Below are 144179 nucleotides of genomic sequence, written 5' to 3'. Positions count from 1 at the left end.
CAAAAAAAAAAATTCAAACTCAACTTGAACAAAAAACTCTCAACAAAAAGCAATAAACAAAGTTAAAGAAAGAATAACCAATCATGTAAAGTGACTACAATCCCACAATTCTCTTCGACCCCCCCTGCCTTCCAATCGTGTTACTCTATTATCGGACTGATTGATGAATCCATGCACGACTCCTTTCTGTCGATCAGCCAATCCCAGCGCTGCACCACTACGTCACACTCAACACATTCACTCCCCTAAGCACCTTCGCTGAGACGCTGACAAAGTCTATTGTACTAACCTTTCACAACTCACACACAAAACAACGCAATATAAATTTGCGAGCTATTTTAAAAATAAGAAAACAAATTCACTCATTTACTACAGGTAGGGTAACACAAACGCTTCAGATCCTTCCAAAGAAACCTTCAGCTTTCGCCTACTCCTTTTTCACAGTTCCCACAATCGTAGGTTAACTTCGATCAGCGAACTTTACTACTCCACTGTTCTTTGGATTATTGTCTAGTGCACGTAGTACTCACCAAGTCTTCAGTATATTTTCATTAACACCAATTTCTCACAAACTTGATTTTCCTATCTCGGCAGATACTAAATGAACGAATTACAACATATACCAAGTGTCTCTCTACACTTGTCCTTATACTCCGGAGCCCAAGACCTCTCTCTCTCTAGGTCCGTCATCAACAACCACGTGGATAATTTTTCCTGCATCAAGCACCACACTCAAATGAAGAACGCTGCTTCTCTATACTCATACCTATAGGAGTACGCCCACTCCATCTAATCACTAATTTGAGAATATCTACTCCTCTAAACTCATGTTTGACACAATCATCTGCAAATTAGCTAAACTTGTGCAAGCACAAACACTTTATTCTCCTCATTCAAATACAATCACAAACCACCAAGAACATACCCATCAACCTAGGGGTCTCCAAAGGCTGGGGAAAGTCACGAAAGGCAAACTAGCCACTCATCATGTTAAATCCTTATAACAATTTTGAAAAAAGAAAGAAAGAACCAACAAACCACTTTGACACACCTGAACCTCACAGACCCATTATGACATCATCTAAACAATGATGTAACTGTAATCTGCTACCAAAAACTGCTAACGTGCCACAGAATCTTAGCTATTATTAATACTGAATAGTGAATTCAGCGCTAGAGGACGATGGATCGAAGCAACATAGGTTTGAGGGGATGTCACCAATGGGAGGTGTGAGGACCATCAATAACAACAACAATCAATATTATAAAGATTCAGTCAATAACTACACCAGTTTAGTAATTAAAAGTAATGGATTTATTTCCTTATATTAACAATACTAATGTCACGAAAATAACTCTCAAACACAAATGATAAGCATATAAGATCAATAGCAGCTGGTTAAAATGATGTATATATCTCAATCTAATTAATACAATTAAACAAATTATCTGCAAAAGAATCACATTTATTAATAGTACAAACACTGGTAATAATGGCAAAGTATACATTAGTTCAGCATCAAATGATCTCAGGTCAAATCATGAGCATCATATCAAGATCAATTCCCTAACTAATGACAAATTTGCATTACATGTTGGGCTTTATGTAAAAATAATTTTGTAACATTAATTTAGAAAAACCCTTAACTTGATTATGATATATAAAATTATTAATGTGCAGCAATAAAATCATTAGTTGCAGCTGGTACCTGGAAAGTCACAAAAGGCAAACTAGCCACTCTTCATGTTAAATCCTGATAACAATTTTGAAAAAAGAAAGAAAGAACCAACAAACCACTTTGACACACCTGAACCTCACAGACCCATTATGACATCATCTAAACAATGATGTAACTGTAATCTGCTACCAAAAACTGCTAACGTGCCACAGAATCCTAGCTATTATTAATACTGAATAGGGGATTCATCGCTAGAGGACGATGGTTCGAAGCAACATAGGTTTGCGGGGATGTCACCAATTGGAGGTGTGAGGACCATTAATAACAACAACAATCAATATTATAAAGTTACAGTCAATAACTACACCAGTTTAGTAATTAAAAGTCATGGATTTATTACCTTATATTAACAATGCTAATGTCACGAAAATAACTCTCAAACACAAATGATAAGCATATAAGATCAAAAGCGGCTGATTAAAATGATGTATATATCTCAATCTAATTAATACAATTAAACAAATTATCTGCAAAAGAATCACACTTATTAATAATACAGAAACTGGTAATAATGGCAAAGTATACATAAGTTCAGCATCAAATGATCTCAGGTCAAATCATGAGCATCATATCAAGATCAATTCCCTAACTAATGACAAATTTGCATTACATGTTGGGCTTTATGTCAAAATAATTTTGTAACATTAATTTAGAGAAACTTGATTATGATATATTAAATGATTAATGTGCAGCAATAAAATCATTAGTTGCAGCTGGTACCTGGAAAGCAAGAGAGATACAATCCACATTTAATAACACACATTACCACAAAAGTAGTAACAGCAATTGTTCAGCTTCAGCTTGAGGACACCATCAGCTATCTCATAACAGAATTTTGGGGTAACAACAGCTAGTCTCGACCCTTGTCTACTCTAGAAGAATAGCATTGGAAGACGAATGATGAACCACAAACCCACAACTAATTAACTAACTCCTAATCATTCTACACAGGCTGTTATACTAAAATCTGATCAACTCCTGATTGGTCAGTCTATGGGGTGGTTTCATTTCAGCCAATCGACAACTAAGTTGATGACCAAAACTTAACAAATCTAAGCTAACTATAACATTTTCTTTCACTGTATCTTTACTTCTTCCATCTTGTCTGTAACTACATTGTCTCATCGCCTCTCGAATATCTTGTTCTCAGGAAGAAACCTTTACTGTAACCTTCTACTTCCGTCCTCCAGGAAAGACCAGATATTAGTAACATATCCAAACAATAGGACATTTCAACTTATGCAATGCTCAGTTAATACACAACCTTGTAAGACATAACACTGCAACCCACTGCAACCCACTAGGGGTAGCTGTGGATACACCTAAACAAGCATTGAAAACACTCACTGTGAAAGCTTTGAATCATGGAAAAAAAAACACAGCATTTGAATAAAATTTTCCTTAGCCAAGAACAGAAAAAAACACAATTTTCAGAAGTTTCTTGTTTTGCACGTTAGTTCATTACACATTTTTAATATGAAAATCATTAATAAACATATTAGAAAAATTCACGCTCTCACATCTTCTTTAGGTTTCTTCAATCCATTCTGTCTGCATGGTTACAAATGTTCTTACTTGTTATCTTATAAGTGCTCACGGGCATTATAAACTACATCTTCATCATCTAAAATATGTGGTTATTACCACTTTCCTTAAATTGTGTACATACATTTTACAGTCTTAAAAAGTTGCTTTAGATGAAACACGTGTCACCTGTTTGATGGCTCTACAAGAAGATCCTGTTTTCACACACAATATTGTTATCAATCCAACTACCTGCTTTTTATTGTGACTCATTGGAGGTTTGATTGCTGGCTCTGTTCTTCACTCACTTGTGTTGATGTACACTCTTCATGAATAAAAGTATATGTATTTTTAATTAGCGTATAAAACTCCATTACTGTATTCTCAGGATCTAATCGTGGTGAGCTCCAGACTATCAGTCAATTCTACTGAGTGTGGTCTTTGGGCTCATTCTGTACCCAGCTGGCAGCGAACGTGCGCCCTCTGTAGTGCCTATGTACTTTCAAGCTGACTTAAATGCTCTTCTGCCCATGTAATAGTCACCTACACTGAATTTTAGATGTGTGGTTTAATCCAGCCACCACTACCATTTGTAAAGCATTCATGAAAAAGATACATTTAACAAAACAATTGGAGCCACACAGATGAAGTCAAATGTGAAAGCAAGTATGTGTTTCATAGTTTGGTGTCTAAGACAATAAAGGCTGTTGAATTCAAATAGATTATTGAAGGAAAAAGAAACTGGTCTTCAAAAAAAAGTTAGGTGTTAGTAGCTGCATTGGGCCAAGAAAGGAGAGCAGTTGTTTATCACCCACAAAATGCTCACATTTCATAAAATTGGAAAATGTTGCAGCCGTGAGACACTCACTGGATGCTATTATCCACCTGATTTTTTTATACTCTATTCCATACAGAGAGAGTTTGAAGCATTCCAAGGTTGGATCACTCCCATGCATATAACCCACCAAAGGGAACACTGAATCTCTAGTCACTTTGTCACTACAGTTTTGTCATCACAGAAGGTGATTTCATCTCATCAAGACAATATCTAAACTGTATACAGAACTAGTCATGGAGTCACTTTACCCAGTGCAGCTACAGACCATCCTAGATTATTGACTTTGCATCTATTATGTAGCCAAACCATCACGAGTCAAAGGCTAATACACTTAAATATTATTCCCAAGTTAGCAGAAGGTGAAAATTGTTTTAGAGCCTGCCAGAGTAGATAACAATTCACATATGACTGACATTGTTATTGTAGCGGTCAACCAAGCTATCTCCACCTTATTTTATGCTAAAGCTCCCAGGAAAATGACTTACTCGGAGAAGTACAAAAACATTCTAACTTGTTGGTTCCAGTATTAATGATATTATATACTGCAATAGTTGTAAAAGGTCATATTCTAGGAAAACATAATTGTGGGTATTTAATAACCTTTTTAAAGTCAGCAAAATCACCTATGGCCTGACAAAGTCCTTGCTGTTAGATTGATTGGTGTGAGTCACAGAGTGATACACGATGATAAAATAAAATGTGATTTATCCTGGTTCAGCTATCATCATCTAGCACACAGTCCTTTGTGGAGACAATTATGACTTATCCAAATTACAAACCCTGGATGTTCTATTTCCAGAACGGTTTGATCTGCTAAACAGGAAATATCTGAAAATCATGATTGAATATATATTGTTCTTTCTCAGTTTACCAGGTTTATTTTCACTTTGTACCGCTGGTCCTCCGCAGATCTGATTTCCAGTGGTGTGCACACTACAGGTACAGGGGAATAGGCTGAGGCGTCCACATTTATCCTCATGGTTTGCTAATTTCTTGGACCTTTAGCAAGAATCATTTATGGACATCAATTGGAAGTCGCCAGGGGTCGCCACTGCTAAGCCACATGGAAGCACTTTGCCTGTGACGCCTGGCTTCCTTTAATTTTTGTTATGCCACAAAATTGCAATTATTTGGCTATTAGTCTAAAATAAGAATGCATTCTGTTTATGATTAAAATGTGGACTTTTTTTCTTAAAATTGGATGCTTTTGTGGCCCTAATAACTATTGTTGTGAGGTGGAAATGTTTGCACTTTCATGAATACAAACGCATCACCGTCCACGCTCGCAGCATGCGCTTGCCTTCTGCGCATTTATGGAACGTTTGGTGGAGGAGCAGTATCTTTCACCTGTGTAGCGCGTAATCACTGGCCTGAAGTCAGTAAGTGAAAACCTCTGCAGTGCATGGATGTCATTTAGGGGTCGCAGCTGCGACCCCTGCCTTGCCCCTAGAGACTCCTTGGCACTCCCTTTCCAACCCCTGGACTCAGTGCTGGCAAAATCAGTACCAAGTGCATAGGGGCAGCTCATCCTTGCAGAGGTAATTTGTAGCTCCATTTGGAGGTTTATTTTCCTTGTTTTCTGTTAGTGTCTCATTACACTAATATTGAATAATATATTATTAACTATTAGTGTGATAAAGGATGGATTACAGTTAGCTGGAATATGACCCTCAATTGCACCTAAAATACTTTTACATGCATGGTGTGTGCCTGCTTGTGGGTGAGAGTCTTTATGTGAGAGTGTGTGTGTGCATGTTTGAAAGTGTGTGTAAGCATGTGTGTGACTAAAAGTAAAGGTCAAATGGTGTGTGATGTCACTGTGATGTCACTTCGGCTACCCCGGCATTTTGGCGAATTTACGTTCATGCTGCAGTACCTCTTCACACTGCCTTGGAGGTCCGTGCTGTGCTGCTAAGTGGTCCCGGTCCTGGACCTTTGATTGTTTTATCTATAAGTTTTGAAGAAGACATGAAGGCTTGGCAGTGTAGATTGATTATTTTTCAATTATAGTTCAAGAAGAATGATGGTTGTTTTTACAACAGAAGAACTGTTTCTCTTCATATACATAACATTATCAAGACAGAGTTCCCATTCCATAGGACAAAGCAGACAAACCCTTTTAATTCTCTGCACAGCTTAAGCAAAGAGGTGCTTCCATTCTCTATAGAGTGAAAAGTAAAACTTTTGTATTCTTTATATTCTATAACAGAAGAGATTCCATTCCCTGTGAGCCATTTGTACATACATTAAGTGCCAAAAAGGGTGTCCATTCCCTGGATGACATGGGAGCAAAGCAATCATAATGTAGCGCATTATGTACATCTCACACGAGCAGTGGGCAGCACTATCTCAGGGTATGTTTCGAATGGATCCCACAGTCTGCTGTAAAACAAAACAAAAATTGAATATGTTATTTTAAAATAAATAAAGAAACTGACACTTCAAATTCATCATACTTCAAAATTATTCAATGATTATGCAGGTCTCATGAAGATACAAAGTGTTCATGTCACTTTCATTTTCGAGGACCTTACCCATAGTTCGACTTTCATCAAATGACAAAAATGAATAAATGAAGATGCATGTGAAATGATAACGACTGACTTTTAAATTCCTAAATAATTCATTTTCCAAAAAGACAGGCATGTATCCATGAAAAATGCATAGTTGGCACTTTTCATATAGCTTTTGTGTGATATTTCCAAAGACTTAATTGTGCTTTTTTATTGCCTGATTTCTGGCCCTTTGAGTGATTCTCTATCACGAGTAAAACCAAAATGTGTAATCCAAATATTGGGATACGTACCTGAAAGTATTTCTTTTTACAGTGGGAGAAGCCCAAATGAAATATCCTTCAACCAGCTACCACACCTCTCAAGTGCTAATGAATGGTCACTAACCAAGTTCCCCTTTCTTCCATGGTAGTATTTGAAACAACTGTGGCATCATGAATTTTGTGATGCTTTTGGTGTGCTATGTGATATGGCAGTGGGGCATTCTCATGCAGTACACTGACAAATACCATCTTGGGTCCCGTTGGGCTCGTTTACTTAACCATAAGCTCAAACCATGGGTAGATGTGGCAGTGAGCAGTAAGACTTGGCAAAGGTAATTAGGGTCTAATTTAAATCTTGAGGGAGGGGTTATTCTGTCACAAGCATGACGGATAACCCGTCCACTGTATTATGATTCTATTATTTTCTACAGAAATTGCAATACAGCAGTTGGAATAATCATCACATTTGTGACAGAGCAACCTGTCTGCCAAGATCTAAATAAGGCAGTTAGTGTAAAGGATTCAACTCACCAAGCAACTAAATAAATTCAAACAACACAAAAGAAATCAGACACCAATTTATAAAAATGTATTATATTTTAATTACTGTTTGGAGACCCTCATAAACAAGATCCACCAGAGGGTTCCAGACATACATATTTTAGATGTTGTCTATTTTAAATGCACCAGCAAACAAGCATTGGTCAACAAAAAGTTTGCAAACATTTAAGAAGTTTGGAAAAGTCAGTTCAACGACTCTGGCCTGGGTTGGGTAACCAATTGTGTCTGGACAGAGTTGTATAGTGCCAGAGTGGACACTTTGAGCAGTTACCTGGACACCAGAGGGTTTTTAGGGTGAGTTCCAAACTTTACAGGATGACCATCATAAACATCAATAAAGTAGTCCTGATGCTGAGGATATAGGCAAAAGGTGCTGAAAGGATCCTTCGGTTGCGATGTGATCGAAAGGAGTTTCTCTGTCATTGCTTCTCAGTCAATGGGTGAAATTGGGTGCCTTTGGCCACAGAGATCGGGGTTCCTCGAACTCTTCTACGTTGCTCTAGCAGGCCAGCCAATGCTGGACTACTGACCTCTTTGCACCACAGTTGGGGTGAAATCCTCAGGTGATAGCATCCCTTGGGTGCAACAAATCCAGGCTTGGATAGCACTCCCAGGACAAGCAGACTTGTGTACAACCTTTGGCTATCTCAAATCTGCCCTTTTGGGTGCCCGCTGACTCATAGCGCTAAAACATATGGAGTTGCTATCAATCAGATTCTTCAGCTCTTGTGTCTCTGGAGCTGGCATCAGCAGATCAGCTGACTGATCCTTGGAGTCACTGCTTTGATCTAGGCCAAGAAATCAACTTTTCCCCTAGCCATGCGCCACAGGCAAAGCACAATCTCTGCTAACATGGAGTGCAGCAGGTGCAGAACTTACGAAGGTGCAGTCTGTCTTTGTGCGATTCCAAAGGCATAGTGGCAGTCCTTCTTTGATTGTCTCACCAAATCCAATGTGATATGAAGGGCAGGGTGACAGGGGTGCCATATTTATACAAGGAAAGTGCCCTAGGGGGACCGAGTGGGCAGTGCCAATGGGCTACTGGATCCCCTCCTACCTAGTAATTAAGTTCATGTGATTTGAGGAGTCTGGCTATCACAGAGTGCATCATTCTTGCCCCTTTCAAAATAGGACAATCCTTACTTAGTTGCCAGGAGCTTGGTAGCCCACCCTTGAGGTGGGGCTACCAGAGGGCTATTTGCCCACAGGAAAAACTGTTTGGGGTGAGTTTTCCCTCTCTGGCCCTGTCTCATCCTGCTAAGGGGTGTTATCTCTACTTTCCTCACAATGGCAGCTTCCTCTTTGAAGCTCGCCTTTTGGGCTAACACCTTGAGTGGCCATCCTGGGAGTGGAGGTAACACCTCACTCTGCAGCAACTGCCTTTGTTCCTGAGCCTGCAAGTCATTCACACATCTCCACAGGAAAGCAGAAAGATGTCTCTGGGCCAAGGCCTTTGTGAGGCTGCTGGTCTAGCTGGAGTACAAAGTTGCAACTTTCTAAAAGTTGCAAAACTTTAATTGCGGTATTAAATTTGACCTGAGCACCAGTTCAGGTTAAATTCCATCCATGATTCGTTTGATACTCTACATGGCCCAGTTAAGTAGTCCCATTCAGGAGTTAGCTGGGTTGTGGTGCCAACCAGGGAACCATGTGTTACCCAACTGAGTGACTAACTTATCCACAGCAACACATTTATTTGAAAGTGTTGCTGGTAAGATATATGAAAAATATATTTCCTACTGCTCAAAATACAGTTACCTTCCACAGAGCTCCATAGGACTTCCTTAGGGGAGACTTACAGATATTGTTAAGGGAAAAGGTGGCTTTGTATTGGTTTAAAGGGAATAAGTCGAGCTGGGAATGTAAATATTGACCTTCTAGCCTGCAGTGGCAGACTGGGAACCAGTTTGTGCTTTGTCAGACACAGGGTGGCAATAACAGTGCTGTAGTCCTAAGTGGACACCTTGTCTTACGTGCCCTGGGTACCCTGTGTACCACATAATAGGGATTTGTAGGTAAATCAGTCCTTGCCATTTGGGTGTTTCCAGACTGACATGCAGTTTGCATAGGGTCAGGACACTGGTACTGAGTCTGGTTAGCAGGCCTCAGGGCATTCTCTTCATCGAAAACTCAGCAGAATTAGTTAAAAAATGTGGGGGTGAAACTGCAAAACACATTCTCACACTGCCCTTTGTTGTGTACAGTGCTCCTTTGATAGCCAGCCAGCTGCGGTTGTGCCACAGAAATGCCAAATTATAAATCCACACAAACACACTGTGCTGTAGATTGTCATTTATGTTTGGGTATTACATCCTTCCATTAGTCAGCCCAGGCTGCTTCTGCTCACCCTCTCTTACACCAGCACGTTTATTACTTCACATCATGAGAACACAACATTGATAGCGTTCACCTTTGCATTTACACATAATTGTTTTTAGATGAATTGAACTGTGTCAGGACTGCTGGTCCCAGCATGCGCATGAGGTGTCAGTGACAGTACTATGATACTGAGATCATCAGCCAGGATGTGCATGCAACATAGGGGTGATCATGGAGAGGGGATGCCCTGTATTAAATCCTGTATCCTATATTAAATCCTCTTCGGTACTGTAAAAAAAAGTACATCTTTTACACAAGTGTTATTTGCATGCTCGAAACCAGAACAACCCAGGTCAGCAGGCACCATGCAACCATTATCCAGGCTCGACCAAGAGAGGGAAAGATACAGATCCATGTACTGACTAGCTAGCTAAGAATGCAAGTTGAGTACCGCTACTGTTCAATCCGAGACAGTCCTCCACTGCACTTTGGATCCTGATGGTGGTCTTATATGTTGCCATGCATGTCTCTCTTTCACCCTATCTTTCTCTAAGATTATTGTTTTAGCAATCTGCCATACCAATGAAACTGTAATAATGTACGCCCAAAACAGACATACCTTGGAGATTGCAATTCACATATGACTTTCTCTGGGTATCGGCAGTAGTTTGTGTGCCTTTATATGGGCACTGTACTCTGAGGTAACTTTCTGTATACTAATACTTACAAGTAATTTATACAATTGCATAGTACAGTCTACTGTCTGTTTGGTTTATCGCATTGATAACGAATGCTAATTATTATAACCCATTTTAATCTTACTCATGGTATAAAGCTAAGAATAATATGTCTGATTAAAACCACCAGTATTCTATCCTCTCCAGTCCTGATTTTGTATTAAATGGGGGCGCTGTTTTAGTTATAATAGCTGATCTTTTTTCCCTTAAGACATCTGCCAGTGATTGCAGAAGTCAGTACCTTATGCACAATGATGAAGGTTGCAGCTGCCATACTTCCAAGTAGTAACAGCCTCCTCAGGCAAGCAACAGTTGCTCTTCACTCATTCTCTTCCACCTTGAAACACATGCCGTCTGATGGCATCCAACAGTAATTGCAGAAGCCAGTCTTCTATGTAGGGCATTAAGACAATAAGCTAACATGTTGCCAAACCCCCTACCAGCAAAGCACCAACATCCTCTACAGTTAGTTTCTTCCTGTCTCCATGGATATGCAGCCTCAGTATATCAGCTAGTCATGTGTACGGGCATGAAAACAGTAATGTAAAGCACTGCCAGACTCCTTGATTTTGAGCTAGCCAAGCAAAACTTGCTTTCCACTGAGTTTGTTTTCTCTTCAAGATTGCCAGACATTAGTGCAGCAACTATTCTTTGTAGTCAGGAGAATTCTATTCAGAGATTTATAAACCATATCTGCTGCACCATCATCCAGCTTCTTGATTTTATATTAGTCAAGCATTACCTTATCCTTGGATCAGTCTCTTTATAGCAGGTTGCCCAACCATTATCTTAACCATAGATACCCATAGCAATAGACAATATTCCATCTGAGGACAGGTGACCTGTTGGGCTTTTTATACCTTGCTAGGCAGGCAACTATTTACAGCCCAGTCAGTGCCTTCATCCTTTTTAAGGATGCCAACCAGCAGTCTCAGATTAACATTAGCTTCTGTCAGCCTCTTGATTTCCAGCCATCAAGGTACTCTACTCATCAGTCATGCAGCATCAGCATGGCAGCCAATATTTTCTTCCATGTGAGTAACATCTTCCTATCTTTTCCTAACACAGTAAATAGTCTGATGGGAAATATTCTACTATTAACCAACACAAGTACTCTACTGGTGATGTGCATTTTGTTCTGTAGAAAATATTAATGATAGTGAACCTAGAACGGTATATTGTCTCCTTAGCTGCAGAATTGCGTATACCAAGTCATGGAAAGGACGGTTGCTAGGAGAACTTGACCTGTTTTATATTTTCTTGTGGCCTGTATTGTAAGAGTGATTTTTATTTACATGCTACTCTTAGTTTCTAAAACACATGGCAATGAGGACTTGTGCAGAGTATTATAGGCCTAGCAATCTCCCCATTGTACAGGCTGTTAGACATGGATATTGGCTGATTTAATCTTGGCCAGCATAGTTTCCATTGTTTTATACTATGTAATAAGTTCTCAACCAATGCTACATTACCTCCACCCTGTATCAGAAATTGTTATCTAATTCAGACAATGTAGGTAGCAGTTTTTCCAATAGGATTAGGATAGACAATGTTTGTTTATAGAGTTTTTCATTTGAATCTGTAGACTTTAAAGACTCTCTGTGTAATGTGACAAAGAAAAAGACAGATGCATCAGTTCCTGTGATAGCACCAGGCCAAAGATCAAGCAGTGTCAGTCCCTTTGATGTCACGGAAGTCCAAAGGTCACATGATTTCACTTCCTGTGATGTCACCAGCTCAAAGGTCATGTGATGGCATTTCTTGTGACATCATCGGGAGTGGGGTCAAAGGACATATGGTGTCACTTCCGCTGACCCTGGCATTTTAGTGAATTGACATCTTTGGTTCATTAGGCAAAAGGAAGAAATTAGGCCTAGCCTGGAAGCTTTGAGGCCTTCAAAATCCAATCATAGGTTGATGACATTGTTTTGTTTTTGACACAGAAAAGTAATGTCACACAAATTCTTAACCCAGACAGTGAGTTCTCGAGTCTCCACAGGCTTTTCATTTTAATAAAGGCAAAATAGAGGTGGTCATGTACCAAGATTTGATTATGCTACTATCTGATGAACTTGAAGTGACAAGATATTTAGGAATTTTGGTCATGGCTGATCTAGGATTATCTATATCAGCTAAATTGTGTCAGCCTTCGAGTTTATACCTTTCTTAGATGGGCTGCAATAATGTTAAAATGACAATACTGTCAGGTTTTACATTTCTTTTTCGGACCCTGCCATGTTTCCAAGGCATTCTTATATTAACATAGAGGTCTCAATATCTCAATTTATTGTGTAAAACAACAGCTAGAGAGTATGGTGTAAACTTATTCGGGTAGAAAGTGATTGGGCTTTTCCAGAGTTCGCTCGTTTTAATCTGCCAGCAATTTTCATCCCTGTGCCATGCATGGTCATCGCTGATATGGTTAAGAATTGTAATAACTATACATTTTTCGAGAAGTCAAAACAATCTGACATGTTTGCCTTCATGATCAAGCTTAAAGACAAAAAAGACGGAAGCAAATACAGTTTTATATATTATGCGATTTATTCCAGTGTAACAAGGAATGACTAAAGAAACAGCCCCCTGGGCGGAGGGCTTAGATGCATGTTATTGTGATATAATACAACGGGGTACCAAGCTAAGTAAAGTGTGGGTTTATTGAAGAAAACCAACTACTAGGCTCACAAGGGATGATTCATCTTCCACTGTTGAAGATTCCTTATAACAGCTACAATAGAGTTTTTTAAAGTATCTACAATTTATGAGTTAATTGGTTAAATTAAATTGGAGGCCAACAGGTAAGGTGTACTGGTGTGCTTTTCAGCAGTGTCCCACTGAGGGACATATGTTGTCTGTGTGTGGTAGTTTAAATGATTTCACTTCACCAACCCATTAAATATTTGAATAAACTGAGTTGTGAATATTAGTTTTAAAACCTCTGTGGAAAAGTGGACTACTCTCATTCACCTGATGCATAGTATCCTAGTTTTGGCCAACTTGAGAGTTCAGTTCTTCACAATGTATCAAATGTATCGTACACTAGAAATATTAATACATTTTCTAGCAGATATTCAGCACAATGTGGCAGTTGTCTGTTTAGCATGAGAGCTCTGTCCCATGTCTTATGTACCTGCCTCTCCCTATAGATTGTATGGCCCAGGATTTCCTGGGAAATTAGTGCTATTGGTGAAATGGAAGCTGCCCGAGAAATCTCAATCGCACTACAAGAAGAGATGAAAGCTCGCCCTGGGTAATCTAAGGTAACTACACATCATGTGTTATTTTAGTTGGAAACTTAACTAATGCCAAGAATTGGAATTCTCCCCAACCTCCAAGCAGAAGCAGTTTATTACATTGAAAAGATCATTGTGCTGTGAAACATCTTTTATACTTTTATATTGAGCCATACAATAGTATATCGGGATGTGTCAAGACTGAATAATTGTGACTATATAAATCGTACAAGGAGTCAATTGTGCAAAGCTCTGCTTGAAACCCCCCGAAGGTTTTTTGCCATTCCTGTTAGTTTTGGTTCTCATTTTTTTCTGTGTAAACACAGTGTTCTCCGTCTTATCATATTTATTTTAAGAAATTGCCATCTGTATTTATCCACATTTATATTTTGCTTATTGTATCTGTATATTTCTATATTTAATTTGACTTTTGTGAAAAGATTAAGCTGAAACTAGTATATTTCCATGTTTATGGGACAAATGAATATACACTCTTACTTGAATCCAAGACACATTTCAATCATATAAACACCCACAGATGATAAATCACAGCACTTATATGAACTCTTACACATTTTAGTATCAACTTGTGCACATCTACTGCTTTTTAAGCCTCATAACTAAAATGTTTTTCTTTTTTAACCCGACCCCCCAATACATCTCAATCCGTACAGCTATTGGCCTGGCAGTCGTGACTTGCAAATTTTTAAATTACTCAACAAACATCCAATTTAGCATTTTTATCCACATTTAAAAATAACAACTGGAAAATAAATGGCTTCCTTTTTGTATTTATTGGTAAACATCAATTAAAACGGGAAAAGATAGCCTTATTGTAAGTCATTTGCTACTTTTCAAATTACAAAGTCACAATGTTCTGTAAATATGCACACTGCTTTCTTTCTACAAGAACCCTACTGCTGGTTCCGATGATATCCAATGTGTAAGACACCAAATCACAAATATAGACCTGATGCAACACTGGTCCTGCTGACCTTATATTAAAAATAGTTTAAGCGTTATGCTGCAAATTGTATTATGTTCACAAAAAACACATGCACCAGAAAAACATTCAACGTTTCCTTCATGTTGCAACCCCTATTAGAACAAATGTTGAAAAAAACTGCCACTAACAAAAAATAATATGGTGATTTGGGTAACACACTTCAACCCGTCCGCAAAGGGTCACTTTGTGAAAATGTCTTGGTCTGCAACAGCACCTTCTTAACACATAGAGCTTCTCTGTCTCATTCTTAAACATCATGTTTGCTTAGCCTATAACAAGTGACAGACATGAATACTTTACGGCAGTGTTCTGGTAATCACAGATGACTTGCTGTGCTGCATTAGTTGGCTACACATATGGCCCTCAGTCTTTTTCTTGGAGCTTTTCTCTTGTCAACGTGCTTATCAGTGGGTCCTCTGGCTTCTCGAGTCCAAAGTTCGATTTAATGATGGTGGCCTGATGCAGGGTGATGCCTCTGTGAGCCTCTGGAAGTAAAGCTCCTTAATGTTGAAGTTGTGGAGCTTTCAGTGGGACACACCAGTGCAGTCAGGCTGATTCATAAGTCCCCTTTGTGGCTTGACCCATTCCAAACATTTAAATCTTGATGTTTGTTGATTCCTTTGGGGAAAATAAGTGCCCACTAGCTCAGTCCTAGGGTTCAGAGACTCTGGATTGCCTCTTGGGGGGTTAGGACTCAATTTCCCACAATGTCCCTGCACAGTTTAGGAAAAATCTAGTTGCAACTTGTCAGCTGGGGTGATCCGCTTTTTGACTTGGCAGGTGATTTCTTCCAGCTCTGTTGTACCTGTTGCTGATCATGATGTCCTATCCTTTTTCTTTGAGTCAGGCATAGTCCTTTCTTTGTGGATGTTTGGGACTGCAGCAGGTGCAGTCCTTCTGAGTGCAAGCCTTCTGTGGTCCAAGTGTCTAGCAGGGCAGTACTTCTTCTGATTTTGCAGGCAGTGATCGGATGACCTTCTGTAGTTCTATATTTATACTCCTTTCTGACTTGACAGGACACAGGACACTCAAAACAATAGGGGTAAAGCTATTCCCCCGCTACGATCACTTCCTGCAAAGTGTGGTATATTTTTGACCTAGATTGGACTGTTCTTCTAAAAATAAAAATGGAGAAATTATCTCCTTGGTGTGCGTGTTTGTGTAACCCAGCCCAGAGATGTGGCTAATAACTGAATACATTCCCCTTCCAGCCCCTCTCCTAATTAGGGGGGCTCCCATCTTTGTGGGGATCAAGGGAGTGGTGCTGGACTGGGTCCTGCAATATCTGTTCTCCTGCCTTTGAAGTCCAGCTTATCTCCCTGGACCGCTTCGTCTTCCTGGCTTAAGCAGGAAGCAAATTTCCTCCCACCTAATGGATGGAGTGTTTCAGCCTCCGGCCTCTTCACACATACTCAGAGAGCAGCTTGGCTCCGCCTATCAAAAGCTGCCCAATAAGAAGATGCTGCTGCAGGGCTGTTTTAGGTAACTTCAAGATAGTAAGTTCTAAAACGAAGCTCTTGCAATAGTTACATTAAGTCTAAATTTGGCAATTTGTTGAATTTAACATGACCATTAATTTGATACTTTAAATGATTTTCTAGCTAGCTCCAATGAAAAGTAAGACTTTATTAAGTTTATTAAAGTTTTTCCATGTTAGCCTATGGGGTAGATGCTCTTCAATAGGGAAAATGATGTTGGCTGTTATGTCTTACTAGGGCATCTGAAACATCTTTTATATTGTCCATGTTTTTTTTTATAACAATGAACTCCACCATTGGGACATTTAGGGCAGACCTTAGGGGTAACATAAATGTAAAAAAAGATAGGTTTGGACTTTGGAATTACTTTTAATTTGAAAGTCAAACATGGGCATAGTTTTATGTTAAAATCAGTCTGCAAGGCAGGCTTGGCTTTAAAATGACAACAGAAACTATAGCAGTGCACACTTAAGTGTATTAAGCCCACCAGGGTTTCTAAACCTACATGCTCTACCATATACAAGGGACTTTCAGGCAGATTGACTTGACCAACTAGGGTTATTCCAATTATCATATACCTTTAGAGGACAGATCACCGGCCCTGGACATGGTTAGCAGAGCAAAGAGCAATTTCAGAGCCAGTAACCACCAGCATCAGTCACAAAAATGGGGATGATAAGGGCAAAAAAGATGACTTTCCCATAGCCATCCTTTCTTGCTTCATTTCATAACATCACAAACTATAGTATTGGTGTCAGCAAGACAAGGGAGAAAAATGGCCATAACTCAAGAGTCCCAGGGTCCTTCCCAAGCTACTGAAAAAACACCTGCTGTTGAGAAGGAGGTGCAGGGTGAATTTACCAATGTAACAGAGTTAATGCAAAACCTTATTGGTGTGGCTTTATGGCAGGAGGAAGAGCTGTACAAAATCACCAGCCTGTTATAGATACAGGGTGACTTCATGGAAAAGAACATTGAATTTAAATGCACCAGTGTGTCATTATATTTGATGGTTTTAAAGCACTGACTGGGGTAGTGTAATATCATGCCTCTGCTGTCCATGGCCAAACAATATCTTCTGCTGCACCTTTCCTATAACGTCTCAGGGTGGCAGAGTTACACAAAACACAGCATTACCACACATTGTTACCACTACCACCAAATCTCTGTCCAGATTCTGCCCCTCTATAGTCACTATACAGGGATTGTTCTGCAGGTCCAGCAGATACCAAACTATAAAAAAAGAAAACACCACCAACAAAAGGATGAATGTATGAATTATGTCTGCCTTGTGCTTTTGACCTTGAAGACAACCTTTCCACATGTTGATTAAGTATTTACCCTTGCTACTCTGGACTTTAATGTTTGCACCCTGACCCAAAACAACTATGGACTATCTTCACAAACAAATCCAACATTACCTCATTGTAAGATATTAAGCTATTAGTTAAGTGAATAAGGACCCACCTCCAGTAATACTCACAGTCCTTGTTATTAACTAAACTAAAACTCAATCTGCTGGTAGGTATGACACAGAGCTAACATGCTTGATTTAGAGGCAATGGCTCAGGTATTTATGCAGTACTCAAAGAGTAATAAAGACAAAACAGAGCAAAAGAAAAATCCCAAACCAATTTAGAAAAATTGAGTAAAAGTTAGTAGATAAAATGACACCAAAATAAGGAAAATCCAGCAAGTAGTACCAAAGTTATGAATTTGTAAATTTTGCATTTAAAAAGAGGGCCAAAAGGTGTATCACCAACCATGGTCATGTGGTTTCACCTGACTGGAACAGAGGGTAAGTTTAAAGGCCAATTGTGATAGAAAGCAGGCAGGATACAAGGACCTGGTACGTCCCAGTCAAAAATGTAAATTTGAAACTTTTATGAAGCAAAAAGTCTTTAATGGGGCAAGGCTGGAGGCTGTGGCCAAAGCTGGGCTTAACGACAATGGGGAGTCGAAGTCTGAGGTCATGTTAAAGACGTTGATGTAGGCAGAAAAACTGTGAGTGGGAAAAGTTCAGATGTACTGTCAAACAGCCTTCGACGTTGATTATATGCCGGTGGGTTCCTTGGTCCAGGTAAGATTTCTATGTTCAGACTTACAAAACTATCCGCAGCTCAGATTTTCTCAATGGTGCATGGCTATAGGTTGAAGCCAAGGAGGACTCAAAGTTGTCAGGTTCTGGTCAACAGCTTTTTGTCTGCAACAGATTTACTACTGTGGAGAAAACCATAGTAAGGGCGGTAGAGACCGCAATCCCAGCAGCGATGCTTGTTCTGCAAATCTGATTGGCAGGTTTGTCCTGGTCTCATGATCAATCTCACAGAAAAAAGTTGGCAAAAAGTCCCAGGTTTCAGGAAACCTTAGGAGAAGTACACCAGCCAAGAGTCCAGGTCCTTGGGGACAGCACTTAAGAGTCAAGCCTTACTGCAGCAGCAGGGTCCAGGGCAGGCTCATTTGCTATTTGGCTGGACATGCAGGAAAATGACTCCTGAAGATTATTCTATCCATGTAGCCCAAAAAGGTGTTCAGTCTTATGGCCCTTGGAGTCTACTTCTTTGTTCTGGGTACAAGAGGGATAGCAGGTCAAAATGTCAGGGCTCTCCTCAGTACACAGAGAGCATATCTAGTCTTCTTCTGTTCAGAAAAAAACTTTTCCTCTATAACTAGATAAAATATAACTTCAACATTGAAATGGATTTTGTCTAACTATTAAAAGGAGTCCTTGAAAAGTTTTCTAGCTGCTACCAAACCAAATTCAGCATTATAACGTAATGTAATTCAGTGCATGTCTATGGAAGCAGCCAGTCTTGCAGCAATGAAAATAGCTTTTAAGCTTTCTCACTGTGCGGACATGTGGAACATTAAACATTAATACCATGCACTCTACGTTTACTAGCATTAAGGCCTACCTTAGGGCTGATTTATCCATATTTAAAGGGGGTGGTTCAGCCCTGTTAAGAAGGTTTATTTTGACAGGTTGAAAGTTTTAAAACTGTTTTGCCAGACTACAGTAGTAGGCCTGGGGTTGAGTTTTCTGTGTCACTGCAGTGGGTGGCACAATGCCTGCTGCTGCCCCTTGGTGACATTTAATTTACTGGCCCAGGGCACACTTTGAACCATTTACTATGGATTTACAGGCATGTTAAAGCTGCCAATCACATATATACCAATTTTATCATCTTAAAAGAGAGAGCACAAACACTTTTTGTCTAGTTAGCAGGGGTGAAAGGTACAGAGTTCTATGGGCAACAAAAAAGGTCAAGGGAAACATCTAGGGGAATGCCACAGACAAGATGGTAATTTTCAACAGTCTTTGCATAAAAAAGGGAAGTATTGTAAATAAATTCAACATATTAAAAACTATTCCTCTAGGGTTGAGATACCGTTACAGCTGTCTATTCTATACTAAGTATGTAGGCGAGGATTATGCTCAGGTACAAATGTTTCAAAGGTTGTCACACATTACCTTAGGCAATTCTCTTTAATATATATAGTATTTTCTATGTCAAATGTCTTAAGCGAAGCACAACAAGCTCACTTGAGTGCCTCCGTCTTTCTTGTGACCAGGTACAGCTAAAACCAGCACTTACCTGCTGGTGCTCAGAGACAGTCCATGCTGTGAGTTAGATGCAGGTGTTGTTCTTGCTGTCTCAGAATGGACTCCCTCACTGCAGAATACCATGGCAGTTGCGTGGGGTGACCTTTTCATGCTTGCCACTGGGAGGCTGGCAAAAGGATAAGCACCAGTTGTCAGTAGAGGTGTTTCTCCAGAGGCAATCTACAGACCGGTACTCAGCTTGCAATACTAGCATCTTCCAGGTCAGATTCTTTGGTGACATCTGGGGTCAGGTTAGCCTTTAGGCCTTTTGGGCTTTCTGGGGTGGTGAGGATTTAAGTTCCTTCATCTTAAACCTAGAAGCAGTGCCAGTCATTTGGACTGCAGCAGAATGGCAAGTACCAGAAATTACTTATTCTTACAAAGTCTTAGTCACAGCTCCTCAACAATTGGCAGAGTGACTTAAGGACCCCTTCACAACACAGGTCACTTTTAGGTCACTTTCTTGGGTTTGACAACATCCTCTTGGATGTCCTCATGTTCGGAAGTCTTGGACAGACACTCTTCCTATAGTGCTGGGTATACTCTTTCCATTTCTCAAAAGGCAGGTAGGCATCTAGGCACTTCAGGCAGATCATAATCTCTTCCAGCAGAACGTGTTGAATTCAGGTGTGTTGAACCCTCTAGAACACTAGCTGTCAGGGAGACACTAGCCCTGGTTGCACAGCCACTCTTAAAGTGCTTTTTGGGGCACTTCCTAACTTGGTCAACAAGAATTTAACACTACCCTGCATTTATGAACAGTTTTTAAAACAAGGGAATGCAAGTCCCTTGCCGGTCTGACGAGGAGCAACTCTGATGATGAAGCATGACACCCATCTGGGTGTGTGAGAACTCTTGCTCCTAAAATTTAGGACTCCTTTGTATCCTTTCTCCTGTCACCCCCCTCTTGGAACAGTGTATCTTGTTTATTTGCATAGTATTAATTGTGGGTTGACATACACTGGACCAATATTCCTCCCTATCCCCCTTGTTCATTATTCCTTGAGAAGTAAACAGAGACAGATAAAACAGCAGACCTTGCCTACAAACTTCAGCACATTGGACAACAGAAAATACAGTGTCAGCCCTCATTCCAACAGTCTACCAAATGGCAGTGTAAAGGATGTACTAATAAGCGGCTATTTGCTAGCGAAGAATTCTTGAAAATGTTTAAGGTAGCCCTTTCTTCATCCTCTTTACTGAAATATCTAAGTCTCCAACCACCAGTCACAGGAATGAAGGCAATACACTTCCAATGTTGGAGAAAGCTCTGCTGACCCTCCAACTTGTACCATGCAACAGCGAGTGGGATTCAAAATGGATCCAATGAGTTCAGCACTCAGACTCTCTCTCTCTCTCTCTCTCTCTCTCTCTCTCTCTCACACACACACACACACACACACACACACAGATACACACACACACACACAGACATGCAAATTGTTCTACTACCTTTTTTGTGTCACATGTTCACTGTCTACATGCTCAACATGCACACAGAATGTCTTGACCCTTGGCTTCAAATAACAGTGGAACTTTAGATGAGAGGGGTCAGCAGACCATACTCTCTCTGACACAGGAAAAAGTTTGGATCACACTATACTCATTTGCAAGGTAGGCTGCCATCACCATTTTCTGTAATGCACAGATGACAGAGTGAGTAATCAACTGTCTTCTGCGAGAGCATGCTTGAAGCATCCAACAAGGCCAAAGGACAGCTTTTTCCCAATCAAATCTGAAATTTCACCCCGTGTGTATACAACAATACTACTTATAATGTGCATCCATGTTTCATGAATAATGAAAGGTGTCAGTTAAATATCATATTTCAGCTGCTTCCTGTGACCAAAGGGCCCAACTAAAGTTCTCTGTTTTTTTCTCAAATAAGTTCTGTAGTATATATTTTCTATCCTGTCAGAGGAAAAGATATCTTCAGTCTTACACATGTTGTCACATCCTCTCTAATTGGCATATTTAATGGATAAACTCAGTCTATTTCAAGTATGCTTGTCAAGTTTTTGTTTCCATTCTTTGGATCCTATCCCTGTTACGTCTTTCTATGTGTGAATCTTTCACATTTCTCTTTTGAACAATTGTATTACTCGGGTTCGGCAATGGTTTCCTTTCTTTTTCAAATTGTCCATGGCTGCCAACAGTTGTGTACAAAGGATCCTTCCTAAACCATTCCATTTAGAAAAGTCTATTGTTTCATGATCCTTTGTTTATTTAATCCATGCTAGCTCTATGTTAGTGAGGTTGATTTGTAGCCCCACACCCAAATTGCGTAGTTCAGGCCACCCAACCAAGAATATCATGTGTTTGACCTAATGTCTCTTGAAAAGTTAGCAAGTATGAAGATCTTTAGCTGCCATGCTTAGTGAGGTTGATTTGTAGCCCAACACCTCAATTGCATAGTTCAGGCCACAGGTCCAAGAATGTGGTATGTTTGACCCTAATGCCCCTTGAAAAGTTAGCAAGTATGAAGATCTTCATCCACCATGCAGAAACAGGAAGGTCATGTATTTAAACTCAAGAAGGATTTGGAGAGTAGGACTTCTTGAAGAAAAGCATGCACATTATCTCTATTCCTTATAAATGTCACAAGGTGTGTCACACAGTGACTGGTTACTCAGTTTCCTTAGAACCACAGTACCAGTACTGGATTTGCTAATAGAATTGTTGAGGGTCTCGCAGTAATTATACAAGGATTTAAATTCCAGTTTGAACCCATACCAGGGTTTCATGAGTTGCTTGTGCCTGATTTTTGGAAGAAAACATGGACAAATAGTTATATTACAGCCCTGTGCATAGGAATAGACTTCACCTGCTGCAACTTTCTGCCACCACAATCTTCTGTGTTATGGAATCTTTGAAAGCTGAAATTAACGTTAATAATTTCTACATGTATTCCTATATTTGACTAACACATAAGATAATTAGCATAGAAAAAAAGTGTGACTAATAATGTGCCTACTTGATTGACCACCATGGGATTAACTAATAAGGCATTAATATGAATTAAGAGTTTATGTATGATTGAAAATGCATTACTCTCTCATACTTGCAGCTAAATATTATGAACTTTGCTTAAGCAAACTGAAAAGGCCTCAAGTTTAAGAAGGTTGTGGTCAAATTGAGCATCTGCCAAAAACACTGTGAATTCTTACGTTAGTAGAACAATCTCATGTCTGCTGTATAACAAGTTCTTTGTCTGAATCTCAAACTTGTTGAGAACTTTTATTAATAAAACGTATTTCTTACCAGGAAATGTTATATAAACCAAGAATGTTTCTACATCACTGTAACTGTTGATTCAAAGCATATTTGGAAGGGAGAAGAGCAATGAACTCTCTGATAATGAACGGAAGGTTCCACAAGTTGATCCATACTGTATCAACTGGATGTACACAAACTGAGAATAACCAATCATTGATGCACGGATGTCTGTCCCACATATTTTTCTAATATGTAGTAAATCTGTAATTGGACAATCTTCATCGCAAGATGTAACTGACCAATGACACTGTGAGATAGATTTAATTCAACTGCACTACATTTGGAGTTCTGGGTCAGCCACTATTTGGATGTGACTCTTTTGACAACCAGCCTTTTGACTCTCTGTCACTTTGATACTTGCCAGCCTGTCTTACGACAATCTGGTAAACTATTATTTTGAGTTATTTCCCGTGTGCTCCATGCAATGATGCTGGTGCTTACTGTAGCACTTGATGCTTAAAACTAAAGCGCTTTGCTGCCTACTTTAGATAATTAAGTTGATGGTTCAGAAAACTTAGAGCCTAAGGAGTGACCCATCCCCCCTTTCCCAAATCCCCTCGGTCCTGATGCTGGTGTCCCCTTGACGAAGACACCAGTTTGCTGATCCTTAAGGATAGGTATTATAAATTGCAATGTTTCTTGTTTGTCTTTTGTTTTCCAGGTACCAACTGACGTTTTTTTTTATAGAGCCAGAGCTAGATGTTTTCTAAATTTATGTTACTAAAACTTTTGCCTAAAGCCCAACATGCTGATGCTAATCTGGAGTTAGTGAGGTAGTTTCATTAGTCATATGTTTCACCAACAAACGGACAACATTCTATTGCTGATCAAATGTATGTTATTACGCTTGCTCAATTAATATTACTTTTGATTTGTAACATTGCTATTGAAGTCATAGTTGTTGTAGCTCTGAGAAAACTAAGAATATTTAGGCATTGTGGACAGCCTGTGTTGTTTTTACATTTTTACCATAAGGTATTGAGTCTAATTTATGTGATTTTAGCATTGTTAATATAGGGAAATAAACATTTTAACCAATATCAAAAGGTCCGGTTATTCGAGGCCAAAAGGGTCATGGTGCGTTCTTTACTGACTCTTTAATGATTTGTATTGTTTAAATGATGTGTATTTTATGTGCTACCTAGGGTCTGTTCATCTTAAACAAGTGAAAAGGTTAATTGACCTTAAGGACGTGTCTGCTTATTAGTTACAATAACTAAACAGAGAAGCCAGGGCTTTTTTTATTTCAATGATACAAAATAGAGAGCAGCTGTGCCCCTAGTTGCCCATGGTGACTTTCCCGGGTCCTTGGAGTTTTCCTATGTTTGTTGGGAGTGTTCTCAGCATTCTGTTGAGAGAGAGAATGAAGTAGATTATGCGCTTGCACAGCATTTGCAAATCGCAGGGGAATTGAGTTGGTTGTGAGAGTTTAGGGAGTTTGCGTACTCCAGTTAATGTTGTAGAAGGAGTGTACATACTCTAAAGTGTGAGAGTAGGAAAGTCAGCGAACTTCATATGTGTGTGGTGATTTGTGCTACAAAAAAAAAATGCCCACGTGGTTGTTAGTATAACGGCCCTACGAAGTCTTAGACTCCAGAGTATATTGAAAAGTGCATGAGACACTTGTTTTTTAGTTGTAATCTGTCAGTTTAATAGGCCCTGCAAGGTCTAAGACTCCAGAGTATATTGAAAAGTGTACGAAACACCTGTTTTATTTGTTGTAACCTGTCGGTTTAATAGGCCAATCGGGCGTGGTTGGCAAGTCAAGGTTGTGAGTCCTGAAGTGGGTGAAAGAACTTTTCCACTGAGATTTGGCGAGTCCTATGTGCAGGTGGACAGCCCCATTGATCATATTGAGAACAAAATTTGCGGGTCTAATTTTGCTTGTGAATCTGGGGAATCGAGAAAGAAAGAATAGCTGCTAGAGTGAAAGTAGTCAGTGAAAAATCTGTAAGGTTCCTGAAGCGATTGTGATTACCCTACCTACAGTAAATGGACAGATTTGTTTTATTGGTTTTGTTGAAGTGCTCGCAAATTATTTTGCATTAGTTTGCAGTGAATCTGAGCTTAGGAGGACAAGTCGCAAGACTTTGTCAACCTCTGTGTATTAGTGTGACGGCACTTGAGCCACACTGGAATAGGTTGGTTCGTGAGAAGGGTTGCACATGGATGGGTGGACAATCATGAACTGTGATTGGATGAAAAGGTGGACGAAGAGGATTGTGGGATTAAAAGTAATTTCCTGATTATCGATTTTTGACATCAATTGGGGAAAATGAAGGTTTTCAAAGCTCTAAAAAGTGTACTTAGGGGAGATTAATATATTCCTGTAGGGTAGGGGAAGTTTGCCTGCCAGAAGGTACTCCAGCATATATCGTAATTGAGGAGAAAGGTACCAGAGCATGCCTTTGGTTAAAACATTGGTGCAAAATTACAGAAAAGGAAGGAAGTCTAGCGTTCACTGAAAATGGAACCTTTAATTTGAAAATTTCAGAGAATTTGAGACAAGTAATGTGTGGTTTAAAACCTCCACCAAGACCAGCTTAGTTCCAAGCATTAGCAATCTAGGAGTTAGTAGCCAGACAAGTGTTGAAATGTGAAAGAAAAATGAGCAGAGTAGAGAAAACACTAGCTGAAGCTAGGTGGTATAGTGAGCAGAGACATTGGAAATTAGATACCCTACAGGGAATTAGAATGTTTCCTGCAATTTCACAGGACAGTGAGAAGGAAACAATGGCACAAATGGTCAGGGAATCCTGAGGCAGAGTCCAGTGGGAGGAGGACTTAATGATAATGCCAGGATAGTCTCTCCAGTGGGACAGACTTTTGATGGACCAAGGTCATTATGAGATTTGAGTCTTTTCAGAGCACCTTTGAATTCTGAAGCAGTGTCACATATTGGTCCCAAATTGAAGTTAATGACACACCAGCTTTAGAACCTAACTGTACAACAGTTACCAGGCACTCATCCTAATAACATTTCACTACAAGGTTTCACAGCTCACCAACTGACCGAATGATTAGATAATCTGAACAACCCACAATATGCTTCCAAGGGAGAGGACTACTTGAACTATTCTAGGCTTTCAATGGAAGCAAGTGAACTTGTTGAAGGGACAATGGATGTAAATCGCCTTGAGTCCTGTACAGAAGCAGAATACGATACTGGTGCTTGGAGATTACAAAAGAAGCAGGTGAGGTACAGCAACAGTTAACAGATGTAGCAGACAAACATGGGATAGACCTTTAGAAAATGAAACATTTGAAAATAAGTTACAGGTTAGATTTCCATGCAAAAGACTTCGAACACATGAGGTCTGCAGGAATGAAGACACACCTTAAAGAATTGCTTGAAAGTGTTCAAATATGGAGAGCATTAGAAAAATGAGAAGGCAAATAAGTGAAGTAAAAGGACAAGCCGAAAAAGGGACCTGATACTTCTCCTGCAGAAGCACCGCAGGATAAGGGAGCAGCAGTAAAAGTTATACCAATGAGAGAGATTCCAGGAGGGAATTTTGTACATGTTCCCTGGAGCAGAAGTGACATTTTGTCATTTACAAATGATTACCCCAGGCTGAGGGAGAAAACAGTAGAGTGGTATCAGCATTTTTGTGTTTGTGAAACTTGTAAAACTGTGGAAGTATTTAAATACTCTTTTAGAGATAGTTTTGCCTGCAGACCTATGGATAGAATGCAAAAGGAGCATAGATTGGCAAATGAGGGAGCCGCCAAGAGGTCCATCAACAGGTTGTAGGAGGCTGGCCTGGCTTGTAGTGAGTACCAAGGGGTAGTTACACTCTGTACGAGGACCAGTTATCCCTTATTAGTGTAGAAGAGGCGTTTCTAGCAGCTTAGGCTGATAGAAGGTAGCTATGGAGAGCAGCTTAGGCTTAACTAGGAGACATGCAAAGCTCCTACTATACCACTGGTGTCATATGCACAATATCATAAGAAAACACAATACACAGATATACTAAAAATAAAGGTACTTTATTTTTATGACAATATGCCAAAAGTATCTTAGTGAGTACGCTCAGTATGAGGATGCCAAATATACACAAGATATATGTACACAATACCAAAAATATGCAGTAATAGCAAAAGGAAGCAATGCATGCAATGTAAAGTTACAGTAGATTGCAATAGGAGCACATAGGCATAGGGGCAACACAAACCATATACTCTAGAAGTGGAATGTGAACCACAAATGGACCCCAAACCTATGTGGGCTTGTAGAGGGTCGCTGGGACTGTAAGAAAACAGTGAGGGTTAGAAAAATAGCCCACCCCAAGACCCTCAAAAGTAGGTGTAAAGTGCACCTATAGTCCCCAGAGGGCACAGAAGTCGTGATAGGGGAATTCTGCAAGGAAGACCAACACCAGCAATGTGACAAAGGTGGATTTCCAGATGAGAGTACCTGTGAAACAAGGGGACCAAGTCCAAGAGTCGCGACAAAGTCGAGATTGGGCAGATGCCCAGGAAATGCCAGCTGAGGGTGCAAAGGAGCTGCCACCGGATGGTAGAAGCTGTGGATTCTGCAAGAACGAAGAGGACTAGGAACTTCCCCTTTGGAGGATGGATATCCCTCGTCGTGAAGAAGCTTGCAGAGGTGTTAGAGGTGTTCCCACGCAGAAAGACCGCAAACAAGCCTTGCTAGCTGCAAGGGTTGCGGTTAGAGTTTTTGGATGCTGCTGTGGCCCAGGAGGGACCAGGATGTCGCCGCTTGCGTGAGGAGACAGAGGGGGTGCCCAGCAAGACAAGGAGCCCTCACAGAAGCAGGCAGCACCCGCAGAAGGGCCGGAACAGGCACTACAAAGAAGAGTGAACCAGAGCTCACCCGAAGTCACAAAAGGAGATCCCACGACGCCAGAGGACAACTCAGGAGGTTGTGCACTGCAGGTTAGAGTGTCAGGGACCCAGGCTTGGACGTGCACAAAGGAAATCCTGGAAGAGTACACAGGAGCCGGAGCAGCTGCAAATCACGCAGTACCCAGCAATGCAGTCTAGCGTGGTGAGGCAAGGACTTACCTCCACCAAACTTGGACTGAAGAGTCACTGAACTATGGGAGTCACTTGGACAGAGTTGCTGAGTTCCAGGGACCACGCTCGTCGTGCTGAGAGGGGACCCAGAGGACCGGTGATGCAGTTCTTTTGGTGCCTGCGGTTGCAGGGGGAAGATTCCGTCGACACACTGGAGATTTCTTTGAAGCTTCTAGTGCAGAGAGGAGGCAGACTACCCCCACAGCATGCACCACCAGGAAAACAGTCGAGAAGGTGGCAGGATCAGCGATACAAGGTTGCAGTAGTCGTCTTTGCTACTTTGTTGTGGTTTTGCAGGCGTCCTGAGCAGTCAGCGGTCGATTCCTTGGCAGAAGGTGAAGAGAGAGATGCAGAGGAACTCTGATGAGCTCTTGCATTCGTTCTCTAAAGAATTCCCCAACGCAGAGACCCTAAATAGCCAGAAAAGGAGGTTTGGCTACCTAGGAAGGAGGATAGGCTAGCAACACAGGTAAGAGCCTATCAGGAGAAGTCTCTGACGTCACCTGCTGGCACTGGCCACTCAGAGCAGTCCAGTGTGCCAACAGCACCTCTGTTTCCAAGATGGCAGAGGTCTGGAGCACACTGGAGGAGCTCTGGGCACCTCCCCTGGGAGGTGCAGGTCAGGGGAGTGGTCACTCCCCTTTCCTTTGTCCAGTTTTGCGCCAGAGCAGGGCTGGGGGATCCCTGAACCGGTGCAGACTGGCTTATGCAGAGATGGGCACCATCTGTGCCCATCAAAGCATTTCCAGAGGCTGGGGGAGGCTACTCCTCCCCAGCCCTGACACCTTTTTCCAAAGGGAGAGGGTGTAACACCCTCTCTCTGAGGAAGTCCTTTGTTCTGCCTTCCTGGGCCAAGCCTAGCTGGACCCCAGGAGGGCAGAAACCTGTCTGAGGGGTTGGCAGAAGCAGCAGCTGCAGTGAAACCCCGGGAAAGGTAGTTTGGCAGTACCCAGGTCTGTGCTGGAGACTCGGGGGATCATGGAATTGTCTCCCCGGTGCCAGAATTCCATGATCTTAGACATGTTAAATGGCCATGTTCGGAGTTATCTTTGTGACACTGTACATAGGTATTGACCTATGTACAGTGCACGCGTGTAATGGTGTCCCCGCACTCACAAACTCCGGGGAATTTGCCCTGAACAATGTGGGGGCACCTTGGCTAGTGCCAGGGTGCCCACACACTAAGTACCTTAGCACCCAACCTTTACCAGGTAAAGGTTAGACATTTAGGTGACTTATAAGTTACTTAAGTGCAGTGGTAAATGGCTGTGAAATAACGTGGACGTTATTTCACTCAGGCTGCAGTGGTAGGCCTGTGTAAGAATTGTCAGAACTCCCTATGGGTGGCAAAAGAAATGCTGCAGCCTATAGGGATCTCCTAGAACCCCAATACCCTGGGCACCTCAGTACCATATACTAGGGAATTATAAGGGTGTTCCAGTATGCCAATGTGAATTGGTGAAATTGCTCACTAGCCTGTTAGTGACAATTTGGAAAGTAAAGAGAGAGCATAACCACTGAGGTTCTGGTGAGCAGCGCCTCAGTGAGACAGTTAGTCATCACACAGGGAACACATACAGGGCACACTTATGAGCACTGGGGCCCTGGCTGGCAGGGTCCCAGTGACACATACACTAAAACAACATATATACAGTGAAATAAGGGGGTAACATGCCAGGCAAGATGGTACTTTCCCACACAGGTGCACCGTCTCCTGAAGTAATTAAATATTACTATAAAGTGAATGAGTTTTTGAAAACGAGATTTTTGCCCAAGAACATTGATTGACAGCACATAGTTAGGACAGCTCAGTAAGCAAAATAGTCAATTCATCCATACTATGAGATACTGCAGGTGCAGGCAGGCTTGGCCTTTTAAAGTGCTGTTTATTAGCCCCCCCTCTTTTCTAAGTAAAAAGGCTACATACATCTTGCATAGTGTTTTTAGGAGACTGCTTAATCTGTTTCTGTGATTTAAATTGTGTTTAGAAACTGTCTGCATCCCCTGGTTTTGCCTTAATAAAGCCACATTTCAGAGTGCACGACAAGTAGTATTTCAGTGTTTTTTTAAAACAATCTCTCCCTTACCTGGAAAGTAGACCCTGCTAGCTTGGAAGTGTGGATTCCGCCTGTCTGTATCCAAGGAGATTCTGAATAGAGCAGCAGCTGCCTCCTCCCTTCCCACAGGGGCTGGGCCTATCTGATTGGCTCTCTGAGTCCCTGGCAAACTGAGCCTTCCTCCCACACCTGCTCTGGCCCCTTAAGTTTTTGGAAGGAAGCCCAAGACAGCCACCTCCATTTTGTGAGCCCAGCATTTTCCCTGTGCCATAATACAGCCGTGTGATCAAGGATTCCTAAAAGACCATAGTTAGGAGCCCCAAACTTTTATGGGAAATTGCATTATTTGTTTAAAAGTGTTCTTTACTGCTACCTGTGCCTGTTTACTGTAGACTCTCTGGGCCATATTTATACTTTTCGACGCACAACTGCGCCAACGCAGTTGTGCGTCAAAAAAGTTAACGCCGGCTAACGCCATTCTGAAGCGCCATGCGGGCGCCGTATTTATTCAATGATGTTAGCCGGCGTTAGCCGGCGGAGCTGCCTGGTGTGCGTGAAAAAAATGACGTACACCAGGCAGCGCCGGCGTAGGGGAATATGGAGCTTGGGCGCCAAAAAATGGGGCAAGTCAGGCTGAGGCAAAATTTTCGCCTCAACCTGATTTGCGCCATTTCTTTTGACTCCCAACCCCCATTGAAATGACTCCTGTCTTAGCAAAGACAGGAGTCATGCCCCCTTGCCCAATGGCCATGCCCAGGGGACTTCTGTCCCCTGGGCATGGCCATTGGGCATAGTAGCATGTAGGGGGGCACAAATCAGGCCCCCCTATGCCACCCAAAAAAAAAAAAAAAATTTACTTACCTGAACTTACCTTATGTTCCCTGGGATGAGTCCCTCCATCCTTAGGCGTCCTCCTGGGGTGGGCAAGGGTGACAGGGGGTGTCCCTGGGGGCATGGGAGGGCACCTCTGGGCTCCTTCCGAGCCCACAGGTCCATTAACGCCTGCCCTGACCAGGCGCTAAAAAACAACGCAAAAGCAGCTGGACGTCATTTTTTTTGACCCGCCCACTCCCGGGCGTCCGTTTTGCCCGGGAGTGTAAATATGGCGCACATGCCTCTGAGTCAATTTTTTAGACGGGTACGCCTACCTTGCATATCATTAACGCAAAGTAGGTGTCCACGCTAAAAAATGACGCAAACTCCATGGACTTTGGCGCTAGATGCGTCTAACGCCAGAGTATAAATATGGAGTTCGTTTTGCGTCGAATTTGCGTAAAAAAAAACGACGCAAATCCGGCGCAAACGGAGTATAAATATGGCCCTCTGTGTTTCAGGCAGATTGGCCTTTTAAAAGTGTTTTTTTTCAGCTGTGACTATGTGAAATTTCGCTTCTAGTTTGTGGCACAAGATTTGCATAAAAGCCCCCCCACCTCTTGTCTAAGTAAAAAGGCTACATACATCTTGCAGAGTGTGTTTAGGAGACTGCTTAATCTGTTTCTGTGATTTAAATTGTGTTTAGAAACTGTCTGCATCCCCTCTTTTTTGCCTTAAAAAAGCCACATTTCAGAGTGTGCGACAAACACTATTTCAGTGATTTTTTCAAAGAATCTCTCTCTTACATGGAAAGTAGACTCTGCTTGGAAGTATGGATTTAGCCTGTCTGTATCCAAGGAGATTCTGAATAGAGCAGCAGCTGCCTCCTCCCTTCCCACAGGGACTGGGCTTCAGTATAAGTTCCTATTGGTTGTTGAATATGGTGTTGTGATAGATTGTTGGGGGCCGGTCTTTCTATAGGTTTAGGGATTAGAGTTGGGCTTGTGATTGGTAGTAGGGCAGAGATTCTGATTGGTTCCTTTTTTTAGGGCTGGGCTTGAGATTGATAGTAGGGCTGAGATACTGATTGGTTCCTGGTTTTAGGGCTGGGCTTGTGTTTGGTAGTAGGGGTAAGATTCTGATTGGTTCCTGGTTTTAGGGCTGGGCTTGTGGTTGGTAGTAGGGCTGAGATTCTGATTGGTTCCTGGTTTTTAGGGCTAGGCTTGTGATTGGTAGTAGGGCTGAGATTCTGATTGGTTCCTGGATCTAAGGTTGGGGTTGTAATTGGTTGTCAGGATTAGGGGCATGACTGGTGATTAGGTCTGGGTCTCCCATTGGTTGTTTGATTTAGGGTTACAAATCGAATTGGTTAGGGTTAGGGCTAGGTTTCTGGCCAGTAGGGCAATTTAAGCCTTGAGCTCAGGGCGTCTCAGCCCAGGCAATGAGGTTAAGGGCATAGAGGACAAGGGCAGTTGCCTGTTTGGGCCTGTTCGGGACTGGTCAGGCCTAGGGCCAGAATTGCTGCCCAATTGACCATTTATCAGAAAGGACTTTATATCCTACACATACATCAACATGCAAACACATTATCTGCAAAGACATCCAACTCCTGCATGACAAACTTACCGCAGACAGATTGCAATGTCCCATCATCCAAAACAATATCCCTTATGCATCACATATACACATATCCACCACAACTACAACAGTCAAATACCTTCATTCTCACACCAAACACTACCATGTCCACTCCCACTAACACAACCTGCCATGATCCACACAACACAAACCCACACTATACATTACTTTCAGCCTTCCATATAGACACTTCCTGTTCATACAAACCAACAACACTATCCTCTATTTGATCTACTCAGACCACCTTTCATCATAACAATTCCCAAACCCAGCCTTCCAACACACCATCTACAAACACCCTTCCCCTCTCTCCACGAATTACACACAACCATACAATCCTCACACTCCATTCTACCACACGTATTACCTCTTCCAGTCATCACAACTAAAACAGACTCTATAGACACACATCCATCCCCTACTACACACCTCATACATTCATCTCCAAAACACATCAGCCCCCACTGTGAGACTCTAATTCCACTCACCAGCACTAACTCACACACAAATACCTCACCAAAAACAACTACATCAATATCCCCTCTCACTATTCCACAAAAACAATACAGACCACACACATCAGCACATCAAATCAAAACAAACTTTCATTATACTTATCGTCACACCCACTCCCACCCTCATGACTACACAAAGAATACAAAGCCCATCCTTTCTTCACCCCTGCATTCTCACTCTTCACAAACACCTATGACAAGCACCCCAACCCAGCAACTTTCATTCACTGCCTCTCCTCCAATGCACAATTTAGAGCCTTACATCATGATCCACATGCTCCTCCACCACTCCTAACCCATACTCCATCCACACTAAATAGACGCAAACAAAATAAACAACATGCCACTCTTAACAACTTTACATCCCCTTGTCTATTATATAATAAGGCTACCCTACAAAAAACAGTACACTCTTCATGTCTCTCTCAGCCAACAAGTCCACCACCCAAATACACACAGACCCCCAAAAATGCATCCTAAACCTGCTGGAAGAGGAACACTATTTTGAAAAACAAGACTATTGTGACCCTCACACAGTTATCACAACTAACAACATACCTGCTACAAGCTCAAAGTATACTGCTTACCCTTCTCCTAAGTAAAACAACACCGCCACTAACACACTTTTTCTAAACTGCCAGCTCATAAATGCTCGGCCACTCTCAAAAAACAAGCACCACATCTACGGCCTGCTCACAGACACACAACCTGACATAGCCTCAGTGTTGCACGAAGCCCCTTCTCCAGACTATCAAACCATCACACCAAACTGTGTAGGCAAGAGAGGAGGTGGACTAGCTATTATATTCAAACAGGCAATAAATCTCAGTAAAACAGACACCATTTCCATACAAAGTTGTGAAGCCCTCTTCACCAGATGCCACCCTACTCCAACTTCCTCCTGTAACTTTCTCCTCCTTTACAGACCTCCACCTAACTACTCAACATTCCCAGATGCTTTTCTAGATATAGTCTCAAACCTTATTACATTATACTGAAACCTATGCATTCTTGGGGACCTAAACATTTGGTTTCACAAACCTAATACCCCATCCAAAAGCTATCACCACTGGCCTAGTGACATTGAACCTACATCAGATTGTACACAAAACCACACACATTGCTGGACACATCCTAGATGTCATTTTTGCTAAGCCTGAGCTAGTTACTGTTCATAGCATCATGCCAATCACATGGTCAGACCACCATTTGATAACTTTCCGACATACAACTCCACCAATCAACTCAACCCACAACTACTCACATACATGCACCTATCGACATTGGAAAAAACTCAATTTTTATGACTTGAAAACACAACTAACAGCTGTAGGAGGCTGGCCCGGCTTGTAGAGGGTACCAGAGGTACTTACACCTTGTGCCAGGTCCAGTTACCCCTTATTAGTGTAGAAGAGGTGTTTCTAGCAGCTTAGACTGATAGAAGGTAGCTATGGCAAAGCAGCTTAGGCTGAACTAGGAGACATGTAAAGCTCCTACTATACCACTGGTGTCATATGCACAATATCATAAGAAAACACAATACACAGAGTTACTAAAAATAAAGGTACTTTATTTTTATGACAATATGCCAAAAGTATCTCAGTGAGTACCCTCAGTATGAGGATAAGGTATATACACAAGATATATGTACACAAACCAAAATTAGGCAAGTAATAGCAAGAAAAGTAATGCAAGCAGTGCAGAATTACAATAGATTGCAATAGGAGCAAATAGGTATAGGGGCAACACAAACCATATACTCCAAAAGTGGAATGCGAACCACGAATGGACCCCAGACCTATGTGAGCTTGTAGAGGGTCACAGGGACTGTAAGAAAACAGAGAGGGTTAGAAAAATAGCCCACCCCAAGACCCTAAAAAGTAGGTGTAAATTGCACCTACTACCCCCAGAGAGCACAGAAGTTGTGATAGGGGGATTCTGCAGGAAGAACAAACACCAGCAATGCAACAACAGTGGATTTCCGGACCTGAGTACCTGTAAGACAAGGGGACCAAGTCCAATAGTCGCGACAGTGTCGAGAGTGGGCAGGAGCCCAGGAAATGCCAGCTGAGGGTGGCAAGGAAGTGACCACTAGTTGGAAGAAGCTTGGAGTTCTGCAAGAAAGAAGAGGACTAGGGACTTCTCCTTTGGAAGACGGATGTCCCACGTCGCGATGAAGCTTGCAGAGGTGTTCCCACGCAAAAAGACTGCAAACAAGCCTTGCTAGCTGCAAGGGTTGTGGTAGAGGTTTTTGGGTGCCGCTGTGGCCCAGGAGGGACCAGGATGTCGCCACTTGGAGTAGAAGACAGAGGGGGCACCCAGCAACTCAGGGGGTCCTCACAGAAGCAGGCAGCACCCGCAGAAGTACCCTAACATGCACTTAGAAGAAGAGTGAACCGGAGTCCATGCGAAGTCACAAAAGGGAGTCCCACGACGCTGTAGGACAACTCAGAAGGTTGTGCACTGTAGGAAGGAGTGTCGGGTACCCAGGCTTGGCTGTGCAGGGAGGAAATCCTGGAACAGTGCACAGGAGCTGGAGCAGCTGCAAATCACGCAGTAGCCAGCAATGCAGTCTAGCATGGGGAGGCAAGGACTTACCTCGACCAAACTTGGACTGAAGAGTCACTGGACTGTGGGAGACACTTGGACAGAGTTGCTGAGTTCCAGGGACCACACTCGTCAGGATGAGAGGGGACCCAGAGGACCAGTGTTGCAGTCTTTTGGTGCCTGCGTTAGCAGGGGGAAGATTCCTTTGACCCATGGGAGATTTCTTCAGAGCTTCTGGTGCAGGGTGAAGGCAGGCTACCCCCAGAGCATGCACCACCTGGAAACAGTCGAGAAAGCCGGCACGATGAGGTGCTACAATGTTGCTGGTATTCGTCTTGCTACTTTGTTGCAGTTTTGCAGGCGTCATGAGCAGTCAGCAGTCGATCATTTGGTAGAAGGTGAAGAGGGAGATGCAGAGGAACTCTGATGAGCTCTTGCATTCGTTATCTAAAGAATTCCCCAAATCAGAGACCCTAAATAGCCAGAAAAGGAGGTTTGGCTACCTAGGAAGGATGTTTGGCTACCAAGAGAGGTAAGAGCCTGTCAGAAGGAGCCTCTGACGTCACCTCCTGGCATTGGCCACTCAGAGCAGTCCAGTGTGCCCCCAACACCTCTGTTTCCAAGATTGCAGAGGTCTGGGACACACTGGAGGAGCTCTGTGCACCTCCCAAGGGAGAGGCAGGTCAGGGGAGTGGTCACTCCTCTTTCCTTTGTCCAGTTTCGTACCAGAGCAGCGCTGGGGAATCCCAGAACCGGTGTAGACTGGCTTATACAGAGATGGGCACCATCTGTGCCCATCAAAGCATTTCCAGAGGCTGGGGGAGGCTACTCCTCCCCAGCCTTCACACCTATTTCCAAAGGGAGAGGGTGTAACACCCTCTCTCAGAGGAAATCCTTTGTTCTGCCTTCCTGGGCCAGGGCTGCCTGGACCCCAGGAGGGCAGAAACCTTTCTGAGGGGTTGGCAGCAGCTGCAGTGCAAACCCTGAAAAGGCAGTTTGGCAGTACCCGGGTTCTGTGCTAGGGACCCGGGGGATCATGGAATTGTCCCCCCAATGCCAGAATGGCATTGGGGTGACATTTCCATGATCTTAGACATGTTACATGGCCATGTTCGGAGTTACCATTGTGACGCTGTACATAGGTAGTGACCTATGTATAGTGCATGCATGTAATGGTGTCCCCACACTCACAAAGTCCGGGGATTTTGCCCTGAACGATATGGGGGCACCTTGGCTAGTGCCAGGGTGCCCACACACTAAGTAACTTTGCACCCAACCTTCACCAGGTGAAGGTTAGACATATAGGTGACTTATAAGTTACTTAAGCGCTGTGTGATCTCTGGAGGTGGGGCAGGAGCCCTTTAAAACTTGTTTGCGCTCCCGCCGTCGCGGGAAGCGCTGTGTGATCTCTGGAGGCGGGGCAGGAGCCCTTTAAAACTTGTTTGCGCTCCCGCCGTCGCGGGAAGCGCTGTGTGATCTCTGGAGGCGGGGCAGGAGCCCTTTAAAACTTGTTTGCGCTCCCGCCGTCGCGGGAAGCGCTGTGTGATCTCTGGAGGCGGGGCAGGAGCCCTTTAAAACTTGTTTGCGCTCCCGCCGCGCGGGACGCGCGCGGGCGAAGCCCGGGCCAAGGGCGGGCCCGTCCTGCGCCCGTCCGCGGCTGACAGAGGCTGGGCTGGGCCACCCCCCTAACATCTATCTCCCAAGAAGGCCATATTGTACTCAGTCCCTTTTGCTAGTTCCTACTCTGTCTCCCCAGTCAGCTGCTCCATTTAATCTGACACCTTATCATTTAACCCTGCACCTACACTAACACCAGATGGGCAAAAGGAAAGCAATAGAGGCAGGGGCCGGGGCAGTACTAAAAGCCAAGCGAAAAAGGCATAAGCATGCTGCTAGCAATTGCGTTATGGATAGAATCGACTCTCTCCTGGGCGAATGCAACGGAATACTAACTAGCCCCCAGGGAAACATTTCTATTGCAACTGGGGAGGGGCCCACTTCAACTAGCAGGAAGGAAGGTTCCATGAAAATCGCTGAGATTTTCATGAAACATGGGCAACAAGTTACTGACACTACAGGGGCGGGTGAAAGTAGGAACGTTATCACCCATGCGGCCCCCTCCCTAGCAGAAGACCTACCACTTGCCATCAACGATTCCATCCAGCTCAGTAACCGCTTCAATCCCCTAACCAACCTCCCTGAATCACGCGACGACATCAACCCAGACACCCTGGCAGATGGGCCAGCAGCAACCAACACGCACTCTCCTCATGTAACCCCACAGCATATCGAATACATACAAGCTCTAAGGAAGGAAGTCACAGAACTCAAGCATATGGTTAACTCATTACTTGCAATAGTAAAACAGCTAACCCACGCAAATAACACGACCACCAGTAACCTTGCCCAAAATCCAATCCTATCAGGCATCACAACAAACTCGCCCAACTCCTCTGCTTCTAGCCACGCTGGCCCTCACCCTACCAAAGAAAAGACCATGAACTCCCACCAGTCTCCCCTCTTCCACAATTTAGGCATAGGAAATTCACTAGACATCTATCATAATACCCTCAAACCCATGAGCAACACCGCCTCAAAATACTCTACGCAACCTGCCACTGACCAGTCCCATTTAGGTAATATAGTTCTAATGGTTAACGTTCCCAAGTTAACCACATTGGCGCGCAAGGAAGGGGTAGACTCTATCAAAAACAAGGCAATCCACTGGATTCGCCATGTTAGAGGCTGCCGATCCATAATACGTGAGGACCTAATTACCGTAGTACGACGGCCAGACCCGGGAACTCACTTTGATATCCTAAAACTGACACTCAAGAACAGGACCATGGCGAACAATCTGGTGGCCCTAGACGCAAGAACAAGCCCACCTGCACACTCACGCATCCAGTTTAAACAGCCCAGGTCACCCACGCTCCACGAGGAACGCCCGAGTTACCACCCGGCAGAAAACCTATCCCCTCTTGGTAAACATGATTGACTCACAGCCCCACCTAAAATCTATGCAGGCAAACCTTGCAACCTTCCAACATCCATCACCCCCAGATCCTCCTTTTACCCCACCACTGTCTGTCCATGTATTCACCCCCCTACCCATGATACCGCAACCATTTCCGGCTCACCGAGCAATCATGACAACGATGCTCCACCCATCTTGCAGGCACATTGCCCACCAAACCTAGAGCTGCTGTCTAGGCCCGCAAGCATCTCCTTGATCAGGACCAGGCCTGTTCCAACAGAGGAACATCACCAACCACCACAAACCTCACGGGCAAACATTGGCATCAACCCATCCCTGCTCCCCCAGCCACATCTGCCAAACCAACCCTTGACAGCCAACCTCAAAAACCCCGGGCATTTAGGTAGGACAACTCAGTCACAATCTGGGGTACGACTTGTCTCATGGAACGTGGCAGGTCTGAAATCTATTCTTCCCCTTCCATCCTTCTCCTCATTTATTGACGAACATGACATATGTCTCCTACAGGAAACATGGTCACTCGACCCACTCTTCCGAACAGGCTACTCAAATTTCCACATCCCCGCTGTGGCCAGCACGAGAGGCAGGCCCTCAGGGGGTCTGACCATCTGGATCAAAACATCACTTAGCTGCCATATATCACAGCTACCTACCGCCTCTCCCGACCTGTTAGGCCTTCGTCTATCCTTTGGGCCTGACTCTGTGGTGAACATCTTTAATATCTACGCTCGAGGGGTCAGGGGGGGTCAAGTCTCCAAAACCCTCTGCGCCCTCGTAGCCCTCTTACAAAATTATCCCCGCCATCATAAAACCATTGTGGCTGGGGACTTCAACGTCACATTCGAACCCCTTGACTGGGACGATCTCAGGTCCACCCGCGAGGAAGATCAAGTCTGGTCTATCCCCGCCCTGTCCATTGCACCCATCAAAAGGTGGACGTCGGTTGCGATTCAGGTAAAATCATTGACCATGGAGTTTGGACTCAGGGCGCTAAATGGCAGAACTAATTCAGACACCAACGGTAGTCACACATACAACAAAACGAACCACACCAGCAGAATCGATTATTGCCTATTCGATATAAGATTATGGCCTCTAGTCATCGATATGACAATCATCGAAAGGACCGAAAGTGATCACAACCCTCTTTCTGTCCACACATTAGCCCTAGGTAACCTCCCAGCCACGTCTAACCCTGCAGCAGTAGCACCCGAGGGTATTAACCTGGCCAACAACAAAAGACACCTAAAATGGGTCAATATTGTGGCCCGGCCCGCACTCATCAATGCTGCCAACAACACCCTAAAATCCACACTAAGGGACCTAGAGGCAGGTTCTGCAACACCCCACCAGGAAATTAGCTCAATCCACACCTCCTGCTTTAGGGATATCGCAACCCACTTCTCAGCACCCCCAGCCCACGACGACAAACGACCCAAAGCCAGGCACCGCTGGTTCAACAAAACGTGCCGGTCCCTAAACAAGCGCCTAGTTCAAGCCATTAAATCCAAGGACCCCATCGCCATCCGCGTAGCTAGGAAGTCCTATAAATCTGCAATATGCATAGCCAAGCGTGATCAAGAAAGCAAATGGTGGACATCACTCAGCGACGCTGTGCGCGAGAGAAATTATAGTCTGTTCTGGTCCCTGGCAGCGCGAGGCCCAGAAACCAGTGGTTTGGACATCACAACCAATATTGCCCCAAGAGACTGGATAGCCCACTTTAGTAGTCTGTACTCCCCTGATCATGATAGCCCCACCTCTGTTTGTACGGGCCCCCTCCTATTTCACTCGTTAGCACCAACCACCGCAGCACCCCTGTTGTTCTCCCAAAGTGATATAACTTACTCTCTAAGCACTCTAAAACGCGGCAGGGCCCCTGGTTCAGACTGCGTCCCAGCAGACCTATTCTCAACAGACCTAGCATCCTGGTCAAGATATCTCACCATTCTAGCTAACGCAATAGCATCTGGGGCGCCAATTCCCGACTCTTGGAAAGCGGCCATTGTTATTCCAATCTTTAAAAAGGGCGACAGATCTCTTCCCTGTAACTATAGACCCATTAGTCTAATTGACTGTGTCCAAAAAGTCTTCTGCCACTGCCTCCTAGGGAAGATAGAAGAATGGATAATTGACCACGATATCCTTAGCCCCCTCCAAGCCGGTTTCCGAAAGAAGATTTCCACCACTGATCAAGCCCTCAGATTCCTATTATTATATTGGAAAACAGTGTTCATCGGTAAAGGCAGCCTTTATGTAGCTTTCGTGGATCTCAAATCTGCTTTTGACCTAGTACCTCGCAACAAACTGTGGGTCACTCTCTCTCGGATGGGAATCCCGGAACACATCCTTGCCATTTTGATACGACTCCACGAGGACAACTACGCACAAGTCAGGTGGGGCAACAAGGGCCAACTTACCGATAGAATCCACGTCTCTAGGGGTGTGCGGCAAGGTTGCGTACTTGCCCCGACCCTCTTTTCCCTGTACATCAACGAAATTGTCCCCTCCCTCCTCAGACTGCAGGCTGACGCACCTTCACTTGGCACACAAAAAATCCCAGTCTTACTCTTTGCCGATGACACTCTCTTGATATCTAAGACCCCTAGTTGTCTAAGGAAACTCCTTGCGTGCTTCGAGCATTTCTGTTCATCCCAGGGACTCGAAATCAACGCAACGAAAACCAAACTAATGACCCTTAATCCCCACAGATCTTTCAAAGGGAAATTTACTCTAGAGGGCTCCTCACTCGAGAAGGTGGGCATTTTCAGCTACCTGGGCATAACACTCACTGACAACATGTCCTGGAAGCCACACATAGGAAAACAAGCCCTTAAATTAAGACAAACAACTGGGGCTCTACTAAAAAACTTCCACCTCTCACACACAAAGCCAATTCGCCCAGCATTACAATTATACGAAGCCCAGGCAGTTTCCTCAGCGCTCTACGGGGCTGAACTTTGGGGTTATACCAAAACCCAAGACCTAACCACCGCTGAAAACAACTTCTTAAGAAACCTTGTGTCCCTTCCGCTAAGCACCCCACTGTTCCCTCTTTTCAAGGACCTCGGCATCAAACGCATTGGTCACAAAGCCCGCCTGCGACCTCTGCTGTACTGGCGGCGTCTCTGGACCACTCCGGAACTTGTCATCTTCACTGAAGCTCTACAGGTCATCCTAAAAGCCGACCACCTGCACAGAATCCCCTGGCTACGATCCATCAAGGATTTACTCCACTCTATCGGGCTCGATGATCTCTGGAACTCACCAGCCAAGTCAGTCTTTCCCTCGAAAAGCGAACTAAAGAAACTTTACTGGCAAAGGGCCAACAACGAAGACACTCGGGCTGCACTCCACACTACATTATCTTGTGACTTTGCCAACCTAAAAGAGTCATGCAAGTACGAAACTTTTTGGGACCTAATCACGGCCCCAAGGGAAAGGAAACTGTACTTCCAGCTCCGCATTGGAACACTCCCATTAAGACTTTTCACCAGCAGCTGGTCACACAACGAATCCACCGCATGCCCTGCTTGCAAAGCCCCCGTGGAGAATCTCCCTCACCTCCTTTTTGCATGCCCCGCGTATACTGCCCCCCGTAGGAAATGACTGGCCCCGGCATGCAGACTACTGGGAGCACGCTGCTCTGCGCTAGCTCTGCGAATCCTTAGATCAGACACCAGACCAACGCTAGTGATCGCTATCGCCAAATTCCTCGGAGCTAGTTGGCTTATTAGAGGGAAAACTCTCCTGGACAAAGACTCCAAATAAGACTGTCCCAACATCCTGCAGAGTGCATTTCACTTCATTTCATTTTTTCTAATTTCATTCCATTTTATTCTATCTCATTTTTATTCCATTTTAATTTTTATTTATATTTCATTCCCTTTTATCACCATATTTACCTGCAATTTTATTTTATCATGTGCATTTATTTGTATTTATTACTGCTCGCGCTTTTTTGGCTCTTGTAGCCGCAATAAAGCTTCTTTGAATTGAAGTTACTTAAGTGCAGTGGTAAATGGCTGTGAAATAACATGGACGTTATTTTACACAGGCTGCACTGGCAGGCCTGTGTAAGAATTGTCAGAGCTCCCTATGGGTGGCAAAAGAAATGCTGCAGCCCATAGGGATCTCCACAAACCCCAATAACCTGGGTACCTCAGTACCATATACTAGGGAATTATATGGGGGTACTAGTATGCCAATGTGAATTGGTCAATTTAGTCACTAGCCTGTTAGTGACACATTTTAAAGAAAAGAGAGAGCATAACCACTGAGGTTCTGGTTAGTAGAGCCACAGTGAGACAGTTAGGCATCACACAGGGAACACATATAGGCCACAAACTTATGAGCACTGGGGTCCTGGCTAGCAGGGTCCCAGTGACACATAACAAACATACTGACAACATAGGGTCCTCACTATGAGCACTGGACCCTGGCTAGCAGGATCCCAGTGATACAGTGAAAACACCCTGACATATACTCACAAACAGGCTAAAAGTGGGGGTAACAATGCTAGAAAGAGGCTACTTTCTCACAACAGCCAACACAGATCTAGATACAATTAATTCTGTTCCAAAACTTTATGAGTGGCTACAGGAAGCTTTTGATATTCTAATACCACTCAGAAAAACTAAACACGACAAAAGAAAACCAACACCTTGGAGAAACACAGAACTTAAAAAGGTAAAGTAACAAATCAGAAAGTTGCAGCAGAGCTGAATCAAAACAAACAACAGTCAAGATAAACTGCAGCTACACAAACTTAAGAGAATATACAAATCATCAATCAAGAAAGCTCAAAAAACGTACTACTCAGACAGAATTCAAAATGCAAAATCTGCAACCAAAGAATGTTATAAAATTCTCAATGAATTTCAAAAACCTACATGCATGGAAGGAAGTCATCCCACTACTCAAGATTTCACAAACAAACTGGCAACTCATTACACAACTAAAGCAGACACATTGGACTCCTATTTAAAACAGAAGAAAAACATCAGTACCAAACCCTTTCCTAAAATACCCTCTAAGAATAAACCAACCCAGCCTCCACAGTCCTTCAAACAAATATCACAAGGCAAATTTATGGGTTTGGTCAAAGCAAGCAGACCTTCCGATTGCCCTTCTGACCCTTGCCCACCACACATCTTCAAGAACATTCTTTTATCTACTTCTGCTGCCACACCTGCAAGAAGAATCATCAACAACTATTTAACTACAGGAACTTTTTCTGTAGGCCTGAAAAAGGCATACATATGACCGCTATTAAAGAAAACAAACCTAGACCCACAAGACCCCAACACCTACAGACCAATTACAAATGGATCTTTCCTGTGCAAACTGATAGAAAGAGCAGTATTCGCCCAGATGTCACAATTCATTGAAGACAATTCTATACTTTCAGACTTCCAAACTGGATTTTGCCTAGGAAGAGGCACTCACAGCAATCTGGGATGATCTTAAAAACACAGTCGACCGCAATGGAGTTGCTGCACTACTTCTCTTGGACCTCTCGGCTGCCTTTGATACGGTTGAACATGACATCCTAATTCAAAGACTCCATGAAGCCGGCATAGAAGGGACTGCTCTCGACTGGATTACATCCTACCTTCAAAAAAGAACTAACATCATCTATTTGCCCCCTTCTCATCCAAACCGTACCTTACAAAGTCAGGGGTCCCTCAAGGATCAATCATCTCACCTTTGCTTTTCAACATCTACATGATATCATTACCAGAACTGATCAATGATTTTCATCTCACATGCTACAACTATGCAGATGACATACAAATACTACTTAAATTAGAATGCCCAAAAACATTGAAAACTCAGAAATCTTCAGTTGCCTCAGAGCCGTTGATCAGTGGATGACTTGGAGCCATCTCAAACTAAATGCCTCCAAAACAGAAATACTCATATGTGGTGACTGGAAAAATTATGACCCACTGTGGGCCTGGCCTGACAATAACAGACCCCATCCTCAATTATACAAGGAAGTTAAAAACCTTGGAATCACCACGGACTCCAAGTTAACTATGAATGCCCAAGTGGACAAATTAGCATGAACAAGCTTCATCACCTTGAAGACTCTACGAAGCATCTTCCCCCACCTTGGATTTCCACACAAGGTGCAAGCTACTATCTCGCTTGAACTATCCAAACTGGGTTATGCCAATGGCCTCTACCATGGATCATCTCTATCTGTTATGAAAAAACTTTTACATGTAAAGCCACAAGCCCACATCTCCCCTGCCTTGAGAGCACTACACTGGTTACCCGTTGCCAGAAGATGCACTTTCAAGCTGCTTTGTATCACCCACATAGCTATATATGGAACAGGACACTTTTTATCAGAAACAAAATAACCAAATACATTCAACAAAGAAACCTTCGCTCAAGATTGGCACCCCATCTTAGAACACCACCATACAAGACAAAGACTATAGGTGGTACATCCTTCTCCGTTCAAGCAGCCAAACTATGGAATTCATTTCCCTCAACTATAAGAGCCAGAGATAACTATTTTGTCTTCAGAAAACTGCTCAAGAGTTCACTCTTTCCTTCATAACCACCATATTCAAACAGCTATGGACTGCATATGCCTATGTTGATAAATATTTTTTATCTGATTATGTGTATATTCTAGATATGTATAGTTCTTTAGGAAATATGTATTTCTATTATGTCATAACAATAAATGACACACACACTCTTTAAACCTGTTTAACTAATGTATATTTACTCATGGTTTAAATATGTATATGTATGTACATATATGTGCATATGTGTGTGTATTCGTGTGTGTATGTGTGTGTGTATACCTTCAAATATTATAAATCTTGAAAGTCTGTGTTTATACAATACTACTTTTCTTCTCATATTATACCCATTATTATATTCCTTGGACATTTATATTTCCTTACTATATATTTACATATCTATTTATTTATTACTCTAGTCCTACTGTACTAGAGAAAATAATTGAATAAAAATAAAATAAAATCTATAAATAAAATTCAAATTATAAATAAATCAAATAAAATATACATATATATTATAATTAATGAATAAATAAATTAAATAAAAATAATGCTAAAAAAATATATATATATACATATATATATATATATATATATATATATATATATATATATAAAAAATTATGAATGCAAAATATTATATTTTTACTCTCTTGTAAGCTTTACTTTGTCTACCCATCACCATATGTCATGTCTCTATCAATCTATTCTCCATTCCCACTCTGTCTCATCCCAAATCCATTCTACTACTTTCATCTCCTAAATAACCCTGCCTTAGCTCTTCCCTTCTCCTCCACATCTAACTCACCCAAACCTCAGTTTACTACCATGATCTCCCAAACAACCCTACTAAATTCTCCCTCATTTATCTCACATTTAACTCATCCAAAACCCCTCCTGCTACTAAGATCTCCATAACCCTTTCCACAGACTCTTCACTCGTCCATCCCCCCTTTACTCACCCTAAGCCTAAATCCTATTACTATAAACTCCCAATTAACACTTCTGGATTCTTCCCTCCTCTACTCCTTCCTTACTCCAGTCAATCCAACTAACAAACTCACATATCCGAGGCTCAAATTAACTCATAATAATACTAAAACTATATTCATATTTCCCTATACTAATCCACCACTAATTCCTTTCGGGTTCCGGAGTAGCGTGCTACTCGCCAAAAAGCGTTTTGACGCCTCGTCAGGGGTAGTAAGTGCTATATAAATACTACTACAATACAATACAATACAATTACAGTGGTACAGAAACAATTGAGCCGAAAGACATGATTCATTTTGTGTTCAGATTTGTTGAGGGACTTAGACAACAAATTAGTCAAATGATTAAGATCCATTTGATTTGTTGGCAACGAAGGGTGATTGATGAAGTGTTGCAGTATGCAAATTATTGTAGTGATGAGATTGAGTTGAAACTGAAAAAGTTGAAGGAGAAGGCGATGATGATGCAGATCAAAACTGCACAGACAGAGATTCAGGGAAGTTTTTAGCCTCAGCAGTAGCAGGGAAATATGCAGTTGAAGAACGTAGGCAGAGGCAGAGGTCATGGAGGAATGGGAAATGTAAATCGTGGTCCTAATTTAAATACAGGGGTAGTGCAAGGTGAAGCACAAGGGATGAAAAGGATGTTGCCGTGTCACACTTGTGGAGGCCCCGGGCATTAGAAACTGGACTGTCCGATGGTAAATCAGGAAGGTGTTGTTCAGCAAGTGAATGATGTCAATTCTTTCCAGAACACGTGAGGGCCAAGAATGAGAGGTCCAAATCAGAATTTTCAGAATAATGTGAACCCGATGCAAGGTTTTCAACCTATGCAGCCCATATAGCCTATGCAACCTGCACAGCTATTGCAGGTACAAGTGCCCCAAATACAGCGGATGCAGCCCCAGGTGCAAATAGTGTCTGGACAACAAATTAAAATATCCCAAGCCCCTATGGATAGCAGCAGGTGATGCTTTCTCAGACAGTCACAGGTCAAAGATTGAACCAGAGCAATAATAATGTACGCCAATACCCTCTACACAGTGAGAATAGAATAAACAATGATTGGGTGATTGAGAGTTCCAATAAAGAAGGATATGTGTTAACTGCTTCATTAGAAGTAGATCAAAAAGGTCCTTATGTTAAAGGAACGGTGAATGGTCAGAAAGTCTCATTGTTGGTCAGCACGAGCCACACGCTCTACAGTGAGAACTTCAGAAGTTCCAGAACTGCCCTTATTAGGGAAGACAGTTTAGATTGTAGGAGCTGCAAACAAATACAGAACCAGTTAGGGTTAAAATCTGCAATTTTAAAGGTTTGCACAAATTCGTAGTCTGTGATTCAAGTCCTGTGTCCTCACTGGGAAGAGATTTATTGTGCAAAACAAAATGTTTGATTTCAAGTTCAAACGATGATATGGAGAGCTGAAACTCAATGTTGACAATGATACAGTGAATGAGGAATTTCCTCTGATCATTTTCATTCCAGTTTTGCTGTGAAAGATCATCCTCCTGATTTACAGAGATCTGTTGTGTCAAAGGTATGGGATCTTTCAGAAAAAGACATTTGTTTAATAAAAGGGATTGAGACTGTCAGAGTCACAGTTAAGCCTAATACAGTTTTCCTTCAGACTCCACAATACCACATGCCAAAAGATGCAATTGAGAGTGGGAAACCGATAATAGGAGAGCTTGTGGAGAAAGACATTTTAAAGAAGTCCTGATCAGCCCATGTAATTCACCAATAATGGGACTGTGCAAGCCCTGTGGGAAATTTTGAGTTGTTCAGGATTTGAGAAAAATAAATGACATTGTGGTCAAATGTCAAATGTTGTGCCACATCCAACTGTGATTATATTTCAGATCCCATGCAATGCTGAATGGTTCACTGTAGTGGATCTGTGTCATGCATTCTTTTCTGTGCCTCTTCATAAGGACACCAGATATCTCTTCTGTTTCAAATTCTTAAACAGGGTTTACCGTTGGTGTATAATTTCACAAGGGTTCTCAGAGTCACCATCCATTTTCAACCAGATCTTGAAAAAGACAGAATCATTAACGATGCCTTATCAGTCAACATAGGTGCAGTGTATTGATGATCTACTGATCCCGTCCAAAATGAGAGAAGGATGTAAATATGATACAATTGCATTGTTGAACTTTTTGGGAGACAATTGTCATAGGGTGTTCCCAGCTAAATTGCAGTATTGTCAGAAAGAAGTAAAAATTTTGGGTCATTTGATTGAGAAAAGAATCAGCAAAATCTCAAGAGAGAGAGAGTTGCGACCATATTGCAGATGCCAGCCCCAACTACCCAGAAAGATGTGAAGATGTTTTTGGGAATGGTGAGCTTTTGTCGCCAATGGATCCCAAATTTTTCAGTCATTCCAAAGCCCTTGCAGAAACTGACTCATAAGGATGTTTCAGATCCTTTAGTGCTAGATCAGGACTGTATGAAAGCTTTTATTGATTTGAAAGAGGATTTATTCAAAGCTCCAGCTTTGGGGATGCCTGATTACACGAAACCCTTTCTGTTGTTTTGTCATGAATGTGATGCATGTTCTTTGTCTGTCTTGACTCAAACTCATGTCGGTGTGAATCGCCAATGCCACATTTTTCAGCCACTCTGGATCAGGTTGCAGCAGCCTTACCAGTTTGTTGGCGATCAGTTGCAGCAGTTGAGCACAGCTTAGCTCAGAGCGAGAGCATTGTGATGGGTTAACCCCTCATTATCATTGTTCCCCATTATATTGAAGTCTTGCTCACTAGGTCAAAGACCCAGGACTTGACCAGTGCTCGTCTTACTAAGTATGAGACCGCAATCCTAGGATCTCCTAATGTGACAATTAAGAGATGCACAGTGCTTAACCCAGCAACTTTACTTCCAAATAAGAATGTTAACATCAATAAAATGAATGACATTGAACATGATTGTCTAGAAATTACTGAATTGTGCACAACACCAAGAGCCAATATTAGAGATGCTTGTTTTGAAGAAAACAACCAAGGGACATATTTATACTCTGTTTGTGTCGGCGCAAACCTTGGCCTATATTTAAACTTTGACTCCCGACCCCGCGGACATCAGAATTCCACTGTGTGCGTCATTTTCTGGAAGCGGGAAACTGCCTTGCGTTAATGATATGCAAGGTAGGCATTCCCTTCCAAAAAATGACTTTATGGCCTGTGCGCCTTATTTATACCCCATCGTCATTTTGACACACAGGAGGGGGTGGGCCTTAAAAAACGGCGCACAGCCTGATGTGCGCTGTTTTTTAATGCCTGGGTCAGGGCAGGTGTTAGTGGATCTGTGGACTCGGAAGGAGTCCAGAGGTGTTACTGACCTCATCTGGCTCAACAGTAAGAAACGCTGGAAGAATACATGAACTGCTACAAGCTATTCAGTTGCCTGAAAAAGTTGCTGTGGTGAAATGCAGTGCACATCAGAGATCACAGGATTATGTGTCATTGGGAAATGAATATGCAGACCAATTTGCAAGTTTTGCACCATGAATGGTATATCTTTCAAGGATACGTGGGAATTGTTACCTGATAATAAAGAGATCTATGCAAATTATGCAATGACACATTAGAGGAGTTAAAAACTTTACAAGATAATGGGGGTCATTTCGACCTCGACGGTCTTTTCACAAGACCGCCGAGGGACCGCCGTGCTGAAGACCGCCAGTGGTGGCGGTTTTCTGCTCGGCGTATTATGACTGCTGGCAGCCCTCCGTCCTTTTCCGGATGGAGAGCCGCCAGCAGCCAGACTGGCGGGCGGCGGGGAAGTGGAGGTTGCTCCACCTCCACCGCCATGTCAACAGAACACCGCTCACGGAATCACGTTCTGTGATTCGGTGTGGCGGTGTTCTGTTGACGGTGTGGTGGTGGCGGAGCAGCCCCCATAGATCCCGTCCCCTCCCGGAAGATCAACGGACAAGGTAAGTTGATCGTCCGTTAGGGGACAGGGTGGGGGGGTGTTGTGTGATGTGTGGGTGCATGGGGGTGTGCGTGTGAGTGCGTGTATGCATGCGGGGGTGTAGTGTGAATGGAAATGTGTGCATGTCTGTATGTATGTCTGTATGGATGTGTGCGAGTATGTCTGAATGAGGGTGTGCGTGTATGACTGTGTGTGTGTCTGTTGGCATGTTTGTTCGTGTGAGTGCGGGAATGTGTGTTGGTGGTGCCTGCATGCGTGTCGGGTGTTTGTCTGTGTTGTGATGTTGGAGTAGGGATGGGGAGGGTGGTCCTGTCACCTTTGGGGGTTGGCAGGGGGGTGGGGGGTGTCGGGGATGGACTCGGGGGAGGGGTTGGGGGGTGGCGGAGACCCCTATCAGTGCCAGGGAAGGAATTCCCTGGCACTGATAGTGCTCACCGCCATGGATTTCATGGCAGTTACAAACCCCATGAACTGCATGGTGGTAAGCTGGGTCATGATACCGCCGGCGGTCTTGTGACGGCCGCCGGGCTGGAGACCCAAGTCTCCAGCCCAGCGGTCGTCTCCGCCATGACGGTCTGATCAGAGAAGTGGCGGATGACCATGGCGGTAACCGCCATGGTCATAATTCCAAATTTTTTACCGCCAGGGTCGTAATGACCCCCAATGTGTCAAAGGAATATCATAGAGATTGGCAAAAACTGAAATGCATGCAGAATGATGATGATGTTTGGATATCTAGTGAAGGGAAAGTGGTGCTGCCAAATAGCCTGTTGACCTAAATGGCCATATACTATCATGGTCAAGTTCATGTGGGAAAGGATGCCATGATCAGGTTGTTTAAACAATATTGGTTTAATCCCAAATTTAGACAGGTTGCCGAAGCAATTTGCCACAGGTGCACCATCAGCCAGCTGATGAATGTGGGAAGAGGAACATTGGTCAGTATGGGACATATTGGCATAGCTGGAGGACCATTTAGCAGAAGGCAAATGGATTTCATTGAAATGCCTGCGTGTGGAGGATTGATGTGTGTGCTGGTGATTGTGTACATTTTTAGTCACTGGTTTGAGGCTTATCCTACAGGAAGAAATGACAGTCTCACAGTAGCAAAGTTACTGCTTAGAGAACTAATTCCATGTTTCAGTTTTACAGTCTCCTTAGAATCAGATAGGGGAAACCACTTCAACAATGAAGTGATGAAATTGCTATGTTCAGCCTTAACCATTGGGCAGAAGCTGCTTTGCAGTTACCGCCCTCAAGCCTCACGACTTATAGAACAGATGAATGGCACCTTGAAGCCGAGAATGGCGAAAATTGATGCATCCACAAATCTGAAATGGCCTGATGCATTACCACCAGTTTTGATGTCAACAAGAAGTAAACCTGACAAAAAGACACAATTGTCACCTCATGAAATCCTCATGGGAAGAGCCATAAGATTGCCAGCTGTTCCTGCAAATACTCTTGTGAACATTAAAGAAGATATGGTATTGGAGTACTAGAAAGGTCTGGCTGATGTGGTTCGCTCTTTATCTTATCAGGTGGAGGCTACCATATTGCAACTGTCTCAAGGCCAATGACACAATTTGAGAGCAGGTGACTGGGTTGTGATCCAAAAGCATGTTACAAAATCGTGTTTGGAGCCTCAGTGGAAAGGTCCTTACCAGGTGGTATTAATCACTACCATGGCTGTGAAGTGTGCAGTAATTCTGAACTGGATCCACACCAGTCACACTAAAAAAGTACCAAATCCTATGGTGCAAGAAAAAGAGTTGCTGAGAGTACCAACAATGTCCGGACAAACTCCAGGCTTGGAGAAGAGAGGAAAAAGGTGCCTGAACACTCTTAAACTGACTTGCCCACTCCTGTGGGAGACAAAGTGGAAGAGATACAGGAGGATGACAATAAACCCACTTCAATCAAAAGAATGGGAAAGACTGATTAGGGGAGGGCTTTCCCAAAAGCAGACAATCTTCAAAGACTGACCAAAGAAATGACTGACCCCAGCGGGTAAGGAGTTGAGGCAGATCAAAGCTAAAGAGAATGGACTCTTCTTGAACCGGTTTCGGGAACATTAAAAGAAGGTAAAGTCTCCAATACTGAAAAGAGCACAGAAAAATCATTGAAAGGTGACAAGTGGCCAGAAAGAAGGTCAAAGACAAAGAAGATAAACTCTGTACCACCAATTCAGGAAGAGGTTGACACTACCAGAAAAGACGATCTGAGTGATGGTGAATTAAGTGAAGAACGAAAGTTGAAAAGAAAGAGAATTGTAAACTGGAGATATTCAGGTCCTGATTGGGCATATGTAACTACCAACAAATGGCAAGAAACATTTTTTTTGTTTTTGTTTTTGTTTTGATTGAGACATTCCAGGTCAATATTTGGGCACATGAAGGTAACTGATGAACTGATCTGTTGAGAAACCACAAATTAAGAATGTGCAAAGGAAGTAACTTTTGAAAATTTCACTGGAAAAAGACTTTGATAACCTGATTTTGACAAGCTGCTAAAGTGATTTTTGACAATTGTACTGATTTTTTATAAAAGGAGCATGAAAGTAAGACTGAGAGCTGTAAAGAAATTGCTGAAGAAGATTGAAGATTGTTTTTTATTTTTGCTGCAGAGCTATAAACTTTATTTGCTTTTACTTTCTGATTCGATACAGATCATGAGCAACATTAACCAGCAGAGTAGAAAGAATAAGTGCTTTAAAAACATAGATATTGGTTTGGCGATTGTATGTGTGATAATATGCTTGATATTGATTGTGTGTGTAACTGTTTTCGAGAAGGGTGAGGTCAACCATACCACAGCTATAAAGACAACCACTATGCTTTCAGAACTAAATAGTTTCAGGTTAGCCAAAAAATATCTGCAGGTAGATGGCACACAGGGAGAACTTTCTTCTAATGTTTTCTGTCGCTTATTGCGTGAGTATGTTGACACAATGGATGTAAAAGAGTGCTATATTTGACACAAATCGTGGTTTTAACTAATGCCAAATTATGACCATGGAAGTGATATCGCTGATAGACAGCCAATGTGCCACATCGACTGCTAGGGTGTAAACAACAGTCACCACGGCGGTAGCCACCTACAGCCAGGCGGAAGACAAAGTACCACCCACCATTTAATAATACAGGAAACCGCTACCTTTTTCGGGACAGTGCCAATGCCATCAAAAGCCTGGCGGGAACAGAGCACAAAACCCAAAAGACTCACCATTGGAGTCACAGGGAAGATTCACGCCGACATGGAACCCGAACTGCAAGTTTTCCAGATGATCTTCTACTTCATGCTCCACCTGGAACACCAAGGCCAGCGCAGATGACGACGGTGAGTACAGTCGCCTAGCACACAAGGGGGGGTGGGAGGAAAAAAACAGTGACACACACATGCACAACACACACCCGACACACACACCACACACACAACCAGCTACACCCGAAAAACAATTTGACCACTAAACTCTGTAGAATAATGCCAAGGCAATAGGTATTTACAAAAATGTTTGCAATCAGTCCAACAAACAAATCAACAATCTGATTTACACGTTAAACAGATCTGTACACATGTAAAAAAAAAGGCACACTGCCCAGTCCATGGTTCACAGAGCCACATGGCCACAAGGCAAAGTCCAAGCCCCCACTCGAATCCTGCCCCAATCTGGAGTGAACACTGCAGGGCATCAGTTCGCAAATAGGCAGGTATCTCAGGGGGAGGGGGCCACCTCAGCCGGATGCGGGAACAAGCCCACTGGTTCTGGAGGGGGCAACATGCTCCTTGCTTTGTCCTGGGGAGTGCAAGGCCACAGTCTATCGAGTGGGTGACTTACCCGGTTCTGGAGGAGGCAGGCTGCACAGCAGCCCTTGGAGGCTGGACTATATGGCATCCGGCGGTGGTGACGGCTGCACTGTGGTGGTGGTTGGGGGAGGTTCCTGCTCAGCCCCTGCCCCCTCCAATGGCTGCACTGTGGTGGTGGCAGAGGGAGGCTCCTGGTCAGCCCCTGCACCCTCCCATGGCTGCACTGTGGTGGTGGCTGCGGGAGGCTCCTGCTCAGCCCCTGCACTCTCTGATGGCTGCACAACCATGGCTGGTGGTGGGGGCTCTGTCACAGCTGCTGGTGCAGGCTCCTTCCCCTTTTTTGCAGGTGGTGCAGGCTCCTTCCCCTTCTTTGTGGCTGGTGTAGGCTCCTTCCACTTCTTTGTGGCTAGTGCAGGCCCCTGCCCCTTCTTTTTGGCTGGTGCAGGCTCCTTCCACTTCTTTGCGGCTGGTGCAGGCTCCTTCCACTTTTTTGCATCTGGTGCAGGCTCTTTCCCCTTCTTTGTGGCTGGTGCAGACTGCACCCCCTTTTTTGCAGGTGGTGTAGGCTCCTTCCCCTTTTTTGTGGCTGATGTAGGCTCCTTCCCCTTCTTTGTGGCTGGTGTAGGCTCCTTCCACTTCTTTGTGGCTGGTGCAGGCTCCTTCCTCTTCTTTTTGGCTGGTGCAGGCTCCTTCCACTTCTTTGCGGCTGGTGCAGGCTCCTTCCCCTTTTTTGCATCTGGTGCAGGCTCTTTCCCCTTCTTTGTGGCTGGTGCAGACTGCTTCTGCTTTTTTGCAGGTGGTGCAGGCTCCTTCCCCCTTCTTTGTGGCTGGTGCAGGCTCCTTCCACTTCTTTGTGGCTGGTGCAGGCTCCTTCCCCTTTTTTGAATCTGGTGCATGCTCCTTCCCCTTCTTTGTGGCTGGTGCAGGCTTCTTTCCCTTTTTTGCAGGTGGTGCAGGCTCATTCCCCTTCTTTGTGGCTCGTGCAGGCTCCTCCTCTTTAGTATTGTTGGCCAGGAATCCTTTCCACCACAAGTAGCTGCTGCTACAACTGGGCCCTTGGACTGTTTGGCTGAGGTGCTTGGCTGGGTCCTTGCTACCCTGCCCATATGTGCAAGATGGGGGAGAGGTAGGGAAGAGGTCAATCTGGGAAAGGAAAAGCTTTTTAGGGACGTTGGGGTGGAGGATGAGGAAGTGGTTGTTGGAGGTGTTTGTCTGCTGGAGTTTAGGTGCAGGTGCATGGGCTGTATGCTGTTGTGAGGTGGATGGCAGTTGGGTGTCTGAGTGCTTGCGTTTGTGTACTTTAGGAGAGATGGACAGACACGGTGGGAGAGGACACAGGGGACATGTGCATGGATGTTGTGGAGGTGTCTACCAGTGAGGTGTGTGTTCTGCTTGGTCTGGTGATGATGCTGGCAGTGGATATTGATGTAGTGCATGCAGGTGTGAGTGTGGACATAACTGAGTGGGAGGTGGAGGAGGAGGAGGGGGAGAGAGTGGAAATAGTGGATGTTGTTGTGTCTGCAAATAAATGTTGTTTGTGTGAGTGCCTGTAGGATGAAGTGTGGTGCTTGGGTTGGCCTGTGACACTCTTGGGTGTTGTCTTGAGTGCATGCTCATCTGGCTGTGTGCTTGGGATGGGTTGGGGTTGAGCAGAATGGGACTGGGAAGTGGAAGTTGGAGGGGGATGGTTGAAACAGGGACAAACCGGGACAATGGCTGCCATCAGAGAGGAGGCCAGAGCCTGAATCGATCTCTGTTGGGTCGCCAATCCACTGTGAATGACCTCCAGGAATGCATTAGATTGCTGCATCTGGGCTGCCAGTCCCTGGATGTCATTCACAATGGTTGTTTGACCTACAGAGATGGATCTCAGGAGGTCAATAGCCTCCTCACTCAGGGTGCAGGGCTCACTGGGGCAGGGCCTGAGGTGCCTGGGGTGAAGGAGATGCCCACCCTCCTGGGTGAGAGGGCATGGTCAACTCGTTGAGGGGCTACTGGGAGGGCAGTGCTAGTATGGGGTGGTGGCTCTACCTGTAGCTTGGGTTGTCACAGAGGTGTCCGCCACGACCAGGAAGCTCGCATCGCATCTGAGTCTGTATGGTCCCCTCCAGTTTCCGGGTGGTGCTCCACTGGTGCCCTCAGAGTCAGTGGACTCTGCCTCCAGGGTCCTGTGGGATGCAGGACCCTCTGTCACTGGTGCCTCCTCGCCTCTGCCAGATTATGGTAATGCACATAAGGACAGGATGACAAAACAGAAAAGGGGGTAGAGAGACAAAGGATACAATGGGTCAGTGACTGCACCAACACCACTGTTGGCGTACACAGCACTCACAGAGCTTAGAGCCCAAGAACTGAACCGTCCCCCCTTTCCTAAATCCACTCTGTCCTGATGCTGATGTCCCCCTGACGAAGACGCTGGTTTGCTGATCCTTAAAGATAGGTATTATAAATTGCAATTTTTATTGTTGTTTGTCTGTTGATTTCCAGGTATTAACTGCTGTTGTTTTTATTTTTTATAGAGCAATAGCTTGATGTTTTCTAAATCCATGTTACTAAACCTTTTGCATGAAGTCCAACATGCTGATGCTAATCTGGAGTTAGTGAGGTGTTTCCACTATTCATATGTTTCAACATCAAACTGACAACATTCTATGATCAAATGTATGTTATTACGCTTGCTCAATTAATATTACTTTTGATTTGTACCGTTGCTATTGAAGTCATAGTTGTAGATCTGATAAAACTAAGGCCCATATTTATACTTTTTGACGCTAAACTGCGCTAACGCAGTTTAGCGTCAAAAAGTTTTGCGCCGTCTAACGCCATTCTGAAGCGCCATGCGGGCGCCGTATTTATGGAATGGCGTTAGACGGCGCAATCAGACCGGCGCTGCCTGGTTTGCGTGGGAAAAAACCACGTAGACCAGACAGCGCCGGCGTAGGGGGAAAATGGCGCATGGGCGTCTTAAAATGGGGCAAGTCAGGTTACGTCGAAAAAATCGTCTTAACCCGACTTGCGCCATTTTTTAACGACGCCCATCCCCCATCAACATGACTCCTATCATTGTAAAGATAGGAGTCATGCCCCCTTGCCCAATGGCCATGCCCAGGGGACTTCTGTCCCCTGGGCATGGTCATTGGGCATAGTGGCATGTAGGGGGGCACAAATCAGGCCCCCCTATGCCACAAAATATTATTAAAAAAAAAAACAAAAAAACTTACCTGAACTTACCTGAATGTCCCTGGGGTGGGTCCCTCCAGCCTTGGGTGTCCTCCTGGGGTGGGCAAGGGTGGCAGGGGGGGTCCCTGGGGGCAGGGGAGGGCACTCTGGGCTCATTTTGAGCCCACTTGTCCCTTAACGCCATGCCTGACCCAGGCGTTAAAAAGCGGCGCAAATGCGCAGTTTTTAGCCACGCCCACTCCCGGGCGTCGCTTTTGCCCGGGAGTATAAATACCACGTAAAGGCCTGGGAGTCATTTTTTAGACGGGAACGCCTCCCTTGCATATCATTAACGCAAGGAAGGGGTTCACGCTAAAAAATGACGCACATTCCGGGAACTTTGGCGCTATTCGCCTCTAACGCCATAGTATAAATATGGCGTTAGTTGGCGTTAGTTTTGCGTCGAAATTGCGTCAAAAAAAACGACGCAATTTCGGCGCAAACGGAGTATAAATATGGCCCTAAGATTCTTTGGGCTTTTCGGACAGCCTGAGTTGTTTTTATATTATTACCATATGGCCTTGAGACTAATTTACGTGATCTTAGCATGTTCATATAGGGAAATAAACATTGTAACCAATATCAAAAGGTATGATTATTCATGGCCAAATGGGTTATTGGTGCGTTCTTTACTGACTCTTCAATGATTTGTGTTGTTTAATTGATGTGTATTTTATATGCTACCTAGGGTATGATCATCTTAAGCGAGTCAAAAGGCTCATTGACCTTAAGGATGCATCTGCTTATTAGTTACTATAACTAAACAGATAAGCCTGTGCGAGCTCACAAATCCACACCAAATTCCACAACACTCAAGTACAGTGGCCCGCTGACAGCTGCTACCAACATTAATGCATGTTGCAAATGCCACAGCACTCTTCATTAAAAGTCATTTAATGAAAAGTTTCAGTGTTGTGTTACCATATATTTCCTTGGTTTAGTTTTGTGCAACCTTTCTTCCTCCAAAGGTAGTTTTAATGACTTGATAAATATTTGTTGAACTATTCTCCGATAAATGCAATGGGGTCCTTATTCTTAAGACATTTTGGAATCTCAGAAGAAGATTTTCAGCCTTTTTGTTTTGGCCTCTCATGATTAAAGAGCCTGCTGTTAGTTCTATGCCTCATGTTTAATGGCATTCTAGACACACTACATTTCACAACTGCTAGAATGCTATCTCCAACTTCAGTTTCATTGATTTAAGTTCCCAGAGCATTTCCTGAGTTCTAGTACTGAAGCATCAATTGCCTTTTCCTGCAGAGTTCTTGAAGTATACATTCAAAAGTGTACTGGGAGCAGTCACTCAGTTTCATAACCACTGCAGTAAGTTGCCTGATCTATGGTTGGATATTGCACTGTCATCTTTTCTCAACCTGTTATATGCTCCATTGCAGGTCTTCCAAAATGTCACATTTCTACTAATGAATGTTAGGCACATATGAGTTGGGAAATATAAGTTTCTAATACTATTTGCACCGGATTACACCTTTAGTAGATTTATGACCTATCTTTAGAGAATAACTTTGTTAAATCATGCCAAAATGTATCATTCCATGCAGTATCACACCTTTGAGTGTCACATCTTTATCAACCGTTCAGTAGCAATGTGATTAGAAAAGATCCTGCATGCTTCAGTATCATATGGTAGTTTTTGAGTTGATCATCAGTATGTGTACCTATCTGGTGTCAATCATCTTAAGACACTTGGTAAGGCATCCTGGAATCCCACAAAAATTTAACTCGTTTCTCGGTGCCATTATTGCTTGTAAACGTTTCACAGAAAGAAGCTGATTTGATCTTTCTAGAATCCCTAAGCATTATTATGTGTTTATGCAGGTCTGTGTGTTCTGAGATTAGACAGCATCTGCAAAGGAGTGATGTCTCAGTTGGAGTTCTTGTAAACTACAGGGTCTGGATAGAGTTATTAAGCCACAGGTTCAGTGAGGGCATGATCTCTCTCTCTCTCTCTCTGCCATCAGATCGCTGCTGGAATTATCCCCTTCACCTATTGTAATCATCCACTGTTTGTTATATTGTATACCCCTTCCACCATGAATCAAGGTTTACTTCTAATCTGATTTATGGTAAGGTATTTGATGCCCTTTTTGTTCTGGTGTGTGCTTCAGACAACTGTAAATACATCAATAAATAAAAAATAAACAAATAAATAAATAAATGACATATTTTTCCTTTTTGTCTTCCATCTAGAGAATAATAACTTGCAATGAACGCATCACTGACATTTGCAGCTCAGTAACAACATATAACTTCTTTATACAAGAATAACCATCCTCCGATATTCAAAACTCTACAACCCCAGCTATGTTTATTCTGAAATGTTTTTGTCATTTAGCAGATCGCCTCAGTGAACAAAATAAGGGGCTGATTTAAGACCCCCAAGTGCATCCTTGTGCCACATTAACAAAATTATTTTTACCCTGGCACGCCAAATTTACAAAGTGGCACAATGCATGCAAATGGCACAACAAAATCTAAAAATATATCATGTCATTTTTTTGGTACTTTTAACACCTGCTCAGAGCATACGTTAAAAGTAGGCATGAGTAAGAAAGTCTTATTTTTTGCCCTGGTCACCCTCAAGCTTTTTAGACGAATTCTGGTGGATACTGACTCTTGGTTGTGCCCTGGGTACTGCTTACCGGTCCCAGAGCCAGTACTCTGTGTAAAGTGGATATGCAAATTACGCTAATTATGATTGGCAGTATCAACCTACTTATAAGTCCTGAGTATGTGGTAGAGCATGTAGGTTTAGGGACCCATAGGTGCACTGCTGAGGTACTCAGTGTCATTTGAAAGGGAGGCCTGCCTTGCTGGCTGCTTTTAAACAAAATTTATGTGGAAAATCAACTTTGGAATTAAAAGTACTTCCAAAGCCTTAAACTACCTTATTGTTACATGTATGTCACCCCTAAGGTGTGCCCTATGGGCCCCTAGGGTTGGGTGCCATGCAACTATAAACAGCAACCTTATAAAATTGTTTTATAAGCCCTGGTGAGATAAAATAGCCAAATTTGTTTTTCTCTCACTGTACTGAATGGCCTCCATAGGCTAATGTGAGGAGACTTCATTTTCATTAACAAAGTCCCCATAAGAGACAGATACCATGACTTTGGTATCAAATTAATTGTTATAATAATTTCCACACCTTACCTTAGATTGATTTGTGCCACAGTTCCCTGGCGGTCGGAGTGGAGAAGTGGCGGATGACCATGGCGGTAACTGCCATGGTCATAATTCCATTTTTTTTTCTGCCGGCCTGTTGGCGGTATTACCGCCACTTCTCCCCCGTCCGCCAGGGTCGTAATGAGGGCCTTTGTCTCCTAAGTTAAGCCTTGTTGCTTGTTGCCAAGCTACCAAGGGTTGAGCTGGGGTTAATTTACTAAGACCTAACTGAACCTAGTTGGGGTTAGTACTCTATTGCTAAGAGTAGCTTTCCAACAATGGGCTTTGCAGGATTAGCGTCACAATTTTTACGCTAATCCTGCTAAGCTCCGAACTAGCCCCCCAAAAATTGATGCTAGTTCCCCTAACTACTGCCATAGTGCACCGTATCCTAGATACAGTGCACATGTGGTGGCATTGGGGGATGCTAAAGGGGCGCAAGAAAAGTGGCGCTACACTGAGTGCAGTGCCACATTTCTTAAACCAGGGCCTAAATGTTTTCAAGACCTTTAGAACAAACTCTTTTACTATCGGAGGCTACACATTCTAGCTTAGAAATTTCAAAACTATCATCTCCTAATCTTTCGAGATGAAAGTACCATCTGTGATTCATTGTCCCAAGTTTAAGTATCACAGTGGGTGCAAAAAAAGTCCTTCTGGGTGCAAACGGCCTTCACCTGGAACTCACTCCCTTTTGACTTTTGCTCTGTTTCTAATCTCTTAAATTTCTGAAAACTCCTTACAACCTGGCTTTTTTCCTAAAACAATGAGATTGGCCTGCCAATGGTGTTCAGTTCTCTGACAATGCCAAGAAACGGAGAGTAAACAAGGGCAGTATAAATATCCAATAAAAATATAATAAATACATTCCTTCTTATCACCTCCAATACCGTGGAAATCACCCCGCATTTCCACAAAAGGTGTTTTTGTCCTTTTGAGCAAAGTTCCGACTGACTGTCGTTCACTTTACCAGTCAATTCTAAATAGTGTTCTTGCTTCCTTGGAAGTCTTCTTGCTTAGCCCTTGGATATTATTAGCCCTTTGTCTACAAGAAACATGTTTGCGATGGATCTGCAGCTGCTGGTGTTGCTGGTTTAATGATCTGCGGTTGTTGTTTTGAAGCATGGGGGGACCTTTTCCTGGCAAATGGTGGAAGTATCTTTCATTTGTGATTCTGAATATGAGTAATGAAACCATATTTAATGTAGCTGGTTGGCAAGACAGTCAGACTGAGTGACCATAGATTGACCCATGACACAATTTGAGTAACCTACATCACATAAACGTGATGGAAGACAATGAGTGATAATTCCGATCCAAAAGCTCTATGGCCGATGTTCCAAGTGCTGTGCATTTAGAAAAGGGTTCACTAGATAAGTATTGCTGAATATGAAGATAGGCACTGATGAAAATGCCTGAATATGGCCACTGTATTTGACCAAAGCTGATCCTACTGCATGGTATGAACTCTGAATTTTCAATTGAGCCTAATTAACTGGGCCTACATAATTATGAAAAGATTTTAAATTATCATATACTTTTCAGTACGCGATATTCATTTTCTTCAAGACTGTTCCAATGATAGAGCCTTTGTTTTATGATCTGTCTCTGTCTCTTTTATGAACGTTATGTTTTGGGTTCTGTTGCCATGGAGGTTCCGGGAGTTCCAACAGATCGGTTGGTGTCGTGAAGCAGTGAAGAGGTGGTTCTCTTTAACAGAGATAAAAGTGAAGACGTACCCGCAATAGATCCGGTTTCTCACATTTCTTCACGCTGGATTACAACACTTTGCCACCTACTGTGTCTCTTCTGCAACATATACAGTAAAACTGCTAAATAAATGATAAACAAATATTTATTCAGGTTTTGATGTATGCATCCGTAAAACCACAAGTTTACAAATTGCTCATTTCGTCACTGGAGGTAGACTTAGGCTGATAAATGTTTGAATAAAAAAAAACAAAGCCACCACAATATTCAAGTACTGTGAGTAAAAATGTCAGGTAACCTCTGAAACTGTCAACACCAGAGCAATACACGCTCTCTTGGCGACAAAAATGCAAAAACCCAGCACTCTCAAAAAGTAATTTATGCATTGTGCTGATATGTTGTGGTTTAACCTTTTGCATTGCAGAGTTCAAACCTGAAAACTTATTTTTAATATGCTTACAAATACTGTTCCTTTGCAATGTATTGCTGCAGGTTTTCAGAGTGTGTTAGGGTGTGGCCCCTTTCCAGGGCCTTCCAGAGACTTTCGCTGCAACATGCCTGGGCGTGGTTCTGGGCTGGGCCAATACTCTACAAAAGAGAGCCAGCCCAACTCCCAGTGCTCACTATTCAGAGGTCCTGGTGCAGAGCAGCAGCTTCTTCCTGAGCTCCTGTCCCGGCTGCCTATTCGGATCTTCCAGTCTTCTGCCCTAATCCTTCATTGGTGATCATTGTTCCAGGCAGTAAGACGGTGGTTGGGCTGTCCCGACACCGTTATTTAGAAATGTCATATTCTTGGCTTAAATTCTTAAATGAGTAACAGATTACTTGCGCGCTACCATTTCTTGACATTTATATGGTAGTTTACAAATAGGCAAGACGTGCGATTTATTTCATAAAGATTTGACTTCATTATTCATTGCGCGCTACCATTTCTTGACATTTAAATGGTAGTTTAAAAATAGGCAAGACGCGCGATTTATTTAATGAAGTTTTGACTTTGTTATTCATTGCGCGCTATCATTTCTTGACATTTACATGGTGGCTTAAGAATTGGCAAGGCGCGCGATTCGTTTTATGGTGTTTAAACATTGTTTTCCATTGCGCGCTACTATTTCTTGACATTTACATGATGTTTTACGAATTGGCAAGACGCAAAACTCGTTTCATGAGCATTTAACTTTGTTGTTCATTGCACGCTACCATTTCTTTACATTTCACATGGTGGCTTAAGAATCGGCAAAAGAAGCGCGATTCATTTCATTGTACTTTGATCTTGTTATTTATTGTGAGCTGTTATTCCTTGACATTTACATCGTGTTTTACGAATCGGCAAGACGCACGATTCAGTTAATGATGATTTTACTTCGATATTCATTGCGTGCTACCATTTCTTGGTATTTTACATGGTGACACTCGAATTGGCAAGACGCACGATTCTCTCCTCCAGTTTAATTCATGTTGTTTATTGTATGTTACTATTCTAAGATATTTATTATGTAATATTCGAGTTGACAAGTTATGTGATTTGTTTCCTGAATCCATATTGTGTTATTCATGGTGCACAATCCTTTTATGGTGTTTACTATATATATATATATATATATATATATATCTGCAACATGTGCAATTTGTGTTGAAACATTTTAAGAGTACACAGAAGGCCAGATTTTCTAGATGCAATATTGTATGGTCCTAGTATACATTCTCAAAACAGGATTTATATGAATGGTTTAAAATTTAGTCAGAATGTTTTTTCTGATTCTCATGTAAAGGAAAGTACTTGAATAAGAAAGTTTTCATTTAATTCATCTTGATTCCTCTACAGGTATCCGGCCATCTTGAAACTTAGTCATTTTAAACTTAACTCTTAGATTGTTCATGTTTTCAGAGTGACTAGGCTTAGAATCATAGTCTAGTATTGATTTCAGGAGATATAATTTTCATATTGTGTGTTCTAACCTTTTTCTTACTACAGGTCTCCTTCCCAGCTGTTCCCTTCCTAATCCCCTCTTCCCCTCTTGGACTCTCTCAGTCTCTGTGATTTATCTATCAGAGTCTTGGAGCTGTTCAGTGGTGGACGTGTTGGGAACATGCATAGACCGCGAGGATCTGGTGCCTCTGAAAGAATGGTGAGCCCACTAATTATTATCCTCCTGGCTTGTTTATGTTCTCAGCATGGCCACGCTAGACAAGTTAGTCAAGGCTATCACCCAGCTCCAAGCAGAGGTGGTGTCATCCAAAGAATTGACAACTAGCTTAGCAGAGAGAGTGAGTCAGTTGCAAGATAAGGTAGAGAAGAAGGAACAAAGTCCCACAGGTGTGTCTTGGTCAGGTACTTCTTCTCAGGCTTCTGGAAGCAATCCAATGTCCCTAAATGTTTCTTCAGCAATTCCTTTAGCTCCCCCAGAACGTTTCTCAGGTGACCCTTTGAAAGTACAATCTTTCCTGGTTCAAGTGGAACTACACTTCACCTGCAGAACAAATACTGTTCCCGATGCCCAATCCAAAGTAGCTTTCTTGTTATCATATCTGTCTGGGGATGCAGCTACTTGGGCAATTCCTCTTGTGCGTAAAAATAGTCCCTTGTTATATAACTGGAGACATTTTGTTCGCGAATTTGAGAGAGTTTTTGATCGTAGAACTGTAACACAGTCAGCAGATCGTGAATTATTAGATTTATACCAAGGAAATCAAGACCTAGTGTCGTATTTAGCCAAGTTTAACCGGCTGGTTGCCGAGACATCCTGGCCTGAAGAAAAACAAGCGGTCTTGTTTTACAAGGGACTCAAAGAGTAATTAAAAGATATCTTAGCGCAAATTGATCCACAACCTACAGACTGTCAAGAATTAATAAATCTTGTCTTGAGACTTGATCATCGTTTAGCAGAATGTAAAGGAACGCGCAAAAAGATTGAAAAATATTCATGGCGCGTTCATGATAACAGAGACTCAAGAACTCCGAAAGAAAGAACGCCGGAACCAATGGAAATTGGAACCATCAGAAGACATTTGACCAAAGATGAAAAGAACCTCCGCAGAAAAAATTGACAATGTCTTTATTGTGGGCGAAAAGGTCATTTTGCCAAAGATTGTCCAATCAAACCAAAGAACAAGCAAGGTCCAGTTCAGAAGATCGCAGCCAATGCACCAGTCGAGTTGGAAAACTAAAACACCCGAGATGCAGAGAAGGGTTGCTCTTGGGTGTCACCGTGGACCCTTCACAATCTAGACATCTTAAACTGGAAATAAGAGTTCAGGTCAAGAAAAAGATCTATTTAAAAAAAGCTCTAGTCGATTCTGGGGCTACTGGGAATTTTGTTGATGTCCAATTGGTTCGTGCATAGGGGATCCCATGTATTGAAAAGAAGACCCCAGAAATCATCCAGGCAGTCGATGGAAAACTCTTGACTGGAGGTCTGGTAACTCTTCAGACTATCCCCTTGTCGATGATTTGTGAAGATAAGATTCAAAGAAAGAAACATAAAGAGAAAATCATCTTTGACGTGATCCATGCTCCCCAATATGGGATTATCCTCGGCTTGCCATGGTTAACTCATCTCAATCCGGAGATCAATTGGGCAGAATGAAAAATTGTGTTCTCATCTGTGCTGTGTAATGAATGATGTCTCCAAAAGTTTCAAGTACCAAAAGTTTGCAACTCTTACATAGCTACTGCCGCGGAGAAAGAAATTCAGCTGCCCAAACAGTATTCATCTTACAAAGATGTATTTGATGAGAAAGGAGCAGAGATTCTACCTCTTCATAGATCTTATGACTGTCAAATTGATCTAGCCCCAGGTGCGATACTTCCCAACTGTCGTGTATATGCCCTGTCAGAACATGAAAATCAACATTTCCGAAAATACCTAGATCAATTTTTGGAGAATGGCTTCATTCGCCCCTCTAAGTCTCCTGCAGCTTCACCTTTGTTTTTTGTTTCAAAAGCTAATGAAGAACTTCGAACTTGCATCGACTATAAGAGTTTGAACAAAGTCACCATCAAGAATAAATATCCTTTGCCCCTAATTCCGGTTTTATTGGAACAAGTAAAGAAAGCAAAAATCTACGCGAAGCTTGACCTTCGAGGTGCTTATCATTTGGTCAGAATGAGAGAGGGTGACGAATGGAAAACAGCGTTCAAGACAAGATATGGCCTTTTTGAATACACCGTCATGCCTTTTGGTCTGTGTAATGCTCCAGCAGCATTTCAATTTTTCTTGAATTACGTTCTTAATGAGTACCTCGACACATTTGCCATAGTCTACATCGATGACATTTTGATCTACTCAGACAATGAAAACGAACATGTCCAACATGTCAAGAAAATTCTTGCAGCCCTTTCGAAAGCATTTATATTGCAAACTAACCAAGTGTGAGTTTCATGTTACCACAGTTGAGTTTTTAGGGGTTATTCTTACCCCTCAAGGTATGGTGATGGCAGAAAAGAAAGTAAAAGCCGTATCTGATTGGCCCACCCCAAAGACTGTTCGTGATGTACAGTGTTTCCTGGGGTTTGCTAATTTTTACCGGAGGTTCATAAATCATTCTCCCAGACAGTGGCTCCAATCACTAAGCTACTAGAAATAAAGAAAAGTTTGCATGGTCCCCAGAAGCTGATCAAGCCTTCTCAACTTTGAAGGAAGCTTTCTCCACTGCCCCAGTCTTGACTCATCTTGATGCAAATCAACCTTTCATAGTGGAAGCTGATGCTTCAGATGTAGCAATAGGAGCCGTCTTGTCACAACGAAATAAAAACACTGGTCAACTAAATCCTGTAGCTTATATGTCTCAGAAGTTGAACGAAGCCGAATAGAACTATGTCATTGCTGAAAAAGAGCTTCTGGCGATTTGTGACGCCTTTAAAGAATGGAGACATCATTTGTTGGGTGCCAAATACTCTGTTACAGTATATACTGATCATCGTAATCTTCAATTCATGAGTTCCGCCAGACTTTTGACCCCTCGGCAATTACGCTGGATGCTTTTTTTTGCAGAATTTGATTCTGTATTAACCTTCCGGCCTGGTAAAGATAATCGCAAGGCTGACACCTTGTCCCGTCAAGAGTCTACCACGTTGCCTGCATTTCAAGCCTCCAGAGCTATAATTGCTCCTGACAAGGTTCTATGTATCATAAAAACTGAAGATTTCTTTGAAGAAATTCGCAACTCTTTCACTGTTGAAAAATGGCAAACATGGGCCCAAGCAGATCCCAAAAGGTCAATCAAGCAAGGTTTACCCTTTCATGACGCTCGTTTGTTCGTACCTGCTACCAAACTTCGCAAGATAGTGTTTCATTGGTTGCATGTTATACCTACGGCAGGTCACCCAGGTACTCCTAAAACTCTTGAACTGATCCAACGCTATTTTTGGTGGCCTACCCTAACAAAATATGTAAAAGCACTGGTAAACAACTGTGAAGTTTGTGCTCACATTAAAACAAGTCATTCAAAACCAAAAGGGTTGTTACATCCACTTCCAACCCCAAGTCGTCCATGGGAGCACATTTCTTTAGACTTTATTACCGGTCTGCCAGTGGTTCAACAGCATTCAGTAATTCTGGTGGTAGTAGATAGTCTCACGAAATATGGACATTTCATCGGCTGTAAAAAATTGCCCACTTCCAGTGAATTGGCAACTATTTTACTGAACAAAGTGGTTCGTTATCATGGACTGCCAAAAGTTATCCTCTCCGATCAGGGGTCACAATTTTCCTCCAATTTCTGGAAGACATGGTGTAAAACATTCCAAGTGACATCTACGCTATCTACTAGTCACCATCCTCAAACAGATGGTCAAACGGAGAGACTAAATCAGACTTTGAAACAATACCTACGTGCCTACGCTGAAAAGGCACTTCATTCTTGGACATCTATGCTCTGGTTAGCTGAGTTAGCTTACAATAACTCATTCCACACTTCTATTGGCGTTACACCCTTTTTTGGTTTATTTGGCTATCATCCTGACACCTTGCCCATCACAATTCCTCAAGAAAGTTCTCTTACTCCAGCTGTGTCAGAAACCATTCAGCCTTTACATCAAACCCAGAAACTGATTCAACAGCATTTATTAAAAGCCAAACAAAAATATAAAAGGCATTATGACAAGAAACATTGTGAGGGACCGCAATATCAACCAGGTGACAACGTGTGGCTTTCCACAAAACATATAGACTTCAAGAAGAAGCACATGTTTAACCCTAAATTCATAGGTCCTTATACTGTCCTTCAACAAATCAATCCGGTGACCTATAAACTACAATTGCCCAGATCCTTACGGATTCATCCAGTGTTCCACACTTCCCTCTTGAAAAAGGCAGTCCAAAAGGTCCACCCTCATCCAGTTCCTGTACTAGTACAAGGGGAAGAAGAATACGAAGTCAAGAAAGTGTTGGATTCTAAACTGAGAGGGCGTAATCTATGGAACTTGGGCCCATATTTATACTTTTTGACGCTAAACTGCGCTAACGCAGTTTAGCGTCAAAAAGTTTTGCGCCGTCTAACGCCATTCTGAAGCGCCATGCGGGCGCCGTATTTATGGAATGGCGTTAGACGGCGCAATCAGACCGGCGCTGCCTGGTTTGCGTGGGAAAAAACCACGTAGACCAGACAGCGCCGGCGTAGGGGGAAAATGGCGCATGGGCGTCTTAAAATGGGGCAAGTCAGGTTACGTCGAAAAAATCGTATTAACCCGACTTGCGCCATTTTTTAACGACGCCCATCCCCCATCAACATGACTCCTATCATTGTAAAGATAGGAGTCATGCCCCCTTGCCCAATGGCCATGCCCAGGGGACTTCTGTCCCCTGGGCATGGTCATTGGGCATAGTGGCATGTAGGGGGGCACAAATCAGGCCCCCCTATGCCACAAAATATTATTAAAAAAAAAAAAAAAAAAACTTACCTGAACTTACCTGAATGTCCCTGGGGTGGGTCCCTCCAGCCTTGGGTGTCCTCCTGGGGTGGGCAAGGGTGGCAGGGGGGGTCGCTGGGGGCAGGGGAGGGCACTCTGGGCTCATTTTGAGCCCACTTGTCCCTTAACGCCATGCCTGACCCAGGCGTTAAAAAGCGGCGCAAATGCGCCGTTTTTAGCCACGCCCACTCCCGGGCGTCACTTTTGCCCGGGAGTATAAATACCACGTAAAGGCCTGGGAGTCATTTTTTAGACGGGAACGCCTCCCTTGCATATCATTAACGCAAGGAAGGGGTTCACGCTAAAAAATGACGCACATTCCGGGAACTTTGGCGCTATTCGCCTCTAACGCCATAGTATAAATATGGCGTTAGTTGGCGTTAGTTTAGCGTCGAATTTGCGTCGAAAAAAACGACGCAAATTCGGCGCAAACGGAGTATAAATACGGCCCTTAATCTCTTGGAAAGGTTATGGCCCTGAAAGTAACTCATGGGTTTCCGCATCTGATGTTCATGCTCCAGTACTTGTGAGACGCTTTCATTGTCTTAATCCAAGCAAACCAGGCCCTAGAGCGCGTCTGGGAGAGGGGAGTACTGTCAACACCAGAGCAATACGCGCTCTGTTGGCGACAAAAATGCAAAAACCCAGCACTCTCAAAACAAAGTAATTTATGCATTGTGCTGATAGGTTGTGGTTTAACCTTTTGCATTGCAAAGTACAAACCTGAAAACTTATTTTTAATATGCTTACAAATACTGTTCCTTTGCAATGTATTGCTGCAGGTTTTCAGAGTGTGTTAGGGTGTGGCCCCTTTCCAGGGCCTTCCAGAGACTTTCCCTGCAACATGCCTGGGCGTGGTTCTGGGCTGGGCCAAGACTCTATAAAAGAGAGCCAGCCCAACTCCCAGTGCTCACTATCCAGAGGTCCCAGTGCAGAGCAGCAGCTTCTTCCTGAGCTCCTATCCCGGCTGCCTATTCGGATCTTCCAGTCTTCTGCCCTAATCCTTCATTGATGATCATTGTTCCAGGCGGTAAGACGGTGGTTGGACTGTCCCAACACCGTTATTTAGAAATGTCATATTCTTGGTTTAAATTCTTAAATGAGTAACAGGTTACTTGCACGCTACCATTTCTTGACATTTATATGGTAGTTTACAAATAGGCAAGACGCCCGATTTATTTCATAAAGGTTTGACTTTGTTATTCATTGCACGCTACCATTTCTTGACATTTTTATGGTAGTTTACAAATAGGCAAGACGTGAGATTTATTTCATTAAGGTTTGACTTTGTTATTCATTGCGCGCTATCATTTCTTGACATTTACATGATGTTTTACGAATTGGCAAGACGCACAACTCGTTTCATGAGCATTTAACTTTGTTGTTCATTGGTCCTAGTATACATTCTCAAAACAGGATTTATATGACTGGTTTAAAATTTATTCAGAATGTTTTTTTCTGATTCTCATGTAAAGGAAAGTACTTGAATAAGAAAGTTTTCATTTAATTCATCTTGATTCCTCTACAGGAATCCGGCCATCTTGAAACTTAGTCATTTTAAACTTAACTCTTAGATTGTTCATGTTTTCAGAGTGACTAGGCTTAGAATCATAGTCTAGTATTGATTTCAGGAGATATAATGTTCATATTGTGTGTACTAACCTTTTTCTTACTACAGGTCTCCTTCCCAGCTGTTCCCTTCCTAATCCCCTCTTCCCCTCTTGGACTCTCTCAGTCTCTGTGATTTATCTATCAGAGTCTTGGAGCTGTTCAGTGGTGGACGTGTTGGGAACGTGCACAGACCCCGAGGATCTGGTGACTCTGACAGAAACCATTTACTTCTTCCTTATCTAAATGGATTGTATATAGCAATTGGAAATCATGCGATGAAGCACTTGATCTGATCATAAGAAGGGAGTGGATATATATACTACAAAAAAAGGACCATACTTTGATCATGGTTATCAACAATGTTAGCACAATATTTTTGGCAGGGCAGAAAGAAATTACAAACAAATATAATTACTCCTCTCATTAATGTTATAAAAAGCATGTTCCCAATCAGTCTCTTGTCCACATTTTGCCCTCAATTGACAAAAAACATCAATCTCCTTTGTAATAGGAAAGAGCTCAAATGTAACTTAAAAAACCTTAACTCGATCACAAACATGGTGCATGTTGATTTCCAAATTGGTACAACTACTAAACTGCCTTTCTTGACAGGCAAGGGTCATATTGTTTCATAGAAAGATTCAATGGTCACCCTAGTTGGTGCCACATCACGAATGGCTTAACCTACTGATATCATATTCTTGCAAACATAAAAATGACCCAACTATGGTACAGCACTCAAATTGCATCATTCTTGGTACGACAAAGGCTCTTCTGCAACTAGACAAGAAAGTCAGAACCAATTAACTAAATACAACTTGATGTCCACTTGGCACATTAAAGGAGTTAAAATGGACAAAAAAAACATCCTCTGGTCATCGTTGGCAAACAACGAGATTTCACTAATAAAACATCCCGATACATGGGAAGGAGCACTTTTATTCATAAGACACAAGCCAGCCACTCTCCTTCCAAAATAACTTTTTCGTAGTTTCTTAAAAATGAAGGACTTAATACAAAAACAAGGATACCTCAAAGTACCAAACATTACTTCCCAAAGGTTACTTCAAAACTGAGTAAAATTGAGTATCTAGCATTAAAAATGCATTAGATTATTATCACTGCACACAACAATAAACCTCTTTCACCCAGTCCTTTCCTTGGCTATTGCTAGCTACATATCGAAGACTAGGAAATTTAGGGCCATATTTATGGGCACTTGCCATGGTGTAGTGCCACAAGTCTTCTTCCTACGCTGCCCTACGCCAATGTGAAAGAGCAGGAGTGCACCATATTTATGGTGCATTGCTGACCTTTCCCTCTGCGCCAGCTCACAATTTGCTGTCTAGTGCCAACAAATGCAGGCACTGTTGCACCATGGTACAAAGGTGTCTGTTTTGCCGTCAGGATTGCGACACAGGCAGAAAGGAAAACACAAGGAGAAATAAAGATATTTCTCCTCATTATGCCTCCCCTGGGGAGGCATACGATGTTGACACCTTCCCCAGTTTACACGTCCTTGTTAATCTGGGAATGCATCAAAACCTATGGGATTTGCATGGGAAAACCCACTGCAAGACCCATGGAAACCTCCACCCACGCTGTGGAAGGAAACACAGTGACTCGCATTGCATTGCCTTACACCACATAAAACGGGCCATGAAAGCCACAAAAAGTGGCTTTGTGTTGCCTCGTAGATATGGGTCTGCACTCTGCACCACTTGGGCATTAAAAAAAGTGATGTACCAGTGGTGCAAGGGGCTAGTAAATATGTCCCTTAGAATTCAATTGTTAAATGTTAATTTAAATTTGTATCCTTAGTTTGTTGCTATGTACTCTCTTTTGTAAACCCATGATCAATCCTATTTAGTTTTAATTAGGTGTATTGATGAATTTTCTCTGCCTAAGAAACCTGTATTCTGTATTGATGAAAGAGTTTGTGTTTTCCATGTACTGTAATTTTAAAGTTTTTATGTGTCTTTTATGATTTTGTTGTAAACGGAATAAAGATACTTGAATTGAGTGCACCCTATTATTTATTGAACTGTTTTTACTGTCCTAATTTGATGTTCTGAAAGGTGGCTTAATTCAGGGACACAGTACTTCATAAAATTGAGGTTCCACTAAATTGTCAGATAACCAAATGAGGTAAATTTTGTGGTGTCCACATTTTGCAAGTATAAATTAGCTCCCTCAAGTATCTTGAGGCTTCCTAATGACAAAGATTTTGTTCTTTTTGAGAGCTACTCCACGGGTGTTACACGATGAGCTGTGGAGCATGTGCTTTTAATGGACAGTTACATGAAATGTTTGTTCTAGGTACAGTCAGAGTATTACTAAAATGTATGTTTTAGAAGCACGTTTTTTATATTGAACCTGATCTTAGTGTACATTTGGTGGCAGCCTCTTTTCTACTGTTTGTAATGCAAGTATAACATAATTATTTACATATTCAAAGTGCTTACTGTGCTTGGCTAGTACCTCATAGCACTTAAAAGGCAGATCATTATTCTCCACCGCTACAACCAGGTTTCAAATCTGTGGCTCTCTGGTTACATATACACACATCTGCAGTGATAGTACTAACCATTAGAGGTTTCCCACTGGTTATCGCAACGTGCACTTATTTTTAATTGAAGGTATCCATCATTTTGTACGTAGTTACCTGAATATGAAAGATCAAAAACAATAGTCCCATAATAATTGTAGCTACAACTTTGAACCGTCCCCCATGCTCACTGACCCATCCCTATTGCATTCAGCATCATAGTTCCCAAACATTTTTATTGCATTTCCACCACTGGATAAAACATGAGCCTAGATGTAAATAATTGTACACAGTAGTCAAATCCAGTGTGTAATAGGCCAGTGTGCTAGGCTTGACTTGACTCAATTCACCACGGCAGAGCCCCAAGCTGCACTGCTGCTTTCTTCTCCCATCTTCTGCGGCACTGTCTTAACCCCCTGCTTGTCTCCTTTACTGCAACCAGACACCCTTCCTCGTATTTCCCGTTCAAGGAGGAAGGCTACTAGCTCTAGCAGCAGCACCAGGATCAAGATACTTTTAAAATGTTTGGCTTGGTTCCCCCATTCTCTGCTTTTTTATTAAAGTTTAGTTAGGCCGATTATGTAAGTTGTGGCACCTGCCCACTAAAACCTTTTTGCCATGTTGTGTCTCCCTCCACTGACCTCCATGTAAGCCAGGGGAAGGGGCTGAAGCAAACACAAACAATAGCAGGGCCAGATGGGGAGTGGCAGCAGGAGAGCACAGCTTTTTAGTGGAAGAGTGCTATGGCTGGGAAAGACAGGGAAACGTCAAACAGAAAAGTCATCTGGACTTCAGAAAAGTAAAGTTGTGGGATTCTGGCCAAAAGCCCCCGGTAACCAACTTCAGTCCCTGAAGACTTTACTGCCCTCCTTGACTCAATCTACAATGAGACACCTAACCTCAGTCCCAAAAAAAATCCACACACTACGAACAACAGGGCCGGCACAAGGATCAAGGCCATGAGTGTACCCAGTTGCCACTAAGGACTTGGCTACACAAATAATGTGTGATCATGTCACACTATACAGTGCGAAGAGGAGCAAAGAATTCAGCAGTGAAGCAGTGAATCCTGCAACCAACCAGTACGAGCAGAAAAAGCAGACAAAATAATATATAAGCTAAACAGCTGAGTTCCAAAACCCTAGGCCCCCAAATAAAAAAAAAATCTGTCTGTGGCGGACTTTCAGAGAAAAGCAAACATTTGCAATGTAATAGGTCTAACATTTTCTTGAGTTAGAGCTATTGGCATTGTAAGTTCATAACTGGGATTTTTTGCCACATAAATTGGTCAACCCTGCCTCATAATTTTGTCTTTTTCTGCCATATAATTCCAGCAGCCAAGCATTTAACTAAGGCAATTCCATTTACCTTCTTCCTGTATTTTAAAACATATAAAATGTTCATATAAACCTTTATCAGAAATAAACTTTTGTAATGCCCAAAACACCATAACACAAATGTAATTGGGACGATTCGGAGGGTGAAAGGAAAGAGGGAGTTGGGAGCAAAGCTGAAGAGTGGCGTAGTAACAGTGTCATGGGCCATGGAGTAAGAAAGTCAAATGGTTGACTCGACTTTCAGTAGTAAAATAGAGCAGTAATTAGATTTGATTGAAGTTTGTAGGTCTCTGGGCTGCGTGTCACTGCACCCTTGGCTCCATTGATAACTAGGCCTTAGAAGATAAAGGAGATGAGGAAGAATAAGAGAAGTGAAAGGAATACAGCAGACAAAGAAAGAAAGAGAAGGATTCATAAAGTAATAAAAAAAAGAAGAGAAAAAAAGAACGAAAAAAATGAAAACACAACAAAGAGAAGAAATAGAGCAAAAGTGTGAGACAAAAGAAAAAAAGGAAGGAAGCTAGCGAACTAAAGATATAGAGAAAAAATAATGAAAGAAGTGTGAAAAGAAAAAATTTACATTAGAAAAAGAAAGAGAGATGATGAGAGAATAAGCTGGGAAAGAACCAGGGCATGTATGTACTGACACATTTCCCATGACACAGAATAGGGAAAACTACTTTGACACTTCGGGTCCTGACAAGTAACTTGTGGCTCTAACATAGAGATGGGAAAAAGAAGGGATTTATGGTAAAATGTGAATTGACAGAAAAAGATCAGAAAAACACCAGAGAAAGTAAGGAAGCAAGATCTAAAAAAAAGGGAAAGGACGCATACTGACTCAAAGGAAAGAGCAAATAAAAAAGACAAAGAAAGAATGAAGGGAAGAGAAAAAATAGTGAAAGAATGAATGCCTGATGAAGACAAAAAGGGAGGAACAAGCTAAGGGAAGAAATAACCAAGTTGTGCAAGTTTGAAAGAGGAGGTAGGCGGAGGAAGAGGAAAATAAACAAAGGGAAAGGTGTAGAGATAAACAGTTGAAAAAAGAGCAAAACTGCTAACGTGTGGATTTTAAGAGCTGGAATGAGAAAAGTGTGGGAGAAAGAAAACACTGAGAGAAAACAGAGTAAAGAAAAGAACAGAGTGGGATAGGTGAAACAGACCCTCACAAATAAAGATTGCAGCTAAGAATAGATTTAATTGGCACCCCCATGTCCTCAAACAGAAGTCAGATTGTGGAACAGCAGGAGGTGCATTGTCAGAGATGTATTTGAACCCCAGTACAGCAATGTTGGAGCGCTTCATATCAGGATTGGGGGTATAGACAGAGCTGTGTCCCGGCCCAGTTTTGGAATAACAGAAAGGCAGCGGGTGAGTAATGAGAAACGGAGCGCTGTGTAATTCCTGGTATTGGAATAATGGGGCACTCAAGGTTAGGGTTGAGGTACACTGACAGACTCGTATGGGGTTTGCATTACTGGAATAGTAACGGGCACACAAGGTCAGAAGTGAGGTATGTTCATGGAGCTATATGTGGAACCTAGTATTGGCGTGCCAGTGTTGCTGAGTGTTAGCCTGGAGGTGCCCTGGTGAAGCTGCGAGTGGGGCCCAGCATGGGAGTGGCTTTGCCTCTGAACCAGAGAAGCGAGGGGAGTGTGTGTATGAGCCTTAGTACTGAGAATAAAAGTGCACTGAATGATAGACTTGTTGGATTCTGGTGGAGCTGTGGCAGTTCCCATCAACAGTGGCATTGGATGTTAGATTTGAGGTGCACTGGCTGAGCTATGTTTTGCTCTTTTGAGTCCAGTATTGGCTTAGCAGTGGGACTGAATATTAGAATTGAGCTGCAGTAATGGAACTGTATGTGTGCGGGGTCCCAGTATAGGAAAGGAAGTGAACTTGCCAAGGTAGAACCGAGGTGCACTAATGGAGCTGTGCTGAGGTTCCAGTACTGGAACAGCAGAGTGTACTGACTGCAAGAACGGAGGTGCTCTGGCAGGCAGCATGTGTGGGGTTCTGGCACTGACACGATTGAGGGGCTTGAAGTGTGTGAAATGAGGTGCACTGATTAAGCTGCGTCTGAGGTCCCAGTACTGGAACAGCAGTGCGTACTGACTGTAAGAACTGAGGAGTTTTGGCAGACAGCGTGTATGGGGCTCTGGCACGACTGATGGGCTTGAAGTGTGTAAACTGAGGTGTACTGATGGAGCTGTGCCCGAGGTCCCAGTACTGGAACAGCATTGTATACTAACTGTAAGAAATGAGGTGCTCTGGCAGATGGCATGTGTGGGGTTTTAGCATGATCACAGCTGAGGTGCCTGGAGTGTGTGAACTGAGGTGCACTGATGGAGCTACGTCCTAGGTCCTAGTACTGGAATAGCAGAGTGTACTAACTGCAAGAACTAAGGTGTTCTAGCAGACAGTGTGTGTGGGATTCTGGCACTGGCACAGCTGAGGGCTTGGAATGTGTGAATTGAGGCGCACTGATGGAGCTGCAAGTGGGATACCAGTATGGAGCAGAAGTGGGCACTGTCTCTAAGGATTGCAGATCCCTGATAGAGCTGGGTGCCTAGGTTATAAGCAATTACAAGCAATCCTCTGCCCTGGGGACCAAAGCAGGCACACTTGGTAAAGAAAACCCAAAGCAAGGAAGAACGGGAATCAGGCAGCTGAGAGAGGGTACATAGAGTCCACAAAGACCAAATGTGACCAAGATAACAGCCTGGTTTACAGCCTTGTTTACAGCTAAGCGCAGAGCAAGAATGCTCTGCAAATGAAAAGGGAGGCTTCTCTAGACAGGAGCAGGAAACAATGTAAAAAAAGACCCCTGCAGATCAGATAAGCAGGACATAGAGTAATTATACAGTACTTGGTCCCTGCTCCAACACAGAAGAAGGAGGGACAAAGAGGTATGACTTAAAGAACTTTTTCACAAACAGAGTTGGAAGATATCATAGCAAACATGAAGGAAACCCAGTGCTTGAGTGGAATGAAGAGGTATAGACAGGAGTAAAGTGTTGGAGAGTGGCATACAGTGTAGGAGAGCGCTATAGAGTGAAGTTGTTGAGAGTACAGTAGTGTGTGGATTGCTGTATAGCAGCACAGAGTGATGTAAATTCTCATACAGTGGAAAATATTCAATTGGAGTAGTTTAACATAGTGGGAAGTGAAGAACAATAGAGTGTATTAGTGTGTGGTAGAGTGTCATGGGGTGGAGTGCACTGGTGTAATATAGGTAGTAAACTGTTATAAAATGTAGTGGGGTATCATAGAGTGAAGTGATGTTTCGGATGGAAAAAGTACTGTATAGGGGAATAGAGTGTTGTACATTGGAGTGTATGGGCATAGAGTGGATTATAGAGTTGGACAGCAGAATATATAGAGATAGAGTGGCGTAGAATGCTGTACAGTGTCATGTAGTGTGGTATACATTTATAGAGTGGCATAATATAGAGTGGAAGAGAGTATCATGCAATGGAGCTGCGTATACTGTAGTGGCGTAGAGTGGATTACCTTAAAGTAGAGTAGCATACACTGGAATAGTATACAGTAGAATACTGTAAAGTGGAGTAGGGTACAGTGGGTTAGCATAGAGTGGAGTGGCATACATTGAAGTGGCATAGAATAGAGTCAAGAAAACGTATAAGTTGGAATGGAGTCTCATACAGTAGAATGAAGTACTGTTTTGTACATTTTTGGAAACTTTTGTTGAGTGGAGTTGAGTATTGTACATTAGAGAGTACAGGCAAAGAGCCAAGTGCAAATTTATAACAGTGGAGTGTACGCGGATGGAGTGGAATAGAGTCTAGTAAAGTGACATCGTGTTTGAGTTTTGTAGAGTGGAGTTATATATAGTGGAGGAGGGTACGCTGGAGTTGCATGGATGGAGTAGCATAAAGAGGAGTGGCATAAAGTAGAAAAGCATAGAGGGGAGTAGCATAGACTGGAGTGGCATACGATGTAGTGGCATAGAGGGTAAAAGCATATAATGAAGTAGCACATAGTGGAGTGGTGCAAAGTGTAATTGTGTACAGAGTACTATTGCACAGTGGAGTGACGTACACTGTAGTATTGGTGTAGCATAGACTGGAGTTGCGTATAGTCAACTAGGGTAAAGTGGAACACCATACAGAAGGGGGGCAAAGATTGGAGTTGCCTACAGTGTAATAGCGTAGAGGGGAGTGGTGTACAGTGGAATAGTGTAGAGTGGAGTACAGTTGAGTAGTGTGGAGTAGAATAGTGTAGAGTGAAATAGCATAGAATAGAATAGCATAGAGTGGAGTGGTGTACAATGGATTGGTGCAGACTGGAGTGGTATACAGTGGAGTTGGATACAGTGAAAAAGCATATGGTGGAATGGTGTAGAGTGGAGTGGCATCTGATGGACTAGTGTAGAATGGTGTGGAGTAGAGTAGAGTGGTATAAAGTGAAGTGTCATACAGTGGAGTAGCGTACACTTGAGTGGCATACAGTGGAATAGGATAGAGTGGAGTGGCATACAGTAAAATGCTGTAGAGTGGAAAAGCATATTGTTGAATAGCATCCAGTGGAGTGAAATAGATTGGGGTAGTCTAGAGGGGTGGTGCATACATTGTAAGACTGTAGGGTGTAGCGGCGGGCAGTGGTTTTGCATACAGTGTGATAGCATAGCGTGGAGTGGCATAGAGTGGAGTCTCATACAGTAGAGTGGCATGATATACAGTTGTATGCAAAATTTAGCAGCAATGTAGATTATGGTGTGAAGAGTAACATAAAACAGAGAACTGTGCTGCCTTGCATTTCTCCAGATTTACCAACCAAATCAAGGCGATGAATGGTGGTCTTCTATTGCTTTGTGAATATGACTTAAGTATATTTTGCCCATGCAACACTATGCATGAAGCATGGGTACCACAGTCCAAAAATACAGCTAGGTCTTAGTTATATTTTGAGCCATGATATACCTTAATAACTTTGCAGTATACCATGGCACATGGCAATGACAAGCTAGTAGATAATTGGCTAACAGCTAATTTTAGAGAATGAAAAGGCAGTCATATTGTTTTTACTACACTTTGGCTGGGTTCAGTGTTATGGCGTTAGAGACAGGTAAGTAGAAAGTCCCTACCTGTTATCACTTTATTAAACTGGTAACAGGTAGCAAAGCTTTTTAAATATATTTTATGCATTTTTAAATATTTGTAGCTATGTACCACAGTTGATATATATAACAGCTTACAATGGAAAGCCTCACATATATATAACATTTTCAAACTCCAATCTATGAGCTTAACATTGTAATACTGGATCAAAATAATCCATGCCTATATAATGTTTCAAATGAAATTGCCAATACATTATAAACAATCTAACGTAAAGATGCCCAAATTACTTATATTAAGATAAATAATAACAAGAACCTACACATGTTATGGAAACTTGGGATAGATGTACTTATAGTACCTTCACAACAATTATATACCCCCAAATGTAAAATAGAATTCCAATGTTTTCAATACCATATGCAATCATTGTGAGGGGTGGGCACACAGTGGTATCATGATAGTTAATGAAATATAACAAATAACACATGTTCTCCCCTCCGTCTTGTAAATTTATTTATTTCATGTTAATTTGTTACACAAACATATTCTCAATCCAGCCCAAGTGGGCAACAGTGTATTAAACCCCCACACCTCCCCCAGTGCACAGATATATAGCTCCTTTGCTCTACAAGCCAGCATTGTAACAAAAAAAAATTAAAAACTGGATTAAAACCATGATCATTTTTCAATATTTTCTCAACACTATTAAATGCTGAGGCAAAATACAGAGAAAGAATGATACCATCTCAAATGTATATATAATTCAGCACTACTGATGAATCCATTCAGTTCTTTAGTATCAAAGGCCATTATATACCTAGGGTCAGATGTATGAAGCCTTTTTGCATTCGCAAACAGTGCAAATGCCCATTTGCGAATGCAAAAAGGCCTTTCAGAATGTATGAAAAGCATTCTGAACGCAATTTAAAGGAATCGCAAAAATTGCGATTCCTTAAAATTGCAACCCCATTTAGAGAATCACAATTTGCGATTCTCTAAATGTGGCATCGCAAATAAGGAATCCTTATTTGCGATTCCTTAAGCACATGTATGAAGCAATTCCTTAATGCGAATTGGGCATTAAGGAATCGCTATTACCACCAAGTTGACCTTGGTGGTAACCATGTGCAAATTTTAAAAAAGCATTAAAAATGCATTTCTTAAATTGACATGTAACGCACACATGCCCTTTTGGCATGTGTGCACCATACATGTCTTCCAAAATTGTTTTGGGGTGCAGCAGAGCAGGCCTTAGGCCCCTAGCACCCTGGACTTTGCATTTCCCAAACGGCAAATTCCAGTTAGGAAATGCAAATGCAAAACATTTGCACCTATGGGCCGAGAGGCCCATAGGTGCGAATGGGGGCTGTATCGTAATTTGCGATTCAGTAATAGCATTTGCAATTTTTAAGAAATCGCTATTACCGAATCGCAAATATGATACATTACATTTTGCGAATCAGAAATAGCGATTTCTTAAAAATTGCTATTTCCAAATCTCAAAAGGCTTTTTTCGTACATCGGGCCCCTAGACTCTAAAGTCCTCAGTTTCTTTTCTCTGTTACCTCCCCTGATATCTTTTGATACTCCATCATTCACACTGTATTTTAAATCATCAACTTTCCCAGCATGTACCTCATGAATGTGGTGTGCTACTTGATAAGTGTCATTTCTATTTTGTATTGCTCTCAAATGTTGCATAACGCGCTTATGGACTTGTTACTTTTTTACGTAGATTTTGGGGCAACTACATTTCAATATTTACACTACATACTGACTTTTACAGTTGTAATGCCCCTTAATCCTATGAGCTATTCTGCCACCTACCTCTACTGTCTTAAGGTTTTCACCAATTTTACATGCCTTGCACCTCCGACATTTGAGGAAACCATTCCCCTGTTTGAGCTAGGTGTAACTGCTTTCTCTTTGTCTGATATCACTACTCACTAATACATCTCTCATAGATTTTCCTCTCCGGCAAGTAATATGCGGGCGCTTCCTTATTTCTCCCCCTGTAATGGGATCGCTTTTGAACAAATGCCAATGTTTCTGTAGTATTGCTCTTACTTGTGTATGTGCCTTATTATATGTGGTTACAAATCTTTGTTGTTCCTGCCCACCCTATTTTATATGTTGTGTACTGAAAAGTATACTTTCTCTTGAGTGGGTATTCACCTTTCTACTAGCATTGGCCAAAGTTGTATCTTGTAGCCCCTCACTCTCAATCTTACAATCACCTTTGTAACTACTTCAAAAGGTTTGAATATCAAGTGTGTTATGGCACCCCTTTTTTCTGTGCATCCATTTGGCCAAGCAAAGGTCTGCACAGTTTTGTGGTGATTCATCAAACGGGTGTAATTAGGGGCAAAATGACAAAAATCCAACATCCAACATCTATCTATCTATCTATCTATCTATCTATCTATCTATCTATCTATCTATCTATCTATCTATCTATCTATCTATCTATCTATCTATCTATCTATCTATCTATCTATCTATCTATCTATCTATCTATCTATCTATCTATCTATCTATCTATCTATCTATCGTGGCCGCAATAGCATTAACATGGGTTACGAAGGGCCAAGTTAGTCAGTGCATCTACTCTTTCAATAAATTAATTGTGGCTGCACCAATAAAATTACCCTTTATATATATATATAGCGGCTTTGTCACTGAGGAAGGCAGAGCGCTGAAACACGTTTGTCGAAGCCTTTGCATTGATTTTGAACTGTTTGTTAGCCACTAAATTTATTGGAACACAGCAATTCTCCATGAGTGTGCAACCTTATTTGGATACATGTTAATGTTATAGAGTTTTATAGAGCAGACAAATAAGGAAAGGTGTCCTGGCGCTAAGTCTACTACCAGAAAGAAGCCGCCCAGAGAGCACATGTACGGAGGCAACCAGAAGAAATTAGGTCCGGAAGAGCCAGGATTTTAGTGCCTTCTGAAAAGCGAGAAGGTTGGACATTGGTCTAATATTGAGGGGAGCGGATTCCACATTTTTGCTGTGCCGAGAATAAAGCGCCCTACGGTAACTATAACTCGCACCTTTGGCACGCACAGCTAATTATTCCACATGTAGGTTCTAACTATAACTATATTTATACACACACACACACATATATATATATATATATATATATATATATATAGAGCAACAAAGCCGCAGCGTCTTAGCCACAGCGCGGCAGACGGAGACGGGTTCACGACCCTCGCTTATTTCAAAACAGAACATCCGCAACATTCGGGGCCTGGAACATCGGCGCCCCGAGCGTCGAGAGAAAAATCTCCATCACTCCAGAGAGTAGAAATACACACGTTTATTTGGCGAAGTCCCAACGCGTTTCGGAAATATAAATTTCCTTGTTCACGGGTAACAGACCCGTTTCTTTCACCAAATTTAAATACACCCAATACAAAGTGACAGATACCAACAAAATCAAAATAGGACTAACAGTAAACCTCTCCTCATTTCAAGCTTGAAACATGTCGGCCATTTTAAAGTGACAAATGCAAACATGAATATATATAAATAGATTTCTGAACAAAATACTAATTAGCTGTTTATAACCAACCATTACATATTTCAATTTATATTCTCATCGCAAATACCATATTGTTACTTGACCAAAATCATTATGACCCTATTTTTTAATAATTTATATTATAAAAAGTTGAAAATATTTATACCTTCAAAATTAGGGAATTTAATACAAAATGTATATGGTCAAAGTAAAGATAAATACATGATTAAAAATATTACTGAAGTGATTAAATCATTTCCAAAATGTATCACATACATCTTCAATTAACCATGGTCCTATCAACATGATTGAAGGTATTACAAAAGTAATTAATTCATTTCCAAAATATATCACATACAACTTCAATTAACCATGGTCCTATCAAGAGATCTAAATATGAAATATTGCTATTCCTGATGAAAACATTCATATTAAATACTGAATAAAATCCAAATATATAAATACGTGAAAAAAGGATATAATAGCTCTTTTGCTTTTGTCAATGATATAATCATACATTAAAGGTCTTCCCTATTAAATATATTCATGCAAAAGCCACCTAAAAAAGAAGAGAGATAAACACCTAGTTAGAATAACAATAGCAAGTACTACACTCTATAAAAATACCAAAAGGGGTTAAAAAATAAAAAAATACAAAGATAAGAATAAAGAAGAGAAATGCAGAATAAATAACAAATTATTTTATAAAACTGTTATATCAAAAACTAATGATGCACATCATTAGTTCCGAATGTGTATTGACAATTCCTCATCCATATTAAGTCCAGTTGGATATGGGGTATTCATACCAACTATGAGTTTGGATTCAAGTCTCCTCAGCTCTAATACCCTATTTCCATCTCTCTCTTTTATCGGAACCTGATCTAGAACAACAAATTTCAAAAGGTCAACCCTTCGATTATGAAAATCTCTAAAGTGCCTAGCTACTGGGTAACTTTTATCTACATGATCAATAGCTCTCATATGTTCTAAAATTCGTTTTTTTGTAGGATGGATGGTACTACCTATATAAAATTTGTTACAAGGAGAAATTAAAGTGTAAACACAATGATCTGACATACATAACACATGTTTGCTAATTACAAAAGGAGTAGAAATAGTTGGAAATTGAATAATTTTCATGTTGATTCTGTTTTTGCACGCTTTACATCTACGACAAATAAAGAATCCTTGGACAGGATTCTTAACTTTAGGTTGTGGGACTAAGCTGTTACAAAGTGAATCACTTAAAGATTTGTTTTTTCTAAAATTGAAACGCGGAGAATCGCCTACAACATTGAGAAAACTTTCATCAGTTTTCAATACAGGCCAAAATTTGGTAAAGACTTTTCTTATTTCATTACTACCATTACTATATGTGGTAATAAATCTGATTGATTGTTGCTGTTGAGAATTGGAGATTCCTTTTTTGGTCAATAAACTACATCTGTCAATTCGAGAAACTAGCAACTGTTTGGTCGAGCACACGTTTATTGTAGCCTCTTTGAAGGAATCGCTCAGTCATGATCTCAATTTCACTAAAAAAAGCGTCATCTGAACTACAATTCCGGCGAGTACGTAACATTTCTCCAAAAGGGATACTTTGTATTAATTTCTTTGGGTGACTGCTGCTTGCATGAACCAAGCTATTCCCTGCATTCCCCTTACCATATAGAGTGTTCGTCAATTTATTATTGTCTTTACTGATCCGAACATCCACAAAATCAATGGAGTTGGGATCAATTCGGCTAGAAAATTTCAAATTCAATGTGTTGTCATTAAGTATATTCACAAATTCATGTGCTGAATTCACATCTCCTTGCCAGATACAAAAAATATCATCAATGTATCTGATCCATAAAATCACATGGGTTTCAATTAGGTCGATGTTACCCACTATTTGTTCCTCCCACCAGCCCAAAAATAGGCCAGCATAGCTGGGAGAAAAGCAAGTACCCATCGCTGTCCCTTGTTTTTGCTTATAAATAACTTTATCAAAAATGAAAAAGTTATTAGTGAGACTGATATAAATCATGTCCAACAACATTTCAGTATGAAGGAGATGGGCTAAAGATCTTGCTCTCAAAAAGTGTCTTACAGCTTTAATTCCCAAATCATGAGGAATACAGGTATATAGACTGTTGATATCTAAGCACAAAAATAAATAGTTTTCTTCCCAAGGAATCTCGTCAATAATGCGCAAAAAATCAGTAGTATCTTTGATGTATGAAGGAAGTGCAGTGACAAAAGGTTGCAAAACGAAATCTACATATTTAGAGGTATTTTCTAGGAGACTCCCATTGGAAGAAACAATGGCTCGACCTGGAGGAATGGTTGGATGTTTATGTAGCTTGGGAAGAAAATACATAGCTGGTAATCTGGGGAAATCTACTCTTAAGAATTGGTATTCTTCCAATTCCAATAGCCCCCTATCTGTCCAATCTTCCAATTGCAACCAGTATGCTTTGTTGGCCATTTAACTAGCTTCTCTGTTGGATACTGTATAGCTACTAGTATCATGCAATTGTCTCAATCCTTCTTGTAAATATTGGGTCACTGGCAGGATCACTACATTGCCTCCTTTGTCAGATTTTTTAATTACAATGTTAGTGTTACTATTCACGGTTTTAATAGCTTCTCTATGCTTAGGATCCAGATTATTCCATTTCATAGTTTTTTTCTGTCTTAACTTAAGCATCTCTTTAATAACGCCTTTTTCAAATACATTAAGAGCATCATTAGAAATAGGAGGGAGAAAAGTAGATGTAGGTCTAAAACCACTCGGACAGCTTAAATCAATAGCAATACCAATGTCAGATAAATTAAGGAAGGGATCGAGGTCAGATGTAGATTTGCTATCTAATTCACACAAAGTGTGTAACATTCCAATATCGTTAATCAACAAATTTGAAGGTCTACCTACATTACTCACTTGTTCATGTATATTTTTTGGTTTATTAGCATACCATTTCAACAATTTCAACTTTCTCACAAAATGAAATAAATCAATCCTACTTTGGTTGTAATTAAAATTAGTCGTAGGGCAAAATGAAAGTCCTAAAGATAATACCTGGTTTTCAGACTCAGTGAGCTCAATGTCAGAAAGATTAACAACTGTTAATTTTTTATTCATTTCATTGTTGTTTGTCCCCTTGTAAGAACTCCCATGGGGCTTTGTGGATTTGCGTTTCTCTTTGCGTTTCTTTTGAATGAACATCTTCCTCCCTGACCTCCTCGATTGCCCTTTCCCGCCTGACCAACCTGCCTGCCTTGGGCCAGGAGATTGAATTACTTTAAAATATTGGTTTTTACCCCTTCAGACAATGATTGGATTGAAATATCACTCTCACTTGTGTCACTCCCAGGGTCCGTTGAATTCACTGTGGTCTCTACATTCTCTTCATTTATTTCCACAGCTGTTTGTTGTTCACTGCAAATTTTTGGGTGACAGTGATTGTGTTGAAGGTTGTTTCACGCGTATCTGGTCATATTTTTGAGCAAAAGTAAGGATTTGTCCCTTCTCATAATCCCTTTGATCCCTTACAAATTTCTGTTGTTTTTTTCTTTTTGACTTCTTCCTCTGCTTTATTTAATTTATTTTCAATCTTCAGCATTTCTTTGTCAAATTCCTCTTTATCACATAATTCCTTCAAACGAATTTCCACATTACTGATCTCTTGAAGAAGAGATTCTCGCTCCTTCCATGCATACGTGATCAAGATGTGGAGCATATTAATACTACTTTTATGATTATTAGCTGCCCATTCTTCCAGCATGCTGGGATCTGGATTTACAAATGTGGGAACCACAAAAATTCTCAAGCCTCTAGGAATTCGATCACAGTCTATGTATTTCTGTAATGTCACTGCTTCCTACCATTTTGATTGTTTTCTCTTGGAGTGTTTCCATAGAAAGTCCCACAATAGTTTTTTATTATTCTGAGCAGCATTGTCAACGTGAGGTAAAACATTGGTCAAATCATTATTGATTGTATTATTAGCAAACAACTGGTCAGCTGCTTCTCTTCTTCAGGTCTCTCTAACCATCACCATTATGAGGTAATGTGTTGACTGATAGTATCTTTACATAACAGTGAAAACCCCACAAAGTGGGGTTCCTATTCCAATCTCTCCTTTAAAGCGCTAAATGCTTATCCGCTGCCCAGAAGCATAAAATTATGTATACACTAATGTTGATGCGGTTCAATTATAAAGATGAAAATCCAACCAGAGAAAACTTCTCCTACCTTCCTTATCCGCGTAACGGTGCGTTTCAATTCAATGCTTCGGGTGGGCCAAAGACTGTAAATAATCCAAAATAGAGCAACAAAGCCGCAGCGTCTTAGCCACAGCGTCGCAGACGGAGACGGGGTCGCGACCCCGTTTATTTCAAAACAGAACATCCGCAATGTTCGGGGCCTGGAACATCGGCGCCCAAAGCGTCGAGAGACAAATCTCCATCACTCCAGAGAGTAGAAATACACACGTTTATTTGGCGAAGTCTCAACGCGTTTCGGAAATATACATTTCCTTGTTCACGGGTAAAAGACCCGTTTCTTTCACCAAATTTAAATACACCCAATACAATGTGCCAAATACCAACAAATAGGACTAACAGTGAACCTCTCCTCATTTCAATCTCGAAACATGTCGGCCATTTTAAAGTGACAAATGCAAACATGAATATATATAAATAGATTTCTAAACAAAATACTAATTAGCAGTTTATAACCAATCATTACATATTTCAATTTTTATTCTCATCGCAAATACCATATTGTTACTTGACCAAAATCATTATGACCCTATTTTTAAATAATTTATATTATAAAAAGTTGTAAATATTTATACATTCAAAATTAGGGAATTTAATACAAAATGTATATGGTGAAAGTAAAGATAAATACATGATTAAATACATGATTAAAAATATTGCTGAAGTGATTAAATCATTTCCAATCATTAAATCATTTCCAAAATGTATCACATACATCTTGAATTAACCATGGTCCTATCAACATGATACGCAAACACAAAGGCACTGGGTAGATTCTAAGAATGCTATGGCAGCATTAGCAGACAAGGTAGTGCAATTGAAGATGAAGGTTGGGGCATTTATGATGACACCTCCCTCTACAGGTCATACACAACCCACAAACATTTCCATCATGGTCCCCACCCAGATTCCTCTGTCCATTCCAGAGCGATTTTTAAGAGATTCAGTGAAAGTGCAAACCTTCCTAATGCAGGTAGATTTACATTTTACATGCAGGCCCAGTGCCTTCCCTGATCCACAGTCCTGGATTCCCTTCCTGATATCATACTTATCGGGAGATGCTGCCACCTGGGTGGCATCTTTGGCGTGCCAAGATTGTCCTTTTCTATATAATTGGAGAGAGTTTGTTCAAGAATAGAAAAAGGTGTTTGATCAGAGGGCAGTTATGTTGTCTGCAGATCACAAATATTTGGAGCTCCGACAAAGTACTAAGGATTTGGTTTCATACTTAGCACATTTTCATAGACTGGTAGCAGAAACTTCATGGCCAGAGGTGAAAAATCTGCCCTGTTTTACCAAGATGACCTCAAGGACATCCTAGTACAGACAGATCCACAGCCCACCTCATGTTCAGATCTCATTAATTTAACTCTTTGGTTAGATCACTGTTTGTATGAGTGGAAAGAAGAAAGAAGGAGACTGGAAAAACGCACATGATGCTATGAAAGACTAAGAGAACAAGACAACCTTCAGTGAATGATAATACCACAGAGCCAGTGGAAATTGGCACTGAATGACATCCCTTAACAAAAGAGGAGAACAAATAGTATTGTAAAAATGGACTGTGCTTATTTTGAAGGTGCAAGGGACACTTTGTGAAAGAATGCCCTTTGAAACCAAAGAGCAAGATACTACCAGAAAACAAAATGCAGCAACTCTAGAGACAGGGGCAAAAAACTAGGAACCTACAATGTAAGGAAGGGTTACACTTCGGTGTAGTCTTCATCCCTTCCAGTCCTCCTCAGACCATGATATCTGACAAACAAAATAACACTGCCAATTTTTTCATTGAAGTAGACCATCATGTATTATAACAGATCCATAGAGTGTTCTCATAGATTCAGTTGCAACAGGTAATTTCAGTGACATCAAAGCAGCTCAACTATTGCAAGTTAAAAAAGCAGTTTTTGAAACCATACAAGTGGTAAATGGAAGTCTGTTGTCTGGAGGCCCAGTAAAACTACAAACCAGAAGACTTCAGTTGATATGTCATGACCAACAAACCCAAGAGAGGCATTCAGAATCCTTAAGATTTGATGTCGTCAATGCTATGCAGTATGGTGTAATATTGGGAATGCCTTGGTTGAGTCTACATAATCCTTACATTGACCTGAAGAAAGGACAATGCTTTTCACAGTGACCTTCTGCCAACAGAACTGTGTACATGTGAAAACAAAATCCCCTGTGGAGTTACACATCGCCACAGCTGCAGAGAAATAAATTGAGCTTCTTTGATGAGAAGGGAGTGGTTCTGGGGTAACCTTAACAAGTTGTCATATTTCTGCCTTGTAAGATCAAGAATCCCAGTTTTCAAGAGAACATCTTGATCATTATTTGGACAACAGGTTCATACAGCCCTCCAAATTCCCAGGAGGCATCTCCACTCTTCTTTGTCCCAAACGCCAATGAAGAACTAAGGGCTTGCAGTGACTATCAAGTTTCATCAAAATTACTATAAACAACAAGTACCCTCTACTTCTCATTTTGGTTATTTTGGATCAAGTCAAATCAGCAGTGATTTATACCAAACTTGATTTGAGAGGAACACTCCACTTGGTACAAACGCGGTCAGGGGATGAGTAAAAAACTGCTTTCAAGACTCAATATTGCTTATTCAAGTATCTGGTGATGCACTTTGGACTGTGTAATGCACCAGTGGTGTTTCAGTTTTTTTAATGATGTCCTACAGGAATACATGGACTTTTTTGCTAAAGTATCCATTGACGATATACTTATCTATTCCAATAGCGAAGCTGAACATCAACATCATGTGAAAAAGATCTTGATGACTCAGAGAACACCATCTGTATTATAAGCTCAGCAAATGTGAGTTTCACCTTACCACCATGGAGTTTTTGGGTGTCATGCTTTCACATTCAGGAATGAAAATGGTGGACAGAAAAATCAAGGCAGTATCAGATTGACAATACTATCATCGGTCCGAGACGTACAATAATTGCTTGACTTTTCTAATCTTCACCACAGTTTTATTGCCCATTTTTCATGAATTGTGGCACACATTACCAGACCGTTGAGAAAGAAGGAACAGTTTGTATGGAGCTTAGAAGACAACACAGCTTTTACCACTCTCAAAAACACATTCACCCCAGACCTAATCTTGACTCATCACAATTTTGAGCAACCTTTTTATTGTGGAAGCGGAAGCTTCAGATGTCGTCATCAGGTCAGTCCTGTCACAAAAGAAATCATGATAAGGACAATTGCATCCAGTTGCATATATGTCCCAGAAGCTGAATGACACAGAAAAAATTGTGTAATTGCAGAAAAAGAGTTACAGCTATTAGAGACTCTTTTAAAGAATGATGACATTATTTAATAGGGGCTAAGCATATCATCATAGTTTTCGCAGATCATCAAAATCTGCAGTTCGTGAGCTCTGCCCACCTTCTTACCACATGACAACTGATGGATGCTTTCTTCTTTTGACTTGAGTTTGACATATAGTGACCTTCAAGCCTGGAATCTAAATCAAAAAGCTGTTCTTTATCACGTCAATACTCTAGCACTGTACGTATAACTGGACCTGCTTAACCCATCATAACACCATCAAAAGTAATTTGCGCAGTTGCTGCCGAGGTATATATAACCCAAGATAATTTTCAGGTGACAAACTGGTAAAATTGGTTGAGAGAACATCCAAAATGAACCATTAAACAAGGTCTACTGATACCTGACTCTCATCTTTTCATTCCCACTCCAGATTTACAGTTAACCGTATTTCATTGGTTGCATTACAGTCCTCCAGCCAGACATCCAGAATGTCCAAAGATATTGGAAATAATACAACAATAGTTCAGGTGGCCAACACTACAAAAATATATAAAACAAATGGTTAATGAGTATGAAAGATGTGCTCATGACTGACCACTCCAAATCAAAAGTTCTCCTCCAATGTCTTCCTAACCCAATTGGACCATGGGAACATACTTCTTTGGATTTTATTACAGGACTCCCAAAGGTGCAACACTAGTCAGTGATTCTTGTGGTAGTAGATAGTCTCACCAAATGTGCCCACTTTTATAGCATGCACAGGCTTAACAGCATCCAGTCAAATTGCAATGCTTCCATTACAGCACATAGTATGTTTGCACGGTGTCCCGTACTACAATGCTCTCAGACCGTGAGGCTCAGTTCTCATCTCAATTTTGCCAAACCTGATGTCAGGCATTACAGATCTCCTCAACCTTATCTGCCAGCCATCACCCACAAATGGATGGCCAGACAAAATGGTTGAACCAAACCCTCAAGCAATATTTATGATGGTACGCAGAGGAAACAACAGACTCTTTATTGTGGCTTGCAATTCCTATCATTCTCCCACTGGTACCACTCCTTTTTTTTGGATTGTATGGTTATCATCCTAATACACTCCAAATTATTATGCCTGCTCAGCAGATATTACACCTGCAGTGAGGACGCTTTCCAAAACATTCATAACACTTGCGCCCACATATATGAGGACTTTGAAAAGGCCAACAAGACATACAAACACCAATACAATAAGCACCATAGACATGGGCACACTACCAACCAAGTGATAAGGTACAATTATCTACCCATCACATTATGCTTGAACACAAGAACATGTTTCACACAAAGGTCACAGGATCCTACCGTGTGATGAGGCAAGTGAACCCTTTCACTTACAAATTGCCACACACCCTATGCATCCAATTGTAAGATGGAACCACGCATGCTGGAACCACGCATGCCTTAACAATGTGGTTGGAACAACGACTGCATTGTTTCCATGCATGCCTTTACAACACATTTTCATTGTAAAATCATGCCTTGTAAAGGCATGTGTTGAAACAGCATGCAAAGTGGCATGAGAGGTTCTATCATACCACACCTGCCCTGAGGCCCAAAACTATCCCGTCCCCCCACTCACCCTAATAAAAAAACAATACCAACAACCCCACCCTCCCCTATAAAATAAAGTACTCCCACCCCACCCCTAAACCTAAAAAAAAAACTATTCTAACTGTCCCACCCCTAAAAATAAACTACCCCAACCCCCCACTCGCCCTGAGCCCCCCCAAAAAGAAACTATCCCAACTCCCCCACCCCTAAAAATAAACTACCATGACATCCCCCACCTGCCCTGAGCCCTAAAATGTTGCCCCTAATAAGTAAACTACCCCGAATGAGCCATAAAACAAAAATACCCTGACTCCCCACCTCTACAAACTAAAGCTAAAGTACCCTGACAAAGCCCTAAATCCGACCCACCGCTAAAAGCTACCCACAACCCTGCCCCAACCCCACTTACCTCAACATGTCCTCTGCCGATCCTTCCTCCTCTTCTCTCCTCCCTCCCTTAAACCTTCCCCAACCCCTTTAAAAATAAACAACTCCGCCACCACCCTAAGTAAAACAAATACCCATACCCCTCCACTCCTGACCCAAAAGCAAAAAGTAAATCAAGTCTCCCCCTAAGCCCTTAAAAAAATAGCCAAACTCCCACCTCCGCCCCTAATAAAAAAAATCCCATCCCAGCCCTTACCCACTCCAATCCCTTAATCCACCTGCCACTGCTGCCCCAGCCCCACTGACCTCACCGCATCACTCCTGCCCAAGCCCAACCCCCACCTTAATTCCTTAAAAAAATGCCCAAACTCCCAACCCACCTCTTAAAGAAATAGCCATCCTAGTCCCCCACCCACCCCAATCCCTTAATCCGCAAGCACCCCTGCCCATTTACCTCACTGCATCACTCCCACCGCTAGCCCAACCCCCACTCTAATTCTGTAAAAAAAATAGCCCACCCCCAAACCCTTATTCCGCCACCCCTGCCCCCGCCCACTTACCTCACCGTGTCACTTCCACCCCTAGCCCAACCCCCACCCTAGCTCCTTAAAAAAATACCCAAACCCCCATCCCCACCCCTTAAAAAGAAAATTAGCCAACCCCACTCACTCAAATCCCTTAATCCACCCACCCACTCCTGTCCCTGCCCCATTTACTTCACTGTATCCTCTCTTTCTATGCCTTAACCACACATATGGTTAAGGCACAGAAACAGCCATCTGTTGTTTAGGCAAGCGTGGTTACAATTGCATGGGAAACATCTGTGTTGTTTAAAATGCATAACAGAGGACATTTCCCTATCTCGCACACCCTGGGTGTTGATTCTTGACGAGTTGGAATACAAGATTTGTGCCATTTTAGATTCCAGACTGCCCAGGATTATACCTTGGAATTTGGTATCCTGGAAAGGGTAAGGCCCTAAAAATGACTCTTGGGTTGCCGTGCACCATGTACATGCTTCCCTTGTTCTGTGATCCTCCATCCCCTCAAGCTAGGCCCTGAAGGGTGGGGAGAACTGTCAGTGCTCTGTCGGTGTGCATTCTAGGGCCCACCCCATCTACACTGTGCAACTCTCACAGCGCTTCTTGTGCCTTCTTATGGGTGACTCCCTGTTCTGAAGGTGCTCACCACATTAAGCTGTCATGATGTGGCAAAATACACTTTGCATGCTCTGTTGTTGGTGGCTTTGATGTCCTGCTCAGGGGGTTTAAAATATTCTGATGTGTAACATTTTTCACAGACTTAAAAGGCCTGTTTCTTTTTTACATATGGGGAGCATTAAGAACTCCATTTCTCAGCTGCCTCACAAGGCAGCCATCTTGGGTGTGGCCCAACCTCATATATGCGGCCCAGCCCTGTGATAGCATCTCACTATTCTGCAATCATCATTGGAGCAGGATTTCCGATCGTCCGGTGAACTTTCTCAGCTTCTGATAGTTGCGCTGTTAAGCACAATGAGCAGAGTCTCAATTTCTGGCAATCCTCAGCAGAGCTTTTTCACTCCCCTGGTCGACTCTAAGACCGGTGCCGATTGTGTGTCTTCTGATTCCCAAATGCCCAGAAAGGTTCCTGCACCTATTGCATGCTATGTGCGGAGCAGCCAGTGCTCTGATCAGTAAGCCCTTCAGTGGGAAGAATTCAGCTTTGCATATATTTTCAATGGCTGCATTTGTGATGATATCACCATGCAGTGAAAGACAGTGAATCCAACTGATCTTTGATTACAAGTAGACTTTTCGGCGTCTCTGGAAAAAGTCTCTTTTTTTCCTCATTGAATTATGATAAGAATGTGTTTAAACTAATCCTACGGGAGGACATTGATGATAGCATGTAATTGTGTATAAAAGACTTAAAAGAGTGAAAACAGTGCCTATAACTGTTGTGTGTGTGAAGATCTAAGGAGAACAATGCTGTGATATCTCGGAGTGTGAGCTGAATCATACTGCATTAAACAGCATCCTATTCCAAAACCATCATAACGGTGATTTTATATACAGTGCAGTTCTTGGCACAGTATTGATATAAGCACTATTAGAACAGATTTATTATTTTGATGGTAATACTTTGTGTACTACCCTTTTCCTTCCGGATCTCCTTCCCCACTGTCCCCTTCCCACACCTTTTCCATCACCTCTCCACTTTAATACCCAGTGCCATTAAGGCACACTGAGTTGGAGTTTCCTGGAGGTGGGCCCTAGAAAGCATGGTGCAGAGCCAGAGGAAAACAGCTATGTTGACAGCTACCCCCACAGTCCCTATCAATGCACACTGGTAAAAATGGCCATGCCCTGGGGGATGAGGTCCCTGGGGCCAAAATCGACGCAGGAAAATGAGCCTCTTGGCCCCACCCCCTTTTAATAATGGCTGGGCCCTGGGGAATGTGGTCCCTGGGGCCAAAATCAGCCAGAGGAGGCTCCCCCCCCCCTTTCATCAATTGACCAGGCCTTGGGAGATGGGTTCCCCGGGGCCAAAATTGGCCCAGGGAGAGGGGCTATGTGGCACCTCTTCCCCTTTTAATAATTGGCTGGGCCCTAAGGAATGGGGTCCCTAAGGTCAAAATAGACCCATGGAGGTGAGCCACATAGCCCTCGTCCCCTTGCAATAATTGGCCGGGCCAGGGAATAGAGTCCTAGGGGCCAGAATCAACCCAGGGTTCATGGCTTCCTTTTCCTTTTAATCATTGACCCGGACGTGTAGGATTTGGCCAAAATCAGCTCAAGGAGGGGGGCCACCCAGCTCCCTCCTATTCTAATAATTAGCTGGTCCCTAGGGGATGGGGTCCTGGAGACAAAATCACCCGAGGAGGAGAGGTGTGCAGCCCACTTCCCTTAAAATAATTGGGCAGGGTGCAGAGGATACAGTTCCTGGGGCCAATATTGGCCCAGGGAGGGGCCCATGCAACCCCCTGTCTCTTTGAATACTTTGCCGGGGTCTGAATTGGGCAGAGAGGGGGCCGTATAGATGGTTGGCTGCAGTGCCAACCTCCCGCTGCGCACGGCCAAAGGCTGGGAATAGCGTGGGGTTGAGTGCTTATAAATGGTTGGCCACATGTCCTGAGGCTATCCCCTGCCGCACATGGCCAATGGCCATGAAGGGTGCGGGGATGGCCACAGGGCCTGGCTGCAGGGCCACCATGCATGGCGCAGGATTTGGGTGCTTATAACAGGTTGGCCATGCTGCCCCCTTCCCCTTACTTATAGATATGGTTACGAAGAAAGGTGTCTTTGAGGTCTTCTTAGGCTTGGGGAGGAGGACCGGTTAATTGCCCACTGGAAGAGGGTCAAGAATGATTTTGAGGTATCAGGGTGTGAACTAAGGTTGCATGGTAGGCAAACTAGTGATGGACTGGCATGAGGCCCCAAGTAATTACTATTGGCTGAGATTAATTCAAGCAGTCCATCCTTCACTTTTTTCTTACTTTCTGGTGCCCACGTGTGGCATCCACAACATTGCCAATTATTGGGGTCAATGGGGGTAGCCCCAGATCCCCCACAGTTCTTGTTGATTCTCCATTCACCAACTGGGCTTTTCACAACATCTAAAGTGTTGGAGGCAGCAGGGGGAGGCCCACGATCCCCTAAAACCTAGCTGTATTCGCAGCCGGCACCCATTTTAGTGCTGGCAGGAGCCAACTCTTTCAGTTTGCTCCCACTGATAATGAAGCAGTATCTTTTTCTGTTCTTGTCCGGGCAGAAGCAAAGTTGTGTTCCCGACCTGGGAGAGTGGAGACAGGGAATAAAGTTTTTATTTCTTACCTGCACTCCCACAGGCAGGTATCACCAGTGTCCCAGGGGATGGGGCACTGTACCTGTATGAGGCCCTAGAGAATGGGGTTTCTGCTAGCCAGGAAGGGGCCTGACACCCCCACTCCCCAAATTAAACCAAACAGACTTCTGGGGGTGTGTTCCTGGTGCCTCCTGAAAGAGGCTCTGGGAGAGGGAGACACAGGCCCCTACTCTAATAAAAGAATTAGCCGTGGGGCATGGGGTCCCTGGGGCCTATAAAGGCTCATTGAGTGGGGCTGTGCACCCCCAAACCACTTTGGGAAGATGAAGTTTCCGGAGCCTTAAACAGATCAGAGAGAAGGACCACTTAACCCCTGCCAATGTAATTAAAAACAGTCCCAGAGGATGGGGTCCTCAGAACAGGTCTCAGAATAAGAGGGGCCAGACACCCACCTGCCCCTCCAAAAAAAAACACTGTGCCCAGGGGATGAGGTCCAATGGGCCTCAAAGAGGCTCAGGTATGTGGGTGCATTCCCCCTCTCCTAAGAAAGAATCATCCCCAGGTGATGGGGTCGTTGGGGCCTAAAGAGAATCAGGGAAGGGGCCTCTCACCCCTCCCAGTTTAATAAAAAATGGCTTTGGGGGAAGAGTCCCCTGAGCCTACAAAGACGCCGGGAATGGGGAGCATGCAGCCCCTCCAATTTTTATAAAAAGCACCATAGTGAATAGTGACTCTTATAGCAAATTCCGGCATTGCGACTCCCAAATTGCGAGTCGCAATGCCGGATGCAGGATGGTGTCCCTGACACCATCTGCGAGTCGCAAGGCGGTCGCAAAGGCCCACCCTCATTAATATTAATGAGTTGGTCGCAATTTGCGACCCCCCTTGCGAGTCGCAGCACTCACAGGGATGGTGGCCTGTTGGAGACACAAGACCACCATGTCTGTGACTGCTTTTCAATAAAGCCGGTTTTTTTTTTGTAATGCAGCCTGTTTTCCTTAAAGGAAAATTAGTTGCATTACACACGAAAAAATGAAATGTGTCAGTTTCATTTTTTCAGAGCAGGCGGTCCATAGGACCACTGCTTGCTCTGAAAAAAAAATTCAGGGCCATTCACAAAGGGGAAGGGGTCCCATGGGGACCCCTTCCCTTTTGCGAATGGGTTACCACCAGTGTGACACTGGTGGTAACTACGAATTGCTTTGCGACCGCGTTGGCGGTCACAAAGCAATTCTGCATTGCGATGCGACTCGCAATTAGGAAGGGGAACACCCCTTCCTATTTGCGAGTCGCATTTCCATTTTGGGAGTCGGTAACCAGGTTACCAAGTCGCAAAATGGAAATGGGCATCACAAGGTGGCTTTTGCGCCTCGCAAACAGTGATTTTTTTGCTGTTTGCGAGGCGCAGAAGCCTTGCTACATCTGGCCCTTAGTCCTAAACAGGGCCCAGGGAGGGAGGCCCCCTCCCCTATAAATATGAATGCATCAACCCCCCCTCCCGGGTCTCGGCTCAACTCAAAGGGGTGATTTTTAAAACAGACTAGAGACAATTTTTTCATACAGAGCCATGAATTTATGGATTCTCCACAGATCCACAACACTGATTAAAAAAACAAGTTTTGGGCTCAAGGGTGGGTCCCTCTGAGCCCCCCGCAACCAAATTAGGGAGGGCAGGGCATCCCTACCCTGCCATCTATATGTTTCTTTGAACATTTTTGACAGGTAAAGGGTCATTTTAACATTGGTGGTAAAAACTGCTCACCGCCATGGTGACGGCCACCAAAATACCTTCACCGCGGCTACCATCTGTCCGCCAGATTATGATCACTGCCGGACATCTGCCACAAGAAGGGCGGAAATCCAGAAGTGATCATGCTAGCCGACGGTGGTAAGCTGGCGCTGCTACCACCAGCACCGCCACACCAGTAGAACGCTGGCAGACATATTATGTCCAGTAATACAGCTTGGCGGTGTTCTGCTGGTGGGGCGATGCTGGCAGTAGCAGTGCCCCTTCCCGTTCCCTGACGAACTACCTCCTCGCCGGACAAGGTAAGTTGGGCGTCTGACAGGGGAGGGGGGTTGGAGGGTGGATGCGTTGTGTGTGTTTGTCTGAATGTGTGAGTGCGTGTGTGAATGCATCTGTGTGTGTTGTATAGTTTGTGTGTTTGTATGTGTGTGAGTGAATGCGTGTAAGAATGGTGAAGTGAGTGCGTGCCTCCATGTCAGTGTGATTGTGTAAGAATGTGTGTCAATATGTCTGTAAGTATGCGTGCACGAATGCGTGTATGCAGTGTATGAATGTGTGTATTGCACTGATAGTGAATGGGTGTATGCGTGGTGCGTGTGAGTGTCTGTGAGTGTCTGTGTGCGTGTATGCGGAGAGGGGGTGAGGGACGTTGTGGCTGGTGGGGGTAGAGGGAGGGGGATGATGTGTGTGTGTTTGGCTGTGGGGTCAGTTGTGTGTGCGTGTATGGTGGGGGAGTTTGTGTTGATCAGAAGGAGTGTGGGGTGTGTGTTGATTGGAGGGGAAGGGCTGTGTGTGTTGATCGGATGGGGTGGGGGTGTGTATGTTGATCTGAGGAGGTGGGGAGGTGTGTTGATTGGAGGAGGTGGGGGTGTGTGTGTTGATCAGAGGGGATGGGAAGGGAGTTTGGATGGATGGGGTTAGGATGCATCTGCATCTGGTGAGTGTCAGGGGTTGGGGGAGCCACCTACCGGTGACAGGGAAGGAATTCCCTGTCACCAGTAGAGCCTACCACCATGGTTTTCATGGCGTTGCTAATGCCACTAAAACCATGGTGGTAGGCAGGCTCATAATGACGCCGGCAGTACTGTGCCAGCCGCTGGGCTGGAGGTTGACATCTACAGCCTGGTGGCTGATACCGCTATGGCGGTATGAGTGGAGGATTGACAGGTTGGCCTCAGCCAACCTGCTTATTCTCATAAAATGGTGGTATGTACCGCCAGCCTGTTGGTGGTACTACGCCACATTAACACTCCCTAAGTCAATAAATGGCTGCCAACTCATCTTTGTTGATGTGATAGAAGCCAACCAGATCAAACCTTTTGATGTGTTGGCTCTGCTGAACTTCTGCGGCATGATATATAAAAACAGTTTGAACCTTCATTTTTCAAAAACTATTCGATGGATTTCCATCAAATGAAAAAAATAATGTTTTCTGGGTCATCATCTAGCTTTCTCTCTTATTTACTGGAATTCCATTCAGCAGTTTCTGCAGTATTGCTGTTCAATTTTCCTAAGGAAAAATAAAGAAGGAAAATTAGTTTGGGACCCTCCTTTTTCATTACTAACACCTAATAGATCAGCCTGAGACTTTCCAGGAAGAAGCTGAGGTGGGCGGGACATTTTTTAGAATGTTTTGTGTAGATTCATCAAATGGCACCAAAGTTATAAGCAAACCAAAAAATTAATTTACTATACATATGTGGTCCTAACTGTAACTATCCAGTGATGACCACCATTGGGTAATGTATGATATTCATGAATGTGCATATGATATGGACAGGAAAAGTAGACCTGCAATTCCAATTCATTCTAAAAAGAGTGAGTAAATGTGAGTGACTTCTTTTTTATTGTTGAGACTTTGGGACGCACATGTCAATGCACAGCAGTGGATTTGACAATTTTTAGCTTAACATGTATTTTTAGATTGCCAAAACAGCTGCTTGTTTAAATTAGGTTTTCTGATGTGCATATGATGATTTAGATCCATACACTGTTTGTTGCTTGTTGATATAGACATTGCATTATGTGTCATCATGTAAGAGCACAGAAGGTTTCCTTCTCAGTGCTACATACAATATTAGCATGATCCTAAATAGAGAAGACACAGTGTCCCTCATCCTTCTGGACCTCGCTGCAGAGTTTTACAGTTTCCCACCAACTCGCTATCCAATACCTGCCTGACATCAGAATCCATTGACCCATACTCTGATGGATCTGTTAATTGCTGACTGGCAGGACCTAGTCAGTCAACCTGGTACACATCACGTTGGACCCTCGAGACCTCATCTCCGGAGTCCCCCTAAGGATTCTCCCTAATCCCAATAGTCTTCAACACTCACAAGATTCCCTTGGCCAGAATCGTTTGTTTGCACAACATTAACGTCCTCTCCTATGCTGATGACATGTAACTTTTAACTCGCTCTCAGACAAGACACCCAACACCCGGGACAATTTCACTGCATGCATTACTGAAATCACTGACTGGATGAAGGTCAATACCCTGAACCTGAACACTGACAAAACCAAAATTGTCACCTTCAGCAAGAGCCCATCTTCATGGCACTCAACTTGGTGGCCGAGTAAGCTAGGGCCAACCCCGCCCCCCCCACCACACATGCCAAGAACTTCGGGATCTTCATTGCCTGAAAACTGGATGTGACCATCCAAGTCAATGTTGTCACTTCCTATTGCTACAACACCCTGAAAATTCAGAGAAAGATCTTCAAAAGCTATGAACCAACACCCAGGTGCTAGTCACAACCAAGTTGGACTACAGAAACAGCCTCTATGGTGGAATAAAAAAACTCATTGGGGCATAGCAGACCATTCAGAAGCCAGCGTCCAGAATAACTTTCAACCTCCCATATTGCGAACACATCTCACTTCACCTCACTAAGCTACGCTGTTTAGCCATACACAAACAAGCACATTTCATACTCATCAAACACACTTTTATGGTATTACATAAATCAGGCCAGCATTTCTCAACAATTGTATCTGCTTTCACAAATCTTCAAGATATCTCTGCTTGACCAGACTCCATTTCTCATACTTCCCACGCCTACAGAGAACCAGATCCAGTGGTCAAGATTTGTCCTACATTGCTCCTAAAGAAAGGAATGACCTGCCACTACACATCTGAGCCTCCTTCCTACTTCGTGAATTATAAAAGAAGCTGAGGATCTGCCTTTTGGAATAGCGTCTCTTGTCCCAAGGCTTGCTAGACTCTCACCTACTCTCTGCCAGAAAACCCTCCTGGGTGATACTGCACTTTAAAAATCACCACAACCTAAAATAGAACAGAACATAAAAAAAAAACAAAGAGATTGTGATGTCTTCTGTGTCATGAGTAAAAAGACATGTCAACTGACCTAGAACGTGACCACGGCAAACTCCAAATAGCGAATATTTATGGCTGTGGTGACTCAAAAACGGATTGATGAGTGTACCCGTGAGTTAACTTTCTATGCGTTTTATATGTGAGTAAAAGGACATCAATTACACTGTTTTGTGGACACATTGTGTTTTTGTTTTCTTTTTTGCTCTTAGTCTGTAAAGAACAGCATGCATAGAACACTGTAGATGTTCTTCCTTAGTCCAGACCTGGAAAGTTTGAGATAGTTCTGCCTACTACTAGCCTGGTTTCTACTTTGTGAGCGGTGTAGTGGAGTTTGCCTTCCTCATGCTCAGATCCAGGTCATGCCAATAGCTCGTCACAGGGAAGGTGGTTTCCTGCACTCTACCATTACCGCCTCCATCAAATAAGAACGGGTTTAGGCCGCCTTTGGGTTGGTGGGAGTAATTTCCTCATTAACTTCAGGGACAATGTCTATTTTTGTTCCCACATTAAACATTAGTGAGTCTGATTACATTTCCTTTCAAAAACAGCTACAAGTCAAATGTCACTAAGTTAAGAATTGGGGCTTAAACTATTTAGTCTCATAATTTGTTTATTTGTTAATCAGTTAATATGGGGACACTGTTCTCAGTGTGTTATTAACATTTACTGAGTCCATACTAGCTCAAACGAATTCACGGCATTTTGAAGGCGCTTTATAGTTTTATGTTATCAATGAGTTTGCCATCCGATCCTCCAAAGACCTCCTCTGTAAACACCCCAAAGAGCACATGGAATCTGTCCTCATAGTGGATGGAAAGCCACAACCTTAAAGGAGAGTCTGATGTGGTTCAAGTTTTGTTGTCTTCAAAGACCCTAAACATGTGAACCACATTGCAAATAAGCTTATTTTTTTCACGCATATTTCTATAGAGAAAAGTACAGTTTATTGACGGCTAAATTCGGCGGTGAAAAGGCCTCCCCACATGAGACACGGATTAAATTGACCCCTGGTGTCATTCGGTTAGACTGATTTTCAGTCCGGAAGAGGATATTCTAGCTCACAAAAGGTAACTTATAGCAACAAATTGAGCTAAACAGAGCTCTAAACTAATTCATGGTTTATCGAGTTCCCCTCGTGTCAACGGTAACCCAGAGCAAACTGAAGTGATTCCGTCCAATAATCAGTCATGATGATGTACTACCAACGTGCTGTTCGTAGAAATGCAATAAAGATTTAAAAGTAATGCTAAGCGAATAAATCTACTGTAAATAAACATGTCCTCGCCAGACTTTACAAACAAGAGATAATAGACAGCACGTCAGCACAACATTAACCTTAATTGGTTGCGTCTTCGTCAAATATGGCTGTACAGTAATTCCATAAATTAGGAGTATTAAATGCAGAAATAATCCCGGGTTCCACAGTTTAAATTAACTCTCATTGCAACGAAACAGCCATTGAAAGCTAATCATTACTTAATTATTAATACAGTGAAATATATGTAAAATGGTGGAGTGTGATAAGCGGCCGCTGGGTCTCTCATATCTCAAACATATTAATTGGCTTTGAAATGAGTGTGGGCCCTCTAAAGGTTCGGGCCCCGTGAAGGGGTAGATAACCCCTGCATCGAAGGTACTTCAGGGGCCTGTGTTACACCCCTAGTTAAATACTAAGGGCCATATTTATCATTTTTTTCACGCAAGGCAATGCCACAAGACACACTGCTGCACTGGTGAAAAGGAGAGGGCAGGAATGCGCCATATCTATCAATATATGGCATATTCCAGCTCTTTGCCTGCCCTCGCACGCAAACTGCTGCCTATCCCCATTGCAGACACCCTTGCACCATGGTGCAAAGGTGCTTGCATGCAGAGAAGATTGTTTTTGTACAGGATGGGACACCTTCCTCCACAGAAACAATCTTCTGCGGCTTTTTCCTCTTTCTTTTTATGCTGCAGAATACAGCACATGTGGAAAGAGGAAAAAACAAGGACAAATATATTTCTCCTTGTTACGCATCCCCTGGGACGGCATAGCATTTTGATGCACTCCCAGGTTCATCAGTCTTGGTAAATCAGGGAATGTGCCAAAATCTGTCAGTGGATGCATGGGAATTCCCGCACTCCATCCATAGAATGCCTCCCTGGGGCAGAGCAACGCAAGGCAGCGACTTGCGCTGCTTTACTTTACTATAGCTTTACCACGATATGCAGGGCCACACAAGTTTGCATTGCATGGCTTGCTGATCATCTTTCTAGGTGTTGAGTCACCCTTGTGCTACCTTGCGTGATGCAAGGACAATGAAAATTTGCTTAATGAGTTCCATGATCTAAAGTGAAGTGATATAGGGTTCTTCAGTGAAGTGGCTAGCAGGATTTAATCCAAATCTCACCTTGTGTCACACCTTTTGTGTAAGACATATTTCCTTGTCAATGCATTGTGGTTAAGTTGTTTAAAACATAGTAGTTCTTTTGTACGTGAATTGACACATCTGTTATGCTACATATTTTAAACAGTAATTTTGCACAGTTTGGGGCATATTTATACTCCGTCTGCGCCGATTGTGCGTCAAAATGTTTGACGCACAATCAGCGCAAACGTTGTCCCGTATTTAAACTTTGACGCCCGAGCACGCGGCCGACAAAATTCTGCTGTGTGCGTCATTTTTTGGATGCGGCAACCCGCCTTGTGTTAATCATATGCAAGTTAGGCGTTCCCGCCCAAAAAATGGCTTAAAGGGCCGTGCGTAGTTTTTATGCTTTTGGGCAAAAATGACGCACGGCCGGGAGGCGGAGCAAGAAAATGATGCACAGCCCGATTTGCGTCAAAAATTAATGCCTGGGTCAGGACAGGCGTTAAAATGGGGCAAACATACCTGTATTTAATCAGAACACACAGAACAAACAGCAGAGCAGCAGAGCAGCAACAGGGAGCCATGGAGGTGATTCTAATCCAGCATGCACGCAGACGGAGAGCCCAGCAGCAACATCAGCAGCTACAACAACACCAGCAGGGACCCCAAAGGCAGCGCAGACAGCAGGAGAGGATATTCCGCCCAAGAACAACCCTTCAGGGCCTCAGGGAACACAACATCATTCAGAGGTACCGGTTGAACTGGCAGGCCATTCAGCAGCTGCAGCGAAACATTGAACAGCAGGTGACCCCCACTTTGGTGACACCCGCACCATCCCAACAGAAACAAAGCTGCTTGCCATACTTCACATGCTGACAAGTGGCTCTTTTCAAACAACTGGTGCCCTGGTTGGCGGAATATCACAACCATCATTCTCCGCCTTTTTGCCCAAAGTACTGGACGCCATCATGAGACTGACACCCCGCCACATCTGCTTCCCTAACACACTGCAGAAGCAGCAGGAAACAAAACAGGGGTTCTACGCAATCAGTGGCTTCCCAAACGTCCTTGGTGCAATCAACTGCACACATGTAAGCCTTGTGCCACCTGCTGCAAGCGAACACCTCTACCGCAACAGGAAGCACACACATTCCATCAACGTGCAGGCCATAGTCGATCACCAAGGATTGATCACCAACATCGTGGTTAAATATCCTGGGAGTGTACATGACTCATACATCTTCCGTTACTGCACCATCAATGAACACTTCCAGGATGGACGGTGTGGCAATGGACTACTTGTTGGTAAGTACAAAAACCTACTTATATACACACTGCACAGCAACTCTCTAGGACACACAACACATACACCACAACAGCAACATGTCAACAGGAACACACTGAGGTCCTGACATCGCTAGCCATGTTTCTTAAGTCACCATTGAACCTGTCACACATCGGAATTTACTGTACAGCCTAATCTGAAGACGTCAATGAGTGTGGTTGCCTAAATGTCACCTTGCAAATTGTAAGTGTCCCAATGACCTTTACATTAATACATTGCATAAGTGTCAAGGTATGGGATGTCCAGGGTACTTTCATATGAACGTGTTAACAACACTTTCAATTTTAACTGTGCATGGAACTATCATCTCACCCCCAGAGAAGACACACGGACACCTGTTTCACAAGTCACAATGCTAGGGAGGGCACCCTGTACTGAAAATCCCCAAACATACTGCTGACAAACGGTTAGCAGACAAACACTCGTTCAGCCAAGGAAACAACACAATGCAGATGGTATAGCCTACAAGCATAGGATGTCACATTAGTACAGAAAAGAGTCACAGACAACACAAGACAACTACTGCCATTAAAGGTCTTTTCAATAGTGCCAGCTACATCAACATGATCCCATTCATTTTCTCTTGCAGCTGATCAGGGATATGGCATCCAGCCATGGATTATGACACCATTTGGCACCTGAGTACAGCTGCAGAGCGTGCATACAACGAGGCCCATAGAAGGACACGCAGCATTGTCGAGCGGACCTTCGGCATCCTCAAGTCAAGGTTCCGCTGCCTCGACATCACTGGTGGTAGCCTCCTATATTCCCCCGAGATGGTCTGTAGGATCATCCTCACATGTGCAATATTGCACAACATTTGTATCAGAAGCAACATTCCCCTCCTGGAACCAGAGCCACACATGCCTGAAGAGGAGGAAGAGGAGGAGGATGGCCTGCAACAGGAGGGGGAACTACAGAACACAGCTGCTGGTATACGCAGATGGCAACAGATTGTAAATAATTTCTTCTGAATATGATCACCTTCACCACTTTAGTTAACTAATGTAAATAAACATCTATTATAATCACCATATCATGGTCTGGCTATTCCTTTTTACACACCTTCATCTCTACTTATCAGAATTAGAGTGTTGCCTCATGGAGCATTGCTGAGATACTGAGTAGGACACAGAACATACCAGAGCTTATGTGATGCCTAACATACAATGGTCACATACACACACACTCTTAATGACATATATCATGTACATATCTCCTTTGAAGGCCTATAGCAGAGGACCACAACTATTTCACACATACATGTTGAAAGCAAGGTCCAACGCAGCAACTACAACTATGACACCATCACTCAATAAGGGGAAAACAAGCCTCATACATGAGGCAGTCAATGTGCTTTGGCATCACTAACAGGAATGTCTGATAAGACCCTTGACAGCATTTAGTCCAACTGCATCCAATATTTGCAAGGAATATCTGTGACTAGAGTTCCATAGAAGCAGAACATAGACAGCACAAGTGCCACACATATGACATGCATTGCGCACATGACATTCCATGTACATGTCAGCCCATTTCCTAACTCATTACACACCCATGCACCTGGTCACAACTCACCTGTCGGAAGAGGTCCCTGGAATACTAAGATGTATACCCTGATAATACCTCCTATACAAACACAGACCAACATTAGCAAACCAGTGTGCTACACCCTTTCCTATGGTATGCCAATGTCAAAGAACATCTGACTGCATGGACGTCAGGTCAATTTATACACTGTCTTCTAGTTTCAAAGCCCTGTTACCACATGTAGATTGCTTCCCCTTGTGAAAATGTATGATGGCCCTTAGAATGCAAGTCTCACCTACAGGACTGGTGAGAAACAGATGCAGCCCACACCTGTGATCACCTCCATGCACACCACCCATTACAAAAAGCACTGCCCCTGATGATGCCTGGAACAGCATAGGAGTTGCCATTATGTCAAATACATCATCAAGCATTGATATTAATTAAGCCGTGTAACACAGCCCTTGGGTTCATTTGTCACCTTCAAAAACACAGGACATACACAGATTGACATGTCAACTGTCTAGTTTGTCCTCCAAACAGTCTCAGTCAGACCACTGATTATGTAACTTATCCAGTAGCTGGCTCCTGAATCATCTTGCATTCTGTCAGCATGACTGGCAACTGTCTGTGCGTCACACTAAAGTATCCCTGTGCCTACATATGTACCACACTTGCGTTAGCAAACCTGCCATTCATCAGGGGGCATTGGGCATGGGCTTCTACCATGCATACACAAATACATTGTATAGCATCATCTGCCTTTTAACTGTACCATTTGAGTTAAATCCTCTTGGAAATGCAAAAATCATGGTCCATCCCTTTTCTGGGTTGCATTTATGCATGAATGACAAAGTGTGACAGTGTCCCAGGGTCATAGGCAGGGATTGGGTACGGGGCTTTCAGCACAACCAGCAACCTCTGATAATGTACATGACTAATACACAAATGTCAGAACCATGACAGTTCACACACAGCATCAGAGTGCACACAACATAGTGATGGGCCGTGTGTGGTGAATAGCTGCGAGAATAAACAGCACAGAGGCTATGATGTTCCCAGATGCACTGGGAAGTGCAGAGGCCAACCTGTGTACAAATGTTGTAATGACACCTGCTGGAACATGACAATTAAGACATTATCTCACTCAGCACACCAAGGTTGCCCTGTTGACTGTCTCATTACACATCTTTAGTGACAGGGTGGGACCATCCACATGTTGGTTCACATGTCTACATCTACTTTACTCACATTGATCAACAAAGGATACTCAGTAGTTACAGGAATAGCTTCCACTGACTCATGAGGAGTCCTGCTCCGAACTGTGACAAATTACATCCCAAAAAATCTACAGGATCATCATTGGACCACACACATGAACAAGACACCTATGTGCAATTGATCACTGGAAATATGTGGACATGTGCTATCTTGTATGCTGGTCCACCACAGCCACTTGATAGTTGGTGCTCACTTCTATGGCCTCAACTGTGGTGTCATCAAACATATGAGATTAACCCTTGTCTGTCTGTGCAAACAACATGGTATCCACTTCCTCAATGCATGTGTGTGACTCACTGTGGGATTCATCAACTAGTGCCTAGGAAGCTCTTACCAATACTCTAGGACATAGGATGTAGAAATTGTGGACCTTTGACATGAACATGTGTCTGCCATCCATTTGGTGCATGCTATGTCACATGTGGTGTCTACGTGACCCTAAAACTTGGAAGTACACTTTGCGGGTTTTGTTCCATGTATGACTAACACATGCCCTTGCTCATTCCAATTTTTACTTGCATCTTAGGGTTGGACACATGGACGTCACATTCATAAAACCAAATGTACAATAATGCTTCATGTGATGTACACACACACCTGGTCAACCAACAAATTAGTTGTCAAAGCACACACTTTGAGCCAAAGGCAAATAGGTATTGTACATATGTGCGTCACATTGCTATCCTCCCCTTATGGCGAACATGCACAATTTGTGCCACACATATATGTAGGCCACACGTATGACCATCTATGACGTCAGCCAACTGTAAACATACTGTGAAGGGTGTAGTGGATGATGTTCCGCTGCAGTATGATGTCACACATGTGAACATACACCATCAACACTATACTGTCTTCAATTAGCCAATCTCTGATGTGTTCCAAATGTAAAATAACCAAAAAACAAGTAAAAATGCCCCAAACCAGTTAATGCACTGTAATTTTGACATCCCTAGCGGTGTGCATCATTTTTTGTTTACCAAAACTGTATTTGCATCATTTTTTTTGACGCACAGGAGTGAAATATAGCCCGCATCCAGATATTTGTACAGTCCATGTATCATTATGTGGATGCGGGTTAATATTCACGTCTGTGCTTCAAGAAAAATTGACGCAAATACAGTTTAGTGCAACAAAAAAATGACGCATAACGCGAAAAAGGCAGGACTTTTCATACAGGAAGTGATGTAATAGGATATCCTGTTTACAGATTATGTACAGTGGGTGTACTTTCACTTTCACTTTGCAGTCTATGATCCTTCTAGACTGTGTGGCTGTGTAGAGAGTGTTGTCCAGAGATTTTGTGCTGTTTTTGTCCTGTGTGCAATCTGTAAAGTCCTTTTGTGAAATACATTTTGTTTGTGTATACTGTAGTACTGTGTTTTGTCTACATTTGTCCATTTATCTTGTGTATTTCTTGTTTGTGAGAGTCTGTTGTGGGTAGTGTTAGTTTGGGGATAGTTGGGCTCTTTTTGTGTTTAGGTTTACTTTTTTTCTGTCTTTTTACCTCTACTTTCACCCATTTCCCCTTTCTATTTCTTTTACCCCTATTCCTTCTCTTCAATTATAAGTATGTCTGGTAGGCCACGTCTTGGCAGGATGGGGGAAGAGGAGTTGGGGGGCTTCATCTGGCTGGTGATACATTTCTTGCCGCTCATGATCCAGGCAAGGGGCAGGGTCATACAGGGCTACCCGACAGAGGCGCGCAGAATCCGGTGGGGAAAGGTGTTGCATCACCTGCAGCGTGTGCATGCCAGCCAGAGGAGTGACCACCAGCTGAAGCACCGGTGGGCTGACCTCATCACCAGGGAGCAGGATCTCTTGGACCACCTGGGAATCATGATTGGTGGCACTGTTGGTGAGTACGACTATTGTTATTGTGCACAAATGAAAGCTCTGTAGTGACATCAGTGGATTAGTGCAATGTCTGCCAGCTAACTTGATGACTGTGTGTAATTTTGGGGACATATAAGGGGATCATTGATGCACTATGGCAAGGATCACAATTGCTAGCTGTCAGGTAGCACGTGCTCAGCAAACTTACAGGGATCTTTACCATGAAGGAAATTGGTGCAGCCTTTCTGTCAGCACAGCTAACAAAATAGGAGCCAATCATGTCTATTAAAGGTATTATTGACAGAGAAGTACAGATGTACCAACATTTAGGCCAACTATGTTGACGCAATTGCTAGACTGACTTTAGAATCACTACATGATGCTGAAAATGAGTGCTGCCTTCACAACAATTTATAATAGCAAAGTGGCTCAAACATTGGTCTCATGTGAGTCTGGTGAGTGTGGAAGGAAAGCGTTCACAGAAGTACTATGAATGTGTGGGATTATTGTGTTTCTTAATCTTTTAGGATAAATGTCAGTTCATGAATTGAATACATCATGTAAAGGTGTAAGGTGCCCTCAGCTAACATCGTAAGATGTTTGTTGGAATCGTTTGAGCCACAATCCAAATATGAATGGCAGTCCAAGTGTATGCACATGGCTTTACATCTCCATGGTTGGTGCAAATCACCATAGCTGGGCCACATGAATTGACTATACTGTAACAACAGGATGGCTTACAGGAGTCCATGCCCCTCCCTCTGTACATTGGGCCTATGTGCACTAAATGTGTCATGGCCACAAGGCATGTTTGACTGGTAATGCAGTCCTCAAGTAACCAGGCGTTGGATGTTTCTCTTGGATGCACATGATAAGACGATTATACTCCATATTTTTTAGTGCTCACCAATTATGGGGCAAGTTTGCAACCACATGATATTTAGGGCCAATGTATGTGTGCAGATATGTGTGTAACTGTCACAGGAGACCCATGCTATGTACAAGTTGGCCGTGAAATATCAGATGCAGTACCATCATGTCTGAATGGCTGCCATTTCCTTATTCAGCGTAAACATTGTAAATGATACTGAAAATGTTGCACTGTGCACAGATTTTGAGCACATTTCTTCCTTCCATACCTTACAGGTGGACCGGCGCCCTACACTGTGGGAGAGGTGGTGACATTTGAGGATCCCAACCACTACAGTAAGTGTTGATATGTCTGTTATGTGTTGTGTTTGCTGGTTATGGACTCGTGTGAGTTGGACGCATAGCAAGGTGTGATGCTGTGGGCAAGTTTTTCACTTTTTCCATGAGTGGGAATGCAGTTTTCACATGTTTTTAGTTAGCCAATGCGTATCCAATGGTATCATGTAGGGATTGCAGGACATCCCTGTACGCCCCACTGTGAGTACAGGGGATAGTCATGTCTCTGACACTTGTATCACCAAGAGTCGCAATGGAAGTCAGCCCCTATTAAGTCAGCCTGTCAGACCCACATTCTCTAAGATTGATGGAGCTAATAGCTTCCCAATAGACATCTGCTTCACTATTTACCTACGTAATTTTGAAACAGTAGGTAGAACCTCCTAGCATCATGTACTTCCACATGTAGTGCATCAAGTCTGTGGAACCTGAGTGTAATGACCTAGGTGTCCATGCAATTCATGATCATGGGTGTTCTAGCAACTCTGTGTCTGATGTAAGTCAGGCCTCACTGGAAGTATATGTTGTGTACTAAGTTCTGATTTTCCTGACATGTCTGACCCTATGAGTGCTCTCTGGTTTGCTGACTCCAAAATGTAGATAGACCTTACCTGTGGTGTGTCTGTAGAGACAAACATGTGTGGATTAGCCTATACACTCCTCAGTGAACATGTTGTTGGCAAATTAGAGTTGTGTATCCACCGCCCCCCCTCAAACACGGCCATGGGTTTGTGAATGGGGTACCTAGAATTGATGCTACCAGAATGTTACACATACCTGTGAAGAAGTGACGGTTTGGTTGCATAGTAGTATACGCACTCAGGTTTGGCACTTGGTATCGTACTGGAAAGTCCAGTTACAACTTGCAGACCATGTGGCTTTAGTTTTGCTTTCTGTACACTGACATTTGTAGCCCAGTTCTTGGTGGAGGATATGCAGCATGATTCTTAGATGTTAACTGTCAGAACTCAGATTGCAAGTCAAGGCCAGATGTAACTCATCTTGTGGGTTATGAAGGTGCTTTGTGTGATGTGACCTTTGTTGCCTGGCCTGCCATGTACTTCCTCAGGGACATTCGATGCTCTGTATCATTATATGAGCTGTTAGAAGTACAGTAGATGTATTGTCTGATTAACTTGCTGTGCTGTTTCACACAATGCAGTTACTAATGTGGCATATCTGCATTTGTCTTCACAGCAGCTAACATGACTCCAGACCAGGTCTGTGAATTTCAGCGTCGGGCCATGCGATACCAGCACATCCTGCTGGTGGAGTCGGGGTTCCGGAGGATGGCCATGCACCACAGAAACAACCACCAATATGAGCCAGGTGGCCCCACCCACAGCTGCCTCTGTTCAATCTACATCTGCTGGACTTCCTGGCCCCAGCATTGCCACCGGTGCAGGACAGCCCACACAGACCTCCTCCAACGGTACACAGACTGCCACTGCTCCAGCTGTTGACCCTGCAGCCTTCAATAGACTTCAAAACAAGATGGACAAAGTGCTGCGCAAGGTGACCCACCTGAGCCAGGACGTGCGGCACATTAAACGGCGGGTCAAGGATATCAAGAGGACCCTACGGAGGGCCAACCTCTAGACAGTTGAATAGATGGACAGGATACCCTCCCCTCCCTCCTCTTTCCTTGTTCTTATACTTAGTGGGTTTAGGGGGCTTAGTGTTAGGTTAGTATAGGCTGTTAGTTTAGTCAGTGTTAGTGGGTGGGGGTCCTGCTTCTTTCTTCTTTGACTTATTACATGTGTCAGGGCTATGTTGGGGTTCTTGTGTGTTAAAAAAAAAAAAAGCACAAAAAACATTAAAAAAACCATTTACCCCAAAATAAAATATTTGTATAGGATAGTATAGTATGTGTTTAGGTTAGTATGTGTTGTCCTCCATGTGTCCCGTCTCATAAGGGGGGTGGGGGTAGATGTTTAGAACGTTTCGTTACATGTGGTAAGTAAGTGTAGCTTAGGTTAGTTAGGGACAGTTGTGGGTAATGAGTAGTCAGGGTAGATTAGGGTAGGTAAGATTTTTCCCTCAGTTTCCTCATCTATGGTTAGCTTTTAATAAATATTTGGTTAGCCCTTAATAGTATGTGTTGAATGGTACTTAATCGTGGGTTTGGATTCCGTGTACATCTCTTTTGTACTATAACATTTGTGTCCAATGCTACAAACAAATCCCAACTGAGCTGTACGATTGGCAGCTAACCCAGAGCTACCTTGCAAAGTGTCTACCCTTTGTTGCAACCACCAATCACAGTTGGTATGGATGACAATCTGTTTCTGTTGATAAGTGTGTTTTCAAAGTCACTAACAGTGCTTCAAGACTTGATATTGGGGAAACAGTTTTAGGTTTGATTTCACTGTGATGATCATGCACACCCTTATAAGATGAGTTCTCATTGGCAATCTTGTATTCTTGTCTTCATGACCTTCATACATCATTTGTGACACAGTTCGGCATGATTACCTATTTGTATGTTAACTCAGACACCTTCATTTGTGCAGTTTTTTTAGTGTTTACTCAGATTAGTGTGGCATGTTTATTGTGTTATTTTTGCATGTTGACAACATTTAGCGGGCACTATTTGATGACTTAGTTATCCCCTGAGGAAGCATTCTTCTGTCCAACACATCATGGTGGTGTATGGTTTCTCACTTCATCAGTTTATTCCCTCAGGATGGGCAGAGTATGATGCAATCATGTCCACTGTGCAGATTTCTCTAACTATATAATATCTGGACAGTTGTATTGACAAGCTAAGTTATTTGACAGTAGGGACATTTCAATTATCTACTGCGCAGTTGATATGTCACATTACCCAGAGACAGATTTGTTGTGTAAGTGCTATTTATTGAAAAATGCTGTAGTGCTATATGTACATTGTCCATGATTGTGAGTCCATTATAGTGATATCTTCCATTGTGATCCAACACAAGGGTTTACCAAAATGCTTTTGTCATGCTGGGGTTGCTGTTTCAGACAGTGCAGAGGGACAGGATTTGGCAATGAGTAGGAGAGAGACAATCACTGGGCTGGGTGACAAGATATACAGTGGTTTGCAGAACAGTGCTTGAGTACAGTTGTTGCAAGACTGGCAAGTTACAAAGCGCAGGACCTTGGTAATAGTTGGCCATGTGGCAGGGACTAGTGCTTCCAGGTACTTTTCCTTGTGAATATGATCTGTTCCATGTCTTCTTCTTCTGATGTGTGTGTTGCCCGCTTTGTCCTTGTTGTTGTTGGTTGTGAAGGGGCAACACACATCTCAGTGTTAGAAGATGTGGAATCAGACATCCCTGTGGCTGCTCCCTGTGAAGGTCTTAAGGGCAGTACTGCTGCAAGGAGGGCCTGCTGGTTCTTGAGAATAGCAGCCACATCACAATGGTAGGCAGCCAGGTCGTCCCTGAGGGGTTCAATGTTGCATTCATGCACGCGTTGACAGGATTGCTGTTGTAGGTGTTGGGTCAACTGTATTACAGCTGTGCTGATTTCCTTCTGGGTTTTCTGCAGTTCCTGCAAGATAGATGTTAGGGCTTGCATAGCTGCTGCCTGATCTGCAGATGACATCATGCACGAACGCATCCCCTCAAGGCTGGCTGCCATATTTTGCATCCCCACCCGCACCTCCTTGGCCAGCTCCCGCTGTACTCCAACTACAGTTCTCTCAAAGCTGGTGCCAGTGTCGTCTGAGTCCTCAGCTGTATTGGAGCTGGCAGGTCTTACAATTGGGGTGGTGGGTGGATCCTCTGCGATGGCTGCTTGTTCTGTGCTCTTCCTTGTGACTGAAGGTGGGGTCTGGAGGGTTTCAAGGACCTTTTGGATAGTCTCCTGGGGAACGTTTATCGGCTCGTCATCCATGTCATCAGGGAAATCTGGGACAGGCATATCGACAGGAGATCCATTTTCCTCTGCAATGAAACAGGGTACAATTAGTGTGTCTGTGTTGTGACAATTTTGACGTGACGTGCCTGCCTTTTGATGAATTCACTTTGTGATCTTGTTTTGTATTAATATCTGCAGTCCTTCAGATGGGCATTGTTTCAGGCCTATGGCCCACCTGTGTGTCACATGTATGTAATTGAGTTATCAGACTTGTCAGCCTCATTGCCTCTAGGTGTTGCTTTATGCCAAATAGAGAATTGCCACCTTCTTGTCCTACTCGACCCTCCGTGTATATCCATTCTCATTGTGAGACGTTTCACTGGCTGTGGGTGTTCTGATGGCCCTGGCAGCACACTTAACTATCAGGACCTGCCCCAATCCCTGATCGATCACATCGACTTAAAATGTAATTGACATGTTGCATGTTCTATGCATGGCAATGTTATGGTCTGATATGGATGTTGACATTGTTAATGGGTCCTGCTGATGTTGGGAAATGTGTGTTACATTGGATTGCTCTGATAGTCGTATCAGTGTCCTATTTCGTCCTTTAACTGTGCAGGTGTATTTCAGTGACCAGTTACATGTGTCCCCTCCTCAATGCTGTTGTCTGAGCAGTATGACATTTGTGATGTTGCCTTGTTACCCAGGCACAGGATGGACCCTGACATATGCAGCATGGGTGTGTCCTTAGTGCTGTGTCGCTCCTATTGTTGTTTACTCTTGCTGATGTTTGTGACAACTATGGGCATTGACATTTGAGTGTACTGGGGCCTTTGTCTTGTTTCAGGAGATTGTTGCATATGTCATCCTCACCCCCTAATTTAGGTATGTATGTTCCATGGGGAGGTTACTGCTATTGGCTACTTGAGCTGCACACAGATCAGAGGTGGTAGTGGCAACTGTTGTCGCAGTTACATTGCAGTTGTCGGTTTGGCTAGAGGATTGCTATTATGGCCCTAGTTAATGTAGGAGGTATGTTGGCTGACGAGTGCCAGGATGTAAGTTTGACGTAGTGGCCTTCCCTCCTGTCGTGGCTTTCCCTTTGCTCCATCATTGGCATGACAGCATGCCCCCATGGGACTGTTGTTGGTGTTGTGTAATGGTGTGCCCCAGGTCTTCTCAGAACGGGCCATGCCCCAATGCCATGCCCCTTTACCCATGCCACTCCATGTATATGATGACTTACATGCAATGTGTAGTAGGCATTTCCCCCCCCGGTTGCAGTTGACATTAGTGCATTTCAATTCCCCATGCGACTTACCCTGCATGTGCGTTGTCTCCTGGTAGTCTGCGCTGTCCTGTCCTTGAATCCCTGTGACGATCTCCTCAGGGATGACGGCTGCGACCATCTCCTCCATGTGGTCCAGGGCCTCCTATTGTGCTGGACTCCCCCCTCCAGTTTGCATTGCTGCCTTCCTGTTCCTGGCCATCTTTTCCTTGGTCCTGTGTTTGCAGTCATGCCAGCGTTTCTTGCACTCGATGACTGTTCTGCGTACTTCAGCCACACTGTTAATCTTGTCAACAATTTGTTGCCATATAGCCTCTCTCCCACTGATTGGCAACTTTGATGTGACAAACAGTTGGTGCTGGTGTTCTGTCACCTCTTTAACCAGAATTTCCTGCTCCTCTGCACTGAAGCGACACTTTCTTTTCTTCTTAAAAGTGTCCTGGTTCTTGTGTGGGTCCTCCTGGCTGGTTCCTGGTCTGCTGTCATCTTCCTGGGGTCTGTAGTGGCATCTGGGATCCATTTTGGCTCTCCTCTGGTGAAATGGCTGTGTTCGCTGTGTTTTTGGACGCTATTGCGTCAAAAAAAACGGCGCATATCCGGTTTGCGGTGTGACCCACAGTCATTTCCGCCACGTTAACGTCATTTTTCTTTGCGACTTGACGCCGCGGTGTGCATCAAAAATAATGACTCCCACCTGTTGTTTGCGCCGCCGTGCGTCAAAGTATAAATATGACGCCTGCACGGCGCACCAAAATGGCGTTAGCCAGCGGTAATATTTTTGACGCAAAACTGCGCCGGTGCAGTTTTGCATCAAAAAGTATAAATATGGGCCTATGTTTTGAGGATATGAGCCTCTTTTTTATCTCATACACAGGGCTTAATTATTAAAAAGAATAAGTGACACACCTAGAAAACTATGCATATGTTTTCTTAAGGAAAGGAAGGAAAACATGCACTTAGTGATATACATGCAATTGTTAGAATGACTAGTACATTTTACTAACAAAATATAGTTTAACTCTTTCTTGGGTTGTGTACTCTTTGAATGATGTAGCATCACATAATTTGCTTCAACAACCAGTGTCATCGTTAAGATGCTAATTACTGGAACTTGTTTGGCTAACAGCAATATTAATAATAATAATATTAATAATAATAATTGGAAATAAAGAATATTATCACCTGCAAAAAAGCAACCTGGGGGCCTAATTACAAGCTGGTTTGTATCACTCATGCACCACACAGTGTGGTGTAAAAGCGACACAAACCTGAAGCCAGATCTATCAAGCTACACACATCTGCTTTGCGTGGCCCTGAGTAGCTTCATAAATCTGGAATAAGGCAGCACAGGGCAAATCACTGCAATGCCTTACTCTGCCATAGGAACGTTTTCTATGGGCGTTGCATGGGTGTTGTCATGCAAATCCCATGGTTTTTGACACATTACCAGATGTACCAGAACTGATAAACCTGACTTGCTCCAAAAACATATGCCTTCCCAGGAGAAGGATAAAGATAAGAAATATTTTTATTTCGCTTTGTTACTTCTTCTTTCTATGCTTTTGTCATTCTACAGCACACATAGAAAGAGTGATATGCCTCAGAAGATTGTTTTTGTGCAGGGAGCTGTCCCTTCCTGCACAAAAACAATCCTGCATGCAACACAGACACCTTTGCATCATGGTGCAAGGATGCCTGCATTGGCTCAAGGCTGCCAAAAGGGCACCAGCCCAGAGGGAAAAACAGAAATGTGCTGTATTTCCTTAAATAGAACACATTCCTGTCTTTTCCCTATCATGCATTGCAGTACAGCAAGGTGACTTGCTGCGCTGCACTGTGTTACTGTTTTGTAAATAGGATCCCTGGTTTCAAGGCATAGCCACAGTAGGTAACTATTTGACCACATGTAACTGCCAAAAATCATGCTGGAAATTTAGCAAAATTCTGTTTTGCATACCATTTAACATGTTTCGAGGTCAACAAATTGGGATTTCATCCTATTAGGCAACAAGATCCTTACAATTTTTCACCTGCCATAAACTTGCCGGCAATAGCACAGGGTATATAATTTTCACATGAGCATATAGCACACGTACATGAGCAAATACCACCTAACTTGGAATTCATTTTCAGGAGCAAACAAGGAATTTTGGGGTTCATATGGAATTCTGACCTAAGCAATATATTTAAAAGTCACCCTAAGGTAGACCCTAAACACCCTAAGGTAGACCCTAAACAACCCTTAGAACAGGGAGTAGTGTATTTCAAATGTTGGACAGGTAGGTTTTGAATGTCCTGGTAGGAAAAAACTCTTTAATGGTAAAATTGGACTTGAAGTCGCAATTCTGAAAATGCAACTTTTAGAAAATTTGCATTTTTTATCCTATTTGGTGCCTGCAATCTGTATCCTGGGTTACATGAGTAGGTGTAGTTGGCAGTTAGCCTTTGTCTACTCATCTCAAACATTATCGCAAAGGGGGCCTGGATGTTGTTAGGATGGGCCACCTTGTAAGAATGGGAGGGGTGGAGCTGTTACCTACCACACTTGCAATTCATTGGGCTTCCAAAGCACACTTACAAAGCACTTTACACTAGCCTATTGTCATCCCAGTCCCCTCGGAGCCAGGGCAGGGGAAGGAAGGAAATTCCACAACCCTATGTGGGGGGAAGTCTAGACTTTTCTCCCACTTCAAAGCTGCCATCAGGTACAAATATTAGACCCTCAGAGTAACTCTTCAGATCGCTTCTGGACCTGTGAAAGACAGAAGAAGGACTGTGCTGCTGCCCTGCTGCAAGAATTGCTTCTCTGCTGTCCTGAAGCATGAAGAAGGAAGACTGGACCAGCTCCTTAAACCCAGAACCACCAGAGTGACTCCAAGGGCTTGCTGATTGGCCTCCTATTCTGAGCTACAGGGATATAACAAGCTGCAGGAGACCAGCCCTGCAGCTACCTAGCTGTCTAAACTCAACTGGACCTGCTGTGCTCTGCTGTTGACCTCTGCTGGAGTGAATCCTGATCCCCAAGAAGTGCCTCGGGACCCTAGACCTGTGGAGGGCATCAGAGCGTACTCCCCCAGCCCAACTATGAATTCCATCAGTACCAAAGAAGTGTGATGCAACACAATGTAGTGTGACTCAGGACCTCACATTGCAGCACCTCACAGGTCCTGATTGGTGGCCTCTTTGAAACTGAGGCAGCACAATGCAGCATGACGAAGGAGTCGCAGAGGACCATCTTTCAGCTTCTGATCAGTAGCCTCATCAAAACCTACATATTGTGGCATATCTCAATGCAAGACCCCCTGTTGAAGCATCCTGCAGTTTCTGATTTGCGGCCCCGTAGGAGCCAACGCAACTTAACACAGCACGGTGCAGTACCTGGCAGCTCAGTTTAAGTTCAAGTACAATTGGTTACATTGTCCAGCGGGCCGAACTCAGGAGCATATTTATACTCTGTTTGCGCTGAATTAGCGTAATTTTTTAACGGTAGTTCAGTGCAAACTCAACACCATATTTATATTTTGACACTAGACCCATCGAGCTTCAAAATATTGGTGTTAACATCATTTTCTGGATGCGTGAAACCTCCTTGCATCAATGAGATGCAAGGTAGGCGTTCCTGTCCAAAAAATAACTCAAACACCCTAGCGACGTATTTATACACCCGGGAAAAAAAGATGCACGGGTGGGAGGCGGACCAAAAAAATTATGTTAACACTGATTTGCGTCAAAATGTAATGCCTGGGTCATGGCAGGCATTAAGATGAGGCAAACACACCACTACTTAAGGAGAACACACAGACGCAACATTACCAAACCACAGGAGAAGATGGAGGCGATAATGATCCAGCTTGCAAGACGACGCAGAGGACAGCAACAACTCCGGCAAACGCCACCACTACAACACAGCCCACAGCGGCAACGCAGAAGGCAGGAGAGGGTCTTCAGAACCAGGACAACCATCCTTGGACTCAGGGACCTGGACATTATTAGGACCTTAGCCTTACTTCACTTGCTGCTCCACTTTAAGCCACAAATTACAGCCAGCCTGCAGACCCCACACAACATACCACCTGTGACAAAGCTGCTAGCTGTCCTGCACTTGCTGGCAAGTGGTTCCTTCCAAACAACGGGTTCACTGGTTGCTGGTGTCTCACAGCCGTCGTTCTCTGCATTCCTGCCAAAGGTGTTAGACGCTATCAACTCCCTGATACGCCGCCACATCAGCTTCCCCAAGACCCAACAAAAGTAGCAGGAGAACAAACAGGGGTTCTATCAAATCCATGGCTTCCCGCATGTGCTCAGTGCAATTGACTGCACCCATGTCCGGCATGTACCACCTGCAGCAACAGAGCACTTATACTGGAATCGCAAGCACACGCATTCTATTAATGTGCAGGGCCACCATGTGGTGGAGCACCGGTGACTATTCATAAACATTTTGGCCAAGTATCCTTGGAGTGTCCATGACACCTAAATATTGCAGCACAGCAGGATCAATGAACAATTACAGGATGGACAATATGGAAATGGCCTACTTTTGGGTAAGTCTCAAATCTGGAAGTATACACACAACATACCAACCCTGTCAGACGCACAAGACATAAACCATTACATTTACAAATGGCCAGGGTAACACACATGTGCAGGTGATAACACATATGCATCATGCTGTAGTACAGCACAATCAGTGCACACCACAAATACATACACCCACATGTACGTAACACACTCACAACTTGACAGGCACACCACGGGAAGGACAGGTGCAGACATGTACTCTTTGTTAACAGTAGAACTATACAGACCACTACAAGTGCCCAAAGGTTGCCTACTCACACAAAGTACACCAAACAAAGAATAGTACAACATGTCAATGGCATACACCATTGTGTCATGTAAGTTCCGTGTAGGCACAGATCCCTCAAGTCAAGCCAGGCAAATCACTGCCAGGACAAATATCAAATACCAGACAACTTGCGCCTATACCAACTACATCTCATAAACACATCCTTGACTTACCTGTAGTGTGTAAAGACATGTGCCTGACGCATTGGTTCACACACATAGGAATATAAGATCAATGCTCATCACATACCATGTGCCAGATGTGAGATAAGTGGTACCACATCTGGTGTAGTACCACCTCACATGCAACACTCACTGACTCACAACACCATCATGTCTGTACCAGATACAATAAATGGCCCAACATGGGGTAGAGTCACTGTCAGACAGTGCTGATCATGGATGTCATAGAGGGCCCCAGGAGTAGAAAACAAGACATCACTGACCTCACATGCACTGTGCCAAGGAACACATTTCCTAAGTAGCTGAGCTCCATCCCATGGCCTGCACTGTGCATGTGTCAACAGTATAAATGCTCCTTAATGTTTTGGAAGATAGTAGAGACACCGGCTTTTGGATTATGAGTCTAACCCTAAGGGAGCACGCCACTAACGCTAATCTGATGAGTACAGTAGCAACATCACATGTGATGCATAAGATTGAACTGCTACCATCATACATATCACAAATAGCCTCATCACTTGAATGTGACAACTGAAGGACACAATCTAAGGATCACAACATATTATTTACATCCATGTTGACAACTTGTACAACAATAGCTCATCACACAAACCTACAACATGTCTAAATAGGAAGTAAACAAGTGGCCCAAACATGAGGCAGTGGATGTCAAATCATGGTGAGACTGTAATGTTTGAAAGGACCACTGACACAACTCAGTGTGAGAGTTGCAATGGCTGCATGGAGCATGTGTGACAAGGGGGTGACATCATTGGTGACAATGGTCATCATGATTAGCCCAGGTATGACAAGCAATGGAAGAAATTAAGCCTGCACAGTACATCCATGGAAATCAGTCCTGCCACTGCCATGAGGCCCAATCTTGTCAAAGGGTACACATGACCTCACACTTTGGATGAACACATCAGTGGAATGCACATCAGAACGCATGAGAACATATGCAGCTAGGGCTGCAGGTTCACCCCACAAACATTAATATCACACTGCTAAATGTAATGACTTTGTTCTGACTATTGTGTTCAAACCATGATATGGGTGGAATGTAGGCAGAGTGGGTCCATCACAGCATGTACCAAATATGTACACGTGTCAGACATGTGTAGTCCACACACAAGATCAACATATGGAGACAGTTGTCGGGTAACAGTTGCTAGATAGCATTCTTCAGCCATCATCAACAATGCTCGAGCTATGTATGTCGTCTGAAATGTAATGCTTTGTAAGACAACTACACCCATCACATAAGTAAACACAATTCACAATCACATTCCATAACTGTTGCATAGCACTGACTGCCATACCCATGTGGGTACACTGTTGTCACACATGCATACATATGCATGACGTGAATACATTTGCATGCTGTTGATTCTGTAACACACACGTTTGTGTAACAGATCAATCACACTCAAATCACATTGTTGTATGGAATACATGTGGCCATACACAAAATGCCACACTGCAGCCCAGCCTATCCAATTTGTATGTCTATACAGAGTGCATCCATAGACAATGGTCAAAATCACACAATCTGGAACAGAGAAAAAAATGATGCAAATATGTCGAAAACATCCGCTAACGCAAAGTATATGACCCATGGGCCATTAGCGTGCATTCCACCTTCCTACTCATCTCAATGCTGATTTACGGTTAAATCAACGCATAAAGGTAATGCGATATTCAAAAAAGATGCACATAGGTCATGCGTCAGAAATACTCTTGCATGCATCAGATGCATCAAATAAATACATGCATTACAGAAAACGTGACGCATGGGGTCAGGAAGTGATGCAATAGGAAATCCTGTTTACAGGCATGGTACAGTGGGTATACTTTCACTTTCTCTTTACAGTCTGTGCCTCTTTTGACTGTGTGGTTGTGTCTTGGAGTTGGTGGTGTGTTCTTGCTCTGTATTGTATCTTGTGGTGTCCCTCCTGTTGTGTTTTTGTAGTATTTGACTGTACTTTGTCTCAGTGTTAGTACATTTGTGTGATTTTTGTATTTTTCATTGTACTTGGACCTTGGGGTGTCTGTCCTTTATAGTCATTAAGTTGGGTTAGTTGCAAATAAACCAAAGAGGGTGAGATAGTGAGTGGAATGGCGCTCCTACTTTCAAATCAAATTGCCTATGCCAAAAATAATAAACACGGTGCCCAAAACTAAGGTTTCACCCCCCAACACCTTACATGATAACACTATAGTTATCAACACAATGCAATGAGTAATGACACACGTGTAAATCAATAAAGTAAATCAGTATATGAAATGTCACAAATATAATGGAAAAAGAACGATGTATTCAAAAGTACTGTCCTTTACAAAGTTCAATAAATGTTTAATTCACAAAACTGAAATTCTGCAGTCCGATCAACATTTCCCATCCAAAAAATGTTCACATGAGATAAACTCCTTTATCCAATAACATTCTCTAATCACGGAAAGATCATCCAAAAAAGGTCAACATGTGTTTCATCCGGGGAGTGCCCCTGGATTTCCTCACGACCTCCTAGAATAATATTATCCATAATTAACAAATCAGTATTTAATGTATATATTAAATTCATTTTCTAGTCAATATTAATACACCCATATCTCCTTATCCAACAGTGGGAACCATGCAAGTTATCAGTCTCAACCAGTCCGTGAAATCCCCTTATCTTTGTGAATGGCAGTGTAATAAAATGATAAATAAACTGAGATAGAAAATGAACAATGTACATAAACAGTGAATAATAGCCAATGTGCCATGTAAAAAGCATGCTCAAAAAATCAAATTGTCAGCCTTAGGGGTGCCACATATTTAAATAGAATTCCATATATCCATTTGGACCCAAAGTGTATAAACCCATAGAATAGATAATATATACCTTAAAATCAAATAGTGTTGTCTTGTTCAGTACCTTGAAAAACCTTGGTTTCTTAACCTCTTAGCTGCTGGGCCTTTCCCCCCCCCAGTGCTGAGCCCTTTTTTGGCTATTTGGGGTAGTTCGCGCTTAGGCCTTCATAACTTTTTGTCCACATAAGCTATCCACACCAAATTTGCGTCCTTCTTTTCCAACATCCTAGGGATTCTAGTGGTACCCAGAGTTTGTGGTTTCCCCTGGAGGAGACCAATAAATTAGCCAAAATACAGTGAAAATTGTGTTTTTTCCCAAAAAATTGGAAAAAAGGGCTGCCGAAGAAGGCTTGTGGTTTTTACCCTGAAAATGCCATCAACAAAGGGTTTTTGGTGCTGAAATCACCATCTTCCCACCTTTCAGGAACAGGCAGACTTGAATCAGAAAACCACATTTTTCAACACAAATTTGGCATTTTACTGGGACATACCCCATTTTTACTATTTTTGGTGCTTTCAGCCTCCTTCCAGTTAGTGACAGGAATGGGTGTGAAACCAATGCTGAATCCCGGAAAGCTAAACATTTCTGAAAACTAGACAAAATACAGAATTCAGCAAGGGGTCATTTGTGTAGATCCTACAAGGTTTTCCTACAGAAAATAACAGCTGAAATAAAAAAATATTGAAATTGAGCTGAAAACAACAGCCATTTTTCTTTATGTTTTACTCTGTAACTTCTTCCTGCAATGTCAGATTGCTAAAAGCAGTATACCGTTTTGTCTGCTGGACTCTTCTGGTTGCAGGGATATAAAGGGCTTGTAGGTTCATCAACAACCCTAGGTACCCAGAGCCAATAAATGAGCTGCACCCTGCAGTTGGTTTTCATTCTATACTGGGTATACAGCAATTCATTTGCTGAAATATGAAGAGTGAACAATAGGTATCAAGAAAACATTTGCATTTCCAAAATGGGCTCAAGATAAGGTTTTGAGGAGCAGTGGTTATTTGCACATCTCTGAATTCCTGGGTGCCCATACTAGCATGTGAATTGCAGGGCATTTCTCAAATAGATGTCCTATTTACACACTCTCTTATATTTGGAAGGAAAAAATGTAGAGAAAGATAAGGGGCAATAACACTTGTTTTGCTATTCTCTCTTCCCCTAAGTCTTCCAATAAAAATGATACCTCACTTGTGTGGGTAGGCCTAGCGCCCGCGACAGGAAATGCCCCAAAACACAACATGGACACATCCCATTTTTTGACAGAAAACAGAGCTGTTTTTTGCAAAGTGCCTACCTGTAGATTTTGGCCTCAAGCTCAGCCGGCACCTAGGGAAACCTACCAAACCTGTGCAGTTTTGAAAACTAGAGACCTAGGGGAATCCAAGATGGGGTGACATGCGGGGCTCTGACCAGGTTCTGTTACCCAGAATCCTTTGCAAACCTCAAAATGTGGCTAAAAAACACGTTTTCCTCACATTTCGGTGACAGAAAGTTCTGGAATCTGAGAGGAGCCACAAATGTCCTTCCACCCAGCGTTCCCCCAAGTCTTCCGATAAAAATGATACCTCACTTGTGTGGGTAGGCCTAGCGCCCGCGACAGGAAATGCCCCAAAACACAACATGGACACATCCCATTTTTTGACAGAAAATAGAGCTGTTTTTTGCAAAGTGCCTACCTGTAGATTTTGGCCTCTAGCTCAGTCGGCACCTAGGGAAACCTACCAAACCTGTGCATTTTTTTAAACTGGAGACCTAGGGGAATCCAAGATGAGGTGACTTGTGGGGCTCTGACCAGGTTCTGTTACCTAGAATCCTTTGCAAACCTCACAATGTGGCTAAAATAACACGTTTTCCTCACATTTCGGTGACAGAAAGTTCTGGAATCTGAGAGGAGCCACAAATTTCCTTCCACCCAGCATTTCCCCAAGTCTCCCGATAAAAATGATACCTCACTTGTGTGTGTAGGCCTAGTGCCCGCGACAGGAAGTGCCCCAAAACACAACGTGGACACATCAAATTTTTTCATAGAAAACAGTGCCTACCTGTGGATTTTGGCCTCCAGCTCAGCCGGCACCTGGGGAAACCTAGCAAACCAGCGCATTTTTGAAAACTAGAAACCCAGGGGAATCCAAGATGGGGTGACTTGTGGGGCTCTGGACAGGTTCTGTTACCCAGAATCCTTTGCAAACATCAAAATGTGGCCAAAAAAACACTTTTTCCTCTTATTTCGGTGACAGAAAGTTCTGGAATCTGAGAGGAGCCACAAATTTCCTTCCACCCAGCATTCCACCAAGTATCCCGATAAAAACGGTACCTCACTTGTGTGGGTAGGCATGGTGCCCGCAACAGGAATAGATCACACAACGGTCAATGTTGGTCCTTACATGAGGCAGCTGTTGACCCTGGGGTGATCCATTCCTGACGCAGGCACTAGGTGTAGGCACTCAAGTGGGGTAGTGTTTTTATCAGGACAGGTGAGGAGTCACTGGGTGGTAGGAATTTTGTGGATCCCAGCATATTCCTGTAGTATGTGTGACAGAAATGCGAGAAAAATAGAGTTTTTATTCAACATTTCAGCTTTGCAGGGTATTCTGGGTAAGAAAACTTTGGGGAATCCACACAAGTCACACCTCTGTGGACTCCCCCGAATGTCTAGTTTCCAGAAATGTTTGGGTTTCGTGTGTTTCTCTATATGGCCTCCGAACCCAGGACCAAAAACACAGGTGCCTGACTTACAAAACCAGTTTGTTTTGCCATAGATAATTTTGATGTCTCCACAATACGATTTGGGCGGTGGAATTTGGGGCTGAACTAAATTGGGGAGCTCCCAAGAGAGCACTCTCTCTCTCTCTCTGCTTGCCGCCGCATTCACCTGCTCTCTGGGTTGGGCTAACCCAATATTACCCAGTTGCACAAACTGCTTGCGAAGGGACAGCAGGACTGTCCTCATCCCCTCCCTCATAATGTACTGGAAGAGGAGTTATCAAATGGGACTCCTCCAACTGAAAAATCACTCCCAGAGTCTGCGCAATTGTCCTATCCCTCAGATGCTGTCTCAGTATCTGATGTCTCAGTCTCTGATCCTATCTCAGACCTGTCCTCTATAACCCGAGTACCGGCAGCAGTAATCCATCAAGATGCCATCTCTGCTATTGGCTAAACTGTTGCTCTAAAACACTAGCCTACGTAGACAGTCACAAATTCAATGGTGTGTGTGAGATACGGGCAACAGTAGAGGCCACCTTACCTGCGCTTCTTGCCTCAATCAGCACGTTCTTTCAAGACACTCAAAAAACACCTTGTCACATACCATTCGTCACAGTCTTTAGCACCTCCTGCGCACATTCCAACAATCATTATTGGTGCTCCCACTCCCTCCTCCTCGGATTCCCTCATTACCACCCAGCAAAAGTGCCCTTTATCTCTCCATACATTTCATTGGTATTATAGCGCAGGTAATGGCTGACTTTACTAATGTACTCAGCTATTTACATAAAATACAGATTTGCTCTTTGCAGTAGGCATATAAACCTTCTGCGCTTTTTTATGGCACTAAAACTGCCACTAGACAAGTCTGACCCTTTTGTAGCAGAAACATAGTCACAATACTTCCTTGACTTTTTTATTGCTGCCTAAAAGCTACGGTTGAAAAGCGTCAGTTGAAGTATGTGCATTGCTTTGAAGACGCAAGCTGCAACTGCAAGACAACTGGCGGCAAATCTATATATATATATATATATATATATATATATACAGATATATATATATATATATATATATATATATATATATATATATATATATATATATCCCAAACACGAAAAGCCCAGGCACCAGTCCATGTTAAAATCCAAGCATTTAATAGCAATTCTGAGCAGCAAGACAAAAAATCCTGACGCGTTTCGCCAACAGCATGCCTTGTTCACAGGTAAGTAAGAGCAGGTTTGAGTGAGCCAGTGCTTTTTAAATACACAGTCATGTGACTTCAATAACCAAACTCCAACTCCCATAATGCACAGTTCCATAAAATAACTTCCTGAACTGGAGCGCTTAATTTTCATATAGCTGCAATAGCGTCACAGGCACTTCAGTTCATGTTGTATGCTGGTATATAATGCTACCACATCTAAGGTTACCATAATCATTGAATATCTGACAGCAGACTCAGTATATGCTTAGTATCTTTGATGTGTGAAGGTAAATTACAAACAAAGGGTTGAAGAAATACATCTACAAATTCTGAAAGCCTCTCCGTAGGGCCTCCTATACCCGAGACTATAGGTCTCCCCGGTGGGAATCTAGACTGTTTATGTATCTTTGGCAACGTATAAAGACATGGAAATTTGGGGCGATACACCTGTAAATAAAAATATTCATCCTCATCCAATAAATTCCTGTCCCGCCAACATTTCAACATTCCATTTATTTTCCCTGTCAATGCTATCATCGGATTATAAGAGAGCTTTTCGTAGCAGTCAATATCACTCAATTGTGTATAAATTTCTTGTTCAAAGTCAGTACGATTCATGACCACTATGTTCCCACCCTTATCAGCTCTCTTAATAATTAAGTCATCATCTAATTTCAGGGCCTTCAATGCAATGTCTTCCTGTTGTTTCAAATTGGATTTCCTCAATTGTTTCTTCTTCATTTCTTCTTTATCCAAGTCACAGCATACTAGTTTGAAAAAAGTCTCTATATTTTTGTCCATTGTGGATTTTGGCATCCAGGTAGATCTTCGTCTTAAGCCACTGGTGACATATGTATCCGAAAATATATACAAATCTCGCAAAACAGTGGATGTGGTTGTAGGGTACTCCTCATAATCTGTAATCGTCATCAATGCTACAGTATCATGAATATCCTGAATAGATAACTTACTGTGTATCAGTTTAGCTTGTGGGGCTATCTCTATATCTACTGTTCGTGAGTCAAAATACTTTTAAAATTTTAGCTTTCTAATGAATTTGTGTAGATCTATCTTGGATTTACAAACATTCCCCACCGATGACGGACAAAATCCCAAACCTTTATTCAAGAATAATAACATATCACATGATAGCTGCTTATCAGACAGATTAACCACATTATTTCCAATGTCAGTACATGCATTCATGTCTTTTTGTCCCGAGACCTCGTCTTCATGCCCAAATATGTCTCGTCTTTTCCCTCCTCTTTTTCCCCTTCGTGTCTTCCTACCCAATTTCTTTTTTGATTTAACTCCCAATTGCCCTGTTTTATTCTTTTCAGTTCCTGTAAGAAACCCACCCCCTGTACATCAGATCCAGTGTGCAATACAGAAACTTCAGTATCACTAATGTTCGTCATCAGACTACTTCTAGATGTTGATGCAGAGTCCATAGAATTACTGGACTCTGATGTGGATACTCTATTCTTCATCAAGTGATCATATTTGCATGAAAAAGTAAATACTCTACCATTTAAATAGTCTAATTCATCTCTCTTCAATTTTCTGGCTTTTCTATGCTTGATCTCATCCTGAAATGTCAAAATTATGTCATTCAGAATAGCACAGTTTTTATCAATTGCTTCCTTTAAATTCAAATCGTTAATCTCTTTCTCTAATATATCTATGTCTGATTGTAATTGAACAACCTTTCTTTCCGCATTTTCTATTAAAATATCCATAAGTTTCATTGAGTTGGATTTGAGTTCATCCTCCCATGTTGTTAATAGATCTATATCCAAGTCATCATATGTGGGAAAAATATGCGATCGTAAGCCTCTCGGTATCCTATCTAGTTTCTTATATTGTTTCAAAGTGATTGCATCCCACCATCTAGACATCTCATTTTTCTTCAACTTCTCCAATCTGATAAAGTTGTCCCTAAGACCTTCCTTATTCTTGCGGTTCCCACTGCCAGTTGCCTGTCGTACTGTAGATCCACTATTTTAAACATATTTTCTGTCAACCTGTACCTCAGCGATATGTCTGGTAAGGGGAGGCTGACTGGGATGGGGAGGAGGAGCTTGGAGGCTTTGTGTGGCTGGTGGCCCACTACATCTCATTAATGTTGGAGATGGGGGGGCATGTGCTACAGGGATACCGGGCGGAGGCAAGGCGGCTGAGGTGGGGCAAAGTGCTCCACCACCTGAAGAGAGTGTACTGCAGCAGCTGCAACGAGCACCAGCTGAAACATCGCTGGGCAGACCTGGTGGCCATGGAGCAGGATCATCTTGACCATCGTGATGTGTTGATTGATGGTCCTGTTGGTGAGTCTCCCATTGGCAAACTATTTACTGTTCACCATTCTTGAATGACAGTAGCAGATATGTTGGTGTGCTGCATGCAGTGCTTGTGGACAGGTTGCATGCAACCAGAATGAAGTGTGCCTGCACCAGTATAGACATGAAGTACACATATCCTACCATTTTACTAATGCAAGTCAAATGTTTGGTGAGTCATGCACACCCATCACTAAGTCACACATTTCAGGGGCCATGGCAACATCTGTACCCCAGCATTGTGTCATGTACAAAAAGCCAACACACCACCAGCATACCATATTTAACTGGATTGTGATAACAAAGTAGGGCAATCCATGTATTGCACAACATTGTCATAATTTCACACACATTATCCCTGCCATTATGTTAGCAACTGGGGCATACCCTCCTTAGGGGCACTGGCAATGAGGAATATGATACCATCAGACAACGCTTACACATCAGTCATGGATTACTTAATACATGAACATTGCTGACTAAAAAATGAGCTGCTTGTCCTTCACAAAGTGCCTCTGTGTGCCTTGCAGGACAAACCAGAATACCTGAGTCAGTTGTCTTGCAGAGCACCAGGATAGTGTCATGTATCTGTTACCCAACCCCCCCTCATACCATGGAGTTCCATTTCTATTGATTGGCTACATATGGTTGTTGCAGGGTGTAGCACTAAATGAGTCTCAGGCCCACTGTAAGTGTGCAGATGTGTGGCTCTCCCTCACCTGAGTGTCAGTGACATCATGAGTTTGAAGTGGTGTGTCTGCTGCACTGTCCTCAGCCTGGATAATTAGCTCACTCCTCCTAAAATGTTGTGCACTAGTAGTGACAGTGATATGATACTAACCATGGTTTTCCATCCATATCTTACAGGTGGACCTTCCCCCTGCACCATAGGTGAAGTGGCAAGATTTGAGGACCCAGATGCATCCAGTGTGATTATGTCTGTCCTGTGTAGTGATTAAGGCTTTTGTGTGAGTGAGTCATGTGCGTTGCATGCAGTGCTGGAAGTGATGAGCTGTCAAATGATCAGATATCAAAGTAGGCTTGATAGTGACACTGTGTCCCATTTACGGGCTCCCCATGCATGAGCAGAGATTCATATCTTGTGATGCTTGTGGTGCTCAATTGGCAGCATCGTGTAAACAAGGTGATGACAAGCCACATGTAGGCCCATATGTGACCTAGATGTGCACCGTTGTGAAAATATTGGCACTGGGACAGACCGTTATTCTCACAACACAGTGATGCACCATTTTGTACACACATGTGTGTGTCCCTGTATTGTAATGTACATGTAGGAATAGGTGGGCAATTGTCCCCCAGCATAGTGCCACATATATTATACTCCACTTTTGTGACACTTATATGGTATGTAATGGGCGTGCATACAGGTCAAGCCCAAACATGTGCTGGCATGGATATGGGTGTTTAAGGAATGGTATTGGGTGATCAGGTATTGGTGAGTGTCTACACCTGGACACATGAATGTTCCTGTGAAAGACCTATGGATATCCGCTCCCTAGCTGTTAGCCCTCCTAACATATGGTCCACTCACTGACTCCATGTATGAGTGAACATCGCTTAGTGGATGAAATGGACAGTTGAACATGATGATTTGCAAGGCCACCCCCTCCCCCTGAGGCACAGGGGGTGAGGAGCAACACATTTTTAGGTAGATTTGATGCTCACAGGGTAGGTGACAGTCATTTTGATTAGGCTTGCATGTGTACCTATCAGCACTGACCCCTTATGTTTACCAACTGCATCCCATACATGATATATGGTCAAAAACTGACACAGATGATGAGGAATAGTGGCCCTGATCTATGTGAAGTTGATGCTGCCTTTGCATTGTTACACATTGCACTTAATCAATGGACATCTAATTTTGTTTGTTTCTTAATCTTGTTGTGAGTGACTATGGTGTCAATGAAATGATGCAAAGGCACTGTTGTTTTTTTCATTCATCAGGGCCATTGTATTATCCAGAATGTGAGTTGGAGTGCATGTGTAATTCGATGTAAAGTGTAAGCTAATAGTCTGTACATACTCCACACAATGCGGACACTGTTGGTTGCCTGTCTCAATTTAACAGCTGCCAACATGAACAACGAGGAACTGCGGCTTTCCAGAAGAGGGCAGTCCGCTTTCGGCACATTCAGGTAGTGGAATCTGGGATCCTGAGGGTGGCACACTGCTATCGCTCGGAGCGATCCACCGGTGAGTGGAGGGCATTCACCCAAGGGGGACCCACACTGCCCACACAGGGAGGAACAAGCACCATAGCTGTGCAGTGATCTACAGCTGCCACCATCACAAAAGCCCCAACTACTGCACCCTCAACATCCATGCCACAGCCGACCACACCTACTGCCATGGATATGAGTGCCATTAGGGACCTACAGAGGGATGTCACACTGGTCCTCCGAAAGTTGGACACTTGAGAAGGAGGTGGAGAAAAACACAAAAAGACTTAGATTCATCAAGAGGGCCAATCTGTAAATGGCTTAATGACTCTCACCCCCAGTTCAGTCTCCTCCCTCCTCATTTGGTTTAATGTTTTTTAATGGGTTTTATGGGGGTAGTGTCATGTTAGAATAGGTTAGTAATTTAGTTAGGATAAGTAGGTTTGGGGTGGATTTTCTACTTTTTACATTTTACTATGTGGGTAGGTGGTTGGGGGTGATGTTGGGGCCTTTATGTATTATGTAAAAAAAAAAATATATATATATATATATATATATATATATATCCAAACAAACAAACACAATCCTGGCAAGATTTACATTATTGTTGGAATTTTAGTGGCAAGACATGGCGTCTGCTTTGGAGGTACGAAGAAAAGAAAAGTCTAATAAATTGTTTTTCTCCGTTGCCAACAATGAGAGCATAAGCAACAGTGACAATCTTAGTATCAATCTAGGCATGAAATCACAGCTGTTATGTGAAAAGTTGGAAAAATTACATATAAAAGAACTCTCCAAATGGTGGGAAGCAGAATCCCTACAAAGATATTGTGATGTTGAGAGAGTTCCAAGGGGCATCAGGATTTTCACTATACCAACCTACGATGAACCAGATTCAATTATGCTAGAAGAGTGGGCTAACAATTCGAACTGTTGCTCACTTAACATGATGAAAATTTTGATTAAATATGCCATCAAAGACAGAGAGAAAATCTTGGATGAGATTGAAAAATTAACAGCAGAACTAATAGCTTCAGTATCAAAAGAAGTATATGAGGAATTTAAGAAACAAATCGAGATTAGATTGGTAAAGTTAGAAGAAGAAATCACTACTAAGAAACAACGGAAATTCATACGTGATTTCAAAGATTATAATTCAGGAAGAATTTTGAATTTCCATCGGAAATTTGATCATTTGTACAATGAGGAATCCAACCCATCCAGAGAAATACAAGCGGGACAAAAAGTTGTGATCTCACTGGATACTAGTGAAAGTGATGTTTCGGATAGTAATTTATCAGATGTGTCTGAAACTACACTATCTGCTACTAATCGAGGAGGACATTATACAGACAAGTCTAATTTTTTTTAACAATTTCAAGTATTACACAAGGGCAGGACAGAGCAACGAGGGTTTCAGCCCTCACAAAAAGGAAGGGGGAGAGGAACAAGAGGAAGAGGGAGAGGAACAGACAGGCAAAAGCGGGAAGTAAGAAAAGAAGAACAAAAGTCGATGGGAATGACAACCAGAGCCAAAAAGACAACATTATGAATGTAGTCAATTTATCCAAAAGGGTGTTAACTGTTACTGAACATAAACTCCTCTCTCGTGGCCTCTCTTTCGGCCCCTCAAGTAATTTTGATTACACACAGACGAGAATAGATTTATTCAAATTTGTTAGAAAACTAAAATTGAAAAAATGATGTAACAGTACAATTCGAGCAAGTAAGCCTGAAAGTATTTTTAAACCTAGTAATTTATGTATCAGTGATGTTGAAATTTTACACACTTTAGCTGCGCTGGATGATGATACATCAGCACATCAAGATTCCTGGATCAATCTTGCTGTTTTGGGGGTAGAGGTAGACAGATCATGCCCTGGGCCTTTCAAAGTTAAATCTCGATTTTTACCTACAATCCAGTGTGATTCAATAGAAGTATTTGAAAAGGATGTTATCAAACAATTGAGACAGTTGACAGGGAAACAAGGTGAGAATAGGAAGAACAACTTGAATACAGCAGAATTTCAAGCATTGCAGGAATTGAAAAAGGACAATGACATTGTTATTAGACAATCCAATAAAGGAGGCAATGTCGTTGTCATGGACAAGAATTGGTACATCAAGGAAGGCTTGAGACAGTTGGGGGATTCCAATTGTTATATGAGAGTAAACCATGAGTTGGTAAGGCAATCTGACAATTCTTTCAGAGATAAACTACAGAATTGGAGAGAGCAAGGACTTTTGGAATGGGATGAATATTGTTTTCTCATTTGTGAACATACCAAAATTCTGGTTCTATATTTGTTACCGAAATTGCACAAGGATAAGACCAATACCCCAGGGAGACCGATTGTGTCTGCTTTAGCATCAATGCTTGAGAATACGTCTAAATATATAGATTTTTTCATTCGTACCTTTGTGGAGGGTTTACCCTCTTATATAAAAGATACAACTCATTTTCTCAAGATAATAGATGGAATACATTGGGAACAAGACTTTCTATTAATGACACTAGATGTGGCTAGCCTGCATTAAACATGATGTAGGCTTAGCCGCTACCAGACATCACATGAGGGCAAGACCAATTTCCTACTTGTTACATACTGAAATGATATTAGATATGATTGATTTCTGTCTAAAGAATAACTTCTTTCTATTTGACAACAATGTATACAGACAACTACAGGGGACTGCGATGGGCACCCAGCTACGCAAACTTGTTCATGGGCTGGTGGGAAGAGCGGATGTCCGTCAGTTTACCTGAATTTGAGAACCATGTAATTTTATGGTGTAGGTACATTGACGATGTATTTGTCATTTGGAGAGGTGACATGATTTCAACAAATAATTTCATATCTAAATTGAACACCAACAATTGTAATTTGACCTTTAGTGGAACAGTTAGTAATAGTGGTATTGAGTTTTTAGATGTTATGGTTACTGTTGAGGAAGAGAGACTCACTACAAAACTATATTGGAAAAAAACAGCAGGGACAGTCTCCTTAGTGCACAGAGTGCACACCCGGATAGTCTCATATGGAGTATCCCTTATGGGGAACTTCTTCGAGCAAAACGTATATGTAGCACTGCTTTAGATTTTGAATTTGAACAGAAAAAAATGTGTCTAAGATTTAAAGAACAAGGGTACAGTGAACATTTGGTTGCTCAAGCAATGGACAAAGTCAGTAGAATTACAAGAGAAAGTCTGCTCTTTGATACCGGCAACAGAGAAAGTGTGGAGGAAGAAAGAATAAGATTTATTACTACCTTTTCCAAACAATCGAAGAAAGTTAGATCCATACTAAACAAGAGCTGGCATATCCTACACACAGACTCTGTATTGACACAATATATACATGAGACACCGCAGATTACTTTAAGAAAAAGTAAGTCCCTGCGAGACAATTTGAGTTATAACATGATTTTATCTAACCCTCATGTTGATGACAACAAAAGTACAGGCTTTGTGTGTTGCTTGAATTGTAAAGCATGTAGGAAAAGTGAGAATTCCAATACCCTTAAAATAGGAGATAGATTTTTCAAGATTAGAGGACTCTTTAATTGTAACACTGATTACTGTGTTTATTGCTTAATTTGCCCATGTGAGAAGTTGTATATTGGCAGTACAATTCATCGAGCAAATAAGAGGGTTCTCGAGCACATGAGAGCCATTGGACATATTGATCAAAAATACCCGGTGGCAAGACATTTTCAGATCATGCATGATTGAGATATGAATAGATTGAAATTTTTAGTGATCGATCAGGTGAAAACGGACCCACGTGGGGGGGACAGAGTTGTGAAACTGAGGATTCTTGAGTCAAAATATATTATTGATTTCGAGACCCTTGCCCCACAAGGACTAAATTTAAGTGAGGAATTAGCTGTACACTTGAGCGGAAACTAAATTTATGTCCTAGCTTTATTGATATGAACCGAAGGTGATTTAATTAATTAATAATCATTTATATTTTTATATTGCACTGTTGGGACGATTTGGGGCGAGTGATTAATAGGTATTTTAATAGGTATTTTGGCAACATGGAGAGCACGGTTATTTTAGGAGTCACCAACTTGTAGACTTATTTATTTATTTATTCTTGGATTAATCAATATTTATATATATTTTTTAAATATATTTATTTACATATTACCATTTATAAATAGCTTGGATATTATATCGGAATCAATTGTTAAGATAGATTGACTAAATAATAGAAATGTAAAGACAAGATGATTAATAGTGAGTCATAGAGGTTGGTTTTCCCAAAGCACTGGGAATTGGTTTTATAAATATATAAATATAAATATAAGTAGAAGTGTAAAAATATAAAAATACAAAAATATCAAGTACTGTAGGTATGAGCAGATGATTTGTGACTTTTTTGAGAAGACAGTAGTTTCATATGAGTTGACTGTGAGAGCAGAATAAGAGAACTAGAGTGGCTTTACTTAAAGAGGGTGGAAGGAATTTATTCTATTATATATAAATTGGTTATTAAAAATTGATACAATAGAGACAACAAATTGACATGAATAAAATGCATTACCTTAAGAAAAGTTGGATCAAATATTTTGTTGTTTTTTGACCAATTTTTAGCATTTTGGAATATGAATAGATACACTTCAAAATGGCTGCCATATTTTCCTTTCTGAGAAATCTGTCTTCAAAATTAGTCCTTTGTCTGTGTCTTTGGGATTTTTGGGTTTATATGTCACCAGAATGAATTTGAATAGTATTGTGAGCAAGGCTACGCCCGAAAAGCGTCAATAAATGTATTATTGCATGGCCTTGGTGTCCGGTTTCCCTTTTTCTGGATGGAGAAATTGTTTCGAGTAAAAAAAAAAAAAAAATATATATATATATATATATACACAGAAAAATACCACTGAATTCTGGCCCCTTTATATCGGTGGGTTCCCGGCAGGGGAGCGACCCCTATAAAATATAAAAATACCACCAATATCGTCGTTTCGTAGACCCGAGAGATCTCGGAGGAAAAAAAACGATGAGCCGAGTTACGGCTCGTTGGTTTTTGTTCCTCCGAGATCTCTCGGATATACGAGACGACGATATTGGTGATATATATATATTGTACCATAACAATATACATTTGGTTAGTTATAGGTAGTACATGTGTATTTTAGTATATGTTGTCCTGTCTGTGTCTCGTGATATAAGGGGGGTGGGGTAGCCGGTGTTTAGAGTGTGTCGTTAAATGTGTTAGGTAAGTTTTAGTAGTTAGGGTAAGTTGTTGGTTAAGTATAGTTAGTATAGGTTAGGTTAGGTTAGGCTGGGTGTTCTTCATTCTTTTTAGTTTAGTTAAATTCTAATTACAATTATTTGGGTTCAACTTTACTTCAAGTGTCTTATGCTTCGGTCTCAGGGACTTCCCATGAGTGTACAGTGAAAATTGTATTTTGGCCTACGAATTCCATCCTGCCTCCAGATCCCTCTCTTGACATCTTCCCCACCTTCTTAGAAATAAGCTGTCACACTGGCAGCTACAACACATCTACTTTTCTGTGCATCTGCCATCTGGTGTATCCACCACTCAAGGTGACTATGTTAACCATGTATAAGACTGGTAGGTGTGGTAATTCAGCTGTCATTGTTTAGGTCCTGTGTTGGAATGTTGGGCATCGTGGCACATCTGGCAACAGCCTACATTTCATATCTATCCTGCTAAATTGACCAGTGTCAATTACAGATGAGGTTGAGTCCCTCTGTTTCACACCAATGTGATCTACTTGTACTCCCTGCTGACGATATTGCCCGAGAACTGTTTCACAGCCATCCCTACCATATGTAGTGGGTGTAGCATACATGTGTTCAACATTTTTTACATACTAGGTGAATTGCTTATATTCATGCACTCTTGTACTGACACTCTGTGACGAAAGACATGTTACACACAACACAATTCTAAAACATAGTAGATGTGTCACAACACACAAAGACATGCTGGTTGTGTAGGTGGTGTTTAATTCCAACTGTCGTAGTGCAAAATTTACAATGTCCAGGGCTGTGACCCCATTAGTGGAATCCATCCAATAGTGACACAACACAAGTCCAGGGTTGGGAGACATGTCATGGGACATGCTTGGGTAAAGTGTCTTTCAGTGCAGGAGAACATGAATTGCCAATTGAAAAGTTAGAGACAATTGCAGTCCATAACAGAAAGGTCAACAGTGTGTCAGTGAAGAGTGCATATCTGCAAACAGTGTTAACACTGGCATGATGTAAAGCACAAGACAAAGGAAAACACTGCCCATGTGGCATGGGGTGGTGCCACCCGGAACTCCTACGGGTGAAGATGATCTGTTCCACATCTTCATCCTCCGATGTGTGTGGCGTCTCCTCTACCCTTGATGGTGGTAGTGGGGAGGTTGAGGGGGCCACACAGACTTCAGTGTTTGACGATGTGGACTCCCAATTCCCAGCGGCTGCCATCTCTGAACTACATATGGCATCACTGCAGCAAGGAGGAGATGCTGATTTTTTAGTATAGCAGCAACATCCCTGTGTTAGGCAGCCATGTCTGCCCTGAGGGAAATCATTTCTTGGTGCATGGAGTCCATCTTGTCCTCAAGCACGCTGATGCCAGTTTGGGAGGGCAGTTGTTGTGGCCTCTTCCTCATGGCAGCAGCTATGTCCCTCAGACACTCCTGGACTCCACGCATTGAAGAGTGTGTGCGTCAGTTGGCTGCAGTCTGTTCAGTATCCATAACCATGCACGTCTGCATCCCCTCCATGCTGGCTGCAATCGTTTGCATCCCCACCCAGCACCTCCTTGGCCAGCTCCTGCTGGACTCCTACCACTGTCCTCTCAAAGCTGGTCCCTGGGTCCTCGAAGTCCTCAGCTGTCTCGGCGCTGGCAGGGTGTACTGTTGGGGTGCTAAGTGGGACCTGTGGGATGTCTGCTACATCAATATTCCTCCTTACGACTGGAGGTGGTGTCTAGAGGTTTACAAGGACTTCCTGAAGGGTCTATTGGCTGATAGTTGCCAGTTGGTCATCTAGGTCAACAGGGTACTCCAGGACAGGCAGATCCTCAGGAGAGCCATCATCCTCTGCAATGAGATAGTGTAAAATCAGTTTATCTGTGTTGTGGCAGTTGATATGTCACCTCACTGACTTGATGTTTGAGGCTCATGGTCATCGTAGGGCCAGATTTATGGAAAAGTGGTGCTGCGCAAAAATTGGCAGTGCCGCTCTGTGTCACTTTTGTAACGCAAGGATGCGCCCCTGTGTTGTCCCCCGTGCTGGTGCAAAATTCAGCTGCCGGCGCCAACACAGGCATCCTTGCATCATCGTACAAGGATGTATGCATTGAGGGGTGTGATTGTTTATGTGTGTGAAGGTGTCACTTCCTGCTCATTAAGGGGCATATTTATACTCCGTTTGCGCTGAATTTGCGTTGTTTTTTTCGACGCAAATTCGACGCAAAACTAACTCCATATTTATACTTTGGCATTAGACGCGTCTAGTGCCAAAGTTCATGGAGTTAGCGTAATTTTTTGCATGAACACCTTCCTTGCATTAATGATATGCAAGGTAGGCGTTCCCGTCTTAAAAAATGACTCCGATGCATATGCGTCGTATTTATACTCCCGGGCAAAAATGACGCCCGGGAGTGGCGGGTCTAAAAAACCTGCATGAGCGCCGGATTTTAGCGCCTGGGTCAGGGCAGGCGTTAAGGGACCTGTGGGCTCAGAATGAGCCCAGAGGTGCCCTCCCCTGCCCCCAGGGACACCCCCTGCCACCCTTGCCCACCCCAGGAGGACACCCAAGGATGGAGGGACCCACCCCAGGGACATTAAGGTAAGTCCAGGTAAGTATTTTTTTAAATTTTATTTTGTGGCATAGGGGGGCCTTATTTGTGCCCCCCTACATGCCACTATGCCCAATGACCATGCCCAGGGGACAGAAGTCCCCTGGGCATGGCCATTGGGCAAGGGGGCATGACTCCTGTCTTTGCTAAGACAGGAGTCATTTCAATGGGGGATGGGCGTCATTAAAAAATGGCGCAAATCGGGTTGTGGAGATTTTTTTGCCTCAGCCTGACTTGCACCATTTGTGGACGCCCATACGCCATTTTCCCCCTACGCCGGCGCTGCCTGGTGTACGTCGTTTTTTTTCAACGCACACCAGACAGCGCCGGTGGCTAACGCCGGCTAACGTCATTGAATAAATACGGCGCCCGCATGCTGCTTCAGAATGGCGTTAGCCGGCGCTAATTTTTTTGGCGCAAAACTGCGTTAGCGCAGTTTTGCATCAAAAAGTATAAATATGGCCCTAAGAATCACAAATGGCGCTTTGGCACTTCAGTGTGAGCTGTGGAATGCAGCATACACAGAAGTGCCAAGCGTAATTTTCAAATGATTGGTTATGTGCAAGAAGGGGTACCTTCACACATATAAACAATAATTTCTGGCATTTTGCTCTTCCTACGTGTGCTGCAGAATGCACCACAGATTGGAAAAGCAAAAAACTAGGAGATACAAATGTCTTCCTCCTCATTAAAACCTGCTAACGCCACCCCTGGAAGTTGCATAAGAATTTGGCGCAGCCTCTGGTTTACAAAATTCCATTAATCTGAGGCAATACTCACAGCAATACCCATTGCACGCCACTTCGACGTACAGTGATGCGCGGGAAGGGGCCGTATTTACAAGGTGACGTTAAGCCACAAAAAGTGTCAAAACGGGGCAGTGTTTAGCGCCACAGGAGAGTCACTAATAGTGATGCTCCTGTTGCGTAAGGGGCCTATGATGCGCCCCTTAGTACCAAAGGATTATTCCGGTACATCATGGCTGCAGTCTACAGCCCTATGCCCTTCCTGCATGTCACATGAAGGGAAGCCCAGTGATGTCTATCCTTTTTGTGGCTTGACACCATCTTTTTGTTATCTACCATCCCTATGCATCCATTTGCATGGTGAGGCCTTGCAATGGGTGTTGCTGGGCTCATGCCACAGCACCACACATGGCAATGTTCACCTGCCACAGTCTCACATGTTTCAATTACACCCATGATGTGCTGAGGCCTTGCACCATCCCAGGGATGGCTGTGCCTGGACACTATGCTCTTGTTACCATTGATGGCTCTTCATGTTGTTGTTTGTGTGCTACAATGCATGGCACTCATGGACCTGGCAGAGTTCAGTTTCATCTTCTGTCTGTGTAGGTGTGTTTGCCTTGCTTAAAGCCTATGTCCTCCCCCTCAATGCAGCCCTCCTTGCACTATGATACATGAGTGAAGCAGGGTGACAGTACAGCTCATTTGACATAAGCACAAGGGTAGGCTCAGGGATGGGCAGCATGGGTATGACATTTCTGCTGTGAACATCATTCCGTATGTGACAGTGCCTAATGGTAAATTAGTATATGGGCATAGCCAGTTAACAGGAGTTGTACTTAGGTCAGGGCCTAAAGATAGTCAGAGGTGATTCTGCAGGTACTCATATTAGTCCCTCATGTCAAGTGTATCAGTCCTATGGGCACTTGACTGCCATTGTGTATTTCACCGCCCCCAACAGCACAGGTGGTAGTGGCAACTGTTGTCAATATGGATTGCAACATGGGCCAATGGCCTTGACATGGCAGGTTTCCAGCAGCTTATGGACTGGCCATGCCATCTGTCCTGTGATACCAGACCAGTATTACGTTCAACACTACCCTCCAGGTGTGTTTCTGCATTTCAACCAACCTTTGCATGGCGCTGAAACACACAGGCAATGGTTGTTGGTGATGTGGTGTGGTGTGCTCCTGGGTGCCCCTGAACATCCCATGCACTTGGCATGGGCAGTGCAGAGAGTCCCATGCCCCTAGCCCTTTGCCCTTTCCACTGCCTGATTTGCAGAGCTGAGTGCAGCGTGTCCTGTTACACCCAATGCAGCCCAAAAGTGGCACTGAGTCTATTTGATCCATCAAAAATGTGTGCTGAGTGCCCCACAGAACTACCGTGAGCAGACAGATTTCTAGCAGCCATCCCAACGTGTGACTCATACTACCAAGAGCAAAGGGTACACTGCACTGGCTGTCTTACCAATACCGGACTTGCCCATACACCATCCCGGCCAGTCGATGTGGAGTTATACCCCATTATGTTCGCAGTCATACCCCATGTGTTGTATGTGTGTGTTTTTTCCCCATTCCTATGTGTCTGACATGGTTGTCTCAGAGTAGTTGTGGGCTCACCTTGTGACTGTTGTGTCATACTGTTTGCTATCTGTGGTACATATTTTCTGTAGTGGCATATTTCAGTTCAGCATCAAGATGTGTGCTCCAACACTACTTCAGTTTAGTTGGTCTGGGTAGTGGCATGTTACCAATGATACAGGTCCAGCATGCTATTCCCCCAGTACCTGTTTAGTTTATTGTTTCATGCACCCAGGGGACACCCTGACTAAATGATGGAGTGGTGGCTGCCTCATGTGGATGTGTTGTCTATGTGCGGTGTGGAGGTGCTACTGGCACATTCCTGGGTACTGTTGGGACAGTTGCAATTACTTGTGTGCTGTGAGATGCAGCACACATTCATTTGGGCAATGAGGCAAGGCAGTTGCAAGGTGTTACTGCAAGGGACACCACTATGACATAACCCCAGGAATGGTATTGACTGACTACCTGGTCTCTGAGGTCTTGGTCGTGTTGGTGGTGTGGATATGACTACATGCAAGGGATATTGTGATGACACAACCAGTAGCACAGTGATTATACATGCCATCCATCCCATGTGCTGCATATGTACATGTAGGTATTTAGGCCTGGGGTTCAACGTATGTCCAGGTTGTGTTTGTGGCATGGTGCATGGCACTACCAAGGTGTAGGTACATGTATAGCTTATGTTGGCATGGTGAAACTTGCTTAATGTGCATTGTGTCCCTCTGTGTTCCTTTGACATGCATTGTGTGAGTCCTGTGTGCCTCCTCCTTCTTGAACTTAACATTTTAGCATAACTTTTCCCCATGCAACATACTCTGCATTTGTAGGGTTTCCTGGTAGCCTGCACTGTCCTGACCTGCGATTCCTGTGACGATTTCCTCCAGGATGACTGGTGCAACCATCTCCTCCATCTCGTCCAAGTCCTCTTGTGGTGCTGGACTCCCACCTCCAGTTTGCAGTGCTGTCTTCCTGTTCCTTGCCATTTTTTCCTTTTTCCTTCACTTGCAGTCATGCCAGCATTTCTTGCACTTAGTTATACTTCTCCTGACCTCTGCCACACTGTTAATCTTATCCACTATTTGCTGCCAGACAGCCTCTCTCCTTTCATTTGGCAATTTTGAGGTGACGAAAAGTTAACTTTGATGCTCCGTCACCTCTCTCACTAGTATCTCGTGCTCCTCTGCACTGAAACAACAGTTTCTCTTTTCTTCTTCCTCCCCTGGGTCTTGTGTGTGTCCTCCTGGCTGGTTCCTGGTTGAATGGGGTCTCCCTGGGGTCTCTCCTGGCTTCCTGGCTCCATTTTGACTCTCCTTTGCACTGTTTTCTCCATTTGCATCTGTATTTGATGCTATTGTGGGAAGAAATGATGCATTTCCATTTTGAGATATGTTTACATGTCGTAAACCGGATGAGAGTAATTTTTCCTCCGTTAACCTCATTTTGCCTCATTATGAATGTAGTCAATTTATCCAAAAGGG

Source organism: Pleurodeles waltl, chromosome 2_2, assembly GCF_031143425.1.
Source record: "Pleurodeles waltl isolate 20211129_DDA chromosome 2_2, aPleWal1.hap1.20221129, whole genome shotgun sequence".
Lineage (NCBI taxonomy): Eukaryota > Metazoa > Chordata > Amphibia > Caudata > Salamandridae > Pleurodeles > Pleurodeles waltl.
This window is presented reverse-complemented; position numbering follows the sequence as displayed.